Genomic DNA, 144179 nt, shown 5'->3' with positions numbered 1-144179 from the left:
GATTGTGGTCAGAGTCCACATGTGCCCCTGAAAATGTCTTACAATTTAAAATCTAGTTCCTAAATCTCTGTCTTACCATAACATATTGAAACCTTCCAGTATCTCCAAACTTCCTCCATGTATACAACCTTCTTTGGTGATTCTTGAACCAAGTGTTAACTATGAGTAAGTTATGCTCTGTGCAAAATTCTACCAGGCGGCTTCCTCTTTCATTCCTTTCCCCCATTCCATATTCACCGACTACGTTTCCTTCTCTTCCTCGAATTCCAGTCACCCATGACTATTAAATTTTCGTCTCCCTTCACTATACCAATAATTTCTTTTATCTCATCATATATTTCCATCAATCTCTTCGTCATCTGCGGAGCTAGTTGGCATATAAACTTGTACTACTGTGGTAGGCGTGCTTTGTATCTATCTTGGCTACAATAATGCGTTCACTATGCTGTTTGTAGTAGCTTACCCACATTCCTATTTTTTTTATTCATTATTAAGCCTACTCCTGCATTACCCCTATCTGATTTTGTATTTATAACCCGGTATTCACCTGACCAAAAGTCTTCTTCCTCCTGCCACCGAACTTCACTGATTCCCAGTATATCCAACTTTAACCTATCCATTTCCCTTTTTAAATTTTCTAGCCTACTTGCCCGATTAAGGGATCTGACATTACACGCTCCGATCCGTAGAACGCCAGTTTTCTTTCTCCTGATAACGGCGTCCTCCTGAGTAGTCCTCGCCCGGAGATCCGAATTGGACACTATTTTACCTCCGGAATATTTTACCCAAGAGGACGCCATCATCATTTACCCATACAGTAAAGCTGCATGCCCTCATCCAGACTGTTCCCCTGCAAATGCTCAAAAGGCTGCTGCCCCTCTTCAGGAACGACACGTTTGTCTGGCCTCCCAACAGATATCCCTCCGTTGTGGTTGCACCTACGGTACGGCTGTCTGTATCGCTGAAGCACGCAAGCCTCCCCACCAACGGCAAGGTCCATGCATGGTTCATGTGGGGGGTGGGGGGGGGGGTAATTATAGATGCCATGAACATAAGCAACGAGAATCATCGGATCTTTTGCATATTTTTAATTTTCAGCAGTAAAAGATAAAACGTCGACTAGGGCATATACTGTGTCGGAATTGTCTGCAACGAAGAATTATAGAGGGGAAAGTGGGAGGAATGAGAGGAAGAGGCAGAAAGAGAATTGGAATGATGGATGACATTAGAGGAGGACTAGCGTACAAATAGATGAAAGAAGATGCTCAGAACAGAACACGATTGAGAACCTCCAGTTGAAACCTATCCTAAGACACATACACATTACGAAATTTATTATACTTTTCCTATTTAATTTCAAGAATTACATAGCTTGTGCGCATTCACTCCGCTCTCACCTGATGCATCCACCAAATGACTTGATGTCTTTCTCACGTCCTCACTAGGATCTTTGAGTGCTTCAGAAACTTTCTGCGTACCATACTTATTTTTTTCAGTATTTGTGCTGTTGATCTCTTGGATCCCAGAAGCGCATATGATATCTAAATTCCATCAGCAACAGTACACTCTCTTCGGACCACTCCGTCGCTGATGCAATTCATGATAACAACAACAAAAGTAGAGAAGATAGCAAACGAAATCTTTGTATAGTGATACCGCCGGAGTGAAGTGGACGCGAATTTCCTTCGATGGTTTGCTACAAGAACGACAACAAGCGTACAAGAGCGAACACAAGCGAATGCGCACCGAACACGACCAAATGCCGTTTTTCTGATGCGCACCTGGAATTTACAGCAGAGAGTGGTTGCCGATACCGTCGCCGACATCCGCATCAGTGCAGACGCTTAGCGGATACGTGCATCCTCGCAGACCACCTACATCTGCACTCGGGGAGGATGGGCTTTAGTTAGACTCAGGTGTGCGGTGGTGACGCTAACGTCGTTCTCAAGCGGAACATGTTCCTCACCATTAAGCACAACAGACGCGGTCTACGTTCTGGTTGCTACACGCAATTAAAGGTACAGTCTTATAGCCGTTAAATCTGGCCGCCGTCGCAGAGAGCAAGTCTGTGTCGTTTAGTTAAGAAGCCAGTAAAACTGGCTGCCCCAACTCTATACGTCCCGCCATCTGCACAGTATGGCAATGCTGTAGCACGCGGAAATGTCTGGAGGAAATGTTGTTCCACTAGAGGTGTTCCAGTACTGTATGTCTGGAGGAAATGTTGTTCCACTAGAGGTGTTCCAGTACTGTGTTTGCTAATGGTCTATGTGAAGTAGTTAGTTCGTGTTCACTCATCTATTTACTTATTTTTAACATTTCAGCTGCCCACTAAAGGATGGAACCTCAAAGATAAATTGATTCACATTCTGAGCCACCAGTAATAGCAAAACTATCAGTGAAAAGAGCTCATGGATGCCTCGTCGGAACAGTTATGCCCAGGAGTTCCACACCGTACAGCGGCCATTGCACACTCGCTACCGGGTGCTTTGACGCCAGCCGCCGAACCACGATGTGATCATGACGCAGCGCGTTTCAAGACGTTTCTCCTCTCAATTGTTCTATGATTTTTCGTGCGAAGTAATTTCGATGAACCGAGTTAACACCATCACTGCATGCTCAAGACAGGAAGCGTATAGGCTCTGCAATTTTAGTGAAAGCTCATTGCATATAAAATTACACTACTGGTCATTAAATTGATACACCAAGAAGAAATGCAGATGATAGGCGGGTATTCATTGGACAAATATATTATGCTAGAACTGACATGTGATTACATTTTCATGCTATTTGGGTGCATAAATCCTGAGAAATCAGTACCTAGAACAACCACCTCTGGCCGTAATAACGGCCTTGATACGCCTAGGCATTGAGTCAAATAGAGCTTGGATGGCGTGTACAGGTACAGCTGCCAATGCAGCTTCAACACGATACCACAGTTTATCAAGAGTAGTGACTGGCGTATTGTGACGAGCCAGTTGCTCGGCCATCATTGACCGGACGTTTTCAGTTGGTGAGAGATCTGGAGAATGCGCTGGCCAGGGCAGCAGTCGAACATTTTCTGTATCCAGAAAGGCCCGTACAGGACCTGCAACATGCGTTCGTGCATTATTCTGTTGAAATGTAGGGTTTCGCAGGGATCGAATGAAGGGTAGAGCCACGGGTCGTAACACATCTGAAATGTAACGTCCACTGTTCAGAGTGCCGTCAATGCGAATAAGACGTGACCGAGACGTGTAACCAATGGCACCCCATACCATCTCGCCGGGTAATACGCCATTATGGCAATGACGGATACACGCTTCCAATGTGCGTTCACCGCGATGTCGCCAAACACGGATACGACCATCACGATGCTGTAAACAGAACGTGGATTCATCCGAAAAAATGACGTTTTGCCATTCGTGTACCCAGGTTGGTCGTTGAGTACACCATCGCAGGCGCTCCTGCCTGTGACGCAGCGTCAAGGGTAACCGCAGCCATGGTCTGCGAGCTGATGGTGCATGCTGCTGCAAACGTCGTCGAACTGTTCGTGCAGGTGGTAGTTGTCTTGCAAACGTCCCCATCTGTTGACTCAGGGATCGAGACGTGGTTGCACGATCCGTTACAGCCAGGCGGATAAGATGCCTGTCATCTCGACTGCTAGTGTTACGAGGCCGTTGGGATCCAGCACGGCGTTCCGTATTACCCTCCTGAACCCACCGATTCCATATTCTGCTAACAGTCATTGGATCTCGACCAAGGCGAGTAGCACTGTCGCGATACGATAAACCGCAATCGCGATAGGCTACAATCTGACCTGTATCAAAGTCGGAAACGTGATGGTACGCATTTCTCCTCCTTACACGAGCCATCACAACAACGTTATACCAGGCAACGCCGGTCAACTGCTGTTCGTGTATGAGAAATCGGTTGGAAACTTTCCTCATGTCAGCACGTTGTAGGTGTCGCCACCGGCGCCAACCTTGTGTGAATGCTCTGAAAAGCTAATCATTTGCATATCACAGCATCTTCTTCCTGTCGGTTAAATTTCGCGTCTGTAGCACGTCATCTTCATGGTGTAGCAATTTTAATGGCCAGTAGTGTAGATGAGGAACAGCAGAGGGCCTGTGACACTACCTTGGGGAACGCCAGAAATCACTTATGTTTTACTCGATGACCTTCTGTCAATTACTACGAACTGTGACCTCTCTGATGGAAGTCACGAATCCAGACACATAACTGAGACGATATTCCATAAGCATGCAATTTCACTACAAGCTGCTTGTGGGCTACAGTCTCAAAAGTCTTTTTGGAAATCTAGAAATACGGTATCAGTTTGGAATCTATTGTCAATAGCACTGAACACTTCATGCAAATAAAGAGCTAGTTGTATTGTTTTCTAAAGCCCATGTTGACCGTGTGTCAACAGACCGTTTTCTTCGAGGTGACTCATAATGTTCGAACACAATATAAGTTCCAAAATCCTGCTGCATGTCTGCGTTAATGATGTGGGCCTGTAATTAAGTGGATTACTCCTACCACCTTTCTTGAATATTGGTGTGACCTGTGCAACTTTCCAGTCTTTGGGTACGGATCTTTCGTCGAACGAACGGTTGTATACGATTGTTAAGTATGGAGCTAATGCATCAGCATACTCTGACAGGAACCTATTTGTTATACAGTCTGGATCAGAAGACTTGCTTTTATTAAGTGACTTAAGTTGCTTCACTACTCCGAGGATATTTACTTCTATGTTACTCATGTTGGCAGCTGTTCTTGATTCGAATTCTGGAATATCTGCTTCTTCTTCTTTTTTGAAGGCATTTCGGAAGGCTGTTTTTAGTAACTCTGCTTTGGCAATACATTCTTCGATAGTATCTCCATTGCTATTGCGCAGAGAAGGCAGTGATTGTTTCTTGCCGCTAACATTTTTCACCTAAGACCATAATCCCTTTGGAATTTCTGCTAGGTTTCAAAACAAAGTTTCGTTGTGGAAACTATTTTAAGCATCTCGCATAGAAGTTGAGCAATCGGTCCTGTCGACTATGCTGCAAATGGTCAGCTCTGCTTTCATCTTGCAAGCAAGACTGGCAGCCTTTACCACTTCTGTTAGCCGCTCGAAACCAGAGAGAATCTCTTCTGATTCAAAGTGACACACATCATTGGTACCGACGTGAGCAACTACCTGTAGTTGGCTGCACCCTGTGCTCTTCATGGCATCCGGGAGGACCCTTTCCACATCTGGAATGACTCCACCTGGTATGCACACGGAATGCCCATTGGTTTTCTCACCCATCTTGTCAGCCAAGTCCCTAAGGGGCCCCATAACGCGCCTAACGTGGAGCTCCCAACTACCAATAATCCCACCCTGTGTGTTTGCCTACATCTTGCAGGCTGAGTGGTTTCCTCTGAAACAGGTCAGGCGACAGTATCTGGCTCAGCGAGTGTCAGCAACAGACAGCTCATAGAACCTGTTTGTCGGACAAACAGGGGAGACATTACGTGCGGCTGCCTGGGAAGTCTTTCGCCGCCTGCTTCGCTCGGGGGCGACCTCCCACTCGACCACAGGTGAGGGGTCAGCCTCAGTGCGAGCAGTAACTGGGTTGACCACCAGCGAGGACCGATCGGAGGAGTCGGACGTGCTGGACTCCTTTGGATCCCCACGGTCGGCCCACAACAGTGGTGCCCGTCCAGTGCAGCCTCAAGCTGTGTAACCGAAGCCGTCACAGCATGAAGCTGAGAGCGAAGTGTCACCAACTCGGCTCACGCCCGCACACAACAATCGCAGTCCCTGTCCATACTAAAGACCGTAGAAAACTAAACTAGGCAGATAAACGGACTATTGGCATGTACTGCGCAACTCTACTGAAGACCCTGACGAAAGCACAGGAACTGTGTTCAAAAAATGGTTCAAATGACTCTGAGCACTATGGGACTCAATACCTCAGGTCATCAGTCCCCTAGAACTTAGAACTACTTAAACCTAACTAACCTAAGGACATCACACACATCCATGCTCGAGGCAGGATTCGAACCTGCGACCGTAGCAGTCACGCGGTTCCGGACTGAAGTGCCTAGAACCGCACGGCCACTGTGGCCGGCAGGAACTGTGTCTAATAAGTTATATTAATAGGCAGAGATTCAAAAACCTAACTACCGAAGCACTCGGGTGAAACTAAATAATTCGCCCTCATTAGGAACTTGTAATATTGTCACAAAATCGGTTTACTTCCCTGCGCAAACGAAAACGCGAGAACTGTGGCTATTAGATATTAAATAAACACGCAGAAACTCAAGAAACTAAACTATTAAAGCACACAGATGATGATATAAAATTCGCTTCTGGTTAGGAACTCGTAAAAGTCACAAAATCGGTTACTTCCCTGTTGCTGCTTGTGCCTCAGCCGGCTACTGCTGCCTGACTGACTGGATCAAATTCACTGGACTGTTAATGCCCAACAAGTTAATCCACTCAAAGGATCTGTCAGTCCTAGTGATCACTTTAGTTCAGCATGGTCTGTTATAACTTTGAATTTTCTACCATACAGGTAACAGTGGAAATAGGTAATACCATATATAACTCTCAACATATATTTACTAAGATGGTATCTGTTCTTTCAGACATGTCTGAAAGGACAGATACCATCGGTGACCAAGCAGCTCATTAGAATGAAATTACAATGAAATGAACACCCTTTGCTGCTTACAGGCGTTGACATATGTCAACGGGGACAGATGAAAATGTGTGCCCCGACCAGGACTCGAACCCGGGATCTCCTGCTTACATGGCAGACGCTCTATCCATCTGAGCCACCGAGGACACAGAGGATAGCGCGACTGCAGGGATTAATCTCTGGCACGCCTCCCGCGAATCTCACGTTCTCAACGTATTGTCCCGCATTACATTCGTAGTGCCCCTGCCCATTATACTCATTACTCGTGGCGCGTTGCCGATTCCCGTAAGAGTTAGGGCACTGTTTGTGCATTCGCACAGAAGAAGAAGATGGTTAAGTGGCCGGTGAGCCTTTCGGACATGTCTGACATGTCCAAGCAGCTCGTTAGAATGAAATTACAATGAAATGAACACCCTTAGCTGCTTACAGGCGTTGACATAGGTCAACGGGGACAGATGAAAATGTGTGCCCTGACTGGGACTCAAACCCGGCATCTCCTGCTTACATGTAGTGTGGGCCAATATGTTGAGAATGTGGGTTTTGCGGGAGGCGTGCCAGAGATAAATCCCTGCAATCACACTATCCTCTGTGTTCTCGGTGGCTCAGATGGATAGAGCGTCTGCCATGTAAGCAGGAGATCCCGGGTTCAAGTCCCGGTCAGGGCACACATTTTCATCTGTCCCCGTTGACGTATGTCAATGCCTGTAAGCAGCTAGGGGTGTTCATTTCATTGTAATTTCATTCTAACGAGCTGCTTGGTCACCGATGGTATCTGTTCTTTCGGACATGTCCGAAAGAACAGATACCATGTTAGCAAATATATAGTTAAGGCTGCTCACTGGCCACTTGACCATCTTCTTATTCTGTGTGAATGCACAAACAGTGCCCGAACTCTTACAGGAATCAGCAATGTGCCGCGAGTAATGAGTATAATGGGCGGGGGCCCTACGAATGTAATGCGGGACAATACGTTGAGAATGTGGGTTTCGCAGGAGGCGTGCCAGAGATAAATCACTGCAGTCGCGCTATCCTCTGTGTCCTTGGTGGCTCAGATGGATAGAGCATCTGCCATGTAAGCAGGAGATCCCGGGTTCGAGTCCCGGTTGGGGCACACATTTTCATCTGTCCCCATTGACGTATGTCAACGCCTGTAAGCAGCTAAGGGTGTTCAGTTCATTGTAACTCTCAACATCTCGTTCTTCGTGGGCGAGAAATTCTGGTCATCTTTATTCACCTGTTCATTGCCATCTACGCCCGAACTCAGAATATGCACAATCGCCCAATGTCATGCGTCATGCGATAAGATAAATTCCTTCTTGCAGTGTGGAAATATTAATACTATGCTAGTTGTTAATGCCTCTTTCAACTTCTCAAATGCAGTCTGACACTCCAGTGACCTGAAAACTGGACACCTTCTTTCAACAAATGAGTTAACAGCCTAGGAGTTTCAGCAAACCCTTTGATAAATTTTCTATAATAACTACACACTTCTAAAAATGATTGAAGTTCTTTTGTTGTTTGTGGGCGTAAGAAATCAAGACAGCACATATCAACCCTGGGTCAGTCTTCATACCATCATGGCTAATCCCATGACCTAAATAGTTCACCTCTGTCGATGCCAAGTGACACTTTTCAATACTTGATATTAAATGTGCAGAGCGCAACCTCTTGGCAATTCCTCCGGTAATTCTGCATCCTCTAGATCTTTAGAAACACAGTCATATTATCTAAATAGACCATACACAGCCATGATTTTGATCCCATTGACACTTCATCCAATAACCTCTGGAATGTGACTGGCGTAACTTAAGCCCAATTGGCATCCGTTGATATTGATAGTGATCCCACAGAATGATAAACTTGGACTTCATCCAGTCTTCTGGAACTATTGCCAATTTGTGGTATCCACTCTTCAAATCCATTGAGGAGAAATATTTACATTCACCTAGGTTGCCCAAACTCTCTTGCGTTTAAGTACTGGTAATTACAAACAAGACCTACATTTCTTCGTTCTATCTTAGGGTTTCTGTGGACCAGTGATGATGGCTGCTCCCCATGGACTATCACTTTCCTCTGTAATGCCACCAGCTAACTGCTGATAGATGAATTCTTCCATTTGCAAGTGCCTGGGTATTCGGTACTGCTCTTTCTGTTTATTCCCCGTTGGGATTCTGTGGTGAGTCACAGGTGTCACTGGTAATAATCAGCTTGGATTGAACAAATCTGTTAATCAGATTAATGAAGTTTCCATACCTGACTTATTTTCCCCTTCTGAATGCTTCACCTTCTAGCAAAATGCAGATGCAGTTGCAGTTTGCGTGTGGCACAGGTCTCCATTCAGCCTGTCCAGATGCTCTCATCTAGGACATCCTAGTTGCCAATCAATAATCTTTTAATCATTTTGCAGATCTACTACATCATAGCCAAAATAATCTACACTCACTGGAACTAAGTAACTTCCTTCTATTTTCTGCACATGTGCAACTCTTCTATGCACGAAACAATGCAAAGTATCCAGTTTGTCAGTGTGTTCCAACGGCACCATAACACACTAAACATCAGTCAGTAGGTCAGTACCCACACTTAGGGTACTGTGTCTTTTTTTTATCATGCAAATTGAGCTTTAATGAATATGTAAGCAGTTTACGCAGTTCCACCTTCACAATTGGGAAACTTTACAACAATGTATCACTTACAGCTGTCATGTCTGCCAGAAACAATGTCCCACTGAGTCGAATAGTGTGCTGCAAAACATCAATTTTTGCATGATGTTTATTCAGAAAATCCAGCTCTAGAATAGTGCAGCACATTCCGCTGACATGGAGCAACACCTCCATATACTCCTGGAAATCCCATACTCCAGTACAGTAACTAGCAATGCTGACACCAGTAACGCCATATCATTGCCCTTGCTCTATCTAGCCCATATCGTGGGACTTTAATCTCCTTGTATCCAGGAGATCCAGACTAGGTACTGGCACATAAGTGCATGTGTCCCCTAAGAAGCTAAGTTCTGTTCCGTTTACCATGTCCACCAAGCAGCACTCCGCTTTTGCCTGCACATTCGCAGCATGCTGTTTTACTGGGAAGGCCATCCAGCAGTTGAGGAATGAACTCTTGTCTTCGTGCTGCTCGCTTTGCTTTCTATCTTGATGGTCTCACTTCCGAAGCCCCACCACCTCGGATTCATAACACTACAGTTGGCAGCACTGTTTCTGAATGTGGCCCGTAAGCCCGCACGTGTAGCATTTTAGCTCTGAAATAAAAATACTCTGCTTGTCCTGCATCCAAACTGCAACAACCTCCTCCTCAAACTGTGTAGCAACCATGATGACATTTGCCAAACCCTTTGGATTTTTCCATCCATACTCTCCTCTACATATTGAGTCCCCTCAAAAATACATCTAACTCTCTGTGTTCTACCTCTTGCAGATAATTTTATTCGCCTCTTTATTCTGTGTCAACTCAGTAATCTGTGACGGTAACAGTGATCCCTTCTTATGTTATTGAAATGCAGATTTGACAATTTCAGGCAAACATAGACACACAATAAATTTCTTAATGAAGAATAAGGATGGTACTTACCTGTCCAACAGCTTTAGCAACAAGCAGTAATACAATGGTAGGAGGCATAGATTGCTTTGATAAACTTAGATAATGTTATGCAGAAGGCTGATGTTCTCACAAGTGGATTTTCTTACTTCCTATTAGGCGTGGCAATTGTAAATGCATTTTTATTGTACAAAATGAATAAAGGACAACAGGGATACCAATATCAGTTGGAGTTTAAATTACAACTCATAAAACAACATCAAAAGGCTGTCCAGAACCATTCTAACCAAGAAGAACTCTGTACAAGATCACTGTTAGTTGGCAAAAGTTGGAGATCGTATGCCTATTTTGGAAAAGAACTTATCGTCAATGCTGAAAGTATTGTGGGAGAACAAAATACATATGCCACTACTGCAGACTGCCCTTGTGTATCAAACCATACTTCCACCACTTTCGTGGAAAATTTAAAAATCTGTGACAATCATTGGAACATTTGTTTGGGAAAGAAGTATTATTTGTTTATAGGCACTAAATTGGTAATGTTGAATGTAAACCACTTGTAAAAGTGAAATGTAAATATTTTTGAAATACAATAAAATGAAAATGCAAAACAATGGTTTTTATTTTTTTACATGCAAGGGCAGCATATAATGGCTCTCAATAAGGAAGTACAAGATCCATTTACCACCATAGTTTAACAGTTCACAAACGTGGCATGGTGGTATATGTACCACTATAGTTTTTAGTCCTAAATCACAAAAATAAAAAACACAATAATAAAAAAAATCACAGTTCTAATAAGACGTCAAAGAAATTAGCTTTGTTGAAACGTGCCTGCGAAAGTATTAAATTGTGACAAGTCCGAAGCTTTCTCTGGTTTCATTAGTTGCACCTTCATATTTCTGAGTACATCCTGTCTATTTACCATGACCTTTAACAAAAGAAAATGAAAAGGCCACTGTTGAACTGCACTCCGTGGCTGTAGGCATCCTGGATGCTGTTACAGAATTCAGTTATTACTACTGTCACCACTTACAGAGGCTGTGGCAGTGCGCCTCTACGGTGGGTGGTGGAAGGGTTAGTTGGAGGTCAGAATGTTGACAGTCCACCACCCTCAGTGGGGTAGCAGCTGGGTGGATACCTGGTAGTCATCTAATGTGTTGTCATAGCAACTACAACTTTCCTTGCGATGATACTCAGAGAAGTCAAACCCCCTCCTAGGATTTAAGCTGTGTACAGCCTGCAAGGAGTCAGCCTCCGAGGAGGTGTCTGGCAGCACAGCTGGCAACTGTTTAAGATAGTAACAGTTCTGGGAAGCCACTTACCGCAGCAGCGTGGCTCGTAATACAGACTGGAGACTGCCCGGAAGTCTATGGGACACAGTGGTCAGAGGCATGCAGAATCACACTGTGGCCCTGAGGCAGACGAGATGGCTCCCAGCGGCAGTGGTGGCTGTCCACATGAGAAGAGGCAGGCATCAGCAAGTTTGTCTGCACAGGCAATGGCAGGCAAACGAGGCTCAAACTGTAGTCCCCTGGGGTAGAAGATCGGCAGCAGCTGAAGTAGGCCCCCAGGTGGCCCGCTTTTGGAGGGCCGTAAATCCACAGCATCCGACTTGGCACTAACAGCAGGGAGGTCACAGTCTGTAGAGGCTGACCAGTCGAGCTATGCAATTGCGTAGACCAACCTAGGTCCCTCCTCGGGTCTACCTGCTGACCGAGCACAATACCTTTCACTAAAAATGACGAGTATTTACAGTCCTAGCCTGTTCTTGTATTGCTACGGCATCCATTCCGATCATGTACGCCACAACTCCATGGCTCGGATCTACAGTACCTGGGCCACTAATCCCACCATATTGCTGAGTTCGTGACATTTCAATCGCAGATCCACGTGAGCAAGCAAACCCTGATGTAATAATACTCAATCAACTCTGCTCTGATGCACTTGTGCTGGCTGTTGCATAAGCTGTGGCAGATGTCTTAATTTTACTCATCACTCTGTTATTTGTAATGCAACACCTTGGAAATGTTGAGATGCATATGCATTCACTGACAGCAGCAATTCCTGTCCTTGTTGAAATAGATTGTTGTTGACATGGCGTGGCACTGTTGAAATAAATTGTTGTTGACATGGCGTGACACCTGTCTGCAGTCATTGTTGGGCACCAACGAGGCCATTGTGTAAGTGAGGGAATCTCGCCGGAGAATCTTGAAAATGTCCAGTGTCGGTGTGCACTTTACATTTCAGGCATTGAATATGCATGCAAGCCCACGTGTGAGTGTCTTTCTCAAATGAAGGCCACACGAAGTAATCAATTAGTAATAGCATAATACCACCACTTACTAAACTGATACATCAGTAATTTTCACACCTGTCAGCAAATGCTTTCTTTGGAATTATTACATTCTTCTTGAAGTCTGAGTATGTTTCACCTGCCTCATACGTCTTGCACACCAGATGAAGAGATTTAGTGCTCTGTCAAATTATTCCTGTAGTATTGTCTCTCTCATGTCATCATCTCCTTCCATATTTCAACTTTCCCTTCTCTGCTTAGGACTGGTTTTCTGTCTGAGCTCTTTATTTTCATACAGGTGCTTCTCTTTCTCCAATGGTCCCTTTAATTTTCCTGTAGGCAGTATCTCTCTTTCCCCTAGTGAAATATGCTCCTAATACTTAAGTTTCTCCTTTAGCCATTCCAGCTTAGCTATTCTGCACTTGCTGTCAATCTCATTTTTCTGACATTTATATTCCCTTTCATCGGCTTCATTTTTAAATTTTCTCCTTGCGTCAATTAAATTTCATTATCCTGTATTATCCGAGGATTTCTATTAGGCCTTCTCTTTTTATCTATTTGATCCTCTACTTCCTTCACTATTTCATGTCTTAAAGCTATCCATTCCTCTTCTACTATATTCCTTTCCCCTGTTCTAGTCAACTGTTGCCTAATGCTCCCTCTGAATCTCTTGACAACCTCTGGTTATTTCAAATTATCCAGGACCCATCTCCTTCAATTTCTACCTTTTTGCAATTTCTTCAGTTTTACTCTATAGTTCTTAACCCACAGATAGCAGTCTGAGTCAACATCTGCACCTGGAAATGTCTTACATTGTAAAATCTAGTTCCGACATCTCTGTCTTACCATCATATAATCAACCTATAACTGTCTGGTGTTTCCATGTCTCTTCCAGGTACACAACCTTCTTTCACGATTCCTAACCCAAATGTTAGCAATGATTAAATCATGTTCTGTGCAAAATTCTACCAGGCAGCTTCCTCTTTCAGTTCTTTCCCTAGTCACAATTGAATTTTCATTTCCCTTGACTTTCTGCATAATTTCCTTTAACTCATCATACATTTCTTCAATCGCATCATCATTTGCAGAGCTCATTGGCATGTAAACTTGTACTATTGTGGTAGGTATGGGGTTCATGGCTATCATGGCTACAATAAAATGCTTGTTACGCTGTTCATATTAGTTTACCCGCATTCCTATTTTCTTATCCATTATTAAACCCACTCTTGCATTACCCCTGTTTGACTTTGTATTTTTAGCCCTCTGTTCACGTGACAAGAAGTCCTGTTCCTCCTGCCACTAAACTTCACTAAAATATATATATATATATATATATATATATATATATATATATATATATATCCATTTCCCTTTTCAAATTTTCTAATCTACCAGCCAGATTAAGGAATGTAACATTCCGAGTTCCGATATGTAATATGCCAGTTTTGTTTCTCCTGATGAAGCACCCTCCTGAGTAGTCCCCGCCTGAAGATCCAAATGGGGGACTATTTTATCTTCGGAATATTTTACACAAGAGGGCACCATCATCATTTAACCACACAGTAGAGCTGCATATCTTCAGGAAAAATTACAGCTGTAGTTTCGCCCTTGCTTTCATCAGTTACAGTACCAGCGCAGCAAGGCCGTTTTGGTTGATGGTACAAGGCCAGACCAGTCAGTCATCCAGACTGTTGCCGTTGCTACTACTGGAAAGGCTGCTGTCCCTCTTCAAGAACCACAAATCATCTGGCCTCTCAAAAGATACCCCTCTGTTGTGGTTGCACCTACGGTACGGCTATCTGTATCGCTGAGGCATGCAGTCCAGTCCACCAATGGGTAGGACCATGGTTCATGGGGAGGGGGCAGATGTTTCATACATTTAAGAAATGAGGATTGCTGAGCTATCGGCAACCTAGTTTCAACTACGTTACGAAGTCATGCAGCTACCCGCTTTTGGCTACTTTTGCAAGGTCACCATTCGAAAGACATGCAAAAGAAAATTCTTTTAGGATTTCTGATAAGAGTTAATGAATCGAAAACAAATATTCTGGTACAGAATCTTTATTAGGGTATGCATATACATTTATGCACAGAAAAAACTCTTTCTTTAGTTTGTTTGGTGTAGTTTCAATAACTTGGCCCCTATAATTTAAAACTACACCAAGATCATGTAATTCTTTTTAAAACCTGCCAAAATCAGTCAATTTTGCGCAGAAATAATTGATTTTTACCAAAAGCAACCAATTTTATGTCAAAAATCTGTCAATTTTGGGTTGAAATCAGCAAATTTTGTGTCAAAACCATTGACTTTTGCATCAAAGTCTATTCGTATAAACGATTTTTCAGAATTTTAGAAGCGGTATCAAATAGGTGTTTGAAAGTCCAGGAAAAATAAACCCTAGACTGTAGGGAAAGATGGATAGTAAAGACATATAGAAGAACCTCCGGGAACCACAGATGCGTAAGTCCAAGAGAGGGAAGTGCTCTGATTGAAAAGGGGGCTGGTTTTAAACTCTGCAAATGACACCTAACGACAACAACAACAACAACAACATCACAGAACGTTTGCATCTAATGGTTGTTGCATCACCGAGTGTTTTGCATTATACACGTCACTGGTTCTTGCAGAAATGTATGTGATTGGGGTTGCCAAATTGAATATTGCATAATCACTCTGTAACCTGTCACAAGACGCCAAAGACCAAGGCTTGACTACACAAAGCAGGTTTAATAGGTTGTAGGTTGTGGCATTTATGCAGAGATGAAGAGAAACTTGTGCAGAATAGTCTAGTGGGGAGAACTGCACTAGTTCAGCTTTAGTGCATTGTCACAATGAGGGTGGCTACTCAGACTTGGAAAAAAAATTCCCTGAGAACTCCAGATGCAAAAAGCTCCTGATAATGGTGAGAAGAGGGGAGGGGCATACCACAATAATGACTTTTGTTTCCTCTAAGGTGAGCTATATTCCAGCCAAAGCAGTAGTTTAACCACAGTTTTTAAACATTGGTACTTTATATGTAATAATATTAATGTAATTAACACACTCTTAATATTAAGTATTTTAAAATTTGTGATTTGTAAAACTCAATAAAATTCAACTTCAAAGCCTGATTAAAAACACAGAATTCCCTCAGATTTGCTGAAATTCCTAAAATTCCTTTATTTTTTTTCCAGGTAAAATATAATCCTCTGAGAATTCCAAGTTTTCCAGTAGAATCGCCACCCTGACACTTAGCTACGTATAATGTATACGTTATAGCCTGTGTTATCGATTTTCATATAGTTTACAAGTGAAGTTTACCACTTTTAACAAACGAAAGATCATTAAATGTCGTTTACTCAGTCAGTTTTGAACTCTGCAATGTCTTTAAAATTTCTGGATGCACAATGTCGTGTTCATATGGTCGCAGCAGACAAATTATAGAACACTGTTAAAACACAGCACCACAACTGTTCTGTTGTTTGCAGCACATAAAAGTGATTGGCACATTGCAAATACTGTCTGTCAGCAATTCACACATCTCCATTTTGTGAAAAATACCAGTAAAAGCTTGCATTATATCCAGTCCTTAAGATAAGTCTTCTACATGGAGCTGCAACAATATTCCAGGTAGTTGGTCTGTCAGATACGGTATAGCTTCCGAGGTAGGAGAAATGATATTTTTGCTGTGACATTATGTCATGCTGAGATGAATAGGAGAATTTACCACAAAGATAACTGTTAAATGCACACGTTCCTTTCTTTAACATTACTGACAGTCCACTTGATCATAGATTTTAACCACCATAATGTTGTTACAAAATGGTTCTGTAATGGCCATAAGCACATTTAAGATATTCTTGCATGAGTGTAGCATTTTCAAGGTAACTTATGTCACCAATGTCAGTAACAAGACTGTCTTAAGTTCACCAACAGTAACCACAAACGAAAGCTTTAGTCAGGTTGCCTCGTTTTCCTCTCTAGAACTTGAGGGATGCTACGCACTTTTGGGCAGCGCATGTTGATACTTGCAACGTCCACAAAGTTATTGTTCAAATGCATTGGCTCCTGTGATGATCTGACTTACTCTTTTGAAGGAAATTACTCACTTGTATCACAGTAACTACAATTTTCATTCTCATATTTTTCTGTTAGCTTTTATTTAAGATGCTGGCCAGTGCAGGTGTGTGGTCTTCTGGTGGGATTCAGTGTAAAAGTATCAAAGCATTATCAGTTTGTCAGTGTTTCCTTCCGATTATTTCATTCTTTTTTTAGTTCAAATTCATTTTTTTAAGGAGTTTTGCTAGACAAATACATCCAAAGAGCACTGTAACAAAACTTTTCCCAATACTCGTGTTCCTAGAAGATAAGTAAGAACTTTGTCTTAATGTGCAAGGTATTTCAAATGTAATGAAACTACATAAATCTAATAAGTTATTTAGTGTTTATTAACTGCTTGATTTACTGCTCCTTAGTAGCATGTTCAATAATCCTTTCATTTGTGTTTTGTCTGTTGTATAAATGGAATTTGCATTATATATATTTATATTGTAAGGTAAACATTTGCTTAAGAATCGTAATTGTTAAGCAAGTTTTAAGTTTCAGGTTAAGGTGATTATTTTGGGAGAAAACAAGAAACACAAAGGCATAAGCACATACCGGAACCACGCGTTTGTGCTGCACAACAAACAGTGGTATGAATCCAAACAATTGTTCAATCTTTTTAATTTTCTCCTCTCAGAAATAGCTATAAAAACAGATTCAGGACAAATTGACTACATTTCCACCATGCTAACCCTGTCACTTTTGCAACCTATGTGAAAACAGATTTCACTGTGAAAACTATTAATGAGTCTGCCTTGCTGATATTCTCTCATTTCTTTCCTATAAGCTTTAGCAAACACCAAAATCTGATAATTTTTGTTGGTAGTAAAACAAATTCATTTTGTGAGAAATACCTGACATTATCAAGAATGGGGTGATCTTAAGTACTTTCAGAACATTAAAAAATTATACAAAAGCATTAATTGGCTAGATTGCAATCAATGTACAACAGTAAATTTTGACAACTAATTTCAGTTGTTCACACAACCATCCTCAGATCCGATATAACAAACTAAAACAGAACATTGCTTTAGATAAAATTACTTAAATGATTTTCAGCAATATACATATTTCAAGGTAAAGTAATGTACAAAAGTAACGACATATCAGTCATGGTAAAAACATTTTGACAATGTATACTGTGAGGTTAGGCAGATTCATCAGTGTATCTTGATAGTATGTAAGAAAGAAAAAGCAGCTGTCAGATGAACGTAAAACAGATTCAATTTTATGCTGTTACAAAAATAGGGACACAATAAACATGAAAGCATCAAAGATATACCATTCTGACATAAGAGGCAACTTCAATAAATGTTTATCTCATTATTTATTATTATGTGCGATTGGACCCATACGGATCACGCAAAGCTTTTCCGATTCAATTTTTTAACTCTCCAAACTTCTCTCATTCTTTCCCCATGAATTCTCTTTCTTTCCTCCGTCCATTTTGTCCCCTGTCTCTTGCAAACTTCATTCTCTGGTTGTACTTTCCAACTATTGATTTTTTGCCTGTATACATTTCTGTTTACAACTTCTGAAGAATTTATTTGTGCATTTGCTAGATCTGTTTTGGTTTCTTGTATCCAGGGTATGGTTTTCAATTTTTCCATGTATTTTAAAATTTTGTGGGAGAGTCTGGGTGTTGGGAGTCTGTGGATATGACCGTAAAATTTTAGTCTTCTTTTCCGGATATCTGCGGCGAGGTTAGATAATTTTTCTGTAGTTTTCCGAGACTGTAACCTGTATCCATCTTCCGTTCTTTTTGGGCCCAGAATCTTTCTGATAATTTTGCGTTCCTCTTTCAGGATGCCTTCCAGGTCGCCTTTTCTATAGAGTGTGAGTGTTTCGCTGGCATATAGTGCTTCGGGCTTGATTACTGTATTGTAGTGTCGTATTTTTGAGTGAATGGAGAGACACTTTTTATTGTAGATGTTGTGGGTTTTCCAGTATGCTCTTTTCAATTTTTGCAGTCGATCTTTTTGTGCAGTTTTCGCTCCCCCTGTGGGTTCTAGGACCTCGCCTAAGTATTTAAAGAATGGAACTCTCTCAATTTGTCCATATTTTGTGGTCAGTTTTTGAGTTTCAAATTTTGAGCAGATGAATTTGGTTTTTTGGAAGGAAATTTGTAGCCCAACTTTTTCGGCGCATTCTTTGAGAATGTCTATCTGTTTAATTGCTGTGGTCTCGTTTTCTGCTAGAATGGCCACGTCATCTGCAAATGCCAAGCATGAAATTTTAATACCATCTTTAGATCTTCCTAGTTGTATAGGCTTCCAGTAATTTTGATTCTTCAGTTCTTTTTCCCATTCTCGGATGACTTTGTCTAAGACAAGGTTGAAGAGGAGTAGAGACAAGCCGTCACCTTGTCTGACGCCGGTTTTGATCAGGAAGGGCTCTGATATGTCACCCAGGAATTTTATCTTAGAAGTTGTGTTTGTGAGCGTTTCTTTGATAAGGTTTAGGGTTTTCGGATCGAGTCCTAGCTCCTCAAGGATAATAAAGAGAGATTGCCTATCGATTGAATCATAAGCCTTTGCGAAATCAACAAAGGAACAAATGATCGGACTGTTTCTGACTGCTTTGTATTTTAGTGTTGTCTTCAAATTGAAAATTTGTTCTGCACAGGATCGGTGAGGGCGAAAGCCAGCTTGGTATTCACCAATACTGTGTTCGAGTTGTTCTTGTGTTCGTTGAAGAAGACAAGCTGAGAGGATTTTATAAATGACTTGGAGAAGGGAGATTCCTCGATAGTTGTTTATATTTGCCATGTCTCCCTTTTTATGCAGTGGATGAATTAGGGCGCATTTCCAATCTTCTGGTAGTTTTTCTGTCTGCCAAATGTCTGTGATGATTTGAGTGAGTTCTTTGAGGGAATTTGGTCCAAGATTTTTAAGTAGTTCTGCAGTGATATTATCTTCTCCAGATGCCTTGTTGTTTTTCAATCTATGAATATGTCTTTGGATCTCCTCTAGTGTAGGTGGTGGGGATTCTGGATTTGTGTAGATAGCAGTTTCTTGAGGGAATCTTGAAGAAGGTTCAGGGCAATTGAGGAGTCCGGAAAAGTATCTTGCCAGCTCCTCACAATTTTCCCGATTTGTGAGCGCTAGTTTTCCATCTGGTTTTCTGAAACATAGATTTCGTGAGCCGTATCCATTGATTCTCCCAGCAAAGGTCTTATAGAAGTCTCGTACATTATAGTTACGGAAATTTTCTTCAATAGACTCCCACTGTTCCTTGAGGTACTTCCTCTTGACTTGTCTGATTGTTTTTGCCACTTGTCTTCTGGTGTTGTGGAACTGATCTAGATTTTCTGGGGATTTTTTACTGTTATACTTCAGAAAGGCTTTCTTTCTTTCTTGCAGCGCTTTTTCACATCCAGAGTCCCACCAGGGGTGTTTTGTGTTCTTTTTCAATGGGATCAGTTCTTTTGCCTTCTTTGTAATTTTTGTTCGAAATTTTTCCCAAGAGTCAGCTGGTTCCTTTTCCCACTCCTCCTTCAGATTGGTTTCTTTGATTGTTCGTGTGTCAAATTTCATCATGTGTGTTTTCTTCGGATAGAATTTTTTTGGGGTGAATTTCACTTTAGTGCGTGTTAAGTAGTGGTCTGAGTCAATGTTCGCCCCCTCTGCGGACTTGGACATCATGGATCTCTTTCTGTACGAAATAGGAGATGGCAATGTGGTCAATCTGATATTCGCCGATCTCTTGTATGGGGGACCTCCAGGTCTTTTGTTTTCTAGGTTTTTTTCTCAAAGATGTAGACATTATTTTCAGATTATTTTGTTGGCATAGTTCAATAAATCTCAGTCCGTTTCTGTTGGTGAATCTGTGTGCTGGATATTTTCCTACAGTTTTTTGGTGTTCTTTCTCTCTGCCAATTTGTGCATTGAAATCTCCCATTAAGATTTTGATATCATCCCGGGAAATTTTGGCCATGACATCTTCAAGTTTAGTCCAGAATTTTTCAGTTTGTAGTTGGCGTTTTTTGTTGTCTATGTTTGTGGGTGCATGAACATTTATCAATGTGTATTTCTTGTTGGCGCACTGGATACGCATGGTCATGAGGCGATTATTTATGGAAGAGACCTCTCTAATTGAGCCTAATATATTTCTGTGCACCGCAAATGCCATGCCCAGGAGTGGCGTACCATTGGCAATTCGTTTGTCAGTCTTGCTCTTGAAGATGCGATAGTTTCCATAGTCTATTGTATTTTCATCCGTGAATCTAGTGTCTTGTAACGCTAAGATCTTAATTTTTTGTTGTTCTATCTCTGTTACTAAGTTGTGTAATTTTCCAGGTTGAATTAGGGTCTGAATGTTAAAGGTACCAATGTACATGGGAACCTTGGGACGAAGTTTGCTTGAGAACTCTGATCGTGATGGCCCGGGTTCCCCAGAATCCGAAAACCCAGTTGTCGTCTGTCGACGAGTGGATTGGTTACCACCTGGGGTAATTCTGTCATTACTCTCACGAATCATGATAGCTTGTAAGTTTTGGTCCAGTGTTTCCACTGGGTGTTTAGAACCAGGGATTGTCAGTTCCTGGAGCATATAATACAGCCGCACCTACTAGATGGACAGACGCTGACCTCGCTGCCGCTCGACTCAAGTACAGACGCATTGAGGATTTGGAATGTGAGATTTTTTTTCCAGGTTTTCTCCTATAGATCCGCCGTGTTCTGCGTTAACAGGGTCACCTCGTGTAGGATGTGGCTCTTCACCACGCACGGACAGTCTTGGACGTAGCTTCCTCAGAGGCAAAGGTCTTGCATACCTCCTCAGCTCATCCCTGGGGTGGTGAGGACCAGTACTGAGTCAACCCCAAGCAAAGGTGCTACCTCTACCAACCACCTTATCTCATTTGTATATAGCCAGCACTGTACTGAAGCTGTCACTTATAACAGAATGATGTGACTGCAGGAAGGACAGTATTCTCATGTTGCATGCTGTACGAGATGTGAAGCCTTTACGGAGTTTTTCTTTCTTCCTGGATGATGGTAGAGGACCAAAACCTCACCTGTGAGGGGCATTCTTTTGGATCTTACACTTATACTTCCAAGTCTCCTACAGCTGTCGCCATCTGTACTGGATGGAGAGTCACCTTACATAATAAACCCTTGTGTGGACCCTCTTTTTACCTGGATGGCAGCTACTGACATGTAGCACACACATGACCTGTTTATGTGGCCCTGCAGTTCTCAACCCTACAGCGCATGTCTAGGAAGTTATAGCTAGAGGTCTGCACGGATGCGGATATCCGCGGTATTTGTTACTTGGTGGATAAAATCGCGACCGGCGTGGATATCCGCAGGTCATCTGCGGATAATGAGCAAGGCATCTGCCCAGTGCGTATGTTGCATGTTAGTTGAAAACTTCAAGTCTGTTGACATTCTTGGAATCTTGCAGGGCCCGGGTAGAGCGGGTGTCTGTTGTCCTCAGCCCCTGGCTACGACCGACGTAGCTGTACCCAAGAGAACAGCGCCTAATCCGTTTCCGCGACCGTGTCTTTTGTGTGGCCTGTGAAGTGCTCTCTGGGTGGCAAACCTGACCACTGTCTGCCAGACAGGTGCGCGTTGCAATTTTCCGCTGCCTTCAGTTAGCGCTTTGTAATGACCGAGTGACAACGTGCATCGTAGCAAATATCAGTAAGAGTTCTTTCTTCAAATGAACACCATATCGATGGATACAATTTCGTGTAAGGTGAAAAAAGTTGATTTTACATTAGCAAAGGAAAACAAATTGAAATCGCCAATTTGGAAAAAATTCGGATACATATTTGATGGCAACGAAAAGATAAAAGATATAGTGGCTTGTTTTGCATGTAAAAAAGTATATTCCTACACTGGACACAAAAGTGGAACTTCAAATTTGCTAAAACGTTCGTGTGAGGCTGGACAAAGTAGCATAATTACTTATTTAAATACCAAGAGACATGTGAAATTCCCTGATGTTCCGCCAAATTTGAAGACAGCCGCGACAGAAAAACTTATCAATATTGTCAGCAAAGACATTTTACCATTCGAAGTTGTGTGTGGATCTGGGTTTCTCGAGACGGCATGGCTTCAAAATTTGACACATCCAAGCAGTGAGTACAAAAAAACTGTCAGTAAATGATGCAATGTGCTAGTAACAGTTTAAAACCATTGTCATTTTCAGCTGCCTTGGCACAAGAGCAGCGAAATATAATTGTTTTTATACTTGTATTTTCATCATTTAATACTGTTACATTGAATTTTATTTTTTTAAATAGCGTTTCCAATCTCACGAGATCCGAGCCGTTACTGTGTGTGCTCCAGAGCGCCAATGCTTTCCTGTTTGGAATGGTCTGTTTTAGAGTAGGTATAGAGCATTTCCTGTGATTTAAGAAGTCGAAAGTAGTTAAGTTGTCGCAGAAATGGCACCCTAACAATAACTATGTCATTACATATCATAATTCTAAGTACTACTGTCTATTACTATTAATTGCTCATTCAAAACTTAAATATATGCGGATGCGGATAAGGAACTTGCGGATGCGGATTAATTGCTGTGGATGCAGATTAGTACCTTGCGGATGTGGATTGCACTTTTCTTATCTGTGCAGACCTCTACTTATAGTCTAGCTCATCAAAGAATCAAGTCTCTGGCCCAAGCCTTCCACTTGACTCAGAACCAGGTGGTCACGATCTGTTCTGGGGACAATGCTGCAGATTGTGAGTTTTGTTGAAGCTTTGTGAGCAAGGCTGGTATTCTCAACCTTCTCTAGCAGTTGCTGGAATGATCCAAGCTTGACCTCAGAGTCCATATGACAGACATCACTTGTTCCAACATGCACCACAATCTGCAATTGTTTGCATTGTGTTCCATCAGTGGCTGCTAGAACAGCCTCTTCAACACGCTGTATGAGAGGCCTCTAGGCATACATGCACCTGGTGAACATCCACAGGAGAAATTATAGCTCAAGTGTAAAAGAATAGTTGACCATGCACTGGATAGGTATCTACTCAGTAGAACAATCCATAATTGGAGGTACCTTCCATGATACACTGTCACTGTCAAGAAACTTCTAATGAAACAGACCGTACTCTTTTAACATATATAATAACAAAAACAATCAATTTTTGACAAAGTAATTTAATTGGACAGAGAAAAACCTACTCACCAAGTGGCAGCATAACACACACATAAATTATTACCTTCTGTAACAGATATGAAACCAAATATAAGACCACAGATGGAGAGATGTTAAATGAAACCCATTTGGCTGTCTGTCAAGACAATGTGTGATGCCTTCATGACCATTGTAGCAGAATATTGTTAAGTGATCATTCACCAAACCCATAGCAGTACGTAAAGGCTGTTAGTTGTACCAAAGTTAGTCAACAGTCAGTCACCAACGAGACAAGTAGAGTAGCAAAACAAAAGCTGAAATGCTCAATTCCATTCTGAAAAGTTCCTCTACAAAGGAAAACCCAGGAGAAATGTCCAGATTACTCCTTATACCAACGAAAAGATGAGTGAAGTAAGTGATACTGTAGGTGATGTTGGGAAACCGCTGAAATTATTAAAACTGAACAAACCTCTAGGACATGATGGAATCCCCTCAGAGACTGTACTGAATTTGCAGTTGAGTTAGCCTTTCTTCTAACTATAGTCTATCACAAATTCCTTAAACAAAAAGCTGTGCCCAGTAGTTGGAAGAAAGCACAGGTCACATCCTTTTATAAGAAGCTTAGTAGAACTAATCCATAAAACTACCGCCCAATGTTCTTGACGTCAGTTTGTTGTAGGATCTGTTCACATATTCTGAGCTCAAACACAATCAGGCATCTCAAACACAGTGACCTTCTCCATACTTACCAGCAAAGATTCCAAAAATATCAATTGAAACCCAACTCACATGTTTCTAACATGAAGTACTGAAAGCTTTGGATCAACGCAGTCAGGTAGATGCAGTATTTCCAGATTTCCGAAAAGCATTCAACTCGGTACAACATCTACGATTACTGTCAAAAGTACGATCATATGGAACTTCAGGTGTGCTCCAGGGAAATGTGTTGGAACCCTTGCTGTTCACATTGTATATTAATAGTAACAACAGACTTTTTGCAGATGATGAAGTTCTCAGTCTGAAAGAAGCTACACAGATGTTCAGACAGGTATTGTTAAGGTTTCAAAGTGGTGGAAAGACTGGCAGTTTGCTTTAAATGTTCAGAAATGTAAAACTGTGCACATCACAAAAGGATAAAAAGTAGTGTCTTATGACTATAGTATCAGAGTCACAGTTGGAACCAGCCAACTCCTACAAACACCTGTGTGCAACACTTTGTGCAGATACGAAATGGAATAATTATATGCTGTCAGTCTACAAAGGAGAGGCAAGTGGGTGGGACAAATACCAAATAGGACAAACAGGGGATATTGAGTGCATACAGAGAAAGGCAGCACAAATAGTCAAAGGTTTGTTTGACCCTTGGAAGAGTGTCACAGAGATGCTGAAGAAACTGATCGGGCAGACTCTTGAATATAGATGTAAAGTATCCTGAGAAAGCTTGCTTACAACGTTTCTGGAACCAGCTCATCAATTATGACGACTCTAGGAATATATCAAAAACCCCTATGTATTGCTCACCTAGGGACTGTAAGGATCATTCTTCCCATGCTCCATACATGAATCAAATGGAAAGAAACCCTAACTGGTACAGTGGCACGTACCCTCTGCTGTGCGCATCACAGTGGTTTGCAGAGTGTAAATGTAGATGTAATATCACTTGAGGTACTTTGGTATCTCTGGTACATGATACTCAGCAGCCCTCCCTAGCCATTTCACGGCAGTTTGCAGTTCTTGACAGCAATCCGGCAATTTCCACCTGTTTATGAACAGCAACTAAGAGCAGTGTATCCCATGCCTGATAACAGCACGCACAGTAGGGCTACTCTGCAGCCGATGCAGTATTTTACAGAACAATAAAGAGATAATTTTAAATTAAGTTTGCTGTTTCTCTTTTAATTTATGGGTTTGATATTTCACAGATACTACTAGTAGTCATTTAGAACAGAAAACTTGGTAAAAAAAAATTAGTTTCTCTTAAACATTTTTCACATTACGGACACTTCACTAATTTTACAATAGTGTTAATTTACAGTGAATGCACAAAAAGTACACTGCTGTTAAAAGGTAAGACTAATGTGACACTATATGTTAATTATTTACAGTAACTGTAAATTACAAATGCCAGTTCACTATGGAATAGGTTTGTACAACAGCTGTAACTAATGAATATTCTCCGAAATGTACATCTGCCAGTGTCCAAAAACGACACTCATGACTTCAGAAAATTCCCAAAAATGTACTTTTTTTCACATTGGTATACGGTGAAATTTTGTGTGAACAATTTTTTGAATGAGGATACTACTACTGGAATTGTATAAAGCACTAATGTTGATTACAAAATAAGTTTTTCCATGGAACATTGTAAAAAAATACACAATATATCACAACTCATACACAAGTTTTAAGACAGTCACCTTAGTAGTGACATTTCATGCCATGTTTTTGGACCTGCATTTCTGAGGCACTTTCATCTGATATAAACAAATTCATTAGGTCACCAGCAAATTCCAGTCACTAATATACAGTATCAACACACACTATACTTGCCTCCATAGCTAAGGTCAAAAACACGGGTCCGTGCAGTGCTGGTCGACTCTGAGGTAAGCTGGTTTGAACTGAGTTACACACTTCACTTCATAATAGGTCGGAGAAGCCAACAGCAAACCACCTCCACTAGCACATTGCCAAAGTGGTGGTGCAAGATTCCTACCTCTGCTCCCCCACACTTTCACCGACTACAGGATTGTTCAGTATACATATTATAAATTAATGTCCCATTGTGTTTTTCGTGTCTGTGTGTTAGGCTAATATCAGGAATAATTGTAGGGATTTTGATACGTGTTTCACTAACACATTAATAATTGTAGGGATTTTGATATGGGTTTCACTAACAGATTCTCAAGCAGAATTGTGTATATAATTTATTATCTAAAACATATGTATTGTTATCTGTTCCATATGCAATTAGCATCTGGAGTGACATCTTGTGGCAGTGATGAGAGATACAAACTGCTCAACTGAAGAGGAGGTGGTATCTGGTGCGAAAAGCATTAACAGCAGCCGCAGCTGCAGAGAGCGGCAAAGCTCGGCCAGGACGTGCCACTTTTTGTGGTCGGAATGTGGAGCCCTACTGTCAGGAACGTCTGACGAAATTTTGATACTGTCTCCATTAAAAGACTGATCAGTGAGGAAGGTTTGTGTATCAACAAATAATATATGAACAGGTTGCTAGTACTTATAATGTACATTTGGTTGTCCAGCAATATTGTCACTATTTTTAAACTTAAACTATAATTGTACTGTTACCAAATGTCGCCAAGACATCATTGCTATCCAACCCAAAGATGCCAGTCATTTAACTAACAACATCAATGACTTCCTTCTGCTGCTATTGTGCTGTTTAGTTTTTGGGTGAGGTTTCTGACTACAAGTATACAAGATGAATGGTTGGTACTGACAGTTCACATGGACAGATGGCAATGTTGTCAGAATTGACTTATGGCACATCATTCGCCATCACTGCTACTCCCATTCTCATGTGGCACAAACAGAAACCGCGAGAACATGCAAGTGGTATTTGTATGCGTAATATATGTTGGAAATTGTAGTTTCTTTTGTGTCACAATTCTGAGCAATTCAGCCTTCTTTGAATCTAATCCGAGATCCACATATTACCTTTTCTGCCACAGAAGCCATTGGGCTTCAATCACTCCATCTTTTACATAAATAATGACCGACTTCACCCCTTTCGCTGCTACAGACATGCTCTTTGCATTGCGTGCTGAGGGCAGCTTTAAGTTTGTGCTGAGAGATGGAGTTCTGGCCAAAATGAAATACTTATCATCCGATTTTTCAAAAACTTATTAGATGAAAATATTAAACCAAACAATGGAAAATCCAGAATGGAATCTAATACTATTATGAAAAGGAAAATTGCTACTCTTTACCACTATCCCCTTCCCCAACCTCCCCCTGCCCATTGTCTAACCTCCCAACTTCACATAGCTGCTCTGCCCTCTCTCCAGCTCGTCCCTGCGCACTCCACAGCAGCACTTAACTGTCCCCTACACCTACCCTACTATCCATCCTCCTTACCCTCACCCAGTTGCCACTCCCATCATGCACTGGTGCTGCTGCTCACAGTTTGGCTTCAGTTGCTTGAGAGTGCAGTCATGTGTGTGTGTGTGAGTTGCATTTGCGTTTGTGTAATATCTTCACTCGATAGAGAACAGAGTTTCTTCTTGTTATCCATCATTATTGAACAACAGCAAATTAAATAAAACACTGTACAAAATTTGAAAGAGTCTGCCGAGATGATAATGCATTGCGTAAATTTTGCCTATGATTGATTTTTGCTCATACATTGTAGTGAATGAAATGTAGGTATCGAAATTTTATTTAAATTGAGAGCAGAATGATATTTTCTTTTCAAATTATTGGGTTTTACAACCAATAAATGGTTGGACGCAATGCGCCCAGTTCCAGCCATGCAGATTGCCGGCTACGATATGGTCGTCTCAGTCATGCAGCTGGATTCGTGATTTCCTGTCAGTGTAGAAGACAAGGGGTTATTTTTAGGAAATATGGGGCGAAATTGTGATTTAGTGTGTTTCAGTGCGCGATGCAGCAGCCTCATGGCAGACAGCGGACGAAGGCTGGCTGGCGCAAAATGCAGGTGACACAGTTTTGCAACGAGCGTGGGTATGTGTGTACGTGCACGGCAGCCATCAGAACGCAGCATTAGCAGAATTATGCAGGTGCGGGCCACGTGTGGCGCAGTTGTGTTAGCCAACTCGGCAAGCTCGGGTTAGGGAAGGATCAGGAAGGTAATCGGCCGTGCCCTTTCAAAGGAACCATCACGGCATTTGCCTGAAACGATTCAGGGAAATCACGGAAAACCTAAATCAGGATGGTTGGAGACGGGATTGAACCGTCGTCCTCCCGAATCTTTTGTCTCTGAATGCAAAAAATATTTTGATGACTTCAACCTGCATAGAGAGAAACAATCATCATAATAAAATGAATGGAAATCAAAGCTCACACAGAAAGACATAGGTGTTCTTTTTCTCTGCATGCTGTTTGAGACTGGAATAATAGAGCACTGGTGTGAAGGTGGTTCAATAAACCCTCTGCCAGGCACTTAAAAGTGTGAGTTTGCAGAGTTAACATGCGACCACTCCCTAGCACACTGGAATCTACATTGCTTTCACAATGCTTATTACAATGGCCTGTTGCTATGGCACAATGTATTGTTTCCTAACTAAGGTTACCTACAGACTGGTTCCCGCTATCAGTATATTCTGGGCAGCAGCGTAAGCATGAAAAATGAGTTCTGTTCAACCCTGACATCATTATGTCGCTAACTTGTCTCACTTCCTCAGGACTATGGAATAATTGACAAGGAAGTCTTAAAAACTAATTTGAGCCATATCACAGCGTGTTTGGGAATAGTGATCTTAGCTGTACTCTTACTAGAACCATCATGCATACACTCGTTAATACATCAGATGCATAGTCTGATGTAACATAACTTGGTATCTGGGGAGTTTGATGCATATAGACATTTGAAATTGGGGAGTACATTTCTTACGGTCGTCTTCACTAACACCAGCACTATGAATTCTGCAAGTAGGAATCTTGCTCCAACATATCCTTTGAACCCACAATACCCCTGGCCTCAGTATCTGTTGGTGGTTCATGTCCCACACCTACCCACACAGAGGTGTGTGTGTGTGTGTGTGTGTGTGTGTGGGGGGGGGGGGGGGGGGGGGGGGGGGGGAGCACGAGCAATGCTTATCGCTCTTTTCCCTTCACCTCTTTTTCATGTTTACTCCATTTCATCAAAAATAACTGCTGCCGCCCCCCCCCCCCCCCCCCCCCCCCCCCCGGTTAAATTTTTCGTTGTGTGGTCAAGTTCTTGTTTATATGCTTAACCATAAGGTGCCTTTGCCAGAAAGCTCTACATGAAACCATAATGATACACATATGGCAACAAATTAAAGCTGGAATAATTTGAGCTTTTAAAGTTACAACTGCAAATTAATACTGAAGAACTTGCCTCGAAGCTCATTAGATAAATTTCACCCATTAAGAGAAAATGTTTAGTACATCTTTTGAATTCACTGAACTTGATATGCAGGAAAAAGGAATGGTCAAACTGCATCTTGTGAAATAAAGACATAACTTACATAAATTCATCAGTTCTATTTTACATATAAAACTGTCATAAAATCAACCACAAACAAAATATATTTACATATGGTAGGTATTGTATTAAAACATACAATAACATTTTTTTGTAAAACTAAGACTAAAAACAATGGCACACTTATGGTGGAATAACAGCTTATACAAAAAAACAGTGATCTCAAGATTCCTGGCTGGCAAGCATGAGATCAACCAGCTCCACTGCCTTGTGTTCATCCAAGACATCCAAAAAATTTCGAATCTCCCTCACTGTCGCATTCCCATCAACCTAGAAAAATAGTTAAACTGGTAAGAATTATTTATAATAAATTACTATTGTACATTGCAGAATAAGTTATCGATCTTGGTAGTTTGCATGTGATCCGAGATTAAGAAGAAGTGAAGCATTTAAGAGGACTGATGTTAACTAATGGAAATTCTTGTTTTTATTCACATGGAATAAGCAAGCCTAAAATGCACTAGAACTTCTATCCTAATATACCTTGTGTACTTGAACATGTATCCAATTTGAGAAATTGTCTCATTTTGAGAACATAGAACTACCAAAAAACTGTCAAACTGATTTAGTCTAATGGTGATTCCTTATATGAGCATACTACAAAATCATTGTAACAACAGAAATATTACACTGTACAATACAAGTGAATAAACAGAAGAGCAAGAAGAAAGTGGTGGAGGTCGGTAGTGAGAGAATGTCTCTCCAGGGCATCTAGAGTATAAATTCATGGTAACAGTTGTACCTATTTCTGAACAGCTGGTCAGTATTTTTAATCCAAAACAGAACAAAACTAGAAAATGAAAGCACAGAACAAATACTCCAAAGACAATTATTTTCAGTTGGCATAATTGATCAAAGCCACTTTAACGGATGGTCAAAAGATAAATTAAAATAATTCTATACAACAGAAGCAATTTGTAGTTAGTTATTACTTAAAATGTTACACTTGAGAGTGCAATTACAAAAACAATGTGAAGGTAAAGGCATAATATTCCCATCACACATGTAACAGTGTCAATGCCATTGTAAGAATACTTGATCAGTTAGCCATCCCATAGGACATATTTCAGTGTATGTCTCCTGATCTCAATCTTTCTTGCACTGTCAACAGCCATGAAATGTAAGATACTGCCAAAGACAACTTTACCAAGAGCTTCATCTCCAAAGAACATATTATGCTGTATTCATTTCCCTCTTTGTGTCCTCTTTTGATTGCCAATTTTTCCCCCCAACTTTCCAAAGACTAAGATGATAAAGAAGATGACAATATAGCTACTGAAACTATATATAATAAATGTAGTTGATTTCCTTACATCAGCGTAGTTGAATAGTAGTCTTGATGGGCTTGTGTTGTCCTTAATACTAGCAATCAGGAATGTATAACCCAAGAGCTCGGCCAGATCTTGCCAACTTCCTGATGAATCCAGGATGTCACATAGCTGAGATAAAGTTTCGGCATTGAAGAGCCCATTTTCTGTAGCAAGAAAAGATTTTTATCTTAAAGTGATTAATTTGAACCAAGCCAGAAATGAATAATTAATTTCTTTAACAGGAAACTGTAGGCAGGAGTCTTAACACCATACATACCATCTGGAATTGTACATTCGGATACTGGGCTTGGAAACATCTCCTCCTTAACTTCAGTAATTTCAGGAGACTGTGTACGTCTTTCTGGTGACTTAGCCACTCCTTGCAGGAGAGACATAATCTGAAAAAAATTAACATGTTTTATTTCTGTATCACATCGGAAATTAACTTCATAAAGTGCTCCCTTGTCTATAAAAAAAGGTGAAGGAGTGTAGCTGGAAAACTGGCATTTTATTTGATAGCATATTCATCCCTAAATTACACACTTCATGTACACATTTATGACATCATACTAACATGTTTATTTTCAACTTCGTCTGGCACAGGGCTTTTCATTTCAGTACTGTTGCTTTCCTTATCTGTGTTGTCGTCGTCGTCGTCCTCTTCCTCCTCATCGTCATCTTCATCATCATCCTCATCAATGTGAAGCTCGTCATCACTATTCCTCTGGCTCTTCCTTTACTCTTGATAAATCTAACCCGATGTTACAGTCGCCTTCCATCTGTCCTTCCACACTTTCCAAATTTGCCCACTGTAACATACAATTATATTTATACAATTAACTAAGGCAGGCAAGGTAGTGTACGGCCCTCTGTATGTGCCAAAAACTCTGCTACCCAAAATTAGGTAGGTATAAGCTTCACAGCTTTATATACATAGGGAATTATTATCAAATTACTTATCATTATAAATAACAGAAATTTTATTAAAGATTCAGAATGAGCGATCAGTGATTGTATATCTTACAATCTACTTTAACGCAAAAACTACTGGCTAATTTGCCAACTGAGACACTTCACAGTGAGATAGTGATAATTTGCAGATGTGTGAAAAATACCAACAAGTGGAAGTTGTACTTTCTCAGGAAAGTGTCGTATGTGACAATTAAAATCGAAAGTTCTGCTATTACCCATTCCTTTACTTAAAGGGATGTTTCACAGCCAACAGTGGGAATAGCATGTTTTGTTACATGAAAAACAATCTAAACTATGCTAGCTTATGGATTTTCATTGTTTGCAAGCACCTATGTGACATTTCAAACTGTAAAACAGTTCCACCAAAAGGATCTTTCTCTTTATGGAAGGAAACTGCAATTGAAGATGCACCTTTTCTTATTTGTCAGTACAAAAATATGGCTGCAATGGAATTGTATGAATCTCTGACATCTGTACAAGTAAACGAAATGATCATTTATCTTCCACATTTACTTTAAAAAAAGACAAATGTAAGGAAGAATCACACACAGAAAACTATTTCATGCCTTAATATCTGTCAAAACTATTTTTAAGGTGGAGAACAATGACTTAACTGTACCTTGGTATGATCCAAAATCTGACACAGTACTTTAGCAGCGCGTCCTCCTCTTGCACGCGCTCGGTCAAATGCTGTGTATCCCACCTTATCCTTTTTATTTACATCAATGTTTGTCTGAAATGAATTAAAAGAACATTTTGTAAGAACAGAAACTACAGTAGTAGCAAATGTAAATGAAAGATTGCAAGGCAAGGATAATAGCAACTAGAATTAGAATTAAGGTTTTGACAGTATACAGGCAGCTGGTAATATCAATACATTCATCTGAGCACTCAAGAGTCAGACAAAGGAAATGAAACATACGAATTCTGATTTACTGATAGCATGAGACCACCCCAATGGCAGATAATTATGACTGGTTAAAACAAATGTAATATGGATTCATGTGTGACAGCAGTTAACTATATAAATAGGTATATAATGGTTTTCCCTAGACACAAATTTTCTACAAGAGCTGTCCTAGAGAATGCAGGAGCATATGGCACTAACAGAACTTATGTACATAAAGTAAGGGAAACATATGTATTGGATCTGCCTCTGCGGAACTATAAAACTAAGAAATACTGTTTTATGTTACTGGCATATTTCATAATAAATGGTTCTTGCAGTCAATAACTCTGAATAAAGTATTTTTAGCCAGATCACCTGCTATCAATAACCTAAATAGACCATTAAATTTTTGGCCTAAGGCTGAGTCAAATTAGGTGCATGTGCTTGGCTCCTCCTGGTTTGGGCTAATAAAATATTTTACGATACTATCATCAATAAACTCTGTCATTAGAAGTAATACATACTACTAATGAGAGAGACTGATCAAGGAAGTAGAATGGACATCAAGCTGTGATTCTTAGTGTTTCAAGTTCCACTGAGAATAGACAATTTTATACAGAATGGTGTCTGTCACTTGAGTGTATCCAGCGAGACCTTTTGCATTGAGCACAAAGAAATGTATCACGTAACAAGCATGAAAACTTGATAATTTCAAATGTCTGACTACCAGCAACCATGAATTTCCTGAACTTCCATCTACTCCCACTCACCTTCCCAATTTGAGTATTACTATGTTCTCTAAGGAATTTGCTGGTAGATCCTAAACCTCTGAGCATCTTTGTTTCACTTCTTGTATTTCCTTGAATAACCCCATATCAAAGTGTAACATCTTCACAATGAAGAATGGTGTGAGAATTTGTAGACCTATAAGCACATCACTATTTGGCTAGCAGTGTTCTATGTATCTTAATGCATCCTGATTTATAATCATGCATCCTGATTTATAATCATGTTCAGGTGCTGTAAGAAGTTGGGAAAGGTTGTTTTCTATTCCATTAAGTTTATGTAACCTGTTCTTTATGTGTATAAGCCAAGCACAGTGTGTTACCTACAACTAGGGATAATGAACTGAAAATCTTCAGCACCATTTTGAATTATTCTGTCAGCTGACCACAGACCTGCAAATAAGGATGCAGTCCTAAAAATAAAATGGCTATCACTGAAATCTGTCATTACCAAACTGTTAGAATTCAAATTTTTACACAAATTTATGTTTCCTTAGTGTAAGTAAGGGAAGAAAGATGTTTTCATAGCAAAATGTATTAACATTTCTACTGTGCAATTTGCTGTCCGAAGTATTTCAAGCTTGCAAAGTATGAGGAATAAATGTCTGTGTTACTTTAGAAGTCTAAACCAATTATGATAAATGAAGACCACAATGGGTTTACCTATCATTTGAACCATGACCTTGGTTGACATGCAAAAACATTTGGCACAATCCTCCTCTAGTAAATGATTGTCTTAAGATCAAAGATTAACAATGCAGCAAAACAGCAAATGTCTACCAAACTGAAATCACCATTGTCTTTATATGGGCAACAATCACCAGTCTTTAGCACTGAGGATGCCTCAGATACACCCCCCCCCCCCCACACACACACACACACACGCACGCACGCACAAACTTTGTAAGCTGAATGAAGACAAAGAATAACCTAAGGGAATGTGTGTACACTTAAAGCCACAATACAGCAAAAGCAGTAGAGAATAATTTGTTTATATTGGAATAACAACAACAAAACTCTTTTAATGCAATGTTCTCCCAGTAAAAAAGAACAGGATGATAATAGTTGAAAGTTGAGTATATGCCTTAACCTTAGTAATAATTAAGAAACGAAAGTATGAACTTTTACAAGTGCAGGATGTAAAGTAGGATTACCACTGTTTTTCAACTTTTGCATCAATGAAATTCGACTTGTGCACCAAAGAAACAACAAAAGAAGTGAAAGAAAATGATGGGAGGTGCTCAGCATACAAGAACCAGTGCTAATGTTCTTGAATGACTTGATGGATTTATGCACACATCACCATTTAATCATAACAAAACAACTTGTTTAATGATGATGAAGGAAGGTTGTATGCATGGATAAAGAATCCTAGACACAGCACAAGCTATTTTTACATTGTGTAACAATAAAGCAGAGATACAGAAACCAGATTTAGAACTGTGAAACACTTTCACAGATTTGGATTGTTAACCATGACTTGTTCATTATAGTTTACCAGTTAAAGCTGAGAAATTGCAGAAAGGTAGGGAACTATGGCGATGTGACCTGATTACACTGTCAAAAGGGACCATTAGTTAAAAACTGACTGAAACAGTCAAATAGATACCTTTACAATATGTAATACTGAAGTCAACAGAGGATAAAATTTGAAAAAAGACAAATGTACAAGTAAGAATCCTTGGATAACACATTTACATCTCCATTCTGCAAGTCACCGTGAAGTGCATGCCAGAGGGTACATTCCATAGTCCCAGTTACAAGTGTTTCTCGACATTTCATTCACATATCAAGTGCGGGAAGAATGATTGTTTGAATGCCTCTGTGTCTGTGTCTGTGTGCTATAATTATTCTTATCTATCCTCATGATCCCTATGTGAACAATACATATGGGGGTTTTAGTATATTCCTTGAGTAACCATTTAAAGCTGGTTCTTGAAACTTTCTCAGGATAGTTTACTACCTTCAAGGGTCTGCAAGTTCAGTTCTTTCAGCATCTCAGTGACATGTTTTCACAGGTCAAACAAAATCTGTGACCATTTGTGCTGCCCTTCTCTGTATACGTTCCAATATCCCCCGTTAGTCCTATTTGGTACAGGTCCCACAGGCTTGAGCAATATTCTAGAACTGGCTGAATGAGTGACTCGTAAGCAATCTCCTTTGTAGACTGATTGCACTTCCCTAGTATTCTACCAATAAACCGAAGTCTACCACCACAACAGAGGCTAAGTGATCAGGGAAAGCTGCTGCTCACCATATAGCCGATGTGCTGAGTTGCAGGTAGGCAAAACAAAACGAGTCACAAATAAGCTTTTGGGCAGGGCGGCCTTCTTCAAAAATAGACACCCTCCCCCCACCTCTGCAGTGTCTGGCAACTGAGATACACAAAACAAAAAGACAGTCGCAAATAAGCTTTCGGCCAGGGCGGACTTCTTCAAAAATAGACACCCCACCACACACGACTGCAGTGTCTGGCAACTGAAGCCACACTGCACAAAGCAGCACCAGTGCATGATGGGAGTGGTGACTGGATGGGGATAAGGAAGAGGCTGGGGCAGGGAGGGGGAGGGATAGTAGGGTAGGGGTGGCAGAGAGTGAAATGCTGCTGGGGAGCAATCGAGAAGTTAAGACAGAGGGCAGTGTAGGGGGGGGGTGGGGGATGGTTTGTGGAAAAAGAGAAGACTGGGTGTGATGGTGGAATGAGAGCTGTGTAGTGCTGCAGCTGGAACAGAGAAGGAGCTGGATGGGTGAGGATGACGACTAATGAAGGTTGAGGCCAAGAGGTTTACAGGAAGATTGGATATAATGCAGGGAAAGTTCCTACCTGCGCAATTCAGGAAAGCTGGTGTCAGTGGCAAGGCTCCATATAGCACAGGCTAGAGTAGGTAGTCATTGAAAAGAAGGATGTCAAGTTTGGCAGCGTGCTCAGCAACAGGGTGATCCACTTGTTTCTTGCCCACAGTTTGTCAGTGGCCATTCATACGGACAGGCAGTTTGTTGGTTGTCATGCCCACATAGAATGCAGCACAGTGGTTGCAGGTTAATATTGTATATTGTAAATCACATGACAGGTTTCACAGGCAGCCTTGCCTTCGATGGGATGGCCGATGTTTGTGACTGGACTGGAACAGGTGGTGGTGGTGGTGGTGGTGGGAGGATGTATGGGACAGGTCTTAATATATTATGTTTATTACCAGGATTTGAGTCATGAGGTAAAGGGTTGGAAGCAAGGGCTGTGTAAGGATATATATTATTTAGATTCGGTGGACAGCGAAATACCACTGTGGGAGGGGTGGGAAGGTTAGTGAGCTCATTTCAGCACACGACGAGAGGTAGTCTAAACTCTGGCGGAGAATGCAATTCAGATGCTCCCTTCCTAGGTGCTACTGACAAGGGAACCTCCCCCATCGGACCCCCCTCAGATTTAGTTATAAGTTGACACGGTGGATAGGCCTTGAAAAACTGAACACACAAAACAGGAAGAAGTCGTGTGTGCGTGTGTGTGTGTGTGTGTGTGTGTGTGTGTGTGTGTGTGTGTGTGTGTGTGTGTGTGTGTGGGGGGGGGGGGGGGGATTAGACAAACTGAGTAGTCCATATCCAAGATAGGCAACATCAAGGATGATATGCACTCAGGAGTGCCGTGGTTAGCATGAGCAGCTACGGAACGAGAGGTCCTTGGTTCAAGTCTTCCCCCCGAGTGTAAATTTTATTTTCACAAAGATATGACCTGTCGTTCGTTCATTGACGTCTCTGTTCACTGTAATAAGTTTAGTGTCTGTGTTTTGCGACCGTACCGCAAAACCGTGCGATTAGTAAACGAAAGGACGTGCCTCTCCAATGGGAACCAAAAACATTTGATTGCAAGGTCATAGGTCAAACGATTCCTCCACAGGAAAACATGTCTGATATATTCTATATGACACTGGTGACGGCACGTGCGTCACATGACAGGAATATGTTGTCGACCCACCTAACTTGTACACTTGGCGAATGGGTAAAAAGATTCTTCTACGGACTTAGGAAGCATGTAGAAGGTAGGAGTGTAGGGAGTGGTATGGGCGAGGAGAGAGGTGGACTCTTGGAGAGGTTTTGGGATGGGCCTAAGGGTATGAGGAGAGGAGGTCCTGCTAGATTTCTGGAATGGGGTCACTGTGGCAAGGTTTGTAGGTGGATGTGTCACACAGTTGGTGAAGTCCTTGTGCCAGGTAATCCTTGCGGTTCAAAACAACAGTAGTGGATCCTTCGTCTGCAAGTAGGATTATAGGTAGGTATAATCTTATCTTTGGACAAAGGCTCTACTACTTTTGTTTTGAACCACAAGGATTACCTGGCAGAAGGACTCCGCAGCTGTCAAATACATCCACCTACAAACCTTGCCACAATGACCCCACTCCAGAAATCCAGTAGGATCTCCAGTCACTCCTCAAATCCTTAGGCCCATCCCAGAACCTCTCTCAGAGTTCATCTCTCTTCTCACCCACACCACTCCCTACACTCTTACCTCCTACATGCTTCCTAAGTCCACAAACCCAACCACCCAGGACACCCCATTGTGGCCGGTTACTGTGCTCCCACTGAGAGAATCTCTGCTGTTGTAGACAAACACCTTCAGCCTATTACCTGGAACCTACCCTCCTACATAAGAGATACAAATCACTTCCTCCACCGACTCTCCACAGTTCCTGTTCCTTTACTACACAGTGTCCTGCTCATCATTGTTGATGCTACTACCCTTTACATTAAACACCCCTAATGCCCATGGCCTTGCCACTGGTGAACATTACCTTTCCCAATGACCAACAGATTGCAAATCAACAACGTCCTTTCTAGTCGCTACGATCAATCATACCCTCACCCACTCACTTCTCCTCTGAAGGCATCACCTACAAACCAATCCGGGGTATGGGCATGGTACCAACCTACTTATGGACCATCTTGTGGAATCCTTCATAAACAACCAGAATCCTAAACCCCTCACCTGTTTCAGATTCATTGATGACATATCTGTAATATGTTTTGACAGTGAGGACACCCTATCCACATTCCTCCAGAACCTCAACAGCTTCTTCCCCATTTGCTTCACCTGGTCCTACTCAACCCAACAAGCACCCTTCCTCGATGTTGACCTCCACCTTTAAGATGGCTACAACAGTACCTCTGTCCATATCAAACCTACTAACCACCAGTAATACCTCCACTTCGACAGCTGCTGCCCATTCCATACCAAGAAGTCCCGTCCACACAGCCTAGCCACCCACGGTCATCACATCTGCAGTGACGAGCTGTCCCTCTCGAAATGCACTGAGGGTCTCACTGAAGCCTTCACAGACCGTAATTAACCTCCCTACCTTGTACAAAAACAAATCTCCCATACCTTAGCTTTCCAGTCTCCCACCATCTCAGTAAGTCCCACTGTCCAGCCACAGAGGAGCATTCCCCTTATAACTCAGTCCCACCAAGGAGCAGAGCATCTGAATTGCATTCTCCGCCAGAGTTTCGACTACCTCTCATCGTGCGCTGAAATGAGAAATGTTCTGCTCACTATCCTTCCCACCCCTCCCAAAGTGGTATTTCGTTGTCCACCAAACCTAAATAATATATATCAGTCTTTTGACTCTTCCTTTTCCTCTACCCCCCCCCTCCCCCCACCTCTCCTGTCCTGTACTGCTTCCAACCCCTTACCTCATGGCTCATATCCTTGTAATAAACATAAGATGTCAAAACCTTTCCCATACATCCTCCCACCACCACCTATTCCTGTCCGGTCACAAACATCAGCCATCCCATCGAAGGCAAGGCTACCTGTGAAACCAGTTGTGCGATCTAAAATCTTAAGCTGCAACAACTGTGCTGCATTCTATGTGGGCATGACAACCAACAAGCTGCATGAATGGCCAGTGACAAACTGTGGCTAAGAAACAAGTGGACCGCCCTGTTGCAGAGCACAGTGCCCAACACAACTTCTTCATTTTAACGACTGCTTCACTGCCTACGCCACACGGATCCTTCCCACCACAACAAGCTTTTCTGACCTGTGCAGGTGGGAACTCACCCTGCAATATATCCTATATTCACATAACATACCTGGCCTCAACCTCTGTTAGTCATTTTTCTCACCCATTCAGCACTAAACAGCCCTCATTCCACTATTACACCCAGTCTTTTGACTCTTCCTTTTCCTCTACCCCCCCCCTTCCTGTCCTGTCCTCCGTCTAACCTCCCGACAGCACGAGCTGCCCTACCCTCTTTCCGCATCGTCCCTGCATGCTCCCCAGCAGCACTTCACTGCCTCCACTCCTATCATACTATCTCTGCCCCTCCCCTCCCTGCCCCAGCCTCCTCCTTACGCCCAACTAGTCGCCACTAGAATAAGTGTGCTGCTGCTCATAGTGTTGCTACACTGCAGTCGTGTGTGAGCTGCGTTTCTGTTGTCTCTGTCATCTATTTTTGACGAAGGCCTTACTGGCAGAAAGCTTATTTGTGACAGGTTTTTTGTTAAGCCTATCTGCAACTCAGCATCTCTGCTGTATGTTGAGTAGCAACTTTCATTTTTATAATATTGTTACAATCCATCCGGGTTTTTCCATCGTTCAATATCTCATAAAAGATCAGTTTTGGTTCTAGAGTTGCATATGAACATGCTAGGCACACTACTGACTCTGTGGCTTGTCTGAAATATTGAAGAAAGACAAACCTACATTTATAGAAATATAGATAACAGATAGCTACTGTGTTAACTGGAATACTTGAGCTTTTGAAAATATCAGGGATAAAGCACAGGAAATGAAAAGTTACTTGCAACTTGTACAGAAACCAGACAACAGGTATAGGAGGGAAGGACATGAATGAGAGGTGTATTATTCGCCCTGGAGAGTGACCAAGCAGTGAAGGAAAGGTAGGAGATATTTGGAAAAAGTTCATAGAAGTCTATAATAATACAAAATTCAATGTTTGCAAATGACAATGTAATTAGTATGACCACAGAAAGTACAATCAGAATGGATAGCGTCTCAAAAAGACATAAGATGAATATTGACAAAAGAAAAACGAGAGCAATGGAGTGTAGTGTAATTAAATTGGGTAATGTTGAGGGAACCAAGAGTAGAACATGAGAGGCTAAAAACAGTAGAAGGCATCTGCTGTGTGCCCAGTATAATAACTGACAATGGCTGAAGTAGTGATATTATTATGAAGATCATAGACCGCTAATCACCGTATACCGGAGATGCTGAGTCGCAGATAGGAACAACAAAAAGACTGTCACAAAGTAAGCTTTCAGCAAAAAATGCATTCATCTCAATGACTGACACACACACACACACACACACACACACACACAATCACAGTCTAGCTTCTGAGGCGAGACTGTGAGCAGCAGTGCATTATGGGAGAAGCAATCTTGGTTGTGGGGGTAAGGAGTAGGTTGAGGCAAGGAGTACTGCTCGTGGAAGCATACAGGGACGAGGTGGAGAGATGGTAGCATAGCTATGTGCAGCCAGCAGATTAGACAGAGGGTGGCGGTGAGGGCAGCGGAAAAGGAGACAAGGAGAAAGATGATTTGGTGGAACAGAGGATTGTGTACTGCTGAAATGAGAACAGGGAAAGGGTAACTGGGTGTAGACCGACGACTAACAACAACTGAGGTCAGTAGGGTTATGGAAACATAGGTTGTACTGCAGGGAGCGTTCTCCCACCTGCGCAATACAGAAAACTGGTGTTGGTTGCAAGGATCCGGATGGCACAGGCTGTGAAGCAGTCATTAAAATGAAGCTTGTTGTGTTGGGCAGTGTGCTCAGCTACTGGGTGGTCCAGCTGCTTCTTGGCCACAGATTGGCAGTGACCATTCGTGCAGACGGACAGCTTGTTAGTTGTCGTGCCCATGCAGAATGCAGCACAGTGGTTGCAGCTTAGCATGTAGATCACATGGTTGGTTTGACAGGTAGCTCTGCCTTTGATGGGATAGGTGATGTTTGTGACCGGACTGGTGTAGATGGTGGTGGGAGAGTGTATGGGACAGGTCTTGCATCAAAGTGTGTTACAGGGGTATGAGCCATGAGGCAACCCCCGCACCAATCCCTTGCATCATGGCCCATATCCCTGTAATAGACCTACAGATGCAAGACCTGTCCCATACATCCTCCCACCCCATCAGTCCAGTCACAAGCATCACCTATCCCATCAAAGGCAGGACTACCTGTCAAACCAGTTGTGATGTGCAAGCTAAGCTAACCACTGTGCTGCATTCTACATGGGCATGACAACCAACAAGCTGTGTGTCCGCTTGAATAGCCACCGACAAACTGCTGCCAAGGAACAGCTGAAGCACCCAGTTGCTGAGCGCACTGCTGACACAACGTTTTTCATTTTAATGACTGCTTCACAGCCTGTGCCATCTGGATCCTTACAACCAACACGAGCTTTTCTGAACTGCGCAGGTGGGAACTCTCCCTGAAGCATATTCTACATTCCCGTAACCCTCCTCACCTCAACCTTCGTTAGTCACTGTTCTACACTCACCTATCCCCCTTCCCTGTTCCCACGTCAGTGCTACACAGTCTTTTTACTTCTCTGCTTTTCGTTGCCCCCTTTCTACCACGTTCCGTCTAACTTACCCGACTCTAGCTGATCTACCCTCTCTACATTGTCCCCGTATGCTCCCACGAAAAGCACTTTGCCATCCCCTACCCCTACCTTGCTCTCTCCCCTTCCCTGCCCCAGCCTCCTCCTTATCCCCAACACTCAAGATTGCTTCTTCCATCATGTGCTGATGCTCGCAGTCCGACACCTTTTTCTTATTTAATTGGATAGATAAAAATCTACCCACCAACGGGTGGCAGAACACACACATAAAAAGACTTGTGATTGGCAAGCTTTTGGAGCCAGTGGTTTCTTCTTCAGACAGAAGGGTGAAGGAAAAGGACTGCAGAGGTTTAGGAAAAGGGATAGAATTTGGTTAAGTCACCCAGAACCACAGGTTAGGGGAGACTTACCGTAAGAGAAAGGACTCTTCCTTCTCATCCTGTACGGTCTCCCCTGACTCATGGTTCTGGGTGACTTTCCCAAAATCTATCCCTTTTCCTAAACCTCTGCAGTCCTTTTCCTTCACTCTTCTTCCTTCCCCCTCAACCCTTCTGTCTGAAGAAGAGCCACTGGTTCCAAAAGCTTGCCAATCACAACAGTGTTTTATGTGTGTGTTCTACCGCCCTTTGGTGAGTAGATTTTTTTTTATCTAGCCAATTAAATATTTTTATCAATAACTGATTGTTTTTGTTGTTATAGGTCTATCTTTTTCATAATATTGTTATTTCATCCTGGATTTTCCATTGTTTAAAGGCTGAAGTACTGGAGATATAAAATGCAGACTTGCACTAGTAAGAAATATGTTCCTGTATACAACAAAGTTGTTAACATCAAATATAAAGTGTTAGGAATTCTTTTCAGAAGGTATTTGGAACACAGCTCTAAATGGAAGCAAAACAAGGATGATTGGCCTCTCAGGCAGGAGCACAATATAAGCTTTTGAAATACGGTGCTACAAGGGAATGCTGAAGTACTGATGATCAGGCCGAATAACTAATGAGGTGGTGCTGAACTGGACTGGGGGAAAAGGTATTTCTGGCATGATTTGGCTAAAGAAGGGACTGATCAGGAGAACAAGGCATCAAGGAATACACACCACTTGTTTGATAATGGAGGGTAGTGGTGTGGGGAGTCCAATAGCTCTAGAAGGCGTGATTACAGTAAGCAGGATCAAATGGATGTAGGTTCCTGCAGAGATGAAGAGGCTAGCATAGTATAGATTAGCACGGAGAGAGCGGTATCAAATTATTCTTCAGATTTTAGGTGATCCCAACATCATGGAGGAAGGGGATAAAAGTGACTGGATGCACTTAAAAACTTCTCGGTCTAAATCAGCTATGGCATGGATGTGCCTTAAATCCCCCCCGTATTTGGAAATTATGATTCTTCAAGTATTACGAGGACTGCCCCAGGGATGTGTGACAGGACCACCTTTGTTCTCTATACACATAAATGATTTGATGGACAGGCTGAGCAGCAATCTGCAGCCTTCTCCTGATGATACTATGGCATACAGGAAGAGCTCTTTAAATGACTGTAAGATGACGAAGAATATCTAGTTGGTGTGAAATATGGTAGCTTGCCCTAAAAACAGAAAAATGTACGTTAATGCACAGTAGGAAAAGCAATCCTGTAATATTCAAGTATGGCATTAGTAGTATGCTATAATATATAGGCATAAAGTTCCAAAGAGACATGAACTGGAACAAGCAGAGAGGGACGGTAGTAGAGAAGGCAACGGGCCAACTTCGGTTTATTAGGAGAATTTTAGGAAAGTGTAGCTCACCTATAAAAAGATGCTGCTTATGGAGACTATTGCAATCCATTCTCGAGTATTGAGTTTTTGGGATCCTCACCAGGTCAGATTGAAGGAAGACATTAAGCAATTCAGAGGTGTGCTGCTCAATTTGTTAAACAGTAGGTTCAATCAGTATATGAGCATTAGAGAAGTTTTCTGAACTCAAATTTGAATCCTTGGAGAGAAGATGACATTCTTTTCAAACTATTGAGAAAATTTAGAGAGAACTGGCACTTGAAGCTCTGATCGTAGAACAATTCTACTGCTGCTAAAGTATGTTTTGTGTAACGACCACGAAGATCAGAGAAACTTGGCTTGCACAGAGGGATATACACTGTTGTTTTTCCCTTGCTTCATTTGTGAGTGGAGCAGGAAAGGAAATTACTGGTAGGTGTACAAGGCACCATATGCATCATACAGTGGCCTTGTGTAGTATGCATGTAGATGTTCTTTACGATGCATTACTCCTGCAGCAATTAAGAGAGACTATGTTATATAAAAATCTACACAGATAAAAAGTTTTTTTCTTATCAGGGTAATGTTTGCCTTCCTGTACTCCTCATACTGTAGGTGCAAAATTGAAAGAGATTCACTTCAAAAAGCTAGAGAATCACTTCAAAAAGCTTTCACCTCTGCAATTAGCTCTGGTGATTAAGTTTGTCCTCAAATATAAAGTATTGTTGAAGCTTGAACAATTTATTTTTCACAGGTGCCCAGTCTCCCAATATGGAGCTTAGTAAAATGTTGGACAATGACTGGACTAAATGTATTGATTAGGTGACTAGACAATCACACCAGACCCTTAGTATTTGTCAGAATGGGAACTATTTAACCTCCCACGCAGAAAATGATACACTAAAAAACTGACAGAGTTCTGATCTTCATGTAACACCATCCCTGACGTGCTATGTAGAAGATGTTTATTCTGCCTAATGTAATGCATTTATTAATAAATAATGCTGTTTGTTCAACACATTTATTATTAAAGAAAATAAGTCGTCTGTCACTAAAATTGACAATTTAAATATGAATGAAGGCTGTGTCAAAACTGTTCATGATGTTTAATTTATGCTCAAGTTGTAAGCTTCTTAGGTGAATAAAACTGGCTGTTTACCACAATACCACAATACTGACCCTTGAAAACTAAAGTGTATTAGCTCACAAGAGGTGTACAAAACTGATGATGGCTGACCACTATGGAAGCTATCCTTTATGCTGCTTTGGTAAATGAGACTTTACTAAAACATCAACCTGTTCTCTCCTATGATCATCAGAACAATACGACGTGTTTCATTTTTTTACCAATTCTACACTAATTTCAATGATGTTACAATTAGAAATACATATTACAACACTTTTTGTGTTTTTGTGCTCACTTATCCTCATATGGGTGTTGGAGTGACCAAACTGTGGAATTTACTTTGCAAGAAAATTGGAAAAATATTACCTATTTGTAGTGGGACAAAGGAGGTTGTGGTCACAGTTTATATCAAGAACAATCAATGGGAAAGTGCTTTAAGGCAGTATCTCCTATGCAAGTAGAAAATTACCCACATTGCTGTATCATTTGCAAATGGTGACCTGAAATTGTTCCCAAGTAATATTGACATCCTTTGTTGATTGTGAAAGAAAATGTTGCTGCAATATGGACCCAACATAGGGAGAAAGCTTAGTTTTGTTCTGTCAGACAGGTAAGCTTGTTTCTCTGCACACGCAATTCTTGCAACTAAACAAGATGACATGAAAGCAAAGATTTGTATCTTATGGGCACTACACTCTTTGAAAGAGGAATAGCGGAGGAATGATATATGTGGTGAAATGTCATCATCATCAAAATAATATTATTAAAAAAAGGGGAGGGGGGGGGGAGGGAGTTGGTGTGCACTTGTTGCTGCCTGGAAAATATATAATTATGATGTGTCAAAAGAAGAGAATGATGGCAGTAGTCTTCTTCATTGTAAAAGGAGTTGTGAAACAGACACATTTATCAAGGAGGGATAAAGCCACAACACATAGGAGAAAAAATTACAATGAGTAACTTGGCTGATTCAAGAGTACCAAATGATGCAAAATAGTCAGTGAAAAGTTGATGACTGGTTTCTTAGGATGGATAAATGCTCCAAATGCTGTTTTCTCAAAAAGTAAAAGAAATGGAGTATTTATTCCATAGCTTTCGTAGTGCTGTATTTGAACTCTTGCTCATCTACTACCATCTGAGTATTGAGTGGATCCTTGTAACTCTGCCACTTGATGATGACAATACTGCCAAAATACAGTGGCAATCTATTGATTAGGTATGTTGCTAATCTGAAAATAGTTCAAGAATTCAGCTAGCAAAAACAAAAAACACAACTTCAAGTTCCACAACATACATGTTTAACTAAATATTCTGCAATTTTTTCATCGTCTCCATCTGCAGCAAAGTGCAGCACTGTTCGACCATTTGTATCTTCTTCATTTACATCCGCACCAGCAGTGATGAGTCTCTCTATTGCACCAAGATTTTTGTGGAGGACTCCAACATGAAGTGGTGTCCAACCTACAAAGAAAAGAAACACAAGTGGTTAATTGTCACATTAGTGTTCAACTGCGAAGCACAGAATGAACATATAGTACTATAAGTTACCATTAAATCCCCAATTTTTTAAAGAATCAACTCCCATGTATGTTTTATACGTGCTTCAAACTTCTGATTACTTTACAAAAGATTTAATGTTTGACCTATTTGATGTTAAACAAGTAAGTGAAAGAAAGTTTGGATTAATTAAATTTGAAGTTTTTGTTGGGTCACTAAATTATCATTATCAAACTATAAGCGAATGCTAGTTTTTTCAAGCATCTCAATGTTTATGACACCGTATCTCCTGAACTACTTATCATACAATGATACAATTTTGTAGGTATATTCAGTGGTCTATGTGGATCCTGTCTGTAAAATATGTTGCAAATAATGCAGTAAGTGATACATTTTTTCCTTTCTTTTTGCAATGAATGTCAGAGAAAAACTGTAAGCATTCACTTCCACAAACATATCTCCAGTCTTGTTTTGCTGCTATCTGTGTTTACACAAAAAACACAGGGTCCAGAAGTATTTCTTTTGGACTTACAATTACTGATGACATACTTGAGCATTAAGTTGATGAGTACTATGACATCCGTTTGTTTATGTGGTTACTCAAAAGGTTGCCTGGCCCAAAATAGAGGAATAGCGATGAGTAAAAGACATTAAACATATGACATAAAAACATACCCGCAGAAGAACCTGGACAGTTTCACAATAAAGTGCACCAGTAATATTAGATGGAAAATATCCTGCAAGAAAGGCCATTTTACATTTGGTGGAGGAGAAGCTGTGTGTTGGTCACCGTATTTACATGATCAATCATTGCGTTAGCTTTGTGATAGCTGTAACCCTATCAAATTTGACAACACATTGCGCTGGAGCACAAATGTGTATAAGGAGGAACATCCATAAAGTTGTATCTGCAGAACTGGGGGGAAAAAAACACAATTTCTCAGTATTAACATGGTGTGATGACCGAAAAATGGGACAAATGAGAAATTAGTTGCATCTTCACAAAGTTTCATCATACAACAGTAGAATTCACGCCATCAAGTAATCTCAAAAGCATTGCCAATTCTCCAATACAGTATCACACATGCTTTCTTATTACTGTGAAAAGAAGGCTGACCACTGGCATCAATACTATTTTTCCACATAATGGGAAGTCCATGGTTTCTATTTCCGAAAACGGAATTTGCCTGAGAGCTTCAATGTTTTGGCAGTATTTTTCATTGTGCCTGTCTGTGACTTGATGCCTCCTCCTTCATGTGATGAGTAGCTATCTACCCTCTCCATATCGTTATACTCCAGATAATTTACATGCTGCTTTGCAATGTACTGTATCTCCAATGGAAATTCCAAGAAATATAAAAAAGAAAGCTCTTACGAAAACTTGATTTGTGTGCAAGTGGGAACCAACTGAAGGGAAAAAGCAAGTCATGAGGAAGAGAGACAAAAATTAAGCTGAACAAGGGAAAGCATACTGATACAAGGTATGAGTACAGACACTGTCCAAACAATCCTGCGTTCTGTACAATTACACATGGTTACTAAGCAAATTTGTTTTGTAACGGATGTTCTTAGTATTCCCAGCGAGGCCTTTTTTTTGTAGTATAAAGTCTGAATTTAAGCAGTTCATGCTTCGTAGCTAATTTGTTGTTTTCCGAACCTTTTCTTTTCCTTGTCAAAAATGATGATTTGTTCATCATCTGAATAGTGGCTTCTTTGCTTTGGGAATAGATCAGATGTATTATTGAGACTGCTTATAGTAAGAAGGCCTGACCTCACTCATAACTGAATTTATGTTGATTTTCAAAAGCAGAGATTACCCTCTCAAACGTTAAACAGAAAATATATGAGAAGTTAATAAATATGGGAAATTTCTGTCTGTTAATACATTATCAAGTAACCATATGCCCCAATACAAGCTATTAGTTCTTTTCTGTTATCCACTGATACATCCAAGTATTTTCACACTAGGATCAGTTGGAAAATCTTCATGGGCAACCCCGACAGTTCTCCATCATAATGGGGCTGGTGGAATATGATGTTTGAATGAATTACTCGGCAACAGATAGTCCACCAAATGCATCTCATGTCATTTCACTAAAAAGCGAACAGGTCATGATAAGTTTGAATGACGAGCACTTCAACAGTGAACGTACTGGAAACGAGCAGAAACGAAAAACTGAAGATACATGGACAAGCTACAGTAGGGCAATAGCAAAACACATTGAAATTTCGCAAGTGCTGTGCATTTTATTCATCGGACCTGCCCACAAAAATAAAGACCTTTCTCAAGGCGGTACGTTGTGGCTGCAGAGATATACTTGGCCTAAAGTGGAATACGTCTACAGCCCAAATGTTTCAGAATATAAGCAGCAACATAATACTGATTACTTTTAATGCAGACAGACTGGCAGTTTGCAGGTAGGAGTTGTGACAGTATACAATTATGGGCAATAGTTACAGTTTGTTTTCCATAGTAATGCATGTTAGTTTTGGCCAGCATTCTAGGTCCTGTACACAGCAGTACAAAGTCGAGCAAACTTTGTTTCTAGACAGTGTCTAGAGGCAACCAAGCGATTTTGTACATAGGCAATCGAGAGAAATTTCTTGCCTATAGATATGCTTATGCTTCTGCAACAAAATTGCGGCACTTTTGACTCTTATTTGAAATTAGTGACGTGAGACAATTCTAACGACAATGTTGCATGACATTTTTTAGTGTGGATGTATATGTTGGTCTTTATTATTTTTGTATTTCTTATTGTTGAACAACACTTAACACAATGTGGCCAATGCAGAAAGTGTCGCTGCAGATTGGAGATTTTTCATGTAGTATCATGTTTGTGGGAAGACAGTAATTCTGAATATTAATATCATAACAAGAAGTCCTCAAGTACATCGCCCTTGTATAGACCCTCTACATACTCTTTCCACCTTTCTGCTTTCACTTCTTTGCTTAGAACTGGGTTTCCATCTGAGCTCTTGATATTCATACAAGTGGCTCTCTTTTCTCCAAAGGTCTCTCTAATTTTCCTGTAGGCAGTATCTATCTTACCCCTAGTGAGATAAACCTCAACATCCTTACATTTGTCCTCTAGCCATCCCTGCTTAGCCATTTTGCACTTCCTGTTGATCTCATTTTTGAGACGTTTGTATTCCTTTTTGCCTGCTTCATTTACTGCCTTTTTATATTTTCCCCTTTCATCAATTAAATTCAATATTTCTCCTGTTACCCAAGGATTTCTACTAGCCCTCACATTTTTACCTACTTGATCCTCTGCTGCCTTCACTACTTCATCTCTCACAGCTACCCATTCTTCTTCTACTGTATTTCTTTCCCCCATTCCTGTTAATTGTTCCCTTATGCTCTCCCTGAAACTCTGTACAACCTCTGGTTTAGTCAGTTTATCCAGGTCCCATCTCCTTAAATTCCCACCTTTTTGCAGTTTCTTCAGTTTTAATCTACAGTTCATAATCAATAGATTGTGGTCAGAGACCACATCTGCCCCTGGAAATGTCTTACAATTTAAAACCTGGTTCCTAAATCTCTGTCTTACCATTATATAATCTATCTGATACCTTCAAAGAAGGGAAAACAGAAAGGTGGAAAGAGTATATAGAGGGTCTATACAAGGGGGATGTACTTGAGGACAGTATTATGGAAATGGAAGATGAAATGGTAGATACGATACTGCGTGAAGAGTTTGACAGAGCACTCAAAGACCTGAGTCGAAACAAGGCCCTGGGAGTAGACAACATTCCATTGGAACTACTGACGGCCTTGGGAGAACCAGTCCTGACAAAACTCTACCATCTGGTGAGCAAGATGTATGAGACAGGCGAAATACCCTCAGACTTCAAGAAGAATATAATAATTCTAATCCCAAAGAAAGCAGGTGTTGACAGATGTGAAAATTACCGAACTATCAGTTTAATAAGTCATAGCTGCAAAATACTAATGCGAATTCTTTACAGACGAATGGAAAAACTGGTAGAAACCGACCTCGACGTAGATCAGTTTGGATTCCGCAGACATGTTGGAACACGTGAGGCAATACTGACCCTACGACTTATCTTAGAAAATAGATTAAGGAAAGGCAAGCCTACATTTCTAGCATTTGTAGACTTAGAGAAAGCTTTTGACAATGTTGACTGTAATACTCTCTTTCAAATTCTAAAGTTGGCAGGGGTAAAATACAGGGAGCAAAAGGCTATTTACAATTTGTACAGAAACCAGATGGCAGTTATAAGAGTCGAGGGGCATGAAAGGGAAGCAGCGGTTGGGAAGGGAGTTGTAGCCTGTCCCCGATGTTATTCAATCTGTATATTGAGCAAGCGGTAAAGGAAACAAAAGAAAAATTCGGAGTAGGTATTAAAATCCATGGAGAAGAAATAAAAACGTTGAGATTCACCGATGACATTGTAATTCTGTCAGAGACAACAAAGGCCTTGGAAAAGCAGTTGAACGGAACGGACAGTGCCTTGAAAGGAGGATATAAGATGAACATCAACAAAAGCAAAACGAGGATAATGGAATGTAGTCGAATTAAGTCGGGTGATGCTGAGGGAATTAGATTAGGAAATGAGACAATTAAAGTAGTAAAGGAGTTTTGCTATTTGGGGAGCAAAATAACTGATGATGGTAGAAGTAGAGAGGATATAAAATGTAGACTGGCAATGGCAAGGAAAGTGTTTATGAAGAAGAGAAATTTGTTAACATCGAGTATAGATTTAATAGTCAGGAAGTTGTTTCTGAAAGTATTTGTATGGAATGTAGCCATGTATGGAAGTGAAACATGGACGATAAATACACTCCTGGAAATGGAAAAAAGAACACATTGACACCGGTGTGTCAGACCCACCATACTTGCTCCGGACACTGCGAGAGGGCTGTACAAGCAATGATCACACGCACGGCACAGCGGACACACCAGGAACCGCGGTGTTGGCCGTCGAATGGTGCTAGCTGCGCAGCATTTGTGCACCGCCGCCGTCAGTGTCAGCCAGTTTGCCGTGGCATACGGAGCTCCATCGCAGTCTTTAACACTGGTAGCATGCCGCGACAGCGTGGACGTGAACCGTATGTGCAGTTGACGGACTTTGAGCGAGGGCGTGTAGTGGGCATGCGGGAGGCCGGGTGGACGTACCGCCGAATTGCTCAACACGTGGGGTGTGAGGTCTCCACAGTACATCGATGTTGTCGCCAGTGGTCGGCGGAAGGTGCACGTGCCCGTCGACCTGGGACCGGACCACAGCGACGCACGGATGCACACCAAGACCGTAGGATCCTACGCAGTGCCGTAGGGGACAACACCGACACTTCCCAGCAAATTAGGGACACTGTTGCTCCTGGGGTATCGGCGAGGACCATTCGCAACCGTCTCCATGAAGCTGGGCTACGGTCCCGCACACCGTTAGGCCGTCTTCCGCTCACGCCCAACATCGTGCAGCCCGCCTCCAGTGGTGTCGCGACAGGCGTGAATGGAGGGACGAATGGAGACGTGTAGTCTTCAGCGATGAGAGTCGCTTCTGCCTTGGTGCCAATGATGGTCGTATGCGTGTTTGGCGCCGTGCAGGTGAGCGCCACAATCAGGACTGCATACGACCGAGGCACACAGGGCCAACACCCGGAATCATGGTGTGGGGAGCGATCTCCTACACTGGCCGTACACCACTGGTGATCGTCGAGGGGACACTGAATAGTGCACGGTACATCCAAACCGTCATCGAACCCATCGTTCTACCATTCCTAGACCGGAAAGGGAACTTGCTGTTCCAACAGGACAATGCACGTCCGCATGTATCCCGTGCCACCCAACGTGCTCTAGAAGGCGTAAGTCAACTACCCTGGCCAGCAAGATCTCCGGATCTGTCCCCCATTGATCATGTTTGGGACTGGATGAAGCGGCGTCTCACGCGGTCTGCACGTCCAGCACGAACGCTGGTCCAACTGTGGCGCCAGGTGGAAATGGCATGGCAAGCCGTTCCACAGGACTACATCCAGCATCTCTACGATCGTCTCCATGGGAGAATAGCAGCCTGCATTGCTGCGAAAGGTGGATATACACTGTACCGAATTGCTCAACACGTGGGGTGTGAGGTCTCCACAGTACATCGATGTTGTCGCCAGTGGTCGGCGGAAGGTGCACGTGCCCGTCGACCTGGGACCGGACCGCAGCGACGCACGGATGCACGCCAAGACCGTAGGATCCTACGCAGTGCCGTAGGGGACAACACCGCCACTTCCCAGCAAATTAGGGACACTGTTGCTCCTGGGGTATCGGCGAGGACCATTCGCAACCGTCTCCATGAAGCTGGGCTACGGTCCCGCACACCGTTACGCCGTCTTCCGCTCACGCCCAACATCGTGCAGCCCGCCTCCAGTGGTGTCGCGACAGGCGTGAATGGAGGGACGAATGGAGACGTGTAGTCTTCAGCGATGAGAGTCGCTTCTGCCTTGGTGCCAATGATGGTCGTATGCGTGTTTGGCGCCGTGCAGGTGAGCGCCACAATCAGGACTGCATACGACCGAGGCACAGAGGGCCAACACCCGGAATCATGGTGTGGGGAGCGATCTCCTACACTGGCCGTACACCACTGGTGATCGTCGAGGGGACACTGAATAGTGCACGGTACATCCAAACTGTCATCGAACCCATCGTTCTACCATTCCTAGACCGGAAAGGGAACTTGCTGTTCCAACAGGACAATGCACGTCCGCATGTATCCCGTGCCACCCAACGTGCTCTAGAAGGCGTAAGTCAACTACCCTGGCCAGCAAGATCTCCGGATCTGTCCCCCATTGATCATGTTTGGGACTGGATGAAGCGGCGTCTCACGCGGTCTGCACGTCCAGCACGAACGCTGGTCCAACTGTGGCGCCAGGTGGAAATGGCATGGCAAGCCGTTCCACAGGACTACATCCAGCATCTCTACGATCGTCTCCATGGGAGAATAGCAGCCTGCATTGCTGCGAAAGGTGGATATACACTGTACTAGTGCCGACATTGTGCATGCTCTGTTGCCTGTGTCTATGTGCCTGTGGTTCTGTCAGTGTGATCATGTGATGTATCTGACCCCAGGAATGTGTCAATAAAGTTTCCCCTTCCTGGGACAATGAATTCACGGTGTTCTTATTTCAATTTCCAGGAGTGTAGTTTGGACAAGAAGAGAATAGAAGCTTTCGAAATGTGGTGCTACAGAAGAATGCTGAAGATTAGATGGGTAGACCACATAACTAATGAGGAGGTATTGAATAGAATTGGGGAGAACAGGAGTTTGTGGCACAACTTGACAGGAAGAAGGGACCAGTTGGTAGGACATGTTCTGAGGCATCAAGGGATCACAAATTTAGCATTGGAGGGCAGCGTGGAGGGTAAAAATGTTTGTGGCACAACTTGACAGGAAGAAGGGACCAGTTGGTAGGACATGTTCTGAGGCATCAAGGGATCACAAATTTAGCATTGGAGGGCAGCGTGGAGGGTAAAAATCGTAGAGGGAGACCAAGAGATGAATACACTAAGCAGATTCAGAAGGATGTAGGTTGCAGTAAGTACTGGGAGATGAAGACGCTTGCACAAGATAGAGTAGCATGGAGAGCTGCATCAAACCAGTCTCAGGACTGAAGACAACAACAACAACAACATGTCGCGTACCGAAGAGCTCTTTCGATTTCTTTCACTATCCATTGTCATCACTGCACAAGCTGCGGTCGTAACAATGTCAGCCATATTTATCAAACAATGGAAAATACAGGACGGAATGTAACACTACTATGAAAAGGATAGTTGCTACTCACCATATAGTGAAGATGCCAAGTCGCAGATAGCCACAACAAAAAGACTGTCACAAAATAAGCTTTCAGTCAACAAGGCCTTTGTCAAAAGGCTGTGAGAGACTATGGTCATGTGTGTGTGTGAGATGCACTTCTCCCTCCCTCTGTGTGTGTGTGTGTGTGTGTGTGTGTGTGTGTGTGTGTGTGTGTGTGTGTGTGTGTGCGTGTGCGCGGGGGGGGGGGGGGGGGGGGGGGGGGGGGGGGGTTAATTATGACAAAGGCCTTGTTGGCCAAAAGCTTATTTTGTCACAGTCTTTTTGTCGTACCTTTCTGTGACTAACACTTCCACTATATGATGAACAGTAACTATCCTTTTCATAATATCAGCCACATTTATCAAATGCTGAGGAACAAGTCATTCAAATATGTACACATGACAAAGTCTACACTCTCTTCTCTTTCGCAACTTTTGGCACTCGACATTCTTGTGAGGGTTTAACTGCTTGGTCAGTGAGTGTAGGAACTGAAGAAGAGCAGGCAGCCTGGGATCCTCAGTCTGTGGTCCCTTCAGCCACTGGCTAGCGTTGGGCATCTGATCTCTAGATTTCCGGGGACAGGGTTTCCGAGATGGTGACCTGTCTGCAAGTGAGGTGGTTGGTTCCCGAAGATAATGCTGTAGGAACAACGAGGCGGGGAGGAGGGGGCTATCACTCCCCACGGTCAAGTTTAATTGCACTGACTACTGGAAGTAGACATCCAGGCCATAAACACATCATATACTGCTGACGACCTTGCCAAAGTAAACGCAAAGTACCCACTGGGACTCGGTACAAATCGTCTTTTTTTTCTGAGTTTCAAAGAGTTCCTGATTTTGCATTCCTTGAGTAGGTTGACACACTTCTGGGATCAAAGAGGGTGGTCGCTCACACAATTGACTCCAGACCAGTGGTAGCACAAGTGTTGAATTTTCATGAAGTGGCCAGCAACAGTCGCCACCTACGGGGTCATGTATACACTGGGAAGACATATCCCAAAGCAGTGGCATTTAAACCACCACACTGGATGTAAAAAAAAAAAGGCTTCACATTGTAGTGTTCAACACAATTTTGACCTTTCCTGGAAGTAAATCTGCCTAAAAATCGAGGCCAGTGTTTACCTTGTTGTCTGACACGCCTCTCAACGTACACAATGTATGAAGATCATCCCTCACCTCTTCACATGTTCACACAAATCTTCGTTCATTTACAGCATAAGTGAAAATTTAATTGCTATAACTTGCTGAGGTACTTCTGGAATGTGAAGGTACACCATCAAGGCGTTTAAAAGAGAGTAATGCCTGGGACTAGAAAGAATTTGCCACCGTGATTAAGACGGAATCGTTTTTGCAATATGCTAAGGGAAGAGAAATTGTTGAATACATAAAAAAATTGGTTTTAAGACACAAACGAACTAATGACATCAACTAATAGTGGGCAACTGATTAAATAAATGGGGAAAGCTGAGTTTATGCTGGACCAGGATTCGAACCCAGTCTCCTGCTTAGTAGGCAGATGCTTTGACCACTGATCCATCAGGATAATGGGCACGAGGGCCTACACTTGTAATGTCTGGATATGTTGGGAATTTGGGTCCTTTGGGAGGCGTGTTAGGGTAGTCCACGCAATTGTGATGAGCACTTTGTCCAGATGGCACAGTGGACAGTGCATCTGCCTAGTAAGCAGAAGGCTCATGTTCAAATCCCGGTCTGTCACAAATTTTCAGCTTTTCCCATTGATTTAATCAATGTCTATTGGAAGCTAACATCAATTCCTGTGTGTCTTGATTCACAGTTGCTGCAGGATCAAAATGTTACCCGTTCTTTCAGACATGTTCGAATACATATTTGACCGGGGGGGGGGGGGGGGGGGGGGGGGGGGGGGGAACAATTATAAATGGGATTTTTGTTCCTGAACATCAACAGTTGGTTGAACTGGCCCCACACTTCTGCTCTGCTTAGACGGGACCATTAGAAGTGAGGACAGCATGCTGCTAGATATTTCCCGCCGTTTTGTAACATCACGATGCCTGAGCAATAGGTGCACCCCTACATTGCGAAAACCATAATCATCAAATTTCTTGGTCGTGGAGGAATTACTGCAGCGGAAATTTGCCAAAGATTGACTACACAGTTCGGTGATTAATCATTATCAAGGACGCGTATGTTTGCCTGGCATACGAAGTTCAAGGAAGGACAAGAACATGTGGAAAATCAGAAACATGATTGCCTTCCTTGGACATGCATTACAGACAAAAACATTCATGCGGTTAAAGAGATTATTGACGATGATCGACTGGCAATAGTATCAGATATTGTACAATAAGTTTGAATCAGTTATGGGAGCTGTCAAGCAATCATTACAGACGACCTACAGTTAAGAAAAATGTGTTCCAGATGGGTCCCTAAACTTTTGACTGAAAATCTGAAGTTGAGACATTTGGAGGCCTGAAAGAGGCTTACAGCAAGGTTTGCAGAAGAAGGTAATGCATTTTTGAGTCAGATTGTCACCTGGGACGAAACATGGGTTCACAAACACACTCCAGAATCGAAACAAGCCAGCAAGGAGTGGCAGAGGAAAGATCACTGAGGCATTTTGCTTATTGATTTTTTGAATGAGCGATGCACAATCAATTCTGCTTACAACTGCGAACTGTTGAACAAGGCCAGAGTTACATATCACCACAAAAGACGACCAATCGATCCTCCACGACAATGCATGAGCCCCATACTTCAGTTAGTTTCCAGGCTACAGGAAAAGCACTGGACTACACTTTATCATCCTCCTGACAGTCCGGGCTTATCGTCCTGCCCTGCGATTTCCATTTATTCGGACTGCTTAACGAAGCTGCAGGAGGGCGACGATTAGAATATGATGATAGTGTGGAAGACTTCGTGCGCAACTGGCTGCGGATACAACCCAGTTCTTTTTATGATGAGGGCATCAAAAAGCTGCCTATACACTGGGACAAATGCTATTCCAAAGCAGGAGTCTATGTGGAAGAACAAATTATAATTGCCTAAGTTTTTCAGTAAATGAATTTAAATAAAAAATAAATTCCTGCTTATATTTGATCCGCCTTTGTATACCATCAGTTTCACTTCGAGAAAGGACTTCCACCTTTTCGGATGCGAACAAGGAACTCTCAGTAACCGTCGAGAAGTTTGTTGGTTTCTTTTCCTTCGATGGCATAGCAAAAGAGGGAAAGTTTCTGCAGTCACAAAGATTCACACTGAACTGTGGCCTGTCTGACTGAAGACTGATGGGTCCTCCATGCCACTAGATGATAACTCTGGACATTCCATAATGCCACCTACTCAGAACGAGGGCTCTCACCATGGGTGTAACCCAGCTGGAACAAAGGCTACCTGGTGAGATGGCCAGTGCCTGGAGACTCCAGATGGCCACCTACTCCACAGCATGCATTACAGCTTGAGAACCAATAGTGAGACCCTGTGTGGTCAGGGAGTTACCACCATACGGGTACCAGACGATGCCTCTCACAGGCTGGCTACTTTGCTGGGTAGAGGGCGAGCTTGCCTACACAATCTAAAACTTTATTAATAGGGTAGAGGCTGAGTGGGGGGTAGTAAACCAATATACGTAGTGCAAAATAAAGGAACAAAGTAGGAGTATATAGAATCGACATTCTATGAGTGAGCTTGGTTGTCAGCAGGCAGTCTGTTCTAGAAAGAGTAAGTTGCAGACAAGATATAGTTGGAATGTAAAACTGCAGCAGGAAAAGAGAAATTTGAGCTCCAGGGAGAGGGGGTCAGAGCCACCTAGGTTTGATGCTTTGTAGAATACTATTATTTTACACCAACAGATGGTGCTGGCTGTATGAACTTTATACTAGTCTATGTTACTTGACAAATCATAGTGAACACATTCCATTACGTTGTTATCTGCTGCTGCCAAATGGTTGTGTTGTGGTGCAATATTTCTAAGCAGACAAATTTCATAAATTTAACACACCTTTACTTGGTAAGTTAATGCCATTCATTTTTTTTTTCACTTAATGAAAGAAAACAATGTTATCCCTAAATTACATTTAAGGAGATAAAAAAGGACCATATTCTAAAAGCTTAATTTATTTCAATTTAATATATTTACACATTCCTCACTTAAATTAACTTTAAACTTTTTCTGTAAACTGCTCTGTGGTTATATGTGTTTTTCGTAATTTGTATAGGTGCCGTACAAAATGGGAGCTGAATGTGAAATGTTCACTGGCAGGTTCAATGCCTCCATGGTGTGAAATGTCTCAACACCAAAATTGCTCAAATTGACTGGCCTGGAAACAGTTTAACCTAAACGCTTTACAGCACTTGTGGATAGGGCTATAACATGCAGTTTTCGAAGAGCCTCATCCATGCGACACACACCAGCTTATTGCACACGTTCAGGATGATGATGACGATTGGTTTGGTTCGTGGGGTGCTCAACTGTGCGGTTATCAGTGCCCGTACAAATTCCCAACCTTTGTTCAGTCCAATATCGCCACTTACATGAATGGTGATGAAATGATGAGGACAACACAAACACACAGCCATCTCGAGGCCACATGTTCAGGAGGCATCAAACTCAAGCCACCCCTGAAGAGAGAGCAATGCTTGCACAGACTTTTTGCGCATGGTTGAAGAAAGTTTTCCCAATCGTGGACACCATGTAAAATACTTAAAAGAGAACAGATAACTGTCCAAGCATTCTATCAAATGTAGGTTTTTTTTCCAGCAGGGGAGGGGGAGCTAATAAAAATATTCTAACACTTCTAACCCTGTGTTTTCTTTCTTGTCGTGTGAGAAGGGAATCCAAGAAGTCAAAGTATTTCTGATACACGCCGTAAATAAATTTTCTCTTGCATTGGAAAGCACAGTGGAGTTATATGTAAACTTATTCTGCTGCGTTTTGACGACAAAATATTGTAGCTCTCAATATTAAACACTCCCTTATGTCTTACTGAATGAAGATAACAACAGAACCAATAACATACCTGTTGAGTTTTTCTTGTTTACATCAGGTTTCATTTCCGATTTATAATTTGACGGTGTCAGCAGCTCCTCAACACACAAATTGGCATGATGTTTCACCGCAACATGAAGTGGTGTATCGCCATTTTCATCTTGCCTGTCAGGATCCGCACCTGCGTTTAGCAGCCATTTCACTGATACAGGATTCCCAGCTGCAGCCGTGTGCAGAGGTGTCTAGAGAAGAGACAACATTGGCATTACTCTGTTGAAGCACTATAAGAAAAAAGGCATATTTACATATGGAAACAAATAACTTCTTCTCATGGGTATCACATAGCTTCACAATACTTTTATCAATGACCAGTGTTTGTCCTAAATTTTTCGCATTTTAGTATTGTGACACCAGTCTTCGAAGTTCTCATCAAATAACACAAAAACTTAAGAAATTGCAGATACCTTTTCATATCTAAAGTCTAGTACCGAACGCCGCGCAATTTCAATTGGTGCCAGACGATATGGACGTCAAAGACCCCTAGAGGTCTCTGCACCATCACGCCGTAAGCCGTGGCGGCAGGCGCTTCCTGGCATGCATTTAGTGTGAGAGTCCACAGTGGGACACATGGTCCCAGTGGCCAATAGCGGCGTCCGCGATCATGGATTTAAGTGCCTGCCTTTTGCTCAGCCAGTCAGTCTAACCTTGCGTACATCTTTGGACATATCGCCTCGCCTTAAGACAATAAACTTACTTTCGTGTTCTGTTTACGAGTGGACATGGTTGTCTGGTTAGGTTTTCTTGTGACTCAGTTGTTTCGTTCTTGATGTTGTCCTAAGGTCCTTCATCGGTAGTGTATGTCTTCTCCCGTATGAGTTGTTCGCGGACCACGCCGTGCTTTCCGTCACGTCGACCCCGTGACCGTTCCGGTCGCAGTTACAACATTTTGGCGACGAGGTGGTCATTGTTGGCATGGAGGCGAAGTTGGTCTGTCTGCTGGAGCAACAGCAGCAGCTCATGCAGCGGCAGCAGCTCCAGTTAGATATCTTGCAGTGGCTGCTGTGATTGCAAACGAACAAAGTCGGTGCCCGGGGCGCATTACCAAAACAGCTCCCGAGTCCTCGGGATGTCAGATGCGTTCCCACGTCCGACGTCATTCCCACCACTTAATGACGCTAAAGAAGACTGGAAGACGTACTTACATTGACTGAAACAACATTTCACAGCTTTTCAAGTCACAGACAACTCCTTGCAGCAGTCGTTGTTTATGTCTTGGGCCTCCCCAGACACGTTCTTTCTTCTCTGCAAGTTGGCACTGTTGTTCGATCCTGTGGCTCTCTCTTTCCTTTTGCTGACAAACTATTATTCCCAATGCTACAATGTGGTCGCCTCTCGGCTGGAGTTCCACCAGTACCATAAACAGCCTGGTCAATCCTATCTTTCCTGGGTCATGGACTTATACAGGGTCTCAGCCATCAATGGCGATATTGACCGCCTGATCCTTGGGTGCACCATGTGTGTGTGTGTGCGCGCGTCACCAGGCAAGCCGCCTCCCTCAGTCCTTTGCACCCTGGCCTGTGCCTCGCTGGCCCTGGGATCGCATCCGTATTGATTTTGCGGGCCCGTTTTTGGCGTCCATGTGGTTACTTATCGCTGATGCCTACTCAAAACACCCATATGTTGTTCGCATGGCGTCCACCAGCACGGAGGCTACACTCACAACCCAGGCCCAGGTTCTCGCCATTGAGAGACCGCCACTCACTTGGTCTCCAATAATGGCCCCCAACTCACGGCGTCATCCTCTCACAACTTCTGTCAGGCCAACGGTATCAAACATATTCGTAGCCCCCTTTCCGCCCTTCATCCAATGGCGTGGCGGAGAGGCTTGTCCGAACTTTGAAACAAGTTGACAAAGGCGGTCGACACATCTCCAACCACGGTGGGCCTCACCAGCCCTTGCAGCGTTACGCCCCCGGCACGGCCCTGTGGGCCCACGAGTATGGGCACAAGGCAGGTTGGACGCCTGCCACAGTCGTCGTGACCAATGAGCGACATGTGACGTCGGTGCAGACGTCAAAAGGATTGGAGCGCAGTCATCATAATCAGCTCCACCCGCATGCCCCTGCGGAACTCTAGCCTCATCCCCTACCTCCTTTGGGTACAGACATGGTCCTCGAGTCGCCACCCCTGCCCCCGGTTGCCATCTCCCCGCGGGCCTGCCGTTGGCCCTCCCAGCCTCCAGAGTGATTGGCAGCTCCCTACCCTGCCCTGGACTCTGGGTCGGCCATCAGTGATACAGCGGGCATCCTTTCCTCATCGCCAACAGCGGCCGACGAGCCTGGCTCTTCTTCCCACTGCCACCCACCTCAGCATCGTCTGGGGCGTTCTGCCCCTATGCGCAAGTTTCAGGGGGGGAGGGATCTGGTACAGCGGGCCATGGAATTTGAATCTGCGCCAGACGATATGGACATCGAAGACCCCTAGAGGTCTCTGCACCATTGCGCTATAAGCCGTGGCGGCGCGCGTCTCCTGGCACATATTTAGTGTGAGGGCGCCACAGTGCGACATGTGGTCCCAGTGAGCAATAGCCCCCAATCATGGATTTAAGCGCTTGCCTTTCATTCAGCCAGTCAGTCTAATCATGCATATGTCTCAGTACATATCGCCTCACCTTAGACAGTGTATTTACTTTCATGTTCTGTTCACGAGTGGATATGGTTGTCTAGTTAGGTTTTCTTGTGACTCGGTTGTTTCATTCTTCTTGTTGTTGCCGTCATAAGGTCCTTCGTCGGTCGTGTCCATCTTCTCCTGTTTGTGTTGTTCGTGGGTACCGCCGCATTTTCCGTCACGTCATCCCCACGACCGTTCCGGTCGCAGTTACAAGATAAAGCAAAACGATTTTTTGAATATGTCGGACTTTGAAGGAAATTGCAATGGCGTCTTATATGGCTGTATATTATGAATGCTGGTATCTAACTAAATCCTGGCACATCCTAGATCTAGTGCTAGTAAATTGCTGTAGGGACCTGTGTAACACATATCCAATAATAAAAATTAAATAGAATACTTGATAACTGAAGTTTCAATAAATAAAAATAGCTTACCTGCTGGCTATCATTTGGGCAATTTAGCAAATAATGCTGTGGTTCCCTGGCCAATACATCCAACATGTGTCTTAGTAAGACTTCTTGCTTATGGAGTATTGCAGCATGAAGTGCACTGAAAATCCAATATTGAAAGATTATTTTTCCAAAAAATTCCGTAGCACAAATAAAAATAATAGTAGTAATGTCTTCTCAATCATATCATGCACTGTGCATACATTATTTACAAGGAGATGATAAACCAAATATGTAGTAGCTCTCAAAATCTGAATATCTGGGTAACAATCAACATAAAGAAAATATATAAAAAATGATTAGTCCAATCCTAAATGGTTTTTACACGGTTCATGAGACCTAAAGCTCTGACCAACTCTGAAGTTTTCCTCTTTTGTTCTCCGAGTTAAGTGGGGCAGTTAGCACTCTGGACTCCCCAACGGGAGAACAGAGTTCATGTACCCACCCAGCTATTACCATTTCCTCCCTAAATATCTGAAGGCAATGCATGGGATGATTCCTAGTCTTCCAGCTATCCTAGATGGTGTTCATGACATGTGTGACCCAACACTAACATTAGTCAGAAGACAAATTATACTGGATATTTCTTACATAATGTAATGGAAATATTGTCACACAGCACAATAAAACTGTTTCTTAAGATACAGACTATGCAATAAATATAAATGCAGCCATCCCATAAGGGGCATACCTGGCAGTAAAGCAATAGTTTCTCAAATAATTTGTGGCTGGTTGTGGTCTGTTAACTTTCTTTCTATTTGCATTACTTTTCTGCTGATGACTTTACATTTTATTTCAGTTCATCAACACCAATCAAATTAAGAGTCAATGCTTCAATTTACCAGATTTAGAAAACTAAGGAACAAAAAGCTACTGTACTTACGTATTGCCATCATGCGATTTCTGACTGAACATTTTAAGAACTCTTTCTGTAAATACAGGCTTTCTCAATGAAGCATTTCGCTTCATTTCATCCACTATTTGTCGAGCAAGCAGGGGTTCGTCCTGAAAATTTAAATTCACTTGTTAGGTAGTGCTGAACACTTAGTGCATGTAAGAATAATTATTCAGAACAACAAAAAACAGAAACAAAAGAAATTATATTTTCTGAAGGAGATTTTTGCTTTCCCCTTGTCCTTACAAGAGTATAGTCCCCCCTCAATGTACGGTAAAAAAAAAAAAAAAACACCTCTTCCTTTACAAAGCTGACATCTTTCCTCCTCAAGGAAGAATGAACAATTCAGAATGCTAAGTAATAGTTTCCTCTACTTTTAAATACATGTAATAGCAGTACTTGAAATTTCAACTCCTGAAGGTAAGCAAGCATTGTCATTATGTAACTTTACAAACTGCAAAGTTATTCTGTCACAAGGAATTTGTGATGGAAACACTACCAGTTTGTTTCTTTATCGGCTCAGAAACAGTCTGGAAAGCTTGTAAGGGTGTTGCATATTAGGATGCCCGAGAAATAATTGTTAAGAAAAAAATTGGATACATTGCACCATTTCTAATTTAATTTGCACTGAAGTTAGCCAATCAGGTCATTGCACACACGAATTCAAGCAGCCTACCAGAGATGATGTTGCCAAACATGTTCCTCGTTTAGTTTCCTCAAACTGAAAAAGATGGTGACACAAAAACTGCACTCAGTTTCAGCTAGCCGAATGAGGAACACACACGGCAACAATGCCTCTGGCAGGCTGGTTGGATTTGCACACATCACCACCTTATGGGCTAATTTCAACCATTGATTATTTCTCCACACAAACTACCCTGCAACAGCATTAAAAGCTTTTCAAACTGTTACTGGCCATCCTGTACTAATGACAGAGGCTATCCAATCCAAGACTACAGTTTATAAATTAATTTCCAGGCATTAGAAACCATAAACGACAGATAATGTCTGGTATATCTAACTTTTGGCTTTGAACAATTTCAAAATGTAAGCACAGTTACCTGTAATTGTTGAATGCAGCATTTTCTTATGTAATAATACTGACAGAAGACTTCGCCAATCCACCACTGTTCATCGTAAACACAAGCCACTATGTCTTTATTTTGAACAACCAGTTGTACAAGTTTTCCACACTGATGAAGTTCACTATCAGGTGAAGTTGGTGTGATCTTACACTGTGAATGGGCTACAAAACAATGAAAAGATTGAGTGCCTTTAACCTTCTGGAAAGTGTTGTACCTTTCCTTCAAGACACTGTCATAGACTTCTTGCATTTCCTCACATTGTACGAAAACATAGGTAATTGCTTTGATATGTTTTTTACAGATTTCAAACATTTCTTGAGGTGTTAAGATTGTCATCGGTCCCCTGCAGACTTGCTTTCGTGACGGCATGCTTTGTTGTATCCCCGACACCATCACAAGCATTCTTCCCATGGCATGAAGCGAAAAAGTGCCATTCTACATCAAACCCAAAATCATCTTTATGAAAGGACATGTTTCTAATTTCTTGTTTCTGTTTTTATACTGACTTGCTACCCTATCCAAAAAGTAAATCAGCTTTTTAAGGAAGGGTAGTGCTGTTTAACGCAGTTTGTTAATTTTAGTTGAAAAATGTGCACTACTGTAGTGTTGTGTTCAAGGCAGTCACTTTTGACACAAAAGCTGTGGCTCATTAGTTTATCTTTATTTTTATAATAGAATACAATTGAATGAACTGTGGCCTGTTTATTTACCCAATGGTGCCCTTGTACTTCATCTTGAACAACAAAGGAAAAATTTTCCGAAAAGTCAGCAAGAACTAAGCATTCATCAGCTGCCAAGGTTTGCTTTTTGTCTTTCAAACATTTACTTTGAGCTTTTGCAATAAAATGATGCATTTTCAGATTTTCAAGGTTAGCCACCAACACTTCAAGAAACTCTTCTCGTGATTTTATGACTGTCACCATTTCAGTTCTGTCTTGTGTCACCCATTGTTTGTATTTTATATTGTCAGGCATCAAATTGTCTTCCTCGGATTCTTCAAACGTCAAGTAAGCCTTGTTTGCCTGGACAATCTTCACGTTTTCCCCTGATCATACAATTGTAACTGTCAACACTGCATACCATAACTTCCAAAAGGTCAACTCAATTGGCCCCCATCTATCATCAACTTTACGTTCTGATGATACAAACAAACAAACACGAACATTATGGGTGCAAGATGCCCCTGCAACGATACACCATCTTGGCCTCAACTCGCAAAACTTCGATCTACCAATTTTATTGCCGGGATTTTTTTTTTTTTTTTAATTCAGTGAATAGTTCCTTTAAATTACACAATATCAGACTTTTTTGTCTTTGAATCTTAGAACCATTTTCTCTCACAGAAGCAAGTCTTATTTTGGCAGACATCAAACAGCTGTTATTGTCATCGTCATAATACTTAATAACTTTATTGATTGTGTTTTCACTACCAAATTAGATGCACTTTTCTTTTGTAATCCTGGTAAAATTCCCTGTTCTTTTACTAATTGCCATGATAACTTAAGAAGATGTTCTGACACATTAAATTCATCACTAACTTTTGCTCGATTCCAAGAATTTGGCAGTAAACAGATATCTTAATTTTATTCTCTTTGTTTGAAGTACTGCATTTAGTTTTTAGTTTTTCTATCAAATCATCAAATTCAGTTGGTGAAGTTTTAGAGCTTCCATCTGTTTTAGTGCAAATTGGATTTTGAGATGAATCTTCCAAATTCTTTTTGACTGTAGCTGTCACTTTCTCACTTTTTGTATTCAAGGCACTTGGTCTTGTATCTTGACTTAGTTTTCTAATTTTACTAGCAGGCAATATACCCAGGATTTCATAAGCTGTATCTACTTTTTTAATGGTTGCTGATAAATCACAAAATGCTGTATCTGAGGTTTCACTATCCTCTCTCTTGTGAATTACAAATATCTTAGAATAACATGTTGGACACAATGATTTTCCTGGTAAGAGATTCGCAAAAGGGCTTTTATTTTTAGAATAATGATCAAATGTCATTTCTTGCAGACCTTTTGTTATAGGTTTCTTATGTATCTCAGAAGGATCCATGCAAGACTGACCAAAAAGGTGACAAAATTTTTTTAAGTATTTCATTTCACGGTACTTGCATGTTGATTTGACCTCTGGGCCGATTCTTAAGTAAAGCAACAATTTGTTTCTTCACTGTAATATTCAATTAAAGTAATTTCTTTCGGATACACTCCATACACATTTTTATGACAAGTTTCATTAATAACAACACCAACAGAACCCTGAGACACCAGTTATCAACTGCACACTTCAAGAACTTCTAGCTAAATAAGTGTGAGTAGACAATTGTTGGTGTAAGGAGGAGGACAACAATCAGACTTGTATAGGCTTGCAGATGCAATTGTTAGCCTGCTGAAACAATTGCCACAGCACTGTTTCAACAAATAATTATTAGCTAGTGTAATGTGGTGTGTTGCATTATGCAATTGGTATACTTTATTTGATTAGCCTACCAGGTATCACAGGTATTTTTGATTTGTGTTAGTAATCTTTTTTCCATAACTTCCAATTGAATCTCAACATTGAAATTTATACTGAAGTTTGATATCATAAAGGTCTATCAACTGTGAAATTTTCAGATTCTTATTTGGTCCCCTAACAAAGACCCCCCCCCCCCCCATCACATGGACCTTGCTGTTGGTGGGGAGGCTTGCGTGCCTCAACAATGCAGATAGCCGTACCGTAGGTGCAACCACAACGGAGGGGTATCTGTTGAGAGGCCAGACAAACGTGTGGTTCCTGAAGAGGGGCAGCAGCCTTTTCAGTAGTTGCAGGGGCAACAGTCTGGATGATTGACTGATCTGGCCTTGTAACACTAGCCAAAATGGCCTTGCTGTTCTGGTATTGCGAACGGCTGAAAGCAAGGGGAAACTACAGTCGTAATTTTTCCCGAGGGCATGCAGCTTTACTGTATAATTAAATGATGATGATGTCCTCTTGGGTACAATATTCCGGAGGTAAAATAGTCCCCCATTCGGATCTCCGGGTGGGGACTACTCAGGAGGACGTCGTTATCAGGAGAAAGAATACTGGCGTTCTACGGATCGGAGTGTGGAATGTCAGATCCCTTAATCGGGCAGGTAGGTTAGAAAATTTAAAATGGGAAATGGATAGGTTAAAGTTAAATATAGTGGGAATTAGTGAAGTTCGGTGGCAGAACGAACAAGACTTTTGGTCAGGTGAATACAGGGTTATAAATACCAAATCAAATAGGGGTAATGCAGGAGTAGGTTTAATAATGAATAAAAAAAATAGGAGTGCAGGTAAGCTACTACAAACAGCATAGTGAAAGCATTATTGTGGCCAAGATAGACACGAAGCCCACGCTTACCACAGCAGTACAAGTTTATATGCCTACTACCTCTGCAGATGACGAAGAAATTGATGAAATGTATGATGAGATAAAAGAAATTATTCAGATAGTGAAGGGAGACGTAAATTTAATAGTCATGGGACACTGGAATTCGAGACTAGGAAAAGGGAGAGAAGGAAAAATAGTAGGTGAATATGGACTGAGGCTAAGAAATGAAAGAGGAAGCTGCCTGGTAGAATTTTGCGCAGAGCATAACTTAATCATAGCCAACACTTGGTTCAATAATCATGAAAGAAGGTTGTATACATGGAAGAACACTGGAGATACTAAAAGGTATCAGACAGATTATGTAATGGTAAGACAGAGATTTAGGAACCAGGTTTTAAATTGTAGACATTTCCAGGGGCGACAAACAACCTATTGGTTATGAACTGTAGATTAAAACTGAAGAAACTGCAAAAAGGTGGGAATTTAAGGAGATGAGACCTGAATAGACTGAAAGAACCAGAGGTTGTACAGAGTTTCAGGGAGAGCATAAAGGCACAATAGACAGGAATGGGGAAAGAAATACAGTAGAAGAAGAATGGGTAGCTTTGAGGGATGAAATAGTGAAAGCAGCAGAGGATCAAATAGGTACAAAGACGAGGGCTAGTAGAAACCCTTGGATAACAGAAGAAATACTGAATATAATTGATGAAAGGAGAATATGCAAAAATGCAGTAAGTGAAGCAGGCAGAAAGGAATACAAACGTCTCAAAAATGAGATCGACAGGAAGTGCAAAATGGCTAAGCAGGGATGGTTAGAGGACAAATGTAAGAATGTAGAGGCATATATCAATAGTGGTACGATAGACACTGCCTACAGGAAAATTAAAGAGACCTTTGGAAAAAAGAGAACTACTTGCAAGAATATCAAGAGCTTTGATGGAAACCCAGTTCTAAGCAAAGAAGGGAAAACAGAAAGGTGAAAGGAGTATATAGAGATGTTATACAAGGGCGATGTTCTTGAGGACAATATTATGGAAATGGAAGAGGATTTAGATGAAGATGAAATGGGAGATATGATACTGCGTGAAGAATTTGACAGAGCACTCAAAGACCCAAGTCGAAAAAAGGCCCCCGGAGTAGACACCATTCCATTAGAACTACTGACAGCCTTGGGAGAGTCAGTCCTGACAAAACTCTACCACCTGGTGAGCAAGATGTATGAGACAGGTGAAGTACCCTCAGACTTCAAGAAGAATATAATAATTCCAATCCCAAAGAAAGCAGGTGTTGACAGATGTGAAAATTACTGAACTATCAGTTTAGTAAGTCACAGCTGCAAAATACTAACGCGAATTCTTTACGAACGAATGGAAAAACTGATAGAAGCCGACCTCGGGGAAGATCATTTTGGATTCCGTAGAAATGTTGGAACACATGAGGCAATACTGACCCTACGACTTATCTTAGAAGCTAGTTTAAGGAAAGGCAAACCTACGTTTCTAGCATTTGTAGACTTAGAGAAAGCTTTTGACAATGTGGATTGGAATACTCTCTTTCAAATTCTAAAGGTGGCAGGGGTAAAATACAGGGAGCGAAAAGCTATTTACAATTTGTACAGAAACCAGATGACAGTTATATGAGTCGAGGGGTATGAAAGGGAAGCAGCGGTTGGGAAGGGAATGAGACAGGGTTGTAGCCTGTCACCAATGTTATTCAATCTGTATATTGAGCAAGCAGTAATTCTGTCAGAGACAGCAAAGGACTTGAAAGAGCGTTTGAACGGAATGGACAGTGTCTTGAAAGGAGGGTATAAGATGAACATCAACAAAAGCAAAACAAGGATAATGGAATGTAGTCGAATTAAGTTGAGTGATGCTGAGGGAATTAGATTAGGAAATGAGACACTTAAAGTAGTAAAGGAGTTCTGCTATTTGGGGAGCAAAATAACTGATGAAGGTAGAAGTAGAGAGGATATAAAATGTAGACTGGCAATGGCAAGGAAAGCGTTTCTGAAGAAGAGAAATTTGTTAACGTCCGAGTATAGATTTAAATGTCAGGAAGTCGTTTCTGAAAGTATTTGTATGGAGTGTAGCCATGTATGGAAGTTAAACGTGGACGATAAATAGTTTAGACAAGAAGAGAATAGAAGCTTTCGAAATGTGGTGCTACAGAAGAACGGTGAAGATTCGATGGGTAGATCACATAACTAATGAGGAGGTATTGAATAGAATTGGGGAGAAGAGGAGCTTGTGGCACAACTTTACTAGAAGAAGGGATCGGTTGGTAGGATATGTTCTGAGACATCGAGGGATCACCAATTTAGTATTGGAGGGCAGCGTGGAAGGTAAAAATCGTAGAGGGAGACCAAGAGATGAATACACTAAGCAGATTCAGAAGGATGTAGGCTGCAGTAGGTACTGGGAGATGAAGAAGCTTTCACAGGATAGAGTAGCATGGAGAGCTGCATCAAACCAGACTCAGGACTTAAGACCACCACAACAACAACAACGTAACAAAGATATTGCAGGCCACAAAATGGAAAAATTAAAAATCTCCATTTTTTAAAACAGTGTATTATTTAAGTGTATGCTGCTCACCATTGATACTCTACAAAAAGGAAGTACACCATAGAGTGTAACAGCAGAAAAGAAAGCTGAGAAATTAACCTTTCTTTGGAAAACTACTATTCAAAAATTGATTTTTAATTTGTGGCTGATAACTTTGAACTATGAAAAATATACTAAAGAATACATTCAGCTAAGTAATAATGATGTTAATTTGTAGCCCAGAGAGTGTTGAACTAAATACATTTTATCTGAAAGGCTTAGGACAATCCACTACTGAATAATTGTAAAAAATGTAGATGCTTGTAAATACGAAAAAACGCATGCAGCCTGGAACAAATATGGATGCCATTTCAAAAAAAAAAATTTGTGGCTACTAAAAATTGGGAAATTCACCCAGGAAGTATAATTTTTGAGATGGTCAAGCAACCAGTGCTGGACCACTTGGTATGGATTGACCCAACATTAAAATATCATATCACTAAAGTAGATCCTCAAAAGCATTAAAAAACCTCAGTCTAAGTTAACTTGTTGTGCAATGCTTATATTCAGCAATGTGTGTACCAAAGGCTTTTTATTCTCGGAATATGTATGCTCTTTAAAATGTGTTTCAAATGAAAATACTGTCTAACCTATGTAATACTCATCACATCCACTGCAATTCATCAAATACACACAAGTTCAGGAACATCTCGTTTAGCACATGCTTCCTCCCAAAGTGTCAACAGTATGTGGGCTGAAGCATGCGTAACACCCAGAATGAGTGGCGAGTGGGCGTTTAGTTGGAGGCACAGGCTGTGGTGATGGAAGATTAGCTGCGTCTTGTGTCCCCATATAATCAGACTAAGGTAATGTTTTGGCACTAGCTAACTGTGTTTCCTGCCAGCATGCTAAGATGAAGGGGTAGCTCGGATCGTCTGTAGTTGCGGAGTTCTTCAGTGCAGAGCAACCGATCAAATTGTTCGACTTCAGACTGCGACAAGCATGTGCTTGATAGGTGTGTATTTTTCGGTGGTGTGGGGTGAAGATAGGATGTCTTCTACTTCCGTACCCATTGCTCCTCATGTGCAGTCACTACGTAACTACATTTAATGTTGTCCAAGTTGATGAACTACATTGCTGAAATATCTCACTGGAATGATGTGAGTTTCATCACAAGCAGACTGAGGGTCACGTCTGACCCGGGAAGTCAATGCTTTCAGGATTCCATAAGCTTGTCAGAGTAAGCACTGATTTAGTTGTTTATGAGCAGATCTACACGGCACAGTTGATGCAAAACTTACGTAAGATGCATTTTATCATTTAAGAGTTTCCAATGCAATGCATTTATCTCAGTGCATACTTTGGAAACACAGGGTTATCAAATGCCATGGGAAAATATTAATTTTTTCAACACAATGTAAATCATTAATTAAATCATGTATTCATAAAATGCAAAGAACATATATGTATACTAATCTTTTGTTTTAAGTAATGAGACAACAGGATAATCAATATGTTTACACTGCACGTAATATCCAGCAGAACATTTACTGTCCACAAAATAAAGTTGCCCATTACATAAATGTTTGTTAAACACTACTGTGTTTTACTAGGTACGGTACTTTGGAATTACCATGCACTTGGGCTTTGTCTTGCTTTAGGACCAAGTTTTACAGCCAATTGTAAGGAGACTTATGTTTAATGTGTTCTCCAAACCATGGTGTAACTTTGTGTATTCCACATAAAAAATCATTGCCAGTTGTGGAAGAAGGTGTCAATGGGTACACACAATTGGAAAGATACAATGTATGTTTAGATCATGCGACATTTATGAAGAAATTCTGAGATACTACGAAACTGGACACTGTGGTTGGAAAATGGGTCACTAGCCACTTGTATTTATGCTACTCTAGGAAGTAAAGGCATGATTTGTAGGACTTTCAGTTTCTTTTATATGCACCTGTCTACATGTATATCTTTATATGTGTGATTAATTTTAGTACTTACTGGACAGTCCTTTACATTTACCGAGTCTGTTGTATGGTAAAATTTTGAAGGACCAACAGGTGTTTTGCCTGAAATAATAAAAAATGTAATCAACATCTAGTCACTGTATAATCACCCAAACCCAACAATGCCTCAAAATAACTATATCAACAGCAGAATAATCACATAAATTAAAGAAAATTCATTCTTGAAAATATAAAGGTAGATGCACTAAGGACAATCGCTGCACAGTAATGAAGCATAAGTGATCAAAACAGATAGCACAAGAAACAAAGCAAATGCAAGAAGACAGAAACTGAAAATACGTACAAAACGTGATTCTCACAATAATTGTTTCAGTGAATTTCCACTGTATTACATTTACCATAACTGAGCAGTGTTCAGATACAGTATTAGTAGTGTCCTGCCTGACACAGTCACATTGTTTAAATATCTGGGCAAAACGCTGGTAAGCGATTTGAAGTGGAACGAGCATGTGAGGACTGTGGTAGGGAAGCAAACTTATCAACTTCCGTTTACTGGGAGAATTTTAGGTAAATGTGGTTCATCTGTAAACAAGACTGCATATAGGATGCTAGTGTGACCTATTCTTGAATACTGCTGGAGTGTTTAGTGTCTGTACCAGGTTGGATTAAAGAAAGACACTGAAGCAATTCAGAAGTGGGCTGCTACATTTGTTACTGGTAGGTTTGAACAACACATTAGTGTTACAGACATGCTTCAGAATATGACATGGGAATCCCTGGAGGGAGGGCGACATTCTTTTCGAGGAACACTACTGAGAAAATTTAAGAGAACCGGCATTTGAAGCTGACTGCAGAACGATTCTACTGCCTCCAACATCCAATGTGCATACGGACCACAAAGATATGAAAAATTAGGGGTCACATGGAGGCATATAGACAGTCACTCTATTTGCTAGTGGAACAGGAGAGGAAATGCTTTTTAGTTGTACAGAGTACCCTCTGCCATGCACCATACAGTGGATTGTCGAGTATCGATGTTGATGCAGATACAGATGTAGGTAACATGCACACAACACTGACATCAAATAACTAATACAGTCTCAGACAACACAATTCATACAAGAAAACACTACACCATCAATATACAGTCTATATATTGACCCACAATCAGTCCTTAGATATTTTGGAAACATACAAAACATTTCCCTTCCTGGGCAGTCATCCTTGATTTAATACAAAGACTGCCCTTTAGCTGTTCAGAAAGCAATGCCACCTCTTTCCCCCACTCCGCATATACAGGGTGTTTCAAAATGAATATACACGTTTTAAGGCTTTGTAGCACATATTACATACACCTACAATTATAAATAATACACCAAATGAAAGAGAAACACAAACAGTTTTTCTTACAATTATTCAGTGTGAACACCGATCACACATCGAGTCGATAGGCGAGTTGCTCCAAAACAATGTGTCAGGAGTAACTGTTGCAATAACACTGTTTCTAAAGTCCGATAGATCAGCTGGTATCGGTGGTGCACACACACATGATCGCGTAAGATTGTATGTGAACGTGGAGGTCATGCATAAAATGCAGTGTCAACCAGCCCGTTGCTCCCAATCCACAGGTTGGGTACAATGTCGTTTAACCAGTCGCAAGGCGGCGCACCATCTTGCTCCCAAATAAAGATGTGTAATTCAGCTTCTTCCCATTGAGGCACGGGCCATAGCTGTAGCACATCAAGATAAGAAAAATGAGTTACAGTTGATTCACTGAAATAGAAAGGCCCATAAACTTTCCGTGGGGATATTTCTTGGGGCTAAGGGACGAAACGTAAAAGACTCGCACTCGTTCAACACATTTTTCAGTCACTCTTCGTCATTCCGTACTCTTCCCATTGCACACAGGTAGACAAACAAAACTGAGTTGCTCTTTCATTTGGTGTAATCAAGGAAAAAAATTTTTCCCGAATCTAAGCCGCACTTGAAATTTGAGACTCGAAATTCAAGAGGAGAGAAAAGCTTAAGGCCACACCTCCAAATCGAAACAAAGTTGATCCATTATAATATGAGACACAATTTAGGTCGAATGAATGATGATACAGCTACAGTAGTTTGGTTCGAGTCATAAGCTTAGCAGTTAAGCTTTACCAGGTAGCCATTGCTATGTGTCAGGCGCTCCATCCGTATTTATACGGGTACCCTTCCTTTTTCACGTGCTCCGTCTCGTTTGAATTGATTGCTTATTTTTCTTTGATCTGATAAGTGCCGTTCTCTTTGTTATAGGTGTTTACATCACTCTAAGCTGAAAATGCATTACTGTACTGTGTCATGCATTGTTTGTCACATTCTCATAATGAGTGTTTACGGCCTGTCACCGCTCGCAGCATGGCTTGCTTTTTGTGCGCGCTACCCTGCTATTTGTTGTTATTTACACTGCTGCTTTCTTTGATAATGATCTTTGAAAATCTTTGCAGGCGCCTCTTTAGTACATTACATTCTGCACAGAAATTAGAGTTATCTCAGATTTAAAAATCTAGGCAATTGCCGTGCTTCATTTCCGACTGTATCACTATTAGGCATAAGAATAATACGAATATAAACGTGACATGATATGTATATTCTTCCGCGTTTGCCTTTGTCTCACTCTAGTTTCGTAGTTTATTAGGCAGACAGGATTTAAATGAGATAGCAACAAACACGAAACAATACATGACAAAATGTTTATATTCATATTATTCTTATGGTTAAGAGAATACTGCAAGTGATTCACAATTCGTAAAAGTTTCTTTTAGCAACAATCTCTTCTAACAGGTAGGAAAAAATTCAGAACGTAGAGTTGGCCATATTGACAAACATCCCAAACAGTCTTGCCAGTCGGATTTTCGTAGTACATTGAAACGCTGCTACATTCGAAGGTGAACAATACGGACTTTGTATTTACTTCGTTGGATAATGAATGAAAATGCAGTGGTCGAAACTCGGGGCGGAGGAAAAAGCTCGTCTTCCATTTTTTTTTTTTTTTACATTTACTTACTGACACAGAGGTTTTGGCACCAGTATTTATCTTTGTGCCTGCAAAGCATGCCTGTGTAGCGCTACATATATTTGACGGCAGAAGTTAGTTGTGGCGGCACCTACCAACATTTTTCAGAACTTCTGTTTGCTTTGCACTCAATTCTAAGCCGCAGGCGGTTTTTTGGATTACAAAAACCGGGAAAAAAGTGCGGCTTAGATTCGAGTAAATACGGTAATAAATGCTACAACGCCTTAAAACCGATATGTTCATTTTGAAACATCCTGGATTATGGTATTCTGATTTCTCTTCATAAAATTAATAATGTAGCAAAGCCAAGAACTTTACACAAGAAATACATGAACACAGAATTTCTTACCAGTGGACTGCTGGGTCCTGTTACTTGCAGAATCCGTAACAAGGTCTCCTCCGTAGGCCTGCCTGACTGTCAGATTCTGCGGTCCTTGGGGCAACGCGCCGAGATATTCTGTAAACATTGCAAATACTTAAGTAAGAAACAGATTGCTAAATATACTTCCCTCACAAAAAATGAAGAAATGATTTTTTTCTATTACAACAGGCGATATGCCAATAAATGTAACTCACCTTGAAGAATATCACTACCTGACAGTCTACCGAAGAACTCTTGAAATTCGGCTGAATTGCTGCGAGGGTCACACAAATACGCATCCAGGCTAGTTGACGTGGTTGCTATACCACTAAAAGATGGATTGTTGCCTGATACTTCCAGGTTCAACAAATTCCGAGCCAGTTCATTCTCCTGTGAAATGTGTCTGTTGTAGGAGTCATTTACTGACATCCTTTGTCTTTTCCTGCCTAAAGAAGATAAAAAAAAAGTTATGTGAGAGATCACAGATCTTCATTTAGAAACAGGCAATTTCGGAGCATGGTAAAAGCACAGAGAAAGAATAGACTGTCACTTGGCAGTAAAAATCAATGAACAGACCCAAATTTTGATTGGCAATTAAGTTCAATTCCATGTAAACCCATCACTATCGATGACTTACATCCACCTGACATAAAGAAATGCTTACCAACATGTTAGTTACTTATTATCTCACCGTTTTATTTCCAATCATTGTGTTTACCACCCCTACCCCCTGTATCCGCGATTGATTTAACTACTGTTTTATCTTAAGCACTACCTAAAGCGCTATGAAAGCTAAACTTCTTTACAAGAACATTTACAAAATAGTTTGTTTAATGAGAACAGCCTATTCATTTATTCTACTGCTCTGGCTTTCATTAACAAACCCTACTTTCTCTTTTATGAGCACCTGCAACTGCATATGTGCACATGCACAGCTTTTATCTACCTTGATGCAGAAAAGGCACAGTAAAAATTTTCTAAATATTATGTAGCAAGGAATAAAGTAACAATAAAGCACTGCCACCACTGAAAGGGGAGTGCTACAGCACTGTAACAATGTAACTCTGTTGGGTCTGTGTGTTTTGAAACAAACAAACAAACACACACACACACACACACACACACACACACACACACACACACAGAGAGAGAGAGAGAGAGAGAGAGAGAGAGAGAGAGAGAGAGAGAGAGAGAGACAACAGGATGGGTGGGCAGAAGAAATTAAAAACAGTTGATGATTTGCCCCATAAAAGCAACTTTTCTTTTATCACAGCTGGGATAATTTGTGGTAACTTTTCCATGCAACTGGATCAGAATTAATGTACTAGCGCCCACATAACAAATCAGTCACTCATTATCTGTGTAAATATTTTGTTATAATAATAATAATAATAATAATAATGGGAGACACTTGAGAGCTTCAGCTGAAACTTTATATGACAAGAGTTCTCCCCTATTTTCACTCATTGCTTTCATATGGCATCATATTTTGGGGTAATTCATCACTGAGGAATAAAGTATTTATTGCACAAAAGCGTGTAATCAGAATAATAGCTGGAGTCCACCCAAGATCTTCCTGCAGACATTTATTTAAGGATCTAGGGATATTCACAGTAGCTTCTCAGTATATATACTCTCTTATGAAATTTGTTATTAACAACCAAACCCAATTCAAAAGTAATAGCAGTGTGCATAACTACAATACTAGGAGAAAGGACGATCTTCACTATTCAAGATTAAATCTAACTTTGGCACAGAAAGGGGTGAATTATACTGGCACTAAAGTCTTTGGTCACTTACCAAATAGTATCAAAAGTCTGACAGATAACCAACAAGTATTTAAGAAGAAATTAAAAGAATTTCTGAATGACAACTCCTTCTACTACATAGAGGAATTTTTAGATATAAATTAAGAAAAAAAATATCAAAAAAATAAAAAATAAAATAAAAAAATAAAAATAAAAAATAAAGAAAAACAAAAAAACACAAAAAAATAAAGTTGTTATATTAACTTAAGTATGTTGTTAAATTAACCTAATTATGTCATGCATTGGAAAATTCGACTCGTTCCACATCATTACGAAATATCGTATTCATGATCCATGGAACTAGTATTAATCTAATCTAATCTAATCTAGGTGGCCCAATTAATTTTTTCCCCTATGCTACAAAACTCACCTATTCTATCCGATGGCTTGTACGAGAACTGTATTGGTTCACTACAATCGCCATCTGTCGGACGATACAATTGCAAATACACATTAACATTATCCGTAATTTCTGTATCCCTATATGGTGGGGTACGAAACACGATTGCATACTGGTGATGCACATCCAATTCTGAGAACTTTCCAAAGTCACACCAAATTTCATTATCTTCTTCATCAAGTTCAAAGAACTTTATTTTAATGTTTTCTGTGGAAACAAATGGATAATGCCAATCAAATTTATGTCTACATTCAAAGTATAACATTAAATATTTGTAAATCATTAAAATGGTTAGCACGACTCACTTTTCCCAACTTTTTCAACAAGAATAAACACTTCTTCTCCTCCTAAACAACTGCTGGAGTTCTTATCAATGCGACATATTTTTAGCTCTCCAGTTAGGGCACTCTCTGTAACACAGAATATCAGTTTATCAGTAATTCCAAAGTGCAAATGTGAATTCACCTTTGCTTACTACTGAAACTGCAACATGACTGAACATATGTAATACTATAAACAAGATTCTTACATAAAGGGGATGGACTGCAACATAAAATAAGCTAACAGTCCTTGTATAAAAAGTTCAACTTTTATTTAAAACAATGGAAAGTTGCTACGCACCATATAGCGGAGATGCCGAGTCGCAACAGGCGCAACAAGAAGTGTGGCAGTGTGGTTTCAGCTCTCTGAGACTGCAGACGTGTGTGCAAGTTGCGTTTGTGTGTGTGTGTGTGTGTGTGTGTGTCTACTGCTGACAAAGGCCTTAATGGCCGAAAGTTACAATTGTGTGAATCTTTTTGTTGTGCCTATTGCGACTCAGCATCTCTGCTATATGGTGAGTAGCAACTTTCCTTCTCTGGCATTGTGCAGTTTTAACTGATTGCAATACAGGGTGTATATGTGGACAAGGAAAAAAAAATTCCCAGATTTCCCGGTTAAAAATACACTTTCTCCCGGATAAAAATACACTTTTTCCATGTTAAGTGCCAGTATACTCTTCCTTGGCACTGTAAAACTCATCAATTCTTTGAATGTTTATGGTTTTATATACTGATGTACAATTTCCCAGCACTTTAGAAAACGAAACTGAGGGGGGAAAAAAACGTTTTGAAAGGCCTTTCATGTGCAGCAACAAGTACGCTGCATATTTCCGTATTACGAAGGTATAAATTTGAATTCCACCCTACACCGCATGTCACTTTCCGAAGCACTGAAATCGAGATTGCAAAGCGCTTTTGCAAGGCAATCGTAGCTCATGTCACGTGATCTCACCAGCTGATGACAGGACACATGATGTAGTCACCCAATAGCAAGATCACTCTTCAGTAGCGCAAACACACAAATAAGAAAAGTAGAAAAGTTAAATGGTTTAAATTACTATACATAGCATTCACATATAATATTGGTGTCTAAGATTAATAAGCTGGAAGAGAAGCTAAGCTTCCACATATAAATTTTTTTTTTTTTTGCGCGTGTTACATTTCAAGATACATCACACAAATGTGCCAATAAAATTTTTAATAATGACGTAAATGTCTGATTTTCTGGGCTCGAAATTCTTCTAAATGGTTGTCCTCAAAGAGTTGATTTTTAAATGAGAGTCGAACACTTTGTGATTTAAGAAATTCATAGTACATTCTTGCACATAGTTCATCTTGCGTAAAAGGAAATTTGTTTTGAATGTAACGCTTTTCAAACCATCATTCACAATATTTTCCTGCGACCTCTTAGAAATAAGTTCGTTTCAGCAGTTGGAAGAGAGCGCCAGATAATAGGCGTCAACGCGCTTGCGTAGCTACGATGACGCAGGAAACCCATACGTTCATACGTGTAAATCATTAAAAGATCTTACACTGTGTCATAAAAGAAACAAGACAAGAGAGCATACTTCAAGAGCATACTTCAAGAGCATAGGAATTTCGTGAACACACTAAAATGCATAATTCGGCTTAAAATGCACTTCGTATGTCCAGATTCGTACGTAAATTTTCTAGGACTACCAGTACTGTATTATATCATGTTTGGTTCTTTATTATGGTATAATGACATAAGTGCACTTGAAATGCAGCGAACAGTTGAAACTAGGCAACAGTGTGAAATTAAACATTTTGTTTCAAATAAAGCAGGAAAGATTAATGAAAGCCAAATCTCTTTAGCAAATCAACAAAAATAACTTCATTGTTCTGTAAGGCAATTAATGCTCGACTGTCAGGAAGGTGGAAATAAAATCTAAAACTAATAACATATTTTAGCCTTCCGTAATTATGTGAATGTATTTTAATTCATTTGATAACTCCTGTCATCCATTTGTCATCATTTAATGTGAGAACAATAAATGATGAGGAAACAACAAAATCACTGAACGTAAACACAGGTCACATGGAGGCGACCCATCTCCCCACCACAACTCAGACTGCTCTGGGCATCAGCGCCAGATTTACTATATTTCCGAACTGGTGCACTATTAAGTAGTGGCGCCCAGCCATACTTCCGTAACCAGAAGCGAAAGAAGGTACTACTGATACGAAACTCAACTGCGCAAGAGCCCGCCCACAACTGCTCAAACAAATCTAATTTAAACAGTTACCACATCACCCTCATTGGAGGCAATTTGTTGTTATGAAGCATTGCATAGTCTTCCTAAAGGCTTTGACACACTTTGCTGTTGGCAGACGCTTGTATGAGCACTGTGTTTTATTGTTGTATACGGCGCATTTCCTTTTCAACTTGTTTTATTTTCGTTGTTTTTCCCCCTCTTGTTCATGTTTTGTTGCTGCAGTATTTTTCTGCAATAGCGGGATACAGTAGTATCCTTTGTTAGAGTATTTGTTCTTACCAGTCAAAATCACAAAACTTTAACTGAAAACTAAAACAATGAAAAAAATCCCGGAATTCACAACAATTCCCGGGTTTTTCCCGGTTTTCTACTGGATGAAAAAATTCCCGGGTTTCTCCCGGATCATGTACACCCTGTAATAGTGAAGTCACTTGGTGCTTATGCTTTAAGGCACATTCTACTTTACAAATTGTGTATAGTGAAAGTTTTATGAGGAACCAACCCTATTTCCTTATTCGTCCTTCCAAGTGAAATGTGAAGGTTCAATCCTACCATATACTGCCTACTTACAACAGCTGAACTATTATCATTATGCTCAGGTGTGACGTGGAAAAAGGACACACTTCCAATTAATCGTATCAACTGCTTCACTCAGCAGTTTCAATGTCTATTATTTTATTTTCATGTCAGTTAATGAGAGTGATACAATTAGTTTTCTTCTGGCAGGACATACACAGACACACAACTGCTTGTGACACGTTAGAATGAGGCGGACAGAGATGCAAAACCACACAGGTGCCTTTGGTACAAAGATCCCTATCAATTATGCCATCTGGATACACAGATCTACACATTGTTTCAACTTTTACTTGCCTCAAATTCCATAACTGCCATTCCGTGATGCAGCGGCACTAGCATCTCTCAGAATGGATTCAGTGGCGAATGTGACTTACCCATGACCTGAACATCCTATGACATCACAATAAATTTTCTCACACAGCAAAAGAATTGAATGATTCCAATAACAGTACAAAATAACATACACTAACATATGGTAAGAACTGGGAAATGTACAATGATATGATATTTTGTAATTATACATAACTACAAAAAGAGGAAGTGTTTTAGAACATCAAATATTGTAAGAGAAAACTAGAAATTCCACTGACGATTAAATACAGCAGTTAACAACTCAAAGACATCACCAGTCTTTTACAGCAGTATTCAATACATTATCACGTTTAAACACAGCAGTCTCTCCTATTTTGACAGTGGTTCATTTCTCTCTCATTACCTAGTTTCACAGTTCATTCAACTAGCATTGTGAACCTCCAGCAACACAGCTGACAAACTGTGTGTTAGCTTATCACACTTCTGAGATATCAGAATGGTAATCAAAGCTGAAATGAAGAAATTATCTTCTAGACTATGCTGACACCTATAAATATGAAATATTTAACTGTTCAACCAAACAATAACTTCTCATTTTCAATTATGTGCACAAATGAATGAAATTAAGAATTAAATCACCCTAAAGAAGCCAAACTAATGATCATTTTATCACATCATGACATCATCACGTGCACAGAAGAATTGACACTGTCTCTGGCCATCAAAGCCTATGCTCATAAATTGAGAATGTCTCATAACAACTGCCAAAAATACCTGCAATTACCTGCATTGAGCTGTTTATGAATCATTTTTTAATTCCAGGAGTGAAAAATGAAAGTTACACCTCCAATAATAGAGTCAACAATGATTTTTATCACAGCATACTTATTTCATTGCTAGCTACGATTACTGAGGTGGCTTTGTGCATTTCATTGCAGAGAACTTTACAAGGTTTATGTGGTGTCACCGCCAGACACCACACTTGCTAGATGGTAGCTTAAATCGGCCGCGGTCCATTTAGTACATGTCGGACCCGCATGTCGCCACTGTGTGATCGCAGACCGAGCGCCACCACAAGGCAGGTCTCGAGATACGGACTAGCACTCGAGCCCAGTTGTACGGACGACATTGCTAGCGACAATACGGACGAAGCCTTCCTCTCATTTGCCGAGAGACAGTTAGAATAGCCTTCTGCTAAGTCCATGGCTACGACCTAGCAAGGCGCCATTAGCCTTACCTAGTTTGAGAGTTATCGTATAAATGTCTCAAGAAGAACGCTGTAAACCAACAAAGAATAAAGTTAAGTATATTCCAATTTCTTGATAGCAGTCATAACGTATCCTGTTCCAGACTTGACGCCAGTCGGCGTGTGTGTACGCGTGCCTTTCGGCTCCCTTCTCAGTGTGGCGTAGCTAGCTTGTTACGCCACAACAGATTGGCGACGAAGGAAAAGTGTTCTTTCTGATTGCTTACATTTACTTGTGTCATGGCTTCGCCAGATGTACTGTCCGAATTTTATCGCTTGCAGAATCAGCAGACGCAGGCGTTATTGGATGCCCTTGGACAGCTCGTCCAGGGTCAACGTGCCATTCACACCGATGCGGCAGCCGCCGCTTCACCGCTACCGCAGCCACAACTCGCAGTTGCACCGCCTTTTAAGCACTATGATCCTAGCGCAAGAATCTTGGACTGAATGGTCCTGACAGTTTGGCTTTCATCTAGCCGCCTACAGAATTCAAGGTAATGAGCGGCAGCCGTTTTTGCTTTCGTGTGTAGGTGTGTCCACCTACCGTGTGATAGTGAAATTGTTTCCCCGACGCGACGTAGCAACTCTGTCCTACGATGAAATTTTGTCCACTTTAGATGCCTATTTCAAAGAAACAGTTAATGTGGTTGCAAAACGGTATACGTTTTTTCGTACAAAACGTACGGCCGGTCAAACTAATAGGGAGTGGGTAGCAACATTGCAAGGACTTACTAGGGACTGTGCCTTTGACTGTGACTATGGCCTTTCTTATTCAGATACAATGGTACGTGATGCAATTGCACAGAACGTTTCTGATGTTCGCATACGGGAGCAAATTTTGAAACTAGTTAATCCCTCCCTTCAACAAGTGATAGACATATTGGATAGGGAAGACACACTTGACTGTGCTCAGGAATCTTTTGAAACTTCGCCAGCCGTGTGTAACTGGCCCGCTGGACGCGCTGCGCGGCCCGGTAACCTGCCCTCGCGCACTTCGACGCAGCTGCCGCCGCGCTCTAAACCAGGTGTGCCGCGCCAGCACACAAATGCAGTGAAATCATGCCCGCGGTGTGCAACTAGACATTCGCGTGAACATTGCCCATCACACCAAGCTATTTGCTTTTTCTGCAATAGGAAAAGACATGTTCAAAGTGTTTGCCAGAAAAAGCTCAGATCAGACAATCACAACCATTCCAGGCCCTTTGCTTCGCGCCGGAATCGAACCAAGGACACTCAGGCTCGTGGACCTTCGCCCATGGACATTCATGTCGTTAATTCCACTTCGTCCAGTGCCACTTTCTCTAACAGTGACTGTGTTCGTCCCACAAGAACTGTGCGTCGACGTTGCCGGAAATCATGTCAATTAGCAAGTGATGCTGTACCTGTATCAGTTCAAATTGCACGAGACAGTCGCTCTTGTCGTCAGCAGGACAATAAACTTTTTGTAGATTTGGACTTTCATGGCAAGGTCATACCATTCCAGCTCGATACCGGAGCTGCAGTTTCATTGCTCAATCACAACACGTACAAACAACTGGGCGCACCTCCGTTGCGTGCCGCAAATGTTAAGTTACATAGTTATTCAGGACAGAATATACCTGTGTTAGGACAGTGCAGCCTTCTTGCCACATACAAGGGACAAACAAAACTTGTGTCATTTTACGTTCTTCGTTCTTCTTCTGCAGTGAACTTGTTTGGTTTAGATTTATTTCAGTTGTTTAACATGTCTATTGTAAATCAGGTCCTATCAGTGAATCAGACTGTGCCTTCAGACAGAGTTTCTCGGCTATGTGATGAATTTGCAGACATTTTTGCACCGGGCCTTGGTTGTGCTAAGAACTATGAAGCACACTTGGAACTGAAAGTAAACGCGCAACCGAAATTTTTCAGAGCACGCAATGTTCCCCACGCATTGCGTGATGTGGTTGCAAGAACATTAAACGATCTAGAATCACAGGGTGTAATTGAATGTGCGCAATGCCTCTTCTCTTTCAGCTCCGCTTCATCGCATACGCCGTACAGGTGTTCCGTTCGTCTGGACGACGGAATGCGAATGCGCCTTTCGCCAGTTGAAATCGGCGTTGCTTTCTCATACATGCCTTACGCCATTTGATCCCCGGAAACCCCTTTTGTTGATGGTAGATGCATCGGATTTCGGGATCAGTGCTGTGCTTGCGCACAAAGTTGGCTCGCATGATCGCCCTATTGCCTTTGCGTCAAACTTGCTCTCGTCTGCGCAACGAAATTATTCACAGATAGAGAAAGAAGCTTTGGCTCTCGTGTTTGGTGTTACTAAGTTCCATGATTTCTTGTATGGTCGTCACTTTACCATCATCACAGACCACAAACCTTTGACGTCGCTTTTTCATCCGAACAAGCCTGTACCTCCACGTACAGCGCAGAAATTCATTCGCTGGTCTATTTTCCTCTCGCAGTACCGCTACGATATCTTGTATCAGTCCACTGCTAAGCACGGAAACGCCGATGCGTTGTCACGTTTGCCTGTTGCTGAGGATAAAGCATTCAATTCTTCCGAACTTGCTTGCCTGTTCATTGATTCGGAAACCGATGAAGTGGCCGAATCGTTTCCGATTGATTTTCGTCGTGTCGCTACAGCCACAGCTGCTGACCCGGTCCTTGCTACCGTTTTGCGTTTTGTTGCTACGCAATGGCCTTTGTCAAAGTCTCGGATCGAGGATCCGTTGGTTCGCCGATTTTTTGCTCACAAGGAGAGACTTTTTGTTCGACATGGTGTTTTGTTGTTGCGTTCTGATAATGATCAGTCCAGAGTCGTGGTCCCACGTTCGTTACAGTCCTCTGTTTTACGGCTTCTTCACCAAGGACATTGGGGTATAGTGCGAACGAAACAACTTGCTCGTCAGCACTGTACTTGGTTCGGAATCGATGCTGCGATTACGACTATGTGTTCTACTTGCATGGCGTGTGCCGAACAACAATCCGCACCGCCGCGGAAAGTCTTTGCATGGCCAAAAGCCACTTCCCCTTGGCAACGCTTGCACATTGATTTTGCTGGTCCGTTCTGGAATGCTCGATGGTTGGTTCTGGTAGATACCTTCAGTAATTTTCCTTTTGTTGTCCGGATGTCTTCCACGACGTCATCTGCCACCATCCAAGCGTTGTCTGCTATCTTTTGCATTGAAGGTCTTCCGCAGACTATTGTTTCCGACAATGGCCCACAATTCATGTCCGCAGAATTTGAGTCATTCTGCAAGGCCAATGGTATTCAACATCTGACATCCGTGCCGTTTTCGCCTCAGTCAAACGGTGCCGCTGAACGATTGGTCCGGACTTTCAAGTCCCAGATGTTGAAGCTGAAAGAGTCGCATTCTCGGGAGGACGCGTTGTTGCTCTTTTTGTCATCGTATCGCTCTCAGCCCCGAGATGGTCGCTCGCCGGCTGAGTTGCTCCACGGTCGTCCTCATCGAACCTTGATGTCTTTGCTGCGCCACCACAAGGCAGGCCTCGAGATACGGACTAGCACTCGATCCCAGTTGAACGGACGACATTGCTAGCGACAATACGGACGAAGCCTTCCTCTCATTTGCCGAGAGACAGTTAGAATAGCCTTCTGCTAAGTCCATGGCTACGACCTAGCAAGGCGCCATTAGCCTTACCTAGTTTGAGAGTTATCGTATAAATGTCTCAAGAAGAACGTTGTAAACCAACAAAGAACAAAGTTAAGTATATTCCAAAGCTACGTATTTTCTTGATAGCAGTCATAACGTATCCTGTTCCAGACTTGACGCCAGTCGGCGTGTGTGTACGCGTGCCTTTCGGCTCCCTTCTCAGTGTGGCGTAGCTAGCTTGTTACGCCACAACAGTTTATGTGCAAGATACACTGCATGTCTATTAATGGGTACTTCAACACAAATCATCACCTGCACACATACAAAATCAATCCACATGGATATCAGTCAACTACTCAAAAAAACTTTTTTGAAATCTGCAAAGGAAAGAATAACCCACAGCATAACTTCAGTCAAATTAAGATGTAAAAGTGAACATAGACACATGGATGACACCAACAAGCAAAAAAACAAAGAATGATGACTGAATTTCAGTCTTCCACAGCAAAGACAGAGGGTGTACAAAAGAAAAGGCGAAATTTTGGGAAATTGAGGCAGACAGTGCTTAGTACAAAGCTTTGTTTCTATCACGTTGATACACGTTAAACAACACTGCGTGCCATCCAAACTGAGTACTTTGCAGTCATGAATAGAATTATGTTTTGGGTGGTTGATATTGGTTGGTTCAGCAGGTGGAGGCAGTGGTAAATGGACTGAGCAGTGAGGTCATCAGTCTTCATTAATAGGGCAGTCCACCTGGAGTTAAAGTGACTTAGCCAGAAATTTGATGAAATTGTGGTAGTACGTAGGACACAAAATATTGATGCTTACCACACGAAATAATTTAAAGAGAAAGTATAGGGGTAGGGCCAATCTGAAGGTCACATTGCAACCCCCCCCCCCCCCCCCCCCCCGTGCCTATCTGCAGCAAGAGAAACTTCATCACATCTGCCCCCCCCCCCAACCCAATGTGAAGCTGAGAGAGTAATAGAATAAATAATTTATTCTAACCAGGAGGTATGTAACAGTAAAAGTGAGAAGGTTAAAAATGTAATGAACACTAGTAGATTCGACAATACAGGTGGGAATAGCACAGACTCTCAGAAGAAGCGTAAAAATATGTTCACATAATCTCTGTCGTCACCTTGTGTCAAGGATAAAGGATCTTGAATATCTTGTCCCCTTCAGAGTACTGTGTGAAGGGGCACTTCTAAAAAAGAAAACCAGGACGTAGCAGGAACACAACAGTTGATGGCACCTATCAGTTAATAATAATAATAATAAAAAGAGAAAGAGTACAAGAGTGGTGGACAGGCCTGACACCATAAATCCAACTGCAACCCCAACCATTCTGCCCCTGCCCAGATTTCACAATAAAAATAACTTTCTTGGAGGAAACAATGAACCAGTTAACTGACTGTTACATTATCCCCCAACATCAGAAGCAAAAAATCTGGAAGACAACACTTGTCGTGGAAGAGAAGGCGGGCAACCCCCCAGAATTTCAGCCACAGTCTACAAGGCTTCGCAGCCACAAATGGTAGGTGGTTCATTACATAAGGTTATGAGTTAATCCGGTATGATCAATGAGGCCATGACAAGGGGCAGTGGGTTTCTTCCAGGAGAGGAATGGTATGAGGACCGCCACACAGCCAATATAGCGCATTTAAAATTAGTTGCAACTTTTGACATTTGGCTCAACAGATGGGACATGACGCTGTTGCCCAGTTAACACAACAGCGAGCCAGCTTTCCCCTACAATGCTGCCAGCAGTTTGGTTGGTAAACCAACCCTGTTGCCGTGCCAGACATTAAAATACCACGTGCTGTCGTGCTTAATGTGCTTCTGCATTAGTTAGCTCTCTTTGTGAAGTGTTATTTTGTGTCACTGAAGTGTTCTTCAGTGCTCAAGTGTTGTGCATGAGTGTTTTTGTGTCGGCGTTGCGTTGATAGTAGCAGTGCAGCATGTCTGAACATAAGATTAGCAGTAAAAGAGGTCATCCGAGAACACGTTCACCAGCTGTGAAGATAAAGAGCTGTGGAAAGGGAATTCCAATCCGTGGCCGAGGTTACAAATTTGTGTGCTCTACGCACAGTTATTCTGAACTGGAGTGCAATGCAGCAGCACATTTTAGATGTTATGAGAGGGATGGACAGAACAGCTGCTGCATTGAACATCCAGCGATCTACAGTGCTGAGAATTGGCAAGAGGGAGGAAAGAAAGGAAGGCGTGATTGAAGGAGCAACACCAGCTCATTCTTTATTAGAAACTCCAGGCACAAAAATATGGTATGACATACCTGTAACTAAGATTGACGCATTCCAGCAGGATGCAATTCGAGACATGTATGCTTATTATCAGTGCAAGGCATATCCTACTTTAAACAAACTTCTTTTCAGCCTCAAAGAAGCAGAGACGTTTGAGGGGAGTAGGTCCATCACTTCTAAACTATTTGCACGAGCTTGGTTTCCAGCACGAAAAGTTTTCATCTCTGATATTTATTATCGAGAGAAGTGGCATAGTGAGGCCGATATCTGCATGCAGTGAGGAGTATTTCATTCGAAGATATTGTGTAGTTGGACAAGACGTGGATTAATGCACATCACAAGCTGACAAAGGGGTGGACAGATTGCACAGCATGTACGGTAACATGTGCAATGTATGGTAACATGTGCAATGTATGGTAACATTTGCAATGTACGGAAGGCACGGCTTTATTGTCAGCCGGTGATGCATTTGGCACACACTGGCAACTATGCTTCCCCTACTCGCCCTTTGCAGTACTCTCAAAAGTCGCAACTAATTTTAAACACACTCTAGTCTCCTCAATAGTGAGGAGTTAATTACAGAGGACACTAGCTCAGCAGACAGTGTACCACCTCGGTGTGAGAAGAAGTCGCACAAACAAATCCCAAGTATAGATCTTATATGAACCATGCACCAACAAATCCACACCTACAGTCATCAAAGTGAATGCTGAGCAAGTAATTGCTTCTCTAGTCAACAAGTCTGCCACTTCTTTCCCCGGGGCACCCACAACTTGTGACCCAGAGAAAGAGTGTGGAGGTAGTATGACCAAGGTGAGGGAGGCCGTCATGTGCAGCAGATATCAATCGGTAGCCAGGAGAATATTCACTGAGTCACTATAAATGAAAATGAGGTTGAGGTAAGTCCATCACATGGCTCTGGTAATGGCTAACAGCTCTCCTGAGGAAACACTACATGTTCATGGCGCTGAATGTTGTTCCTGACCCACATGGGGCATAAAATCATATCTTGTTCTAGCCATAGTTCTAGAGCTGGCAGTGTAGATGATAGAAGCACTCTAATACTTCTGAAGATATGATAGAAGTTGCTGAAATGTCATGGAATGACAAACTTTAGGTCCTGGAAATAGATCAGTCCTAACTTGTGGCCTGTGTACAAACCAAGGAGTAATTCGTGCAAATATACGAGGTGCGGCTAGAAAAAAACCGGACTGATGCTGGAAAAAACATTTATTTACAATTTCATGTTATCTCCTTCAATGTACTCTCCTCCTCGGTCTCTACACCGCTCCATACGAATTTTCCACTGTTCATAGCAATGCCGCAGATCATTTTCGGTAAGTCCATACATTACTTCCGCCGCTTTTTCTTTTACTGCTTCAACAGTCTCAAATCTAGTTCCTTTCAAAGCTGACTTGACTTTAGGGAAAAGAAAAAAGTCACAGGGGACCAAATCAGGTGAGTAGGGTGAATGATCTAAGATGGGAATGTTGTGTTTTGCCAAAAACGTCTTCACTGACAACGCACTGTGAGCTGGGGCATTGTCTTGGTGAAGGATCCATGACTTTTTTCTCCACAAATCGTTCCGTTTTCTCCGTACTCGCTCACGTAGGGTAGCCAGGACGCTAATGTAGTAATGCTGATTCACTGTTTGTCCCTCTGGTACCCAATCAATGTGCACAATCCCTTTGATGTCAAAAAAAAAAAAAAAACAATCATCATTGCCTTGAATTTCGATTTTGACATTCGTGCTTTTTTTTGTCGTGGAGAACCAGGAGTTTTCCAATGCATCGATTGGCGTTTAGTTTTGGGATCGTAAGTAAAAAACCACGATTCATCGAAAGTAATAACATTTTGTAAGAAGGTGGGATCACTTTCAATGTTTTCCAGGATGTCAGAACAAATCATTCTTCGGCGTTCCTTCTGTTCAATTGTGAGACACTTTGGAACCATTTTTGAACACACTTTGTTCATGTTGAAACTTTCATGAAGAATCTGCCTAACACTTTCCTTGTCAACTCCTGTTAACTCGGACACTGCTCTGATTGTTAAACAGCGATCTTGTCGAACAAGTTTACCGATTTTTTCAATGTTTGCATCAGTTTTTGCTGACAATGGTCTGCCAGTGCAAGTGTCATCACTGGTGTCTTCGCGGCCATCTTTAAATCGTTTAAACCACTCAAACACTTGTGTTCGCGATAAACAATCAACGCCATACACTTGTTGTAACATTACAAACGTTTCACTTGCAGATTTTCCTAGTTTGAAACAAAATTTGATGTTAACACGCTGTTCTTTCTGTACACTCAACATTTTCCGACGCACAGACAAAACGTCAACTACTTAAAACAGATGCCACGGGCAGACTGAGTGCAGGAGGAGATGAAACTCGATCAGTAGGCGGAGCGAGAGTCACGTGACAGGCCACGCGACTTTCAGCCTTATTGCATTCGTTTTATTGTTTCACTAGTACTAGTCCGGTTTTTTTCTAGCCACACCTCGTACAGGGAGCATGTTCTACAAAGAGTAGGCAGAAGTTCCAGCAAGGGTCTTCAGGCGCAGTCCAACTGGGAAACCTGCTCGAGGGTGTCAGGAACAAGCAGCATGAAGACAGAATTTGGTGAGTCTGATGATTAGGAAATTGTTGTATAGTGATTGTATAGATGAGCAAGAGTTGGAACCATCAGGATTGAATAGGTAGTACTTCTGGTACCCCTATCTGATCCCTTCTTCCCCGTTCCATTCACGAATGGCCTGTGTGAAGAATGATTGTTGGTAAACCTCTGTACTAGACTAGCTCTAATTTTCTCATTTTGTGAGACATGTGTCGTCTTATTCTTCCCGGACTATATTCTCTAAGAATTTCGATATTAAACCACTCTGTGATATTCAACACCCCTCTTGTATAGTTTGGCACTGGAGTTTGTTGGGCATATCTTTAACACTCTCACACCAGCTGAGTGACCATGTCACGAAACACGCTACTCTTTGTTAGGTCCTCTCTATTGCTTTCTAACTGTTTTGTAAGCTACTTCTTTTGTGGATCACTATCATTTTCTACAGATTCTTCCTACAAATCTCAGGCCAACATCTGCTTTTCCTGAAACTTGGTTTATGTGATCATTCCACTTAAGTTTGCTCCGAATGGTTGCTAATAGATATTTTATAGATGGTGTACTGGGTCCAATAATTTCAAAGCCAAAGGTGTAGCTGAGCCGTATATGCCTGGCAACCTCAGAAAGATGGAGGCTCATAAGGTGAGTATTCGTAAAGAGGCTAACCAGTCTCCACAAATTTGGTTGTTCAAACAGCAGGAAGACATGGTATGTAAACCACTGCATTGGCAGTAGGTAGTTGTCAACGTCATGGTCTACTGGGACTTTGATGAAGTGTCCTGTGGGCCTTGTACAAAGCAGACACTTTGCTTTGCCAACTTTTCGTGAAATTCCTCATCCATCCACTCTGTTAAGACCCACCAGGCAAAAAGTAAACCCAGGGTGGCTACTCAAACTTGGACAAAAAAAGAGAGAGAGAGAGAGAGAGAGAGAGAGAGAGAGAGAGAGAGAGAATTACAGGTGTGTAGTGTGGAAGATGGTGTCAAGAAGTTCCTGATAAATTAATGGTGATGAGTGGGGAGTGGAACAATATATCACAATAATTTTTCTTTCCTCTTCACTGATCACTGACCTATATTCCAGCCAATACGTAGTAGCTTAACCACAGCTTTTAAAACATCAATAATTTATATAGAATGATTTTCATGTAATTAACACACTTCAAGATGCTAAGGATTTTAAAATTTGTGATTTATAAACTCAATAAAATTCATTTTCAACACTGGGTAAAAACGAACTATTCCCTTGGTTAATTTGTGAAAGTTTCCAGACTGCTTCTCGTAAAATGCAATTCCCTAAGAATCCCACATTTTCCAGAAGAATTGTCCCTCTTAAACCCATTACTGTGTTCAGCCTTTAATGGAGTAACCAGTACATCACAAAGTTTTTAACACATGAGTGTAGACTTGAAACTTTTCCATGGTATTACACACACACACACACACACACACACACACACACACACACACACACACACACACACGTCTCAGTGACTACATCGTTGAGCCCTTACAAAGGAAATGTACCTAATTATTCAATTCATAATTATGATGATGATGGCGATAAGGGTCAATATCTCTTCAGAACAGCATGTTGCAAGGCATCCCAGATATGCTCAATAATGTTTGTGTCTGGGGAGTTTGGTGGCCCGTGGCAGTATTCCTGTAGCCACTCTGTAGCAATTGTGGGTGTGTGGGGTGTTGCATCATCCTGCTGGAAATGCCCAAGTCCGCCGGAATGCACAATGGACATGAATGGAAGCAGGTCATCACACGGTATTCTTATATACGTGTCACCTGTGAGTCATATCTAGACCTATCAGGGGATCCATATCACTCCAACTGCACACACTCCTCACTATTACAGAGCCTCCACCAGCTTGAACAGTTCCCTGCTGACACGGAGGGTTCATGGATTCATGAGCTTCTCTCCATATCCATACATGTCCATCTGCTTGAAACTAGACTTATCTAACCAGGCAACATGTTTCCAGTGATCAACGCAGGCGTAAAGCTTTGTGTCGTGCAGTCATCATGGGTACACGAGTGGGCCTTCAGCTCCGAAAGCCCATATTGATGATGTTTCGATGAATGGTTCGCACACTCACACTTGTTGATGGCCCAGCTTTGGAATCTGCAGAAATTTGCGGAAGGGCTGCACTTCTGTAACATTGGAACGATTCTCTTCAGTCGTTGTCGGTCCTGTTCTTGCAGGATCTTTTTCCAGCTGTTGGAGATTTGATGTTTTACCAGATTCCTGATATTCGTGAATTTGTCAAACAGTAAATTCCCACTACAACTCAGACACTGCATCCCATCCCTCGTAAACTGACTATCACACCACATTCAAACTCACTTAAATCTTGATAACCTGCCATTACAGAAGCAGTAAATGATCTAACAACTCCACCAGACAACTCTTGTCGTATATAGGTGTTGGCAACCACAGCTCTGTATTCTGACCGTTTACGTATCTCTGTATTTGAATACACGCGCCTATACCAGTTTCTTTGGCACTTCAGTTTTAATAATAATAATAATAATAATAATAATAATAATATTTCCAATCACACACTCTTGGAGAAGGGAAAATTATAGATCTGATGGCCACTATCATAGGTAGATTGCGTGAATATTTAATAAGTTGGTTACTTTATACACAAAATTTCTAATAAAATATTAATTTCTGTCAGTATTCAAGACTTGTCAATGTGTTGCCGAGATACAGGACCACTGGATGGTGATGTCAAAATAAATTCAACAGGCAGCAATCATACCGATTAAGGGAGTCACACAATGGTGTATATCGTTAGGAAAAAAGTCCCCCCCCCCCCCCTCCTCCACTATCAGCCACCCCAAGTGGTACCCGACTGGTAGCACAGTGGAGTAGCTAACCTAGGTGCCGGGGGAGCTTCCTATGCCGCTCTGCCTAAATATCCACATGACAGGTCGGCACAGGCACAACCTCCCCTCTTACGATGCCTTCAGGAACTTTTTTTACTTGTGAGGACATCCCACTGTGTATCTACCAAGGCAATAAAGCCATGGAGACTCGCTCTCTGGACCTAATTTTGCTCCCAGTTCTCTGTGAACAGACTGCATGCCTCTCACTGATGCTGCACATAGGAGTCGCCGTGCTCACTGCCCTCTGATCTCTCATTATCAACTATACTCTCACCTTCCTCTCAAGATGGTTTCCCACGTTTTACTAGTTAGGATTCTCTGAAGGCACATGTTCACTAGCAAGTAACTTTCACAAGGAACTTCTGCAAGCACTTGCTGAAGTGTTTACATTAGAAAAAAAAAAAAAGGTTGGGCAAGGTAACTTCTGCTAGTCGCTTGGGCAAGTTAATTTCTGGAACTTTCTGCAAGCTCCCTCAGAAGTGTTTGCGCTAGTCTCTCGAGGTGAGATAGGGAAGTGGTTGTTACACTGTTGTAGTTAAAACCCAGAGCAGCCCCCATCGTTGTTGCATTATTTGTAATGAAGAAAAAAACCTGAGCAACAAAACAGAGCTGCCCCCATTGTTGTATTATTATTATTATTATTATTTGTACTGAAGAAAAAAATCTGAGCAACAGAAAAATGTGAGTGAAGAAATGGGAAAACAGGCATATCTATTTCAGTTATTGCGAAACACTTTTCAATGAACAAAAATCAGAGAACTCCAGTCAGATTAAAAACTTCACGAGAATTTTGTATGAAAGTTTCAAAAATCTCGTCTATTGTATAATAAAATATTCGAAAACAGGACCAAAAAGAGCTGCAAGCTGTGTCACCATGAGATAGCCTTTTAATAACTCTTAATTTTCGCAAATGTTTATTACTTTTATTAAATTTCTGTCCAACCATCTTTACGCCATTCTAATTACTGACACTGACATTTTCGTATCGGCATTCAACACACGAAACTCCCAGAAGATTGCAAGTGCCTGCAGCAAGATGCTAGGAAATGTTTCCACTAACTTGCGGAAGCTGCTTCTGCAAGCTGACAAACCTTATGGTCGTCAACCTGCTGGGGGCGTTTCCACTTTAAAGAACTTGCAGTAGCAGCTTCTCCAAGTGACTTGCAGAAGTTTACTTGTAAGTGGACACACACCTAAAGGGCTGCACCAACATTTATTTCTTGTTTCATAATTTATCCCTTATCTTCTGACTGCTGTGGAGGACTGGATAAACAACAATCTTACATAGTAGACAGTTGTCATCCTGTGCTGTGAAGACAATCTTCTATTTTCCTTTGGTTAAATGGTCAATACATTAATACTAAATTGCCTTTCTGTCATGCGTTTGTGGTTTCGTCCCTTAGTCTACAAGCTGATATGACAAACACCTGCTGTAGGTTCGATCTTCAATGCACCACAGTCTAGTACTGCATGCTGTAAAACAAAATCGCAAAAATTAGCGGATGGCCATATGTGCAATCTCTGCTTGCTCATCACCAATTGGCTCATGAACACCACCGACCACCATTATTCTGTATCTTTACTGGTGATGAAAAATGGTGTCTTTATGTGAACATAAGCTAAAGAAAGGGACAGTTGAGTCCCAACAAAGGAGCAACTCCCTGTACAAAGACCTGTGCACATCCACAAAAGATAATGTTATGCATCTGGCGAAACAGCGAGTTTTTTGTACCACAAATTGCTTCCCAAAGGTATAACCGTCACTTCTGACGTTTACTGCCAACAACTGAGACATCTCACAGACGCAGTCCAAGAACGACAACCAGAAAGACTGCGTGAAGCAATGCTACTCCACAATAATGCTCGAGCGCATTCTGCTGCACTGATAAGAAACACTACACAGGAGTTGGGTTGGGAAGTCATTCCGCAGCCACCTTATTCACCTTACATTGCGCCCTCAGATTTTCACCTCACCTGCTCTCTATCGAACAACATTTAAGGAACTTCCTTTCCATATGAAAATGTGCTCTGAACATGGGTCAATGAATTCTTCACTTCAAAGCCAAGTATTTCTACAGTCATGGAATCGAAAAGTTACCTCAGCATGGGCAGACTGTGAAACAGTGAAGGAGAATATATTATTGATGACTCAAGTCTCTGTCATATGTGTCTGTTGTGTTTATTAAACCAAACAGAAAAATCCTACAAACTTAAGCACCGACTCAACAGATAGAAAGGACCTTTCATCAGTCGAGTACAAACCAGTATCGGAGGGGATAAGTTTCCACAGTTGGCCCTATTTTGCTTTCCTCCCACAGCATGCCCAGACAGAGAAAGCTGCTAGGGTCATAACAATCTGCATTTAAGAATTTCAGCGAGTCTGAAGAGACTGCCAGAAGCTCGCAGCCACCAGGTGGCAACCCAGGTTTTTTAGCTGCACCAAGAATATCTGCCACCATGTTGCCTACTCTGAATTAGGGCTCTCCCCAGGGGTGCCACCTAGCCACACAGCAGTGGCCACCTGGCTTCACAGTCACTGCCCGATGTCCCAGTGGCCCCAAACAGGTAGCCACCCATTTCCTGGCACAAGCAAACAGGTAACAGCATTTATCATTGACAGAGTATTCCTTTCTCTGCCTCGGGGGCTATCACCGTATGGTTATCTGACAACCTTCCACAGGGACTGGGTTCAACACTGGGCACCGGGCGACCCTCCCCATATGGCCTACACTTTTGTAGGCAATTTGAAAAGGGAGGGGTCAATCCTGGAAGTGGGGCATTACACGAGTCAACTGAAATAAATGGTGTAATTGGGCAGATAAAAAATCTACTCACCAAGCAGAGGCAGAACACACGTGTGTGTGTGTGTGTGTGTGTGTGTGTGTGTGTGTGTGTGTGTGTGTGTGTTTTCTGCCGCCACTTGACGAGTACATTTTTTATCTATCCAATTAAATAATTGATTCTTTTCACTGAAGTAACTGGTGTGAAATAAATAAAATTTGGAAAGTCGTAATTGACATCCTACAAACGAGCTAAGTTAGGTTGTCAATAGAGAATTTGTCCTAGAGACCAAGTCGGAGAAAAGATATAGCTGGAGAGTGGTTTATTCCCAAAGGAAATCAGGCACTGTTTTCATAAATATCAAACAGACATGTCCCTGCATACAGTTTAAATTGTTACAATTGCTCCATTCATTAGCCTATTTCCATTTCCTCACACTCTTCACCCCAGTTTCTTATAGAAATAATTCTGCCTGTGGCTTTATTAGTGTTTTTGCTTTTGATGCAACTGCTATGTATCTTTTGATATCATACAAATGCTTAATTAAACCTGTTGTAAACAGAAAACAATATAAAAAAATCATAGGAGTACTGAATGATACTCACTCATGTTATTTATAGGTGTCGAGAAAACTGGTTGGCATATAGGTTTTATGACCCCACCAGGACCTTCTATAAATGCTTCAAAGCATAATGTCACACTGTTGAGATTCATTCTTTTGGCTTCGGACTCTGCCTCAGCTCTTATCTGAAAGCAAATAAGCAAAATGTTTATAGAAAAAAAAAATATGTTCAAGAGGAGTGAATTATTCACATATTAGGGGGTTAGCATAAAAACAGTGTCACTAAACTGTTTCAACATAAAAATGACTACTTAGGAAAGGTCAATGGTATCTGTTATAAGATAACTGTGTCATATTTAACACACCCTTTATTGCAACTCCTTACTTAAGAAATGTAAAGACTCTTTTATTGAATCATATGCTTGCAAATTAAATTCTCAGTAAAAATAGTAACTTTAAGAACTTGTTTAAAATTTACAAACATACAGAGAACATTTACACAGGATGCAAAAAAAGAAGGATGTCATTCTTCAGACATTTGGCTAGAGTTCATGATGACGGCCTGACAAAACAAATATTTAGTAAAACTATGAAGATGAAAGGACAACCAGCATGGTTTACACAGACACTAAATGACCTCAAAGAAGCAATATCAACATATTGAAAACATCAACATAAGGATAATTAACAATCATTTATTCAGAAACAAAATCCAGAAACTGACCTTCCAGGATGGGGGGCAGCCTCACAATGTTTAACAGTTCCAAAATCAGAGATCAGAACGTATGAAATGAATGTGGGCGAAGAGTGAGAAGAATGTCTGCAGCAAGAATTTAAATATTCATTTAAGACAGGGTGTATACACCTCATGACAACTGGGAAATCCAGGAAAAAAACCCAGAATTTTTTCATCCCAGAGAAAACCGGGAAAAATCTGGGAATTTTTTTATTGTTTTAGTTTTCAGTTAAATTTTTGTAATTTTGACTGATAGAAACTGATACTATAACAAAGAGTAACTTTAGCCTGCTACTGCAGACTAAAACTGCAGAAATAGAACGTAAATGAGAGAAAAACACAAAAATGAAATTTAAATTACAAAGAAACTGCACTATTTACAACAGAAGACAGTGCACAAACAAGCGTCTACTGACAACTAAAGGCTTTAGGATGAAAACTATGCAATACTTCATAACAAAAGATTGCTTTTGATGAGCATGACATCACAACTGTTTACATGAGTTTCATTTGAGCAGCTGCCACGGGCACACGCTCATGTGCAGAGCTCAAGTCGCGTGATGCTGGCAGGAAAATTTTTTCTATCGTGCCACAGTTGCTGGATACACACAGAGCAGTTCAAGTCAGAGGGGGGAAGGAGGTGGAGCAGCCTCTAAGTGACCTGTGTTTTTGTTTTGTGCTTTTTGCCGTTTTTTCTTCATTTACAGCACTTGTATCAAACAAAAACAAAACAAATTTCTCTGACCGGGAGCTATTAAGTGAATTGAAACATAAACAAAGTAGGCTAAAATATGTTATTAGTTTCAGTTTTCTGATTTTATTTGCACAATACTGACAACCAAGGATTAATTGTCTTGCTGGTTGAAGCAGTTATTTTCATCTTCTGGCACCTACGACGTAATGCCAGAATAACAAAACAAACACGAGATAATACATACTTGTACTCCAAGAAAATTCGCATCCCAGAAACCATGCTAAAAAGCTTAATACCAGGTAGGGGACTACTTTAGTATGAACGTGGACATACAAATGTGCACTTTAAGCCGAATTATGCATTTTAGTACGGTTTACAAAATTCTTCATCTGCATGGCGACACTCTGCAAATCACATTTTAGTGCCTCGCAGAGGTTCCTCAAACCACCTTCACAATACTCTATTATTCCAATCTCTCATAATGTGCAGAAAGAACGACTTCCTGTATCTTTCCGTAAGAGCTCTAATTTCCCTTCTTTTATCGTGGTGATTATTTCTCCCTATGTAGGTTGGTGTCAACAAAATATTTTCGCATTTAGACGAGAAAGTTGGTGATTGGAATTTCGTGAGAAGATTCTGTTGCAACAAAAAACACCTTTTAATGATGTCCAGCCCAAATTCTATATCTCTCTCTCATATTTCGAAATAATAAAAAACATGCTGCCCTTCGTTGAACTTTTTCGATGTACTCCGTCAACTGTATCTGGTAAGGATCCCACACCGCACAGCAGTATTCTGAAAGAGTATGGACAAGTGTAGTGTAGGCAGTCTCCTTAGTAGATCTCTGTCTTAAAGGGTGACTCAGGTAAAAAAGAACAAATATTACATTTGAAAGCTTGGCTTTGCTTGTAACTATAATATATGTACATTAATCATTTCCTTTGCCTATTTGTGTGTTCGCATTACATAAAGTGGTGTTGCTGTTGGCTGATTACATCACTTGTCCTATGCTCCGAGTATCTACTGTCACTGGTTGGCGAGATCATGTGACAACGGCTAAGACCGGCCATAAAAGCGCATCGCTATCACAATTTCAGTGCTTCGGAACTGGCATGCTGTATTTGGTGGAATTCGTATTTATACTTATGTAACAAGAAAATACGCTATGTATATTCTGCTGTGCATGGAAGATCTTTGCAAAATACATTGCTTTTTCAGTGTGTTTCCTTTCCTAAATTGCTGTGAAATTCTATGCTGGTGTATAAAACCTTTACCATTCAATGGACTAATAAGTTTTACAGCTCTGAAAGAAAGTATATTGTCAATTAACACTGAAGACATGTATTTTCTCCCTGGAAAAAGTGTTATTTTCACTGGGAAATCCAGGGAAAACCTGTGAATTTCTTTTCCTTATTGTATGTACACCCTGTTGCTCTGCAAATCAAATATATAAATAATAAAATGCAAGACAACATCCATACTGAACTAAGGAACTGGTATGCACAAAGTTAAACATTTATTAAATGTATAAATTCACTGATAGCACTAAAAACTAAAGGATAATCCCAATTATAAAATGATATTTTGACTATCATAATAAAATGAACAATTATGTTTATCAAGATAAGAACATTTCTTCCCTCCTATGCAGAAACCACAAATGTGCAAAAATGACAATGCTGACTTACATGCAGCAATGAGTTTCACTCTTTGTGTTCTTTGTTGTGGCAAAACCTTGTATCAGCTGCCCCTTCGGTGTAGGAAAAAAATGCAAGGTCCACTGCCATGAACAGTGTAAAATGTGTGTAATTTGTAATGGCTCAATGTCAAATGCACCTCATTTGTGATTTTGGTGTTCCATTAAGAACTTTTAATGCATTGTGCAAACATGAATGTGCTACATCCACTGATTAAATTCTTATGTGCGATAACAATCACATATATTTCATTATTTACTTTGCCTTGTTCTTACCAATGTGACTGATAACACTTCAGCTGTTTGTTCTAAAAGTGCAGTTCATGATACACACCGTTCCTGCTGAACAAAAATGTATTTCAACACTGTAGCCGAGAAAACGACCCAAATACTGATCCACAAGCCATTCTGAACACTCCAAAGGGACATATGACCCAACTATTCTGAGAAAACCAGCTGTGTATAATTTGACACCACAGTCCCAGAAATCAAGACCGCACTTGGGAATGAATATATATGGTAAAAGAGGACTGAAGAAAATTGCAACACATGCCTATAGGTACATCACAGCACAATCGAAAATTACACACAGGAGGATGATGAGAGATGGATGAGCGAGTCAATACAAGGATTCTGTTTTCATGTCTGTTTGTGTCTGTGTGTACTGGTCCACCATGCAAGAGCCATCTAAACTTACAGTCAACTGATCACACATTGTTTAACAGTTTCATAACAAAATTTAGGAAAATGCTTAGGAGATAGACTGTTCCACTCTCAGATCGAAAAGCAATGCAGAAATACCAACAGGGAAAAGGTGAAATTCATATATCTACAAACAGATCAATGCATGAAACATACAACTTCCACTGCCATACCTCAGCAAAAGATCTTGCTGAGAAACGAGAAAATTCTGGTACTACTTAAAATCGCTAAGTGGGTCAAAGGCTTCTGTAGATTCACTTGTCAACTAGTCTCGGAGGTGGCAATAGAAGACAGCAAAAGTAAAGCTGCAGTTTAAAATTTCACATTTAAGAAATCATTAACACAGGCGAATCGTACAAACATGCCGCCATCTGACTGTCGCACAGACTCGAGCATGGAGGACAGAGAAATAGGCATCCCTGGCATAGACAAGCCACTGGAAAATTTGAATACAAGTAAGCTGCCAGGTCGAGATGGAACCTCAGTTTCGTTTTTAGAAGGAGTACTCTGCAATGCTGGTCCCTTACTTAGGTTTCATTTATCACGAAGCTATCGTCCCACGAGTCCCAAGCAACTGGAAAAAAAGTGCAGGTGACTATTGCATACAAGAAGGGTAAAAGAACGGAACTGCAAAGTTGCAGACCAATAACCTTAACATTGGTTTGCTGCAAAACTCTAGCACTTATTGTGAGTTCAAATACAATAAATTTCTACAAGACAGGACAGCAATTGTGCACAAATTAGCATTGTTTTAGATAGTGTTACATGTTCAAAACTTGGCTCGCCCTTTCCTCAGATGAGGAAAGAACAAAGGACAACATGCAGATTCAGCATTCCCAGAATTTTATATATATATATATATATATATATATATATATATATATATATATATATATATATATATATATATATATATATATATATATATATATATAAAAACAAAGATGAGGTGACTTACCGAACAAAAACGCTGGCAGGTCGATAGACACACAAACAAACACAAACATACACACAAAATTCAAGCTTTCGCAACAAATTGTTGCCTCATCAGGAAAGAGGGAAGGAGAGGGGAAGACGAAAGGAAGTGGGTTTTAAAGGAGAGGGTAAGGAGTCATTCCAATCCCGGGAGCGGAAAGACTTACCTTAGGGGGAAAAAAGGACAGGTATACACTCGCACACACGCACATATCCATCCACACATACAGACACAAGCTTGTGTGGATGGATATGTGCGTGTGTGCGAGTGTATACCTGTCCTTTTTTCCCCCTAAGGTAAGTCTTTCCGCTCCCGGGATTGGAATGACTCCTTACCCTCTCCTTTAAAACCCACTTCCTTTCGTCTTCCCCTCTCCTTCCCTCTTTCCTGATGAGGCAACAATTTGTTGCGAAAGCTTGAATTTTGTGTGTATGTTTGTGTTTGTTTGTGTGTCTATCGACCTGCCAGCGTTTTTGTTCGGTAAGTCACCTCATCTTTGTTTTTATATATAATTTTTCCCACGTGGAATGTTTCCTTCCATTATATATATATATATATATATATATATATATATATATATATATATATATATATATCCCACTGCAGACTGTAAGCAAAGGTCTGAGGATATAGAAAAGTTTACAAACTAAGTAAGAGAATCCACTATGCTGCTCTCGATAGGATGTGTTAAGCAAAGACAAGGGTATCATCAGGAGTGCTCTACGGAAGTGTGACAGGAAAATAAATGACTGGCGGACATGGTGAGCAGCTACCTATGACTGTTTCCTGATGATGGTGTAAGTATCTTCATCAAGTGACTCTAGAAGGATACAGGATATCTTGGACACAATTATTATTTGGCTTGATGAATGTCCACTTGCCATAAATACTGAATAATGTTAGTTGACACAGATGAATAGGAAAAAACAATCCTGTAATGTTCGAATACAGTGTTTGTGGCGTGCTGTTTGACAGAGTCACATCAAGTATCTATGCATAATAATAGGGTAGTAGACTAGGTAAAGTGAATGGTAGACAGGCTTTGAGGGAAAATTTTAGGAAAGTGTAGCTCATCTATAAATGAGACCATATACAGAACACCAGCGTGACCCATTCTTAAGTATTGTTATTCACAGGTTTGCAACTAGATTTGTCACTGTTGGGTTCGATCAACACATGATTATTACAGCGATGCTTTGTGATCTCAAATGGCAATCCCTGGAGGGAAAACAAACATTCTTTTTGCGGAACACTTCTGAGAAAATTTAGAGAATTCACATTTGCTGCTGATTGCTGAATGATTCTGCTGGCACCAATTTACATTTGCATAAGTAGACAACAGATGCACAGAATGAGGGAGGAAGATTATTATTATTATTATTATTATTATTATTATTATTATTATTTTACTTCAAGTTATACCATTACAATTAATAAAATAAGAACAGTATGCAACAGTATCATTCTAATACTCCTTTACTCTGTGATCGGAGACAGATTTTAATTATCTTTCTTTAGATTAAATCATTAAATTTAATAAACTGTGTATCACACATAAGCTTTCAAGACTCTGTTACTCTGTCATCAATGATTAAAAGTGTACAAAAGAACACCTATTTAGCTATTAATAATAATACTTACTTCTGTTTCATCCTTTGTTGGCAAGGATGAAATATTCATGTTATGCTGCCGTAACTGCTCCAATTTTAATGCTCGTTTCTTTTTTAGCAGTTCTTCTGCAATGTGCTTTTTAGCTGTGTGTATGATGCCCATACCTTGGAATCTGAAAAAAATTTTTGCACTATTAATTATCAGTTATTATACTTGTCCTTCTTTATACACTCTGAGGCATGAAGAAGACGACAAAAGTGTATGTGTGTACGCATGTGTGTGAGAGAGAGAGGGAGGGGGAGAGGGGAGGCAGTACCAAGAAGCAAAAAAACTGTAGCACTGTCAAGACACACATGTAGAACCTAAAAATGACACTCTTCCCAGCTTTCCAAACAAAGGTCTTTGTCGACTTCCAATAGTTCTGCTTCACAACTTTGACAGCCATATTTCTCTACACAAACATCTCCGACGATCATTGTCTTGGCATCACTGTACATCACCTTTCCCAACATCCCAGGCAACTAAACCCATGACCTCATTCCTGGTAGTAACAACTAACTTACTTACTATATTCTAACACACAATTACTTCCCCTTACCATCCGCAAACAATATTGTGCACTGTCCTGGAACACTAATGGCATGATGTTCAAGGAGTTTTCTACCCATTCAGAATACCGAACCTCTAGCCTGGTACAAGCTCACTGATGTCCATCTGTTTCTTATCAGTTTACATCAATGATCCACTTTCCTGCATGTGGACCTTCATTCCACTGATGGCTCTACACAAAATGCTGTTCACATCAAACCTACCAGTAACAACTCTATATTGACATCTGCCACACTTTCCACCCTAAAAGTCTCTCCAAGAGGGGCCAGTCACCCGTGGTCACAGCCTATGCAGCGATAAACAGTCCCTCCATCAGTAAGCTTAGGATCCTTTTAAACATCTTATTTTATTCCTCATCTTCAGTGTTTGGCAACCAAGCAGCTCTTAAGAGAACAACTGTCAACATAAATAACTTAGAAGCAAATATCCTCAGTGTAGTGACGCAGCTTCTCACTTAAGAAAAGCAAGACTTCCACCCCAGATTGTACACCAGTCAGATTCCTTTCACAAAATTCTGATACAATGGCTCCATACTTAGCAATCCCATACAATCCCTTGCTCATATAAAGGTAAGTATGCAAAGACTCTAAAATTGCACAAGTCACACAAATACTCTAGAACGGAAATAGGAGCCATCTGCTGAATTACAGACCCATATCTTAACATCTATTTGCAGTAGTATTTTGGAACACACAATGTGCTCTAATATTGTGAATCACCTCGAAGAGAACGATTTATTGACAAATAAGACAACACACATTCATAAAATATCATTCTTGTGGAAATACAACTAGCTCTTTATTCCCACAAGATAATAAGTGCTACTGACGTAATTCATGGAAGGTCATCAAATAAAACAGAAGTAATATCTGGCATCGCACAATGAGATGTTATAGGCCCTCTGTTGTTCTTTGATCTACATAAATGATTTAGGAGACAATCTCAGCACCCCTCCCTGATTGTTTGCAGATGATGCTGTCATTTACTATCATGTTATGTCATCGGATGACCAAATCGAGTAGAAAATGATTTACACAAGATTTCTGTACAGTGCAAAAAGTGGCTAAATAATGAAAACTGTGAACTCATCCACATAATCACTAAAAAGAATCTGCTAATTTCAGTTACATTATAAATCACACAAACCTAAAGCCTGGAAACTCAACTAAAAATTTATGGATTACTATCACACACAACTTAAATGGAAGGATCACATCTACAATGTTGTGGGGAAAGCAAAACAAAGACTGATTTATTATCAGAACACATAGAAAATGTAAAAGCTCTACTAAACAGACTGCTTAAACCACACTTATTCTCCCTCCTTCTGGAGTATTGCTGTGCAGTATGGGATCCACTTCCGATAGGATTCACAAAGTACATTGAAAAAGTTGAAAAAAGGCCAGTTGATTTTGGATTATTGTAAAATAAGGGAGAGAATACCATAAAAAAATAAAATAGAAAGTTGTTTTCGCTGCAGCAAGGCCCTCTCGTGGAATTTCAGTCACAAACTTTCTCCTCACAGTGTCAAAATATTTTGTTGGTGCAACCTACATAAGGAGAACTGATCATTGTAATACAATAAGAAAAATCAGAGTTTGCATGGAAAGATATTTAAGTGTTCGTTTTTCCTGCACACTGTTTGAGAATGGAACTGTAGAGAAGTAGGTTGAAAGTGGTTCGATGTACCCACTGCCAGGCACTTAATTGTGAGCTGAAGAAGAACATGTAGATACAAATTATAGATGAGTCTAGCTATTGGAAAGCAACTGCTGATTGGGTTATTTCTTAGATTATAGATTTTGCATTTGCATCTTGTTGACCACTCCCATAGCAGTGGCCAGTCTTCTCCTTTGCATCTTGTTGATTCCTCCCATTATTGATGCCAGTATTCTATCATATTCCTTAACAGGTCATGTCTGTAATATGTACTTGGGCTTTCACACCAAATTATGCTCACACTGAAATACTACATCTCTGGTAAGCTTGTTTTGTTTTGCTTTAGGGCGCAACAAACAGCTGGGGTCATATGAGCCCAAGTCAAAACTAGAGAACACGAACACAGAATGGAGTTAAAACGACTATGCATCAGTCCCAATGGACAGAATAGGAGACAGCTAAAAACAACCAGGTGGAAAAAGGGCTAAAAAAACATCATATAGTAATGGAGGCCCAAAAATAAAAAATAAAACTGCCTTCGCCATATTGCTGCGGCAGATAAAAAGAAACGCAGTCGACAGCCCGAGCATCATACGCTAAAAGGCTGATAAATCAGGTGGCAAACCCAAGCTGAATGTTAATGGTTAGAGAAAAAAAAAAAAAAAAAAAAAAAAAAAGAAAAAAGGGGGGGGCATTCCAGCAGGAAGTGTTGAACAGTTAAAATTTGTGCCCAATGTGGAGAAAGGGATGGGGTATGCCACTGAGCAAATGACGACGGCTAAAAAAACAGTGCCCAATATGCAGCAGAGTTAAAATATCTCCTCCCAGTGGGAGGGCCAAGAGGACGTCGTCCAAGGCGGTGGGAGAGGCTAAATAAGCCGAAGCTTACTCCCGCGAAGGGAGGACCATTGGCAATGCCAAAGGGACACCACCTCCTGACACAGCAACGCTGAGATCATCGGAGGGAATCTAGGTACTCGTGGGCTGTTGTACGAGGACTGCAGCCTTGGCAGCAGTGCCAGCAGCCTCATTTCCTGGCAGGCCGCCATGACCAGGGACCCACAGAAACATGACACTGGCTCCATCAACAGTGAGCAAGTGACAATTCTCCTGGATCCGCTGCACTAAGGGAGGGGCTGTGTACAGCACACAGACTTTAAAGGGAGTGTGCCGGAAGCAGATATCGACAGACACGGGTGATAATATGAAGGCACACCCGACCCCATGGTCAGTCCAAGAGCCATCCGTGTATACAAAGATGATGATGATGATGTTTGGTTTGTGGGGCGCTCAACTGCATGGTTATCAGCGCCCGTACAAGTATCCAATCTTTGCTCAGTCCAATTTCGCCACTTTCCTGGATGATGATGAAATGATGAGGACAACACAAACACCCAGTCATCTCGAGGCAGGTGAAAATCCCTGACCCCGCCGGGAATCGAACCCGGGACCCCGTGCTCGGGAAGCGAGAACGCTACCGCAAGACCACGAGCGGCGGACCCGTGTATACAAAGGTACTATCGCAAAGTTCCATGCGAAGATTGTGAAACTGGAGGAGATAGACCGAGGCTGGAGTAGTGTCCTTAGAAAGCGAATGAAGGCCAAGGTTAACATGGGCTGCTTCACGAAGCTAAGGTGGTGAGGGTTCACACCAAGTGGGAAAGTTGCAGGTAGTGTGAAGTTAAGCCACCACAGCAAGAGGAAAAAGTGGACTCCGGGAGGTAACAGAGAAGAGAGAGGAGCACCATACTGATGATCAAAGGAGGCGGCATGGCAGACAAATGGCATGCATACCTGCTGAGGAGAAAGTCACGGCAGTAGGACAGTGGTAGTTCAGCAGCTTCAGCATACAGACTCTCAACCCGGCTGGTGTAAAAGGCGCTTGGGGCCAAATGGATGCCATGATGGCAAATAGTGTTGAGACAGTGTAAAAGGGATGGGCATGCAGACGCATAAGCAAAGCACCCACAGTCGAATTTCGAACATACAAGGGACCGGTACAAATGAAGGAGGGTGGTTTGATCGGCACCCCAGGAGGGACCATGTATAGCGGGCTGCCAGGTAACACACATGGGAGGACCAAAAGAGTTTCCTATCCAGCACGAGCCCCAGAAACGTCATAGTTTCAACGAATGGAAGGGCGACAGGCCCAAGATGTAGAGATGGTGGGAATAACCATTTGCACTGCAGAAATTCATACAGACGGTTTTGACAGTGGAAAAGCGAAAGCCATTGTCGATGCTTCAGGAGTAAAGATGATCACGACAGCGCTGAAGACACTGCTCAGTGAGACAGGTCCATGGAGAACTGCAATAGATGGTAAAATCATTAATAAAAAGTGAGCCAGAGATGCCTGGCGGGAGACAGGTCATTATATGGTTAAGGGTGGTAGGAAATAGGACGACCCTGGGACACACCATTTCCTGGATAAAGGTGTCTGACAAGGCAGAACCCATACACACCCTGGAAACTCGGTCTTGTAAAACAGCCTGAAGAAAATGGGGCAGGCACCCATGGAAGCCCCATGTGTAAAGAGTACAGAAGATACCAGTTCTCCAGCAGTTGTCGTAGACCTTCTCTAAATCAAAAAACATAGCCACAGTCTGGGATTTCCGCAGAAAACCATTCATCAAATGGGTGGACAAAGTAACGAGATGGTAAACTGCAGAACGCCACGCATGAAAGCCACACTGTGATTCATTAGTAAATGGGGAGACTAGAGCCACCACATCAGCCGGGCATGAATTATACGATCCTTCACCTTGCAAACACAGCTGATAAGAGAGATGGGCCGGTAGCTAGAAGGAGGGTTTTTGTCCTTACCGGGTTTAGGTATGGGTATGACGGTGGCTTCACGCCAGCATCGAGGAAATGTGCCCTCCATCCAGATGCGGTTGTACGTGATGAGCAGAAAGTGCTTACCAGCATGAGAAAGAACTGCAACATCTGAACATGGATGGCGTCTGGTCCTGGGGAGGAGGATGAGGATGAACTGAGAGCATGATCTACCTCCTTCATAGTAAAGGCGGCATTGTCACACTCGTGATGCGGACAAGAGAAGGGTATCGCCCGAGCCTCCTCCGCTCGTTTCAAATACAGGAAAGCAGGGTGATAGTGGCGGCCCAAGGTGTTGGAGATAGCAAGCAATGGCATTGTCAGCGACTGTCAGGCTGGAAATTGGAAAATGGATCTTGGTGCCAGAAATCCGTCAGAGGTTGGCCCACAACACAGAGGAAGGTGTGGAACTGTTAAAATAACTAGTGAATGAAAGCCAGCTATCTGTTTTGCTATTCCGAAAAATGCGACAACACTTTGGACACTTTCTGTTTATAATGAATGCAGTTGGCCAGCGTAGCGTGGCGGTTAAAATTGAGGAGAGCTCGTCGACGTAAGTGAATTGCATTGCAGCATGGCTCAGTCCGTCAAGGGGCTGGGACACGATGTGGCAAAGAGGAAGTGTGAGGAATGGAACGTTATGCAGCAGTAAGGATAACGGTGAGATAGTCCACTTGGTCATCACAACTGGGGAAATCTTGTTCTTTGAAGGTCGTCAGGGAGGAGTAAAGCTGCCAGTCAGCCTTAGTAAGCTGCTATTTGGGTGTGCACGCATGTAAGTTAGGAGTTAACAAATGGATAGCACATGGGAAATGGTCGCTTGAGTAGGTGTCAAAAAGAACGGACCACTCAAGACGATGAGAAAGCTGGGCAGTGCAAAAGGATACATCCAAATGGGAATACGTGTGCGAGGAGTCTGAAAAGATGTCAGCCAAGAGGGCATCTCTCTAACAGGTCCTGGGAGAACCCCAAAGGGGATTATGTGCATTAATGTCACATTGAAGTCTCCGAGTAGCAAAAATGGGGGAGGTAGCTGCCAATAAGTTGAAGGAAGCCTGCTCTGATGACATCGAATGACAGAGGTACATAAATGGTACAGAGGGAAAAAGTCAGGTGGGGTAGGTAAAAGTGAACTGCAACAGCTTGAAGAGGGGTAGTCACGGAAATGTGTTGACTATGAAGGTGATCCCGTACGAGCAGCATGACGCACCACTAGATGGAATGCCAACCTCAGGGGGTAAGGTCAAAACGAATCGGTAAGTAATGTGAAAGCTCAAAGTGGTCCAGAGGGCGCAATTTCGTTTCCTGAAGGCAGCGTACAAAGCGATGCAGCGATGCTAAAAGCAGCCGTAAATCCTCTTAGTGGCACCAAAGACCGAGAATGTTCCATTGGAGGACACTCATGAGGATGAAGAGATGTAGGGGTGTTAACTCGGTGGCCACTGAGTGACAGCCGGTGTGGAGTTGCTACTACAAGGGCACATAAGCAGGAGGATTCTGCTCCATGTGGTCCACAGCAGCATCGGCTTACTCGTGCAGTTGGTCCGTGGAGTCCAACACTGAAAAACAGTTGGTGGTGCACACTGGTGAGAAAAGAGGCTGGCCGGGCTAAGGTACCACGCGGCGACGCCGTCAAACAGGATCTTTAAGTTGCCTTTAGCGGACTTCTTTGAGCCCCCGTCTTAGGCGATTGGTCACACCTCCCGAACATCTGACAGAGCGACCAATCGGCAATTTGGGAAGGTTGTAGCTCAGGAAATCACCCCTCCCTGTGCCTGGCCTGTACCAGGAGGTACGTGCGAACCCCACCTGACGACCCAGGGCTGGAAATTACACGTTACCCAGTTGTTATGCGTCAGATGCATGGGCCAGACTTCAGGAGCGCACAGGGTGGAAGAAGAGGAAACTCAAACACCGAAATGGAGGAACGAGAGGAGAAGGGAAACAAAGAAAGGAAAAGGGAGCCAAAAACAAAGGTGAGACTGTTTGTGCGTCAGCGATTTGCAGTGGCAAATATTTTATCAAAGCTGAGAACTCTCTCTTCAGTTCAATGGTTGAGTTGGCTGACAATTGTCAGGGCCTGGATCCTCTGTGTGTGGAGAATGTTTGACTGTGGGTGGTGTCCATTTTTCCAGCACATGTTACGTAACATAAACCATAAGTAAAGTGTAATATTAACAAAATCCAAGTGTCTCGTATAATCTCCACTTTCTCGTCTACACATGGCATTGTAGTAACTCTAGTTAAGGAATTACAGAATTTCTCCGATTCAAACTAAGGGTAACTGGCATTACAAATAGTTCATAAATACAGCGCAATAGTTTGGAATAATGGCATAATTAGATCAGCCAATTTCTCTAATAGAGAGAGAGAGAGTCACACTTTTAAACTGTCAGTAGAAGTGTCCCAGTCTGCTTTCTGTTGACCATCCATTTATGTACTGATTAGATTCAGAATGAACCAGGAAAAGAGTAAGAAATTCCTACGTCACTGAAATCCATTAACATACAATTTTTGTATACTTACACTGCTGTATATTTATTTGCAGCATTAACTTTCAGTTCATGCGGATCATCCTTGTCATCATTTCCAACACGCACAACAAGCCTGTGCGTATGTGGAGTGCGCATATATTCAGTAGGGTGCGCAGTGTACAACGAGCATCGAACAATTGCCTCCCCACTGTAGTTCTGCAACTGAAAATAATGACGTACATATTTACTACTAACCGTATTAATTGATAGAGCTTTTTTGTAAGTAATTTTCTACAGCTGTTAAATAATATGAAGAAAGCACATTTGGGCCATCGGTTGTAGAATTTTATGTTTATCCTCTAAAGGCATCCAGAAGCAAACTGCAGTAAATCCACTTTTTCTAAAAAATGATGTTGCCACCACTTTATTCTCCATGCTACTGACCATTAATAACTTTTTTAAAATACAAGCAAAACAACTTGTGAAACTGCAAAAACTGGTGTTTCCACTTCTGGTTGGGAACCGTGCTGCTGCTAGGGTCGCAGGTTCGAATCCTGCCTCAGGTATTAATGTGTGTGATGTCCTTAGGTTAGTTAGGTTCAAGTAGTTCAAAGTCTAGGGGACTGATGACCTCAGATGTTAAGTCCCATAGTGCTTAGAGCCATTACAAACTTCTGGTTGCAAAGCGAAACTGAGTGAATCCACTGCATGAAGAAGTAGCAGAACTTTGTGTAACCTTAGCAAATGTCATTGTCCAAGCAAAAAAACTGCTCTGAATTAATTCTGTATTTTGCCAAATTAGTGCTGCTTTTGTAGCTTACTACTCCACTAACATTAGTTTTGAGTTTGTGTGTGCCAGTTTTGCCAAGTTGTCCCTACTGCACTCTACAGTGAAACAAAAGACAGTACCACACTGTTATCTAGTCATATTGGTGTATCTACCTTGGCTGGGTTATCTCATGACAGCATGGAGAATGTTTGTGGTGTTTCTGTTGGATAGAATATTGAGAATGCTTTATAATTTCCTCCATAATCAAGGACGTTGATGATGGAATATGTGTACAATGAGTTCCAAAAGATAAAGGCCATAAAAGATCAGCCTATTCTTCTGACTGGAAGATGAACAAAGCAATGTGCATGAGGTAAGATTCAATCATCATGTCTTTTTATGCTTTTTTTCTGGATGGAAATAACAAGAACTTCAATATCAGTAAAATTGTAAACAGTAATTAATGCTGTATGTGACTGTAGGCTTTCCCGGCGTAAACTATTGATGAAGGTTTCTTGGATCATCAGTAATTAATGCTGTTAACATGTAAGGTTCTTCATGAGTCAGTTGGCCTGGGCGGTGTCTGTGCACAGTTGTCCGATGGGAATGTCAGCATTCTTTTTGAGTGGGACTAGGCGCTGCAGGGCTACCGTGACCTTAAATACTTCAAGGTCACGGTAGCTCACAATGCGCAGGTTAATGGAATTTTTGCACTTGGGAGGACGCTTCACGGGTTACAAGCCCATTATGCATGCGTGTACACCCGCACTTTTCACGCATGTCTTGGGAGGGTACAATGGCGTGGCATATGTCCCACCCCACAGCAGCAGAAGCACGGTAGGGCTGAGCCTTTCGTGTTCTGTAGATGTTCAACAGTGACCCGAGTGTCGGCTACCCTCTTTACCGAAAAGAGCTTCTTGTTCCCCTGGTTTCTGTTGGATCACCACAAATGAAGGTGGCTCTCTATCACTCTCTCTGATTGGATTTGATATGCGTCACTGTGTGCACACCACACCCTATGGCCTCCAGGGCTTCTTTTAGGTGGTCAGTGTCTGTGCACTTTGAGAAACCCTTCAAGAACTACTCAATGCAATTGTCTGGCAAACAGCGTATGTGTACAAAGGAAACGAGAGCTCTAACTTCTTGCTTGTGACCTTCCTTAAGTCTTTGAATATCTGAGATTTGGACTTTCACATTGTCATCGCCTGCAGCCCTTACAGTCAAGACTGCTGTCATCAATCGTTTGGGGTGCTGCAATAATCCTTTGTAGTCCTCCTCTACCTCCACGATGAAGGGTGGAAGCCAATGTTCCGACTGCCTGGGAGGGAGTGCTGGACAGGAGCTGGCTTCATTTGCATTCTGCTGGTTCTCATCATCTGCACAGCCGACTATATTTGTAGGTCCTGCTCCCACCACCCACAGTGTGTGCCAGACTTGAGCTGGACACACCTTCTGTGGGTTAATTTTTGGCCATTCATAAGGCCTGCCTCTGTTTCGTCGGCAGTGGCTGATGCCAGCTGGCGAATGGCGTGACAGCTGCTGCTTCTGTGGCCAGAATTTTTGGTCAAATAGAAAAGGTTCTCATGTCTACGCCCACAATTACCTCATCAAGCAAGTAAAATGAAGTGTTCAAGGATCATAGAACAGTTTTCCAATTAGGAATAGCTGTCTACAATCTATGTTGGGCACTTCAGATTTGCCCCATGTGATCACCAGACGTTAACAGGGAAACGCACTGGAACATGTGAAGTGGCCTACAGAATGAATACTGGTTAAGGAAGAGGAATGTGCAGACAAGGCAGAGCCTACTTGATCTGGAAGCCAAGTGTTACCAGAATTGAAATGGCCTTAAAGGAATCAGAAGTGAGGGACACTGATTTCCTGCTCGAAACGCATTTCGGGCAGACTTGGAAACAAAACAAAACTCCAGCTTTCTACAATAATATTAAGTTATTGTTGTGAACAACGCACGAGAGGACACAGGCTCTAAAATTCACCTGGAGGATAATAAGTTGTCAGTGTACTTTCGAAGGGACGGGACAGGAAAGGAAAGGACTCTTAAGCCTCGGACACTTTAACAGCTTTCAAACTTTTGTTTAATGTTACATACTTTGTTATTACAGTCTACTGTAGTCATCAAAATGTTTTCTTTTCTCCTTTGTACCAGTACTAATGTGTCTTTTTATTGTAGTAAATAGTCTTAACGGGTTATAAGAAGTACCTAGCCACCAGCAAGGTTGAACCATATGAAAATGTCAAGACAGCTGTCACGGAAAACTATCACAGAATTTGCACGTCAACCGGTGCCAAACCTGTGAAGATTAATTACAAATCTTCTGCCGGGTAAGCTTGAAGTGCGTTTTTATTGTTACATCATGATAAACAGATGTATATCCACCTCTAAAGAAGCAAAACTCTGTAGATCCATAGAAACGGAGGAAAACTCGGCAAATCCAAATTATCATAAGTTACAACTAGTGAAAGAAAAGCCAAATATTTCAGGGAAGAAAAGGAATTTCTAGAATCTGTCATACGAAGGAGGTAAGAAGTTTTTGGAATTCCCTGGGGAAAAAAAATGTTCTAATTCACTCACTGCATTTTTCTTCTGGACACCTCAAATAAGCTTTTTCCGACATATTAACTGACAATGCAAGAAAATAAAAAATAAAATATCCTGGAATTAAACTAGCTCTCCATATTTTAACAAGGTTATATCATATTGGACATAAATTTTTCATTCATTTTAAAGACTATTCAACAGAAAAGAGCTGTAAAGTCATTAATCGGTTATTAAGCTGATTTTGTAATTTACTAACGTACATAAGCTTTGTCCAAAAATGAACGCTCACAGGGCAAGCATGCTTAGGCCTACTTATTAATTTATGAAAGTCACTACTATGAAAAAACAAATAACAAACCACTTCTGTAGCAGAGAGCACTGATGCAAGTTCCATAAGACCAAATTGAAGAGCAAATCTCCGAGGTCATGGAACATGTCTGTACATGATATTACAACAGAAGAGTATTAACAGATAAAATAAAATGTTTACAAACCCAAAAAAAGACAAGCCACAACTTGATGTAACTACAATCAACAATAAAACATAAGGAAACTCTTCAGCTTCGATTTGAAAACACTTTGATTACTGCTAAGATTTTTTAATTCTTGTGGTAGCTTATTGAAAATGGTGTTATGACTTCAAGTTGAACAAATATATTTCAAGGGCGACGCAATACCTGAAAGTCACAGATCAAGTTAACAGAGTAAGACATGTGTCACTTTAACAGTCAGATCACAACTGAGTCCGAGTCTAGCGGCCGCTGGCTGGCTGGCTGGCTGCTGCTACATGGCTGGCAGACAGCGCCGCATGTAGAGGATGCGCGTAACAGCACAGCAGCATTTTGAAAAATCGGCGCGTCACAACACTTTTCCCCCCTTTGAAGTTTTTGCACAGGTCTTGATGGAGGTGGCCTGTAGATTGCTAATGTCCATAGGTGTTGTTTGACTGGCCGTAAAGTCTTGAGGAGGAAGTTTCCCATACGGACGGGAGTGTCCCCGATGATAACAGGTCGAGATGACAGCAGACGTGGGGGTCGAATCTTCTGGGGCCCCGTACACCAATCCGCACGTTGCGGCAAGTCAGGTTGTTATAACAGGAGACATGGGCGATGAGTCCGCGTCCGTAGGAGTAGGAGGCAAGTAGAGTTGCTTCGACACATGATGGTCAACTGGTTCCTGCATGGGCAAGTCCCCTGTTGGCGTCAGTTCTTGTGCTGGCACCGATATGATGGAGAGAGGATTGCGTTGTGAGTAATGAGAGATTCGAGGATCGTGAGCGTCAGGGAGCGCCGAAGGTGGGGTAGCGGCATCCGGAACAGGCGTTCCCACCACACAAGGCCATAGCTGGTCCGAATGACGCACTGCAACACCCGTGTCCGTCTGGATTTCATACAGGCGTCGGCCACGGTGTTGTAAGATGCGGCCAGGACTCCATTTTGGCCACCTGCCATATCCCCTGACCCATAGAAGGTCGCCGGTGGTGAATCGGCCAAGTGAAGGCACCTGCGGCCCTGAGGTGGAAGGTTGCAGAAGATGAAGTAGCGTGCGGGGCTGTCAGCCATGTAAGAGCTCAGCCGGGCTGTGGTCGCCCATGGGGGTGAAACGGTAAGAAGCCAGAAATTGGAGAATCGCATCATCAGCAGCAGAAGTAGACAGGAGTTTTCTCATCTGAGCCTTAAATGTGCAGCCCAGTCGTTCAGCCTCACCGTTTGACTTTGGATGGAACGGAGGGGCCGTGACATGTATGACGCCGTGACGGGCACAAAAATCCGCAAAATTGGAAGAGGCAAATTGCAGACCATTATCAGTAACAAGAGTAGAGGGAAGGCCTTCCAAAGAGAAAATGCGAGCTAGAGCATTGGTGGTTGCCGCGGTGGTAGGCGACGTGCAACGGACAATGAAAGGAAAGTTAGAGTAGGCGTCAATAACGAGAAGCCAATAAGTACCTAAAAACGGTCCTGCAAAGTCAGCATGAATACGCTCCCAGGGCTTCTCAGGCAAAGGCCACGTCGACAAAGATGACTTTGGGGTGGCGGCCTGTGACGCACAATCTCTCAATTGCTGTTGATACTATCTCTTTGAAAACATTCCACAACTTTTCTACACTTACATCATCAGATTGGAAGGAGTGAAGACTGCCTCTTAAAAAGGCGTTAAGAGCATTTTTATCAGCTTTTTTAAACAGATATACTTTGTGTTTCTTTCTGATGGTTGTAGGTGTTACGGTATTCAGCCTAGCAGCAACTGCCTTGTGGTCGCTAATCCCTGTATTCGTCACAACACTCACTATTTGTCCACGATTATTTGTTGCTAAAAGGTCAAGTACGCTTTAGCAATCATTTACACTTTGAGTGAGCTCATGAACTAATTGTTCAAAATAATTTCCTGAGAAAGCATTCAGTACAATTTCGGATGATGTTTTATGCCTGCCACCGGCCTTAAATGTAGAATGTTTCCAGCAGATCGAGGGTAGATTGAAGTCACCACCGACTATAATTGTATGAGCGGGGTACTTATTTGAAATGAGACTCAGGTTTTCTTTGAACTCTTCAGCGACTATGTCTTCTGGGTCGGGGGGTCGGTAAAAAGATCCAATTAATAGTTTAGTCCAATTGTCAGGTATAACCTCTACCCACACTATTTCATATGAACTATCTACTTCAATTTCGCTACAAGGCAAACTACCTCTGACAGCAATAAATACTCCTCCACCAACTGTATTTAATCTATCCTTTCTGAACACTGTTAGATCGTTTGAAAAAATTTCGGCTGAACTTATTTCCGGCTTTAGCCAGCTCTCTGTACTTACAACTATTTCAGCTTCAGTGCTTTCTATTAGGACTTGGAGCTCTGGTTCTTTCCCAACACAGCTACGACAATTTACAACGACAATACCAATCGTTTCTACAACTACCTTACTGTGTTTTACCTGCCCACTTTCTGATGGACGCCCCTTCTGTGGTTCCCTGAGACCCTCTAACCTAAAAAAACCGCCCAGTCCCTTCCACACAGGCCCCGCTACCCGTGTAGCCACCTCCTGTGTATAGTGGACTCCTGACCTATTAAGCAGAACCCAGAAACCCACCACCCCATGGCGCAAGTAAAGGAATCTGCAGCCTACACGGTCACAGAACCACCTGAGCCTCTGATTCAGACCCTACATGAATGGGTGCAGGTCATTAGACAGGATGCTTACTTACTGCCCACACCCCACATCATTACAGAGCCTCCACCAGCTTGAACAGTCACCTGCTGGCATGCAGGGTCCATGGATTCTGAGGTTGTCTCCACATCCATTCAACAATGTCCATCTGCTCAAAAGAATTTGAAATGAGACTTGTCCGACCAGGCAACATGTTTCCAGTCGTCAACAGTACAATGTCAGTTTCAACAGGCCAGCCGATGTGTGAAGCTTTGTGTTGTGCAGCCATCATGGGCACACAAGTGGGACTTCGGTTCAGAAAGCAATTGTCAATAATGTTTTGTTGAATGGTTCACATGCTGACACTTATTGATGGCCCAGCATTGAAATCTGCAGCAATTTGCAGAAGGGTTGCACTTATGTATTCTCTTCAGTCATCGTTGGTCCCGTTCTTGCAGGATTTTTTTTGTCCGCAGCGATATTGGAGCTTTCATGCTTTACCAGATTCCTGATATTCACGGCACACTTGTGAAATGGTCATTCGGAAAAATCTCCACTTCATCGCTACCTGAGAGATCCTGTGTCCTATTGCTTGTGCATGCACCAACTATTAACACCACATTCAAACTCACTTAAATCTGCCATTGTAGCAGCAGTAACTGATCTAAGAACTGCAACAGACATTTGTTGTTTTATACAGGAGTTGCCAACCGCAGTGCCACACTCTGCCTGTTTACATATCTCTGTATTTGAATATTCATGCCTATACCAGTTTCTTTGGTGCTTCAATGTATATTCAAAGTAGTAATATAAAATTAAATGTTTTATATATACTAATGAAATATGCTTAGCAATAAGTATAAAAAAATCTTGATCCTCCTGTGCTACTGCACTTTTTCATGCCATAGAACACACAAACTCTTGGAAAATCACGAGTACATGTAGCTGATCCATTGACTTTCTTCACTGACACTTGATGTATGTACATTCATCATGCATTCAGCAACGGTTAAAGTTTGGTACTGGAGTGGCCCCCTCCCCAAAGTTTGGTACTGGAGGCGACCCCCCCCCCCCCTCTCTGCCCCACATCTTTGTTGTGGTGATGCACTCATCTTTATTGAGGTGATACACTGATCTGTATCGCAGCCTGAGATCTTAGTCAGGCTTAAAGTTGACAATCCGGTTGTGAGCTGGCAAAGCCAAAAAATATGAAAGCCAATAAAGGTTGTGGTAACAAACTGATCGGTAGTGAAGCCTACTGTCTATGTCCACATTATACTGGAAAGTGCCAGTGGGGTCCAATATATACCATTTACCCTAAACTGGATATAGTCACAGATTTGGACCGATGTTGCTGTATCAGAAAACCAAAGATATACAAACTGTCAGAGGGGAACAAACAGAAGTACTAACTTCAGTTTCTGTAAGACACCAAGCTGAAAAAAATATTTCAATTATGAGATTTCCAAAAGCACAATTTCACTGATGTTAAATTAAATACTACTCACTTACCCGAACAGTAGGATAAACTCTTTTCCTGGATTTGTCAGAGCTTTTCGCTAAGATGCTCCCGTGAGTTCCCATCATTTCTGACTTATATCGAAATCTGAATTTATCAACCGGTTGTTCCACTATTTCCAAATGAGGTTGGCCCAGACATGGCAAATTAAAACCTGCAAATAGATAAAACATCAGTATGTGAGGCACGCTTCAACATAGCGACAGACAGAGCAGAAGTATTACCAAAATTTGCTGTACAATTAAAAATCTCGCAAAACTGATACATTCACTAATGTTCATCACAGGTAGAAGACACTTTCAGGTAGTATGCTGTTCTTTAGTGAGTGAAAGGAAAAGGGAGCAAGTAAATACACCACTGAGAACAATTTATTTCATTTTTGCACCACTGGACATCAGTGATCAGCGAAGGTGCAACAATAAAACCAAGATAATCACACAATGCAGGTTTACACCATCAGTATTTATATTCTTGATAATTTATTTATTTTATGGAAATAGACTGTGGTCCAAGGCATATTTCTCTAACAGCTCATACAGGCTTAGCATTCAAACTGTTTACAAACATTAAAAACTATTTATAAACAGTTGCAAATAGATTCTTTATCTATCCAATTTTATTTTTAAAAATTTATTATTTTTGTTGCTATATATGCTGTTTAAGATGCTGGACAAATACATGGACACACAATTTGAAGTGAGCTGACACATAATTCTGAATGCAGCAGCAAACTCACCTGAAAGCCCTTGATTACTCACTTCAGTAAACATTTCTTTCGAATGTTATTTATAATGAAAGTTCTTGTCTTCTATATTCTTCCGTCTGTAACTAGAGCTTATTTCCAAATTCAGTTAGGCCTACGTAGGCTAATTCTTCTTATCACAAAAATACGCACTTGCACTACACAAAAATGCTTGTCTGCTGATCATTCTGTCTACAAAATTACATATATTAGTCATTTTTGGCGGGAACTGGGTATCCTTGTGGTGGTATAGAAAATTATTTACAATACAGTGCCTACACATGAAAATCTCCATATTAAAAGTCCGTCAGAGATTAATTTTCTGTCCTTCACCATGTAGTGAACAGTTCAACAATTTTTTTTAATGTTGTGTAGGCATTAGAACCGTGCAGAAAAAATTTTGACCACTATCAAGTACAGTGTAGTTTTGAACTATCATTTGGTGAATTACCTGTATAAATTATCCTTGACAAACTGATCATCATAATACTATCTGCCCCAATAAATAAGGAAAAGTGTCAAGCTGATACAGCACTGCGTCAATCATTTCCAATTTGTCATCAATCCAAATTATAACAAGATATTAGACATCAATAGCACAGCTTCTGTGAAACGTCAATCACAGGGGACCCACACGACACATTTCCAGCATTGGATGATGAGACACCAAGTGAAGATATATGCCTCGGCCGAAGGCCTAATGATCATAAAGCAAAAGTCATCAAAAGCATATCCAAGATAGTTTATAAGCAGGATATATGACGAGTTTCTCATGACAAAAAGAGAGGCTGGTAACTGATATGTTTGTACTTCTAAGAGGGAAAAATAGCTAGCAGAAATGATGAGAATGCGGTAGGCAGCTTGGCTGAGAAACATGCTTCAAAGAAACTGTCTGCAATAAAGAGTTGCAAATATTGCATGTAATAGAGGGAAAGGAAGAGGGTGACTTCAAATGCTGGATAACATCAAAAGAACAAAGTTAACAGCTGATTACTCATCATATGCGACAGTAAATTTAGGAGATCCTCAATAAAGCTAAATACATCCAGTCTTATTATCTATGTTCTGGCAGATAATGTCAAAAACTGAGTGACAATGTTTGTGCAAGATAATACATTATATTGGATAGTTGCAACACAAGAAAATATAGCAAAATGCATAGAGATCTTCAGAGGATACAAACTTGGTGAAGAGTTTACCAGTTAACCCTCAACAGAAACAACCATTAACACATTGAGCATAAATGTGTACAAAAACTCATTAATGTTCAATGAAACTACAGCCAACAAAACACTGTAAACAATCACAACTCTGGAATAGGCCTACCTGAAAGTAGAAGTACTGTACCTGTCCAAAGATAACTGATGTAGCTCAGCCACACAAGTAATTCACAAAAACCAGGCAGTGTGCATCAATGAGAAGCTTACTGGTAAAATTCAGTGTGTATACATTACAAAAGGAGACAGAGAACATATTATTTCCTCTGATACTTGCATAGCTGGTGACTGGCTCCATTTATGGAAGTACTGCAATATCAGGTTGTCTATACATGGAGTGCATAGGGGCCTGAATATGGCATTACTGAGATGACAGAACTGGCTATCTATATAAAATACTTCTCAAAACATACGGATGTTTGGTGATTTTCCTTGGCAAACATTTGCCCGGCTACTGTCCCTTATCCACAATGGATCAACAGAAATATCCCAAGTCAAGTCTGGCTTCAAATCGTGAACCTAGGAATATACTACACCCTCCAATGTATGGTACTCACATAAGGGTCATGAGGGGTCCCACAGCCGCCAGCAATTTAAACTGACATTCCTTCCGTAACAATTTTCGAATGAAAGTGAAGATGGGAGCAACTTTACTAGAATTGCTTGGAAGTCGCTCCCCCCAGTCACCGCGCAAGTGTCAGTTTACACTGTGCGTCCATGTTTTTTCCAGGCATGGAACTACAGTAAGTGGTGTAGTTATAGAACATTGTTAAACATTTAACACTGTGTAAGAACCAGGACAAGGAATCCTTCTAAGGGACAATAAGTGTTCTTAATAAGTAAAGTGCAACAGCCTCAGTGCACGTTTTATACTCCAGGGAGTTGTTGTAAGATTTACAGTAGTGTTGATTTCATTACAGGGCATATTTGATGAAAGTACAATTGAAATGATCTGTGTTCTGTAGGGAGCACACTGTAAAGGAAGAGGACCTTTGTTTTTAGATGGGCTGAGCAATGAGACATCCAATCTGTCACAGGTTCATCTGCGTAGGATGCAACAAAAACACAAATGCACTCACAAACCTGCTGGTGGATGGCGTAACAGTAGCCACATTAGAACAGATTTGTCTCCCCCACGCCCCAACAACATCTTAAAAGGGGGAAAACTTAAAACTAGGAGTGCCAAGATTTAATCAAGTGGAGATACTGTTACCTTACTGGTAAGTTTATTAAGAGTGGAACTGTTAAGATAACCATCACCAAACATATTTGAAACCCACAAAGCTACTCTTGATGCTGGTGTCTAAATTAATTACTAATTTTTGACTGAACGGTATATATATGTTCGTACAAGTTGAGCAGAGCAGGAAAATATGGCATACACTTTTACACTAATGTATTCAAGAGTAGCTTAACATACACTATTTGTAAAAATGTGCTAACAAAATGTAAATTTGGTTTTCAGAAAGGCTCAACAAAAAAATGCTATATATGCTTTCACTGATTAAATATTAAATGCCCTGAGTAACCGAACGTCACCCGTTGGGATATTTTGCGAGCTCTCAATGGCTTTTGACTGTGTGTGTCATAAAATTCTTTTAGACAACCTTAAGTGTTGTAGTATGAGTGGGACAATGCACAAATGGTTTACTTCATGTTAACTGGAAGAATGTAGTAGGTTGTAATTAATGGTACAGACAGACTGCAAAAATCAGCAGGCCTCTAACTGGGGAGGTATCATGAATGGTGTCCCACATTGTTCTCAATATATATGTTAATGACCTGCCATTCTAAATTCATAAAAATGCAAAGGTAGTTCTTTTTGCTGACAACAGAAGTAAAGTAATCACACTCCATAAACAAGAATTAGCTGATGAATTTGTAAATAATCTCTTTCAGAAAATTAACATGCGGTTCTCTGCAAATGGACTCTCACTAAATTTTGAGAAAACACAGTATACACAACTCTGTACAGTGAATGGTGGAACACCATTAACGCAGAGTATTCAAAATCTCTGGGCGTGTACATTGATGAGAAATTGAATTGGAAGACACACATTGAGGATCTGCTAAAATGGTTAGATTCAGTTACTTATGCTATCAGGATTGTTGCAAATTTCAGTGATAAACTTATCACTAAATTAGCCTACTATTCCTGTTTTCATTTACTGCTTTAATATGGCATCATATTGCAGGGTAATTCATCATTAAGAGAGAAAATGTTCGTTGCACAAAAACAAGTAATCAGAATAATAGCTGCAGCCAACCCAAAATCACCTTGCAGATATTCATTTAAGGAACTCGGGATCCTCGCAGTACCTTCGCAATACGTATTTTCGCTTAAGAAATTCGTCATCAATAGCCCATCCTGATTCAAAAATAAAACTAACAAAAAAAGGATGATCTTCAGTATTCAGGGTTAAATCTGACTTTGGCACAGAAAGGGGTGGATTATGCTACCACACAAATCATTGGTCATTTGTCAAACTGCATTAAAAGTCCAACAGATAGCCAACCAACATTTAAAAACAAAGTAAAAGGATTTCTGTATGACAACTACTCCTACTCAATAATTTTTAGATGTTAAGTTGTGCAATGATAACTTACGTTAAACTGACACTTTCCACATCATTATGGAATGTCGTATTATTAATGTATGTAACAAGTATTAATGTAATGTAATAGATCCTGCAGAATCCACCAGCCCAAGTTCAACAACTTTACTTGAGACGGAAGATACTGCATTCCATAATGTGTCGTGGTATCAAAAAGATATATCGAAAAACCAAACTTGAATAAACTTTCTGCTCATTACATACACTGATCATTGCTACTAATCAAATATTACTGATGTTACACAGGTTAAGTACATCAAGGTATGCAACTGCCTACAGTAGCCTGGCTGTATTTTGGGGCAGGGCTGCTGGTTATCTTATGGTATGAAATACTGCCTCATTTGTAAACATTACAATTTTAATCTTGTGTATGGAATGTAATATGGAGGAAAACGCTACTACTTACACAGGCATTCAAACAAACAAAGACATCTACTCAAATACCTGACGAAGGCTACATTTATACTGTCTCATATGTTTGGAGTTTTCTGCAGCTTATACATTACAAAATATCTTAATCAAATCAAGGTAGGCTATACGCGGGCAATGTGAAAAGTGCTTCCTATATTATGGTGTTATAGTGAATTTCTGTTTTCCTCCAACTGTAGAGCAAGATGGCGGCGATTGAGAAGTTTAGTGAATTTGTGCCTCCAGTTATTTCGAATTTTCAAATGTTATCTGGCATCAACAGCAAGAAGATGATCAACAAAAGTGCTTCGCAAAGTTTCAAGTCTAGTGCCACGCAAAAAACCTGCAGTGAAAAATCATCCAAATCAAAATGTAAGTGTGTAACATGTGAAGTCCATCCTGACAAAGCAAAACTAGTTGAAACTATTAATTCGTTGCAAGAAATTGTGCGCAGATCCTTGGCAGAAAACAGAGTGTTAGCTGATAGACTCAAATGTCTTGAAAATGATCATGGAAAACTAAAAATCGCTGAGCAAGGCGTAAGTGAATTCGACAGAAATAAAGTGTACACAGTAACCGATGATTCCGTCGCCATTTCAAGTTTTCCAACACATTCTGGGTGTACAAGTAACGCAAACCATAGCGCAATCATTTCGTCGTCTTTAGTAATAAATTCTCCTGCCGTGCTCCAAAAAACGGTAGGCCTATCTACAAAAGATCAAATCGTGCACCATTTGAAAGAAAAGCCTGTTATTAAGCAAAATGTGGAACCTACACAACAGAGTCTGTGTAAAATAAAGTGTGCAGATATCGTAAATAGTGTTTCTTCGTCAGTAATAGCTCAAAAAAACAAATTCGATATCCTACTACAAAACGATGGTCATTGTGAAAAACAAACTTCTGCTGCATACGATAAATTTGCTCCCAAGACCGCAAAATTAACACAGGTTCATAGTTATCAAAAAAGGTTACCGAATGTGCAAAAACAGACTATATCTACACAGCAAAAACACGTTTCAAAACCTTCTAGCCCCAAAACTGTGATAAACAAAAAAATTTGTGTGCTTGATGACAGTCATGGACGTGGAATTTCAGCACTATTGAAAGATAAATGTAATTTAATGGTAACAGGTTTTGTGAAGCCAGGAGCGCAGATTTGTGAGGTAAATAAACTAACAAACTCTACTGATGTATCTCACTTAAGTAATTGTGATTTTGTCGTGCTTCTAGGTGGTTCAAACGATATATATAGGAATGAAACAAAAGGGTTTGCAAAAGAAATGAAGGAATGCTTAAACAACCTATTACATACAAATGTACTCGTTGTTAACATTCCTCTTCGTTATGATTTGCCTTCCTGGTTCTGTGTCAACCAAGAAATTTACATTGCAAACAAACTGATATCAGAAATATGTTTTACATTTCATAACAGAGATAATTGATACATACAATTTAGGAAGAAGATTTCATACAGCTCATGGACTACATTTAAATATGTTAGGAAAAGACCAAATAGTAGAAAAACTCCGAAATCATATCCTGAAGAAATCAGCCCCAAGTATCAAGATTGCCAAGCAACCACAAATTACAAAATGGTTTAGGCCAAAAACAGAAGCTTTGATAGAAACAGAACTGTGTCAACCACTCAAAACCATCTCTGCTACTGAAAATTGCGTGCAAGAAGCCACACACAAAAATAAAATCTCGGCCAATTTTTTAGGGCAAGTGCTGTGTCAGAAATACCTTTAGAAAAGAAATTAATTAAACCCTTAACTGAAAAGTCACAAAGTCCATCATTTCTTGTATTACACCATAATGTCCAGTCATTCAGAAATAAGATTCAAATGCTGGAAGTGTTACTTCAGTCTCAAATAAATCCAGATGTAATATGTATTACCGAACACTGGCTGTCTAAAGAAGAAATTCAGTCAACCTCTATTCCAAGGTACTCATTAATAAGCTTTTATTGTAGGAATTTCTCCACACATGGCGGTACTGCTATATTTGTAAAGGACCAGATAAAATTCAGTGAGGTAGGCCTAAATGAACAGATTGCATTATCTGAAGATAAGGAATTTGAGCTTTCTATGGTTAAGCTGCCTGAACTAAACTATATAATTATAAATGTATACAGAGCACCAAGTAGTAATATTCCAAATTTTATGACCAAATTAGAAGTTCTGCTGAATAGTGTCAGCTCATTAAATATGAGAATAATACTTTGTGGCGATTTAAACATTGATTTATCAAAAAACAGTAATACTGAACTTGATTTGTTAAACATGACCAAATCCTTTAATATGATCCCCACAATACACTCTCCAACAAGATCAACGGAGCATACTGATTGATCAAATCTTCATAACTGATATTGGTTACAAATTCACTGGCGAAGTACTGAGCATCGGATACAGTGACCATGATGCTCAGCTACTAAGCGTTGACATGGAAAATAGTAAAATCAGCCCCAAAAAAGCATTTCAAAGAAGAAACTTTTCAGATGACAATATTAGCATTTTTAACTTCCTATTAGCTAAGGAAAATTGCGACAGTGTTTACATGCAAACAACTGTTGATAATATGTTCTTAAGCTTCCATAACACCTTCCTCTATTACTTTAATACAGCATTTCCTTTTGAAACAAAAACTTCAAGCAATCAAAATAGAAAGTCGTGGGTCACAAAAGGAATCAAAATTTCTAGTGAGAGAAACAGATTTCTCCAATATTGCTCCAAAAAATACATAGTCACTGAAGAATTTTCTGACTATTGTAAAGCCTACAAAAAAAACTTATCTTAGAGTGATTAGACAGGCAAAACTTTTATGGAATGACAATTTCATAAGAAACTCTTCAAACAAAATGAAAGCTATGTGGAAAGTTATTAAAAAAGAAACTTGTAGTTCAACACCTAAAAAGGAAAACATTTCTCTAACACTTAATGACTCTAAGGTCACAGATCCATACACAGTTGTAAACAAGTTCAATGAATATTTCACCTCACTAGCAGAAGATCTCATTCAGGCAAACTGCAAGGTATCGTTCTTCAATTCCACCAATACGTCAAACAGCACTAATGTTTGTTTATGAAACAAACCCTGATGAAATTAGGAACATAATAAAATTGTTACCCAATAAAATCTCTAGTGGCTATGATGAAGTATCTGACCTCATATTAAAGGTGTGTGCTCCCCATATAGTAAAGCCATTATTAACCATCTACAACCAATCATTAAAAACTGACATTTTTCCAGATGCTCTCAAAATAGCTAAAGTCTGACCATTACTAAAGAAAGGTTCCCCTGATTTAGTATCAAATTATAGACCATTATCCATATTACGCATCTTTTCAAAAATCCTGGAAAAACTTTTTTATGACAGGCTTATAAATTTCATAAAAAACCATGCACCAATCAGCATTCAACAACATGGTTTTAGTAAATCTTTATCCACCCAGACAGCAATTTTTGAACTGTTGGACCACATACTGAAATCAATTGACCAACATAATATAGCTGCAGGTATCTTCTTAGAACTCTCTAAAGCCTTTGACGTACTAGATCATAAAATACTGCTTGCTAAATTGGAAAGAAGAGGAGTAAGAGGTGTGGCTCACAACTGGCTATGCCCTTACCTACAAAACCGCAGGCAGAAGGTATCACTTCAATACGATATTAATGTACAGAATAAAATAAACAACACAGTATTCCTCTCGGAGGAAAGAACAATAAGATATGGTGTTCCCCAGGGTTCTGTTCTAGGGCCATTACTTTTCCTCATTTACATAGATGAACTTGTTGAACGTATGAGCCCACAAAAAACTATCCTGTTTGCTGATAATACAAGCATAGTGTTGACTGGATCTAGCCCTGAATCCCTTCAGACAATATCTGATAACTGTATGAAAAATCTTTCTGAGTGGTTTAACAAAAATGGCCTAATTGTTAATAGTGGGAAAACTGAATGTATCAACTTCCATCTAATTCCCACATCCAATCAAAAAACAATCCAAGTAAAGTTAAATAATGATAAAATTGGAAACGTAAATGCAACAAAATTTAAAATGCGACACACATATAAACAACTTATCAAAGAAACTCTCATCATTGTGCTATGGACTAAGAATACTAAAATCTACTACAAGTAAATCCACACTAATGCAAGCATACCATGCACAGTTCCACTCATTGCTCCGCTATGGAATCATCTTTTGGGGAAATTCAACTCACAGCACAAATATATTTAAACTACAAAAAAGAGCACTGGGGATAATCTGTGGCCTCAAAAAGCTGGAATCCTGTAAATATCAATTTATAAAACTTTATGTTCTAAGCATCCCATCCCTATTCATTCAAGAAACAATCCTATTCACCAGAGAATACCTCTCAAGAACAGGCAAATTAATCCAAAACAATGATATACACACTCATTATACCAGAGGGCAATCTAATATCCATCAAATTTTTTAAAGGACATCATCATACCAAAAATATATAACTCATCTGGGTGTTGTATTACACAATAAAATTCCAGAACAAATAAAAACTGCTCCAGATCCAATATTTAAAAATAAACTAAAGGCATTTCTGACAAAGCACTGTTTCTATTCAGTACAAGAATTCCTGGAAATGAAAAATTATAAAGTTCCTTTGTAAAATACTGTGATTAGAGTAAAACATTCTGTAGGCAAAATAATAACCTAATTTCTACTATACACAACTATGTTTCAGTTTCACTTCCCCAAATTTTTTAACTCGCTTTTTGAATGTACAAGTACACATTCTATTAGTATTAAAACTTAATTGTCTGTTAAATCTCAATGTTAATTTCATGTTTAATGTAGTTTTTAAATGACATTGTCCTTCTGTTGTGTTTCCAGTTGACATTTTCACTATTCCGTAATCTCAGTGATTATTTGTGTAAATTTAAAGTAGCACTACATTGACTACATGTTTCTGTTGTGTTTCCAGTTGACATTTTCACTATTCTGTAATCTCAGTGATTATTTGTGTAAATTTAAAGTAGCACTACATTGCCTACATGTTTCTTAGTTCCCCATGTAAATTGTTTGTTTCATCAACGAACAATTTTATGTACATTTTTTTAAATGGCAGTCCATTGCCTATTTTTTCCTCCAAACTACATACTTGTTAAGAAAAATGACTTGTCCTATATCATGTGTACTTTGTACAATATGTGATTCACAGGATAAATAAATAAATACAAATACACCTTATGCGTAATTAACACTTTCTATGCTAGATCATGAAAATAAAACAGCCTTTAGCAGGTGTTTGCATGATTCAAACACGTTAAATAATCCGGGTAAGCATAAAGAAATTTAGGGGAAAAAATTAATTTCGAGTAACAATCACAAAGTGTTAGGAAGTACCACAACAAAGCCACGGGGAGAGGCGTTAAATCGAGTCTTCAAGATGTCTCACCTATTCCTTCGTATTCTAGTCATCTCAAATAGAGAGAACAAATAAGACTTCCACGTACTTTTAAGACACTTCATAAAAGAAATACCACCACTTCTACACAAGACATTTCTATTTGAATATGACAGACGCTTCCTACACTTAAACGTTTCGCATCTAGATGCAGTAGTTGTTCTGAAATTTGTCTGGTAGAAGAGATCTGCTGCTATTTACTGTCTATCTCGAATATAGCTGTTTTCGACAGCAGAATATCAAACAGAGGATACACAATAAATCCGCTAACCTAAGACACAGATCAGCTGTGACACATAACCTATTCACAGTTTTATAAAATAGAAGGCTACATACTTAATACCCAAGTGTCAGTCAAATATAATTAGTTCTAATATTTAATAGCACAGTTACTCACCAAGGTCTTCCTGATTTATAGTGAAAATGGGTGACAAAAATGATTCAGGAGTATCTGGTGAACTGGCAGAAAACATGTTCGGGCTCGACATTGAGCTCGTTGTGGCTACAAAAAATAAATAAATACCAAATTACTAAACACATCAAGCATCAATATGCTGCAACTAGCGCACACGATAACAAATCCTAAGATGCGTACCCGAAGACTCGTAATCACTAACATTTAATGTTGTTGAAATGTTCACAAAGTTATCAATCATTGGTAGTGCTGTATAAGCCACCTGCGACATTATAGTTACAATTACTTAATCGCAACAAACCCTGCACCACTGACAAAGCTCGCTGCTCAACTAAGCTTCGAATGCAACATACACACTGACTACTTACCAGCTCTCCGTCAGCCTTCCCACTCCTGCAGTTGCACAACGAATGGTTCTTCCCCGGCTGCGCTGTTGCCATACATTAGCACTCCGCCGGTACTCGAAGGGGAAAAATGCAGCGACAGCCGCAATTGTTGTAGCTTTAAACACACAACAACTCAGCAGCAGGTCACTGGATTAGTAAGATGTTAAAATATACATCTTGCACTTAAACAGACCAAACCATATAATTGGATGAAAAATAAAGTGAAACCTGTTATCTTCGGCAATAAATCTCGCAACGCAACTGATAACTCTCATCTGACATTACTTGTTTGCCGATTATAATATTTCTGTTATTATTTCCCGACGCGTTTGTAATTCTTTTGATGATCTATAATAATGTCTTCTACTTAAATACGACGCAGTGAACTACAGGATCCTATTCCGGCCGCTAAAGTTTGCAAAAAAATGGTTCAAATGGCTCTGAGCACTATGGGACTCAACTGCTGAGGTCATTAGTCCCCTAGAACTTAGAACTAGTTAAACCTAACTAACCGAAGGACATCACAAACATCCATGCCCGAGGCAGGATTCGAACCTGCGACCGTAGCGGTCTTGCGGTTCCAGACTGCAGCGCCTTTAACCGCACGGCCACTTCGGCCGGCGAAAGTTTGCAGAACGAATTATCTTACAATGTGAAACGCCCCAGATAAAACAAAAACCTACCTACTGCTGAAGTGGAAAGGGATCAGCAGTACTAGAAAAAAGTGGATAAGAAAGGATATGAGTATCATTTTCTAGTCAACTGTAAAGAACCATGTTAGAAAGTTTGATTTCAACTTGTTGCTAAATAGCTCTGGCGGCACTGAGCGTCAATTACTTCATGATACGACGTGCCAGCTTTAATGGGATATCGGTACTTGCAATGTCAGCTGGAATCCGTGCCTCCTGGTTAAGAAGAAGAGACGACTGGAAAACACGAGCTACGGAAAGCTTCCGTCAAATTCTGGAGAATAAATCCGAAATCGGAAGAATTCAAAACAAGTACGACATTCTCGAGAACAGATAAACTGGAAATAAACTGCTAAAATGGTAGTCAGTAAACGTATGACTTCTGGCGAAGCATCTTAGACTGAGAAAGCGGCCGCAAACCTTCACACGGGGTCCTTTTCGAGACCAGCCCGAAACTGTACACCCCTGCCATTTCCTCTGTTGGTCATTCTAGTGTTCGAGGTTTCACATACCTTGTCGGCAGTTGATTTCTTTTCTGTATTCCTATGGCTTCGGACTCTCGTTATACATCTACATCTATACTCTGTAAGCTACCGTGAGGTGCAAGGCAGAGGGTACATCTTATCGCACTAGTTACTAGGGTTTCTTCGTGTTCCATTCACATATGGGGCGCGGGAAGCATGATTTTTAATAACTTTTCTTATGCCTTGGCCACACTTTTATTTTTCCAACAACACCTTAGGCGTCTCGACTTTCCGTCATTTTCAAAGACTACAAAATATAACACAAAACTGGTATCAGAAGATATGAAAGTATGATAGATTTCACTACTGATAACAGACATAATACAACGACTAGAATATGGCTTCCTAGCTTACCAGTGTTACCTCAGTCATATAAAATTGTTTATTACTATGTCTACAAATTTGCTTCCGCCATTTTTCTCGAAGTTCGGGGCTTTATTGTGAAAATTATGATTCATACTGTTGCCATGGTTGGCCACTACATTCTCCCATCTTTCGCACAGCATACGAATCCCGTGGTGGAAGGACTGGGCGTCTTTTGTGGGGATCCATGAATCGATTCAATTTTGCACTTTTTCATATGATCGGAAGTGCTGGTCAGCCAGGCTGTATGCCACTGATCGAAAAAGGTGGTAGTCAGAGAGAGCAACGTATGGAGAATACAGCGGGAGGGATAGGAATTCTCATTTCAACGTTCCCATGTATATTTTGACGGGTTTGCTACATTGGGTCGAGCACTGACCTGCTACAAAATTACCTTTACCTATCGCTGTATTGTGGCCGTTTGTGTTTCAGTGCTGGGCTCGAACGCATCAGTTGCTTTCGATAATGATGTCCTGTGACTTTCTTCATCTGTTTTAGTAGCTACGAAAACGTTCTGTCTTCCACCGCCATGTCGGTCTACGAGACTAAAATCACCGTTCTTAAGGCGTTGAAAACATTCTCTGCACGTTCTTCCATTAATAGTTCCCTCACCATTGGTCTTACCCAGCATTTTAAGAGCCACAGCCGCAGATTTCTTCATGTTAAAGCATAAAATTAAAACTTCCCGCAAATGGCGAGAAATGGGTACATGATGTACTTAATCGAGAATAACCTTATGATGCAATCTCAAATCGACTAACATTTTTATGGCATTATGTTTACAGTTGCCTAAGGAGGAGTAGGAGATTAGTGTTTAACGTCCCGTCGACAACGAGGTCATTAGAGACAGAGCGCAAGCTCGGGTGAGGGAAGGATGGGGAAGGAAATCGGCCGTGCCCTTTCAAAGGAACCATCCCGGCATTTGCCTGAAGCGATTTAGGGAAATCACGGAAAACCTAAATCAGGATGGCCGGAGACGGGATTGAACCGTCGTCCTCCCGAATGCGAGTCCAGTGTGCTAACCACTGCGCCACCTCGCTCGGTACAGTTGCCTAAGCTTCTTGTATTACGCCTATGACCAACCACCCGAACCCCACTTGCCGCTACTGCCGTCTATTGCCAAACGGCGGAAGCGAAGTTGTAGACCTAATAGATACACTGTATCACGTCAACATTCTCAATCACGGGACAAGTGGAAACTGCTACCAAGTGAAAATTTTGGAAGCCAAGTGTGTTGGAAAAATAAAAGTGTGAAATTTCCTGGCAGATTAAAACTGTGTGCCGGACCGAAACTCGAACTCGGGACCTTTGCCTTTCGCGGTCAAGTGCTCCACGAGCTGAGCTACCCAAACACGACTCACGACCCGTCCTCACAGCTTTAAATCCGCCAGTACCTCGTCTCCTTCCAAACTTCGCAGAAGCTCTCCTCCATAGCTTCATTCTGGGAATAAAAGTTTGGTCAAGACGTAAGAACTGTTATTATAAGTGCAAACAAATGCACGCGTCGCCTCACAGCATTTTCGTGCAAGTTGCAGAAGGATGGTTGTTTGCCTCTGTGCGTGCAGTAATTATTTTAATCTTATCATCGCGTTCCCTATGTGAGCGATTCCTAGAGGGTTGTACTACACTCCTGGAAATGGAAAAAAGAACACATTGACACCGGTGTGTCAGACCCACCATACTTGCTCCGGACACTGCGAGAGGGCTGTACAAGCAATGATCACACGCACGGCACAGCGGACACACCAGGAACCGCGGTGTTGGCCGTCGAATGGCGCTAGCTGCGCAGCATTTGTGCACCGCCGCCGTCAGTGTCAGCCAGTTTGCCGTGGCATACGGAGCTCCATCGCAGTCTTTAACACTGGTAGCATGCCGCGACAGCGTGGACGTGAACCGTATGTGCAGTTGACGGACTTTGAGCGAGGGCGTATAGTGGGCATGCGGGAGGCCGGGTGGACGTACCGCCGAATTGCTCAACACGTGGGGCGTGAGGTCTCCACAGTACATCGATGTTGTCGCCAGTGGTCGGTGGAAGGTGCACGTGCCCGTCGACCTGGGACCGGACCGCAGCGACGCACGGATGCACGCCAAGACCGTAGGATCCTACGCAGTGCCGTAGGGGACCGCACCGCCACTTCCCAGCAAATTAGGGACACTGTTGCTCCTGGGGTATCGGCGAGGACCATTCGCAACCGTCTCCATGAAGCTGGGTTACGGTCCCGCACACCGTTAGGCCGTCTTCCGCTCACGCCCCAACATCGTGCAGCCCGCCTCCAGTGGTGTCGCGACAGGCGTGAATGGAGGGACGAATTGAGACGTGTCGTCTTCAGCGATGAGAGTCGCTTCTGCCTTGGTGCCAATGACGGTCGTATGCGTGTTTGGCGCCGTGCAGGTGAGCGCCACAATCAGAACTGCATACGACCGAGGCACACAGGGCCAACACCGGGCATCATGGTGTGGGGAGCGATCTCCTACACTGGCCGTACACCACTGGTGATCGTCGAGGGGACACTGAATAGTGCACGGTACATCCAAACCGTCATCGAACCCATCGTTCTACCATTCCTAGACCGGCAAGGGAACTTGCTGTTCCAACAGGACAATGCACGTCCGCATGTATCCCGTGCCACCCAACGTGCTCTAGAAGGTGTAAGTCAACTACCCTGGCCAGCAAGATCTCCGGATCTGTCCCCCATTGAGCATGTTTGGGACTGGATGAAGCGTCGTCTCACGCGGTCTGCACGTCCAGCACGAACGCTGGTCCAACTGAGGCGCCAGGTGGAAATGGCATGGCAAGCCGTTCCACAGGACTACATCCAGCATCTCTACGATCGTCTCCATGGGAGAATAGCAGCCTGCATTGCTGCGAAAGGTGGATATACACTGTACTAGTGCCGACATTGTGCATGCTCTGTTGCCTGTGTCTATGTGCCTGTGGTTCTGTCAGTGTGATCATGTGATGTATCTGACCCCAGGAATGTGTCAATAAAGTTTCCCCTTCCTGGGACAATGAATTCACGGTGTTCTTATTTCAATTTCCAGGAGTGTATATCCCTAGAGTAATCACTTAAAGCCGGTTCTTGACACTTTGTTAATAGACTTTCTCGGGACAGTTCACTTCCTTCAGTATCTCTGTGACTTACTCTCAAGGATTAAACAAACCTGTAACCATTCGTGCTGCCCTTCTCTCTATACGTTCAATATCCCCCGTTAGTCCTATTAGGTATAGGTCCCATACACTTGAGCAATATGCTAGAACCGGTCGCACGGGTGATTTGTAAGCAGTCACTTTTGTAGATTGATTGAACTTCCTCAGTATCCTACCAATAAACCAAAGTCTATCGGCTGCTTTACACACGACTGAACCTATGTGATCGTTCCAATTCATATCTCTACGACGTGTTACATCCAGGTATCTGTATGAGTTGGCCGATTGCAACAGTGACTCACTGACTTTACAGTCATAAGATACTAGGTTTTTTTCGTTTTGTGAAACGCAAAATTTTACATTTCTGAACATTTAGAGCTAGTTGCCATTCTTTGTACTACGCTGAAGTCTTATTAAGATCTGACTGAATATTTATGCAGCTTCCTTCAGATAGTACTTCATTACAGATAACTACATCATCTTCAAACAGTGTGCTTTTACTATTTATCTTGTCTGCATGGTCATTAATATACAACGTGGGTCCCAAAACACTTCCCTGGGGCACACCCGAATCTCGAATCTACTTCTACATCTGAAGATGATTCTCCATCTAACATAACATGTCGTGTCCTTCCTACCAAAAAGTCCTCAATCTAGTCACAGATTTCACTTGATACCCCATATGATCGTACTTTTGACAATAAGCGTAGTAGGTGCAGTATAGAGTCAACTGCTTTTCGGAAATCAAGAAACACTGCATCTACAGGGTCGCCTTGATCCAAAACTTTCAATACATCATGTGAGAAAAGTGTGAACTGGGTTTCACTTAATCGATGTTTTCGAAATCCATGCTAGTTGGCACTGACGAAGTCATTCTATTCAAGATACCTTATTATGTTTGAGCTCAGAATACAATCTAAGATTCTACAACAAATCGATGTCAAGGATATTCGAAGGTAGTTTCGTGGATCACTTCTACTACCCTTCTTGTAGACGGGTATGACCTTTTCCTTTTTCCAAAAACTGGGCACGGGTTTTTGTTCGAGGGATATACGATAGATTATAGTCAGAAGAGGGGCTAACTCAGCCTCAAATTCAGTATAGAATCTGACAGGGATTCCATCGGGCACTGGAGCTTTATTCAATTTTAACAATTTCATCTGTTTCTCAACACCACTGACACTAGTATTTGCTTCATTCATCTTTTCAGCGGCAGGGGGATTAAATTGGGGCACTTCGCCTGGGTTTTCTTTGTAAAGAAACATGTGAAAACGGAGTTAAGCATTTCAGCTTTTGCTTTACTACCCTCAATCTCAGTTACTGTCTCATTCGCTAGAGATAGAACACTAACTTTGGTGCCACTAACAGTCTTTATATACGACGGGAATTTCTTTGGGTTCTGTGAAAGATCACTTGACAATATTCTGCCACGGTAGTCACTGAAGCATAACGCAATATTCCCTTGACAGCCAAACGCGTTGCATCCCACGTCTCTCTATCTTTGTTTTACACCTAATATGTAATCTCTGTTTCTTTAGAAGTTTCTTTACAGTGACTATGTACCAAAGAGGTTCCCTCCCTTTATGAAGTGTTCTACTGGGTACATATCTATCTAGAGCGTGGTCAACTATTCTTTTAAACTTCAGCCAGAGTTCCTCTACATGTTTTTGACCTGTGCTGAAAGTTTCAGGTTCCTCACTGAGATATGACACTACCGATTTTGTATCTATTTTACTGAACATATATATCTTTCCGCTTGTTTTAGTTGTCCTTTGTACTTTGGTGATTACTGTTGCCACAACTGCGTCATGGTCACTGATTGCAGTTTCTGGCCGGCCGTTGTGGCCGAGCGGTTCTAGGCGCTTCAGTCCGGAACCGCGCTGCTGCTATGGTCGCAGGTTCGAATCCTGCCTCGGGCATGGATGTGTGGGATGTCTTTAGATTAGTTAGGTTTAAGTAGTTCTAGGGGACTGATGACCTCAGATGTTAAGTCCCATAGTGCTTAGAGCCATTTGAACCATTTTTGAGCAGTTTCTGTGTGGACATCCTCAAAGACGTCAGATCTATTTGTTGCCATTAGATCCAACATATTTTCATTATGAGTGTGGCTCCTAACTATCTCTTCTAGACTGTTTTCAGAGAAGGCATTTAGTAAAGTTTCACAGGATATCTTATCACACCCATCACAAACAAAACTGTAATTTCCCAATTAACTGTTGGATAATTGATTAGATGGGTAGATCACGTAACTAATGAGGAAGTATTGAATAGGATTGGGGAGAAGAGAAGTTTGTGGCACAACTTGACCAGAAGAAGGGATCGGTTGGTAGGACATGTTCTGAGGCATCGAGGGATCACCAATTTAGTATTGGAGGGCAGCGTGGAGGGTAAAAATCGTAGAGGGAGACCAAGAGATGAATACACTAAGCAGATTCAGAAGGATGTAGGTTGCAGTAGGTACTGGGAGATGAAAAAGCTTGCACAGGATAGAGTAGCATGGAGAGCTGCATCAAACCAGTCTCAGGACTGAAGACCACAACAACAACAACAACAATTAAAGTCTCCACCGACGATTATAGTATGATTGGGGAACTTATGTACAAGTGAACTGAGATTTTCTCTGAAGTTTTCGTGGGCAATAGAAACGCCCAGTTATCATTTTATGCCCACCCCTGATACTGTGTCTTGTCCAAACAATCTCACACGCAGCTCCAATTGCTGTTTCGGTTGATTTGAGATTCTTGTCTACTGCGATAAATACACCACCTCCATTTCCCATTTGCCTATCCTTTCGATATCCACTTAAATTTTTTCCCAAAAATCTCAGTGCTGACAGTTTCAGGTTTCTAACAGCTTTCTGTACCTAGTGTTGTGTGAGCTTCACTGCATTTCATGAGCGCTTCAAACTCTGGCATTTTGTTGCGAATGCTTCAGCAGTTTACCATTACGATTGTGATACTCTCACCTGTGGGAGGCATTTCTTTCGACCTTACACTGATGCTTCTGTGTTTCCTACAGCTATCGTTATCTAGATTGGATGGAGAGTCACCTAATCTAAGAAAAACCTTGTGTGTACCCCACACACAGTCAGATATCTGAGTAGTCTCTGATGTGTAGTGTGCACCTGACCTGTTTAGGAGGAAACTACAATTCCTCTGGCGCAAGTCCAGTAAGTCGCAGCCTAGCGTGTCACAGAAACTTCGAAGTCTCTGGTTCAGTCCTTCCACTCGACTCGGAACGAAAGTGCCACGATCAGTTCTGAGGACAGTGCTGTAAATTGTGAGCTTCGTTGGACCTCCACTAGCAAGGCTCGCCTTCTCAACCTTCTCTGACAGTCGCTAGAATGACCTAAGAATGATCTCAGGAGTCCAGACGACAGGCATCATTTGTTGCAACGTCCGCCACAATCTGCTATTCGTTGGCTCTGTTCCCTCAATGGCTGCCACAATAGCCTCTTGAACATGTTGAATGAGGCCCTGCACACACCGAGTGCACTTGGTATCCTTTACAGTCCCTTGCTGACATTTCCCAAAGGGGTACCATCATTCGCCGCACGTCTGAACTGCCGACGACTACTAGACCGCTACCCGTCATGCATGTCAGTGCTTGATGCAAATTTTCTGGACTTTATGAGGTAGACGTAAGAAGAAGATGAAGATAGCGATGGAAAATATGATCTCGAAGATGAAAATGACCCTTCTTACAGTAGTGAACATGAAACTGCTTCAGAGCAAAGCTGTGACTCAGACAATGAAGAGCGAAATGAACAGAGAGAAGAGGATCAGTGATGTATAAGGAGTGTGGAGAGGAGAGCTTGAATACTGAACATCTGTGAAAAATTTTATATCAGTTCAGAAGTGAAGTTCATTATACAGGGTGGTCCATTGATAGTGACCGGGCCAAATATCTCACGAAATAAGCATCAAACGAAAAAACTACAAAGAATGAAACTCGTCTAGCTTGAAGGGGGAAGCCAGATGGCGCTATGGTCGGCCCGTTAGATGGCGCTGCCATAGATCAAACGGATATCAACTGCGTTTTCTTAAATAGGAACCCCCATTTTTTATTACATATTCCTGCAGTATGAAAAGAAATATGAATGTTTTAGTTGGACCACTTTTTTCGCTTTGTGATAGATGGCGCTGTAATAGTCACCATCGTATAAGTACGTGGTATCACGTAACATTCCGTCAGTGCGGACGGTATTTGCTTCGTGATACATTACCCGCGTTAAAATGGACCGTTTACCAATTGCGGAAAAGGTCTATATCGTGTTGATGTATGGCTATTGTGATCAAAATGCCCAACGTGCGTGCGTTGTGTATGTTGCTCGGTATCCTGGACCACATCATCCAAGTGACCGGACCGTTCGCCGGATAGTTACGTTATTTAAGGAAACAGGAAGTGTTCAGCCACATGTGAAACGTCAACCACGACCTGCAACAAATGATGATGCCCAAGTAGGTGTTTTAGCTGCTGTCGCGGCTAATCCGCACATCAGTAGCAGACAAATTGCGCGAGAAACGGGAATCTCAAAAACGTCGGTTTTGAGAATGCCACATCGACATCGATTGCACCCGTACCATATTTCTATGCACCAGGAACTGCATGGCGACGACTTTGAACGTCGTGTACAGTTCTGCCTGTACAGTTCTGCCACTGGCCACAAGAGAAATTACGGGACGACAGATTTTCTGCACGCGTTCTATTTAGCGACGAAGCGCCATTCAGCAACAGCGGTAACGTAAACCGGCATAATATGCACTACTGGGCAACGGAAAATCCGCGATGGCTGCGACAAGTGGAACATCAGCGACTTGGCGGGTTAATGTATGGTGCGGCATTACGGGAGAAAAGATAATTGGCCCCCATTTTATCGATGTCAATCTAAATGGTGTAATGTATTCTGATTTCCTACGTAATGTTCTACTGATGTTACTACAAGATGTTTCACTGCATGACAGATTGGCCATGTACTTCCAGCATGATGGATGTCCGGTGCATAGCTGGCGTGCGGTTGAAGCGGTACTGAATAGCATGTTTCACGACAGGTGGATTGGTCGTCGAAGCACCGTACCAAGGTGATCCACCGACAACGCCTGACAACATGTGTCAGCGCATTGTCAATGCATGTGCGAACATTACTCGCTGTTGAGAGGAATGTCGTTACACGTATTGCCAAATGCATTGAGGTTGACGGACATCATTTTGAGCATTTATTACATTAATGTGGTATTTACAGGTAATCACGCGGTAATAGCATGCGTTCTCAGAAATGATAAGTTCACAAAGGTACACGTATCGCATTGTAACAACCGAAATAAAATGTTCAAACGTACCTACATTCTGTATTTTAATTTAAAAAACCTACCTGTTACCAATTGTTCGTCTAAAATTGTGATCCATATGTTTGTGACTATTACAGCGCCATCTATCACAAAGCGAAAAAAGTGGTCCAACTAAAACATTCATAATTCTTTACGTACTACACGAATATGTAATAAAAATGGGGGTTCCTATTGTAAAAAACGCAGTTGATATCCGTTTGACCTATGGCAGCGCCATCTAGCGGGCCAACCATGGCGCCATCTGGTTTCCTCCTTCAAGCTATACAAGTTTCGTTCTTTGTAGTTTTTTCGTTTGACGCTTATTTCGTGAGATATTTGTCCCGGTCACGCACGATCAATGGACCACCCTGTATACTACTAATTTTTCACACCGTGTATGTTCGTCTTACAGCCATGTATTACTGTTTCACGTTACTCCTAAAAGTTAACTAGTTAGAATTTTTATGGTTCATTTCACTTCGCTGTTAGGCACAGTTACATAAACTTGTTTTCCTTTTGTGATTTATTTTGAGTTTTTTTGTTAAACTGACGCTTTGTATTATAATATAGGCAAATATGAAATTATTGAATAAATGTTTATGATGAAAACAAAATAAATTATTGTTCATGGCAAAAACAAAAGCAGTATCCTTTTCGATCCCACAACACCACTTATGATACAAAGGAATCACAACTCCGTTTGTGGATTAACATAATAACTTATAAGTATCAGAATGAAAGACATACCGTCTACGAGGCCAGTGATTCAAGCGGAACCAACAAATGAAATTATGAATTAGGAGCAAACAATAAAAATGTCCAATTGTTTATAGTGAAAAATTTATATCAGTTCATATGTGAAGTCTGTTATGTATCGCTAATTTTTCACGATGTAAATGTGGGTCTTATAGCCATTTATTTCTATTTCATGTTACTCTTAACACAATTAACTAGTTTGAATTTTTAAGTTAGATGAAGCCTAAAACGTTGGCATTAAAAATTTTACAGGACAGAAAAAATGCTGAAACGAATATGGAAGAACATTATTTTAATGGGACGTAACTTAATAGCACTGACGTACAGAACAAGTGATGGAGAACGATAATAAATACATTTGAGGAAAAGAGTACCGATGCAACGAAACAAAATTGTTTCTTAGTTGCAGGTATTAAACGGAGATTTGGAAAAAAAGTGGCTTAGTAGCATCGCTACAAAACCTTCAGAAATCTCGAGTGAAGTTCTGAAGAGTTAGCTGCAAGTTGCAGGAAACAGATTGTTGACAAGATTAAATAACTAAGCCGGCCGCTGTGGCCGAGCGGTTCTAGGCGCTTCAGTCCGGAACCACGCGACTGCTACGGTCGCAGATTCGAATCCTGCCTCGGGCGTGGATGTGTGTGATGTCCTTAGGTTAGTTAGGTTTAAGTAGTTCTAAGTTTAGGGGACTGATGACCTCAGATGTTAAGTCCCATGATGTTTAGAACCATAAATAACTACAGAAGAATAGTTGAACGAAACAGAAAACTGCTGATGTCGCTAGACATCGCTACCTGCCATTGCCATTCTACTTTGATATACGTAAAACTCTCGAGATCTCATTTATGCAGAAGTTCGGTCACTGTCACGCCACCCCCATCCCTGGTCACGCACAAGAAATTAGTTAAGAACTCGGTACGGGGGTGTCTTCTAAGACGGATTCTGTGCAGTAACAACCTGTGCCTATTATTAGTTTTTGCCCGTATAGGTTGGTTAGATTTGGTTGGTTTGGGGGAAGGGGCCAAACAGCAAGGTCATCGGTCACATCGGATTAGGTAAGGATGTGGAGGGAAATCGCCCCTGCCCTTTCAAAGGAAACATCCCGGCATTTTTTTGAAGCGATCTGGGGAAATCGCGGAAAACCTAAATCAGGATGGCCGCACGCGGTTTTGAACCGTCGTCCTCCCGAATGCGATCCCACTGCGCCACCTCGCTCGGTTCTGCCCGTGTAGAGACGCTTGCAAAAGTGGTGTTTATTTTTTGACCATAAGTAAGTATATGAAGAAACGTGGCAATGTGAAGCCCGTTGAACTGTGCCATGCATGAACTAGGGCTTACAAGTATGTTCATAACGTCCTACTACCCAAAACTAATATTTTGTTACTTTTTGTTCATTAGATTAAATTAGTTCTTGCCCAGCATGTAAGTCTGACTACCTCCCCACCCCTACCCCTCCCAAATAAACTGTAAAATTTATGTGTCTGGAATTCACGCTGTTATTAAATGTTATTATCATAAACAGAAAAATGAGACGCAAAATTGGCTGCTTGTTGAGTTGTGTTCAAAATTTTATTCTTTGAAGATTGTGTTACGTGTTGCAGGTATGACAACGACCAATCCGCTGTAAAAATATCTTAATTATCACTCCTCCTACAGTACCCACATGAGAAACAATGTTATGTATTATCCAGTTTGTGTACGTTTGTTCATGATAACGACAGATAAATACATCACAATAAATATTCTCGCTGTTTGCTCCCTCCCCCATAACCAACCAAATCAAACCAACCTGTTGTTGTTGTTGTGGTCTTCAGTCCTGAGACTGGTTTGATGCAGCTCTCCATGCTGCCCTATCCTGTGCAAGCTGCTTCATCTCCCAGTACGTACTGCAGCCTACATCCTTCCGAATCTGCTTAGTGTATTCATGCCTTGGTCTCCCTCTACGATTTTTACCCTCCACGCTGCCCTCCAATACTAAATTGGTGATCCCTCGATGCCTCAGAACATGTCCTACCAACCGATCCCTTCTTCTAGTCAAGTTCTGCGACCAACTCCTCCCCAATTCTCTTCAATACCTCCTCATTAGTTATGTGATCTACCCATCTAATCTTCAGCATTCTTCTGTAGCACCACATTTCGAAAGCTTCTATTCTCTTCTTGTACAAACTATTTACCGTCCATGTTTCACTTCCATACATGGCTACACTCCATACAAATACTTTCAGAAATGACTTCCTGACATTTAAATCTATACTCGATGTTAACAAGTTTCTCTTCTTCAGAAACGCTTTCCTTGCCATTGCCAGTCTACATTTTATATCCTCTCTACTTCGACCATCATCAGTTATTTTACTCCCGAAATAGCAAAACTCATATACTACTTTAAGTGTCTCATTTCCTAATCTTATTCCCTCAGCATCACCCGATTTAATTCGACTACATTCCATTATCCTCGTTTTGCTTTTGTTGATGTTCATCTTATATCCTCCTTTCAAGACACTGTCCATTCCATTCAATTGCTCTTCCAAGTCCTTTGCTGTCTCTGACAGAATTACAATGTCATCGGCGAACCCCAAAGTTTTTATTTCTTCTCCATGGATTTTAATTCCTACTCCGAATTTT

At 41.4% G+C, this 144179-nt stretch overlaps 1 protein-coding gene and 1 non-coding gene across 2 annotated transcripts; one reads left to right on the top strand and one right to left on the bottom strand.

Moving 5' to 3' along the window:
* The first annotated feature begins 7690 nt into the window (after window positions 1-7690).
* Window positions 7691-7764, top strand: Trnat-ugu. The gene has a single exon. It is a non-coding gene; the product is annotated as a tRNA-Thr (tRNA).
* A 22098-nt stretch (window positions 7765-29862) lies between these two features.
* LOC124597229 (nuclear factor NF-kappa-B p110 subunit) lies at window positions 29863-130722 on the bottom strand. The gene is made up of 21 exons (XM_047135925.1): window positions 130548-130722; window positions 130350-130454; window positions 119513-119673; window positions 111582-111751; window positions 103983-104124; window positions 97581-97722; window positions 78434-78538; window positions 78099-78335; window positions 76136-76366; window positions 75909-76016; window positions 72548-72615; window positions 63563-63684; window positions 62665-62779; window positions 59592-59802; window positions 46590-46756; window positions 32785-32898; window positions 31950-32002; window positions 31768-31909; window positions 31471-31591; window positions 31197-31357; window positions 29863-30153 (listed from the first exon to the last, which is right to left on the bottom strand). The coding sequence occupies exons 1-21, from the start codon at window positions 130636-130638 to the stop codon at window positions 30046-30048; spliced, it is 2874 nt and encodes a 957-aa protein (XP_046991881.1). The 5' UTR covers window positions 130639-130722; the 3' UTR covers window positions 29863-30045.
* Between the last annotated feature and the right edge of the window lie 13457 nt (window positions 130723-144179).

This window comes from Schistocerca americana, chromosome 1, assembly GCF_021461395.2.
Source record: "Schistocerca americana isolate TAMUIC-IGC-003095 chromosome 1, iqSchAmer2.1, whole genome shotgun sequence".
Lineage (NCBI taxonomy): Eukaryota > Metazoa > Arthropoda > Insecta > Orthoptera > Acrididae > Schistocerca > Schistocerca americana.
Note: the sequence above shows the minus strand (reverse complement) of the source record. Positions and strands in the feature narration are given on the sequence as shown.

Excerpts from the sequence above, each read along its gene's own strand:
- LOC124597229 (XM_047135925.1), bottom strand. The coding sequence starts at position 130,638 with ATGTCGCAGGTGGCTTATACAGCACTACCAATGATTGATAACTTTGTG. Across the intron at positions 119,674-130,349 it reads TATAAATCAGGAAGACCTTG|GTTTTAATTTGCCATGTCTG; the intron begins GTGAGTAACTGT and ends ATCTATTTGCAG. Across the intron at positions 104,125-111,581 it reads GCAAATAAATATACAGCAGT|ATTCCAAGGTATGGGCATCA; the intron begins GTAAGTATACAA and ends AATTTTTTTCAG.